Below are 144,179 nucleotides of genomic sequence, written 5' to 3' on the forward strand. Positions count from 1 at the left end.
TGGACAAAGCTAATTCTGCACGCCTCGTGTCTACAGTGACGTATTTGTTTATTACTTGATATAGTCAATTTTCGTTATTTAGTGTCACTTTTCTGCCACTTTTGACTAAGCGAAACGATGAGGATGAATGATGAAACTGATGAAGGGACTCTCACAAAGAACACCCATGCCCAGACTGGGATTCGAACCCGGGATTGCTTGTTACTGTAACTATGAAAATGTACTGATGATGTAACGAAAGAAATATCACAAAAAAACGTCCTCGGCTTATTCGTGATTCGAATCAAAGATCCGTGGGTGCTCGAGAGTTCTCAGGTTCAAATCCCGCTGCCTGAGATTTTTCTCCTGTTTTACTCACTCGCTCCAGGTGAATTCTGAGACGATAGATACCTTCCCCTTTCCTTGTTAAAATAACAACAAGTTACGAATGATAATAACAGATGGCTCCATGCGAAGAATAACGAAAAGGAACTAAGAATATTGCCAGTCGAGACGATAATGCTTAAATAACACACAACAATATGAAACGTTAACAAGTTAGGAAAAAAACAACAACAACAAGAACAACAAATGGAGAATCAAGAAAAAGAAACATTCTGAAGTTAGATGTTAAAAAAGAATCTGCCAGAATCGTAAAGAACCCATGAAAGAGTTGTGGAATTTAAGTTGAGTTGTAATCTGTGTCTATGACGTTTCACGTGTACAAACGTATTGCACCCAAACTCTTAATATGCCATTAACATTGAACATTCACAAAAGACAGTTTCTTTCGCTCGAAGATTGAAATGACTTTATACTTCCTGCAAGAAGTGTGGAGAGGATATACGAGAGGAGGAAACGAATTACTATGTAAGTGTTAAATTAAATGTTTTCTGGAATAAATTCATTTATAAAAACGGGTATTTAATTTATGTAAAACTTTATTATTATGTTCTAACGAAAGTTTAATACACTCCTCACAAAATATTTGTAGATTTAATTAGGCATTAGATGATACGTATGCACGGTGGCATAAGTCGGCGGAAAGACGAGAACGTCCAACAGACAGATACCATGTGTTGTTGCATTCCAAGGCCGTGTCTTTCACCTAATATAACAATACTCCAAACTTTTTGTGAGGAGAGTATTTTGAAATGGACTTTTTCTTAGTTCATTCAGCGTTATATTTTAAATATTGATTTGCTTTATTTTACTTCAGTTCTTGTGTCACTTTTGGCTAATTTGCGAAGATGGGGATGAGTGATGATATGATGAAATTGATGAATGAACACTCAGAAACATCCATGCTCAGGCCGGGATTCGAACCCGGGGCCCCTGGCCTCGTAGGAAGGCTTTTATTACAAAGAGAACTACTACGCATTTGTTGTTGTCTAAGAAGTAAAGAAGACTAAAAAAAGCATCAGGAATGGAACATGTAATTGTCTATTGTAATATCATCAAGAGCATTGCTTCTTGTAAATTCGAGTTATCATAATAAATAATTCCAACTTCTGGCTCTTTTTTTTAAATTTAAGAACTTACCATTGCCAGAAAAACCACCGAGTATATCCGGTTAAGTTCTTCACTAGCTCTGTCAGCTTTCCGCAGCAACTGATATAATTTTACAAATAATTAATTAATTGTGGGCAACATTCCTTGCAAAGCATCCCTGACCATCGCAAGAAGGACGCCATTGTTAGGGACAAGGACGAATCACCTTTCGTGCGACAAGAACACGATTAGAATTGTTATGATATGGCAAGATGAACACGCAACGGAATACATTGTTGTGAAACTACGTACATGTAGACTCAGTCCAGAGCACATCGTTCTCTGTTTGCTTTTTAAACACGTTGGTTTGTTGAGGTATCAAAATACGTGTAATCGAAAGCAGTTCCATCAAGTAAGTTATCGGTAAAACGTGAAGATTTCGTATTTAGAAGAGCCTGGCTGTCCATTCGCTGAATGCACGAAAATACGAAAACAGAAATATGGGCGCCCAAAGATAGATTTTCGATTTTTCAAGAATGTCACTAGCACTAAGTTTGCTTATAAGTTTGATCTTTAGGTAAATACATATTTATTTCCTTGCTTCAGAAGTCTGTCATATGGCTGCAATGCAATCTACGAAGACTTATTTCACATAAAAATTAATAATTTTACCTTTAGTACATAAAACATATTTCTAGGGGAAGAATATTTTAAACATTCCAGACAAAATAAAATTTCCGAATTCTTTGTGTATGTGTTGGAGTTAGTGCATGAAAATAGACGAAGTATTTTGGGATACTTCAAGATTTATTGAATGCTTTAAATCAAATTGGGGTTCCTATCTGCAAATCTAAGCTTTGTATAGCGTGGTAGGAAAACTGGAAACTTCCACACAACTGCTTTGCGAAACAGTGAAGGATGTTAGTGCAATTAAAATAAAATTGAACTCACCGTCAGGGACAAGCTTAAAAGTGTTTAGAGACAAATTCCAAAGTCTGTTCGAAAAAAAGCATGGGGTACAACAAACAGTGCAAAGTTTCTCAGGTTCTGGAAAGTGAACGTGTGGATGATGCAAGTGTGTATGACATTCTGCACTTCAAATATGGAAACTGGAAAGGTCGTTTTTTCAAGACATTGTTCAGATATCATCGGCGAACATTTTCAAGCGATAATTTGGAACTGTGCTTTGTTTTTCATTGTAATCAACGAATGCAACATACAGCTAACGTCCTGCTGTTACTGGTATCTATTTCTTTGATAGAATTTTGAATGGAAATATTTTTTACTTTTAGCCACATATTTCTACTGTTTTTAGAACAAACAAAAATCAATATTTTTCCGTTTCAGTTTTCTGCACCTAAAAATTCGCCCTGCTTATAAGAGAGACAAAAAAAAATACGGAAGAACCAAGAGAGAATGCAAGAAAGGAGGACAAACAAAGAAAGAGGTACGGAAGAAGCAAGAGAGAACGCAAGAAAGGAGGAGAAACAAAGAAAGAGATACGGAAGAAGCAAGAGAGAACACAAGTAAGGAGGAGAAACAAAGAAAGAGATACGGAAGATACAAGAGAGAATGCAAGGAAGGAGGTGTGTCGCCCCTGTCGAATCTGATCATGTTTCCATTTATAGAGCAGGAGCTCAACATCTGCGCGTGCATAAATTATCTGTGTTTTGCACGAGATTCGAATGTTTAGGAATAATATTAATCTGCCTTTCTTAAAGATAACAAAATTACTTATTATGTAAACGTTTTAGGCATTGGAAAAATATTTTAGAAAGTTATGTTATTTACAACTTTGATTATTTTATGTAAATATTGTAAAAGTCTAAATTGTATGATGTAATTATGGAAATCCATGGATACGTGTAAATATCGGCTAAGTTACCTTGGTATTTTGTAAACAACCTTTTAGTATAAAAGATAACCAGAATTCTGTATATTGCTGCTTTCTTACCCGATTGTTGGTATCACAAGTCTACCTCGTAGGGAGAACTGCCCGGTCCCTTGTCGGACGCTGCATTTAGCTTTGGTTAGTTTCTCATAAACCTGCTGCTCACGCTCTGGGTTCTTACGATACTATGCAACGTGAATAATCGTGGAAGGGTTACCCGTTACAGATTTGTAATCTTTTTGCATCAGTTAACTTGAATCCAAGATTGCCCGTGGATACGTGTTATTGTATACTGTGCATAAACGATAATAAACTGACTTTATTGGAAGAAAGTTCCATAACCTTTCATTTCTAACTTAAGAAAGGTATAAATCCGACACCAGTGACCAGTCAGGGCCTCCAATTTGTTTACCCTAATAGCTATAGTCGACGCGTTAGCTACGTTAAAGATCGGCTGGCTTTGAAGTCGACGGAGCGCGCCCACCAGCTGCAACAATCACATTCAACGCACAGTGTTGCGACACATCTATACTCTACGCCACCTTCCCACGGTCTCCATATTGAAGTTGCAAAGTACGGCAACAGCGTATCCGCAGTCATGTGACTTAGACTCCACGTGGAGTAGGCGAGCAGAATGACAGCTGAGCCCATTGGCTGAAGGTTGAGTGTCATTGGACGAAAACAACTCGCCCGCTATTTATCCCCACCCACGTTTGTGGCAGCGGATTCTTTAGTTGTTCGACGTTAAAGAAGTAAACGCGTGGACTATAACTGAGAAGTCCGATCAGGGTAACTTAGTAACAAGTCCAAGGCCCTAGAGGACCCGTGTAGGTGCGTGTCAGAGGAGAAACAAAGAAAAGAGATACGGAAGAAGCAAGAGAGAATGCAAGAAATGAGGAGAAACAAAGAAAGAGATACGGAAGAAGCAAGAGAGAATGCAAGAAAGGAGGAGAAACAAAGAAAGAGATACTGAAGAAGCAAGAGAGAATGTAAGAAAGGATGAGGAACAAAGAGAGATATACGGAAGAAGCAAGAGAGAATGCAATCATGCAAGAAATGAGGAGAAACAAAGAAAGAGATACGGAATAAGCAAGAGAGAATGGAATTATGCAAGAAATGAGGAGAAACAAAGAAAGAGATACGGAAGAACCAAGAGAGAATCTAAGAAATGTGGAGAAACAAAGAAAGAGATAAGGAAGAAGCAAGAGAGAATGCAATAAAGGATGAGAAACAAAGAAAGGGATACGGAAGAAGCAAGAGAGAATGTAAGAAAGAATGAGAAACAAAGAAAGAGATATGAGAGAAGCAAGAGAGAATGCAAGAAAGGAGAAGAAATAAAGGAAGAGATACAGAAGAAAGAAGGGAGAGAGAAAGTAACGAAAGAAAGAGGAAAAGAGGTAAAGAAGCGAGATAAAGAGGTTTACAGAGAGAAAGGAAGAAGCCAGACACGGAAAGAACAGATAAGGAAGAGAGTAAAGGAAATAAGAGAATGGACATCAAGCAGAGAGAGAGTAAGCATAAGGAGAGAGAGAAAGAGCGAAAAGGTGAGAAAAGATAGAAGAAAACTACAAAGAACAATGAGAAAAGGGGAGAAAAGTAGATATTTTCCCCTCATTTCATGGGAGTTAATTGCGTTCCATTGCGCAAGATATTGGAAATTCTCATCCGAGTTCTCCCAACCTCAAAATCGGACTGAAATTTCTCGCGTTGCCATACAAACTGCACCGCCGCTGGTGCGAATGCTGGATTCCTTGTCACACAGCACTTCTCGATTATGTTCATGGAAACGATCCTGTATGCAATTAACTTATAGTTGCCGTTTTGGTGAATCAATGTTTGGAGGACGTCATACATCAAGTATAATGTGATATTTCCACATCGAACGAGTACAGTTCATGCTCTTGGGCGTCGCCAGAAATTTTTGTAGGGGAGGTGCCAAGCCATTGAAAAAAAAACTTCAATAGTAGAATGACGATAATCATTATTATTATTATGTTTATGGTTATTATTATACAAGAATAACTGTTAAAATTATTATTATTATTATTATTATTATATCCTTGGGGGACTTTTCTATTCAATCCACCAGATGAGAGAATAATATCCTTCAAAACTTTCTTTCTTTGACATTTCATGCAGCTAGTACACAGAAATACTTAATTCGTTATTTCCTTTAACACACTTTGTTCAAGAAAAAAACTTTAAAGGTTTAGAGGAAATGTTAGTCATAGTATTTTATGTTGTGTTGCGTCTCGCATAAAACTCTAATTTGGGAATTCTGAAAAATGTTAAACCATATTTATTTCTTGTTTAAATTATAGAATATTAAAACACTCTTTCCTGTATTTTGCACTAAATATTTTCGTTTTAACACCATTTTTACTTCGTTATTGTGTTCGAATAATAACTAACTGAACTTGATTTCCGTTAGTGACTATAAAAATAACTACCTTTCTGATTTTTTGTAACTTGAAATGAACGATGCCAATTTTCGGTGGGTCAACGAACCTGTTCAACATCCCCTGCTGACGGCCATGTTCACGCCGACCTCTGTGGAGGAGTGGTCATGGTAACGAGCTACAAAGCCAGAGGTTGCAGGTAACTGCGTTTAAAATAACAGGTACTTTTTTTAAGGGATTCTAACTGCAACCCCTTACTTTTAAAAGTAAGTAGCTTGAACTGTAAAAGAGTTACTTCTTGCAGTAGAAGTAACGTTACTTCGGTTACTTGTTACTCAACCCGTCATCATTCGCCCTCATCGTCGCGATTAAACCCAAGACCAATACCATCGAGTCCAGTCGGATCACTAAAGCACTGGACTGTCGAGTGAGTCATCACCGCAGAGATTTACGTGCAGCTTACATTTGAACAAGGCCGTGTCGAACGTGTTCTTCGGAGCGCTTCTGACGTCACCTACCACACCCATCATCTTTGATTCCTCATTGGCTAAGCGACGAACACACCTACAAGCTACAACTCAAGGAGACGTTGGGAAGACTTTCTACGGAGCAGACCGCAACTCAACTGACCACAGAGAAAGGAACGCGATCGTTTACAAGATTCAATATGGGTCTTCCTCTTCGCACAACAGTCTTGCAACCTTGTGTTCCGACGTCACATGAGGAATGCCTACGAGGTTAGGTTAGGCCTGTTAGGTTAGGTTCCATTAGCATAAATACAATGAAAAATTATTATTTAGGCTAAAGCCTGAATCACACGGAACTGGAATTCCAGCAGGAATGCCCTATAAATAGTTGGCGCTGGACTAGCTACCCATTTGCTAGTTTTCGCCTCACACGGTACTTGTTATCGTACTTGTCGATAGACGAGTGAACATGTAATGGCGGCCGCGTGAGATGTAAACAATGTATCACTTCACATTTTTAGAAGCCGATAACTATTCAACCGAGAGGAATAACGTCTCGTATAAAACGTTATTAGGTATACAACAATGACGCTGCTTAAATACATACTTTATAACGGTTACTGTACACGTATGGAACAATATTTTAGTTATTTCAATTGTAAACAAATACCGTGCACTCAGCATAGATGGTGTAATTCATAGCATTTATGCTAGCAAAAATGTTAAAAGCAAATGCTTTCGTCTAAAGCCGGCTTAAAGATAGACGATCAATTTGAAGAATGTTGTGCTTTTATCAAAAATTAAAAAAAGAAAAGTATGGACTAGAGATTGGCTAAAAAGAAAACTAAAAAAAATGGGTATGCACATCAATATTCATACATGAGATTCGCAGAATTCATTCACAAATTTAAAAAAAAATCATTAATTTAATACACTTGTAATAATAAGGATTTTCATTTTCGGCTAATTTTATACTTCACGTACACATCTCATCGCTTTGCATAAATACCTAAATATTAATGAAATGAACTGAATACGAAGGCACTGTACGTCACCATCTCGTTGCTAACAAAAACAGCCAACACTCGGAAAGCACAGACAAAAAACTCCCTTTTGCAAAGCCACAGATTATCTTCACATGCCCAAACTTTGCTCTGATTGGCTGTTCCACAGTATCTAGTCGAGGAAAGCTAGTAGCAATTGGAACATGTCCTATTCCTCAAAACCAGTCAAGCAGACAGCCAGGCGGCCATGATTTCTACCTAGAAAGTTAGTTCAGCGCCAACTAGGGCATTCCTACTAGGATTCCAGATCCATGGAATTGCAGGGGCTTAAGAGCCTAACCTAACAACGTAGGCATTTATCATAAAATTAAAAAAACTTTCTCCCGTGGCGTCAGAACACAAGGTTGGTGAAGTGTTGTGTGATAAGTGAGACCAGATTCAATATACTATTTCGAACATCTCGGACCGAAGTTCAAGGGTTCGAATCGCGGCATGGGCATGGGTGTTAATTTCATGCAATCACTCATCCTCATATTCGCGATTACCCAAAGTAGCAAAAAATCGACGCTAACAAAAATACAAAGTACTATTTCTTTGAAGTAAGTCTTGAAGTTTTCCGGTCGACGAATGATGGAAAGATTCTCTAAAGCTTCTTCTACCCTGAAGATGAGATTGACGTTAGCTCTCAAAATCTTGGAATCTTTTCCATAACTCACCTGGTCGATAGCTCGAGAGAATCCTTTCATCAATGCTATTTCTTTATTTTCAAGGACACATAATCGAAAACTTTTGTTTATTTATTTGGAATAAGTTAAAGTCCACTTTACACGGTGACTGTTAGACGGACCTGTATCCAGTAGGTTCCAGATTCAAAACCCGCCGACACCCATATTGAATGCTCCTCTTACATTTAACTATCCGTTCCCTTCCGCCTTTGTGGCGGAGTGGTTGACGTAACGCGCTCCCAAGCCAGAAATAAATAGCCCTAACCCTTGGAAAAGCATTGATCAATCAATCTCATTCATCAGTTCATCATTAATCCTCATCGTCGCTACTAACCAACAAAATAACCTAAATAGAAGATAGAAAGTTCTATTCTTCGTTCTCTCGCCTCCTACTCGGAATTAGCCTAATTATAGGCGAAATGTATGAAATTAAACAGACCCACATTTTTGCATTGTAATTTTTATTTTTCTTATCTTACGTTGCTTTCTTCCACTTTTGGCTAATCGCGACAATGAGCATGAAATTGATGGAGGGACACATACGAAGAGACATGCTTAACCGGGACTCCAACGGCAACCTTCGGTGGGTCGACCACTAAACCACAGGAGAGGCCAAAATAAACCAAGTGGTCTCCTGTTCAATACCCGATGAAGGTACATTCGGATCTCACTTAAAACTGTAGGTCCAGTCCCATTTAACTGTGCATGAAGTGGACTTAAAACAACAATTCAGCAACAACCAGCTAACTTTATGAAGAGATAGACTATTTTTTGTCATTTGATATTGCTTCAACTTCTCTACCATTCACACTGACCGCTTCCTTATTGATCGCCACTGTAAATTTTGATAATTAATTCTTAGCCTCAGAAAAAATAAAAACTTTTTCACTTATTCTGGTATTCCCAGATCTCTGTCTAGAATACATCTTCAAAGAAACTAAATTTTCTTTAATTTGGTAGGATTATTTTATTTACAATATGTAAAGGCTATAGAATATAGTGTGGAGGAGGACAGTGAGGTTGACAAGGTAACTTCAGTAAATTGAGAGCTTTGGTGTTGAAATTGTCAGAGCCATTTTTCAAGATGGCGGACCTTTTAACTTACCGTAACAGGTCTTTTGAAATACACTTAGGCGCGAGTGCTTAATACAGGGAATAGAAATTTCCGTACTAAAGATAATTACAGAGAATTTCCTCTAATGTTTAATGCTGTTTATGATGGTTTGTCGCTGCACATTCTGATTCTGCTGGCTTTCCCCCGGTGAGTCATGTGGATTAATCTCTTGTGGATTTGGGGCACGACGGGAATCCCTGACGTTTGGCAGCGAGCCATGTAGTATTTACCCAAGCTAAAATTCAGATGAGGTTCATCTCAATGCGATAATTATCAACAGTTAAGTATCATCTTTATCGATGGGAAATTCTCAGTCTGCGAATCAGAGGAGAGGGGGGACTGCACTGTAAGAAGCTGACTGGAAAAAAGACGGTCTGCTGCCACCCAACAAATACCTCCAAAAAGTTTCCATGACCGTTTTTGAAGTTAAAACAATATATCCTATATATTTTAACTATATTTGCGATACCCACAGCTCCATGTCAAACCAACCTGGTCAAATCCCAAAATTTGACGATGTTTTGAAATCTTTAAACAGCTGTAGATCAAAAACTATTTGACCTAGAGAGCTCAAGTTCGTTTCATTCTCTTCTGCTTTAAATGAGTTTTAATTTGAAATGAAACATGATTGTGTTACTTGAATTTTGTAATTTTTAATACACTCGAAAAAAAGTTGTTTTTTTAAATCTTAAAAACAGCCACTTTATTATTTTTTAAAACAAATTATATGTTTTCAAGACATCAATTGACTATTTGTGTGCAAGATTTTATAATGGGACGGCAATGGGTTCCTATGGAAATTAAATGTTTTGTATTCCAATGTGTGTGAAATTTGCTAAATTTGTTGACTTCCATGTTAAAACTATAATTATAAGCAGACTATTTGATGTTCAAGTCTTCATATTAATCTACTTTATAATTTTTGGACTACAAATAACTTGCAAATTTAAAATATTTATCACTTTTAATAACAGGTAAGCAAATTAAAAAATGTATATTTGTATTTACATTTCAGAATAGGATACAAATACCAGGTTTTAATATAAAAAATATATATATATACATAATTTCGACTTCAAAAGGGTTCTTTACTTTACTAATGATAATGTAACACACACACACAAGAATGGATGAATGGTAATCCGTGTAGGTGGATGTGTTTGTGTGTGCTGCTGTCTGCTTCTCTCTACCCACTTCTTTATCTCTCTCTCTTTCTCTCTCTCTCTCTCTCTCTCTCTCTCTCTCTCTCTCCCTGTCCCTGTCCTTTGTTTTCAGTGGTGATAAAATAAAAGCATGAGGTCAATATGCAGAGCTGGAGTTTGGATTAAAAATTACACAAACCGAAGTGAACAAACTTCCTATCAAGAAACAATCAACAAACTATATAAATATTATTATATACACAATGCAAGTAAATTACGAATGCAAGACAAATTTAGGCATGAAAACCTCATTAAAAAATAAAGAAATATATAGCCATCCCTGTATACTGTAATATTTTGACATTTTGAACCAGTTTGGTTCTTAAATACGTTAATTCCATTATGTAGAATATAATTAATATACATTTATTAAATTGATCCGGGTGGGTGTCAAGGCGCGTTTCGATCTCACCACCGGATTCGAGCCCCGTTCTTTGTGAGAGTCCCTTAATCAATTTGTTATAAACATCACTCATAGAACGCTACGATGCCATATGTCTCCGGCTCGAATCCAGGCCCAGCCAGAGGTGTCTTTGATTTGATTTGTTATTTTAAGTCCACTTTATGCACAGTGAGGCTAATCGGGACTGGACCTACAGTTTAAAGTGGGATCCGAACCACTGTGCCATGTGCCTTCACTGGGTATCGAACCCGGGACCCCTTGATTACAAGGCGACGACGTTACCACTACACCATCTTTGTGATTGTCCCTTCATCAATTTAATCATATTAATACTCATCCTCAACTTCGCAATTAAGCAAAACTGGCAGAAATGCGAAGTAAAATAAACTAAATGAATCAATCATCACTCATCCTTATTGTCGTAATTGGCAGAAATGTGACGCTAAATTGCAAATATACAATATAATTGAATTCAAAAATTCCATTTTATGTGGTGTGTGTGTGTGTGTGCTCGCGCGTGGACCTCCTCCTCCCACACCATTTTTTAGTTATTTTTTGCTCTTGAGTTAAAGCCAAAAAAAAAGCGATATAAAAAAATTGCAAATGTTGTGGTCGCAGGAAATTTTGCTTGAAGCTAAACGATACGAGGTCTGTACTGACCTGCCGGCATTTTATAATGACGTACTTTCCATTTCATGATTCATTTCGCAAGGGAGCGGATTTTCTTGCAGCTCAGTGTGTGTTACAGGTTTCATGAAAACTTGTTGGTTTCATTCATCGCTACCCGAAAAACCGTCCTTGGATAATTCCCCTCCCCTCCTACCCAGAATTCCCCGCCCGCGTAGAGCTTTCACCAGTCCCGTCCCATCAGCTGGCTGGACGAGTGATCCGCCGTTCCATCAAGAGCACGTTGAGGACCATGCACAGCTTCTGCCAGTGAGCCAATTCGACCGTACAGCAAGACACCCGTTCGAGTGTGAGTGAGGTGCCTGATTCCTTTGGTAAGTACTTTTACATTTCAATTGTTTCGTCGTAAAACTACAACTGCACGAAATGAAAAGAAGTAACTTGAAAACTGTCTTTGGGAGACACAGTGTTTCTTTGCCATAATTCTCCAACACTACAACGTATTTGTATTTTTAAGCTAATTTTGACGACGAGGATGAATACTACATGAAACTGAACAGTTATGCTCGAACCCGAAACGTCTTCGTTCTCTGCCACCGAGGTGGCAACTCTTCAACATAATAGCATAGGAATATAAAGTAAAGTGCTTCCCTGTGCTTTGCATCACGCCATGAAGGCGTATAGGGAGTTTGGAGTTAGGGCCACGCACTTTCTTGATCACGGACGAAGATAGGGATGATGTGGATAGCAGCACGCCCCTGACCGCTTTTACTCCCCCGAGTTTCCTCCAACGCTGGGTCGGCTTTCTTTTCAAAAATTGAATGCAGTAAAACTTACAATGTGAAAGAGAAGTGAATAGAAGCAGTGATTATTTTCCGTATGTGTAGATTTTTTGGTCTACTGCACTTTCCAAGTCATGAAACTATACTTTCTTTTTTTCCATTTATCTGTATAAAATAGTGTACAGCTGATTTGTACTCGATATATACGCTGTAGTTCCACGTTTCAAGTGTGTAACCAAACTTGGAAGGATTTCTTTCACAATGATTGTTGGACGGCTTAGCTTATAAAACCTTATAAATAAAGGTTTTATAAAAAGTTTTATAAGCTAAGCCGTTCAACAATCGCTGTGATAGAAATAGTTTCAAGTTTGGTTACACATGTAATTTTCAATGGCTCCGAAGAAGTTACACTAAAGCGTTCATTTCATATGTTTGTCTGTATAAACGCTGTGTCACTCGTTTGTGTATTTGACTGCCTTGCTTTTGTTAAGTTAACTTTTGCACAATGTTATCAATGCTGAAATTAACTCAGTAGGCAACTTCACACAATTGCACATGTAGTACTACTATTCGAAATGTTAGTCGGTGACTAAAATAGATAACTTTTAATGCATTATTAATAGTGGAAGGCTTGAGAATAGATTGACTGTCAGCTTATCATGTCCTATACTTTGCAAGGCAATATTTCCTCTACTAGCATTGTGAGCGATTAATGGTTCTATAGTTTCATGGCTTTTAACTTTGATGAATGGCGTTCGAGTGTTTACATGTTCCAAAAACACTACATAAAGTAGTGCAGGAGGGGAGGAGAGTCCTGAAGTTTAAATCGAGGTTAGACATGATAAATATGCGGACAACCCTTTAAAACTTATCTTTCTCCATGATGAACTTAAACATTTTGTCTCTGATACAGACCTTATGCATTTGTTTTGTTTCAGGTGATGCATTTACTTTTCTGTGTCTACGATTTGACAGTTCGGGGCGATAACCGCGCCCTTTGAACCCTATTTAATCCGAAAACATTCTATTTGCGATTCGAGTTGTGGGTGAGGAGCGTTTCACAGCGGTAATCAGTTAGTCTTTAAAGCATGTGTGGCACTTAAGTGACGTAACAGCATATAGAGAATATGTTGGATTTCACATAAATTACATCATGGACTTTACCCTGTCAGCAGATTATTCGTGTTCAAAGTGTAACAGGAAACTATAGTGCTTAGTTCGAAATTGATGTCGGAAAATGCATGCAAAGCTAGTTTCATCTAAATCTGGTTCAAGTGCAGAACAATATCTCTTTCAGAAGTTGCTAATGTTAGAAAGAATGAGACAAAATTAGTCTTGTCCCGCTGTCCCTTGCTGTTTCCCTCAATTTCGAAGATTCTCACGAAATGTAAATTTTAAAGGTTGTGTATGTGTCCATAGCACTGGACTGTTGTTTCCACTAGGGCACTTTTACACAGACAACTTCGCATGTGGAAGAAAGTTGCTGAACCAGCAGTTGCAGAGTTTCCCGAGGGAAGGGGTAAAACTATGTTGATCGCATTAGTAGACATATAGCACAGATAAAGATATATATACCCTTATCTGTGCTTATAGTGTCATCGAGGCTGCGGATTGGAACTTGAAAAATTTACACAAACCAAATTTTCTTCACTGTTTGACATCTTCAAACATATCAAGCCCATAATTACTTGTTTATTGACAAACAAGTCGCGTATTGGCCTCCCCGTTGGCGCAGTGGTAGCGTCGTCGCCTTGTAATCCCTTGTTCGATACTCGGTGGAGGCACATAGTGGTTCGGATCCCACTTTAAACTGTAGGTTCAGTCCCGATTAGCCTTACTGAGCATAAGTAGACTTAATACTCCAAATCAATCAATCAATCAAGAACAGTAGTAACCTAATAAAGCCATCTTTCAGTGTAAGAACACTTCAACTGCGGACCAGTGTATTGGACTTTTATTATATATAATTGAAATAACTGTTGGAAAGTTAAGAATATGCGAATTTATTTCGTGCTCAGAAGTTAAGGTGAGATTTGTCATAAATCTGTAACTATTCCATTTGATTGGTTTGGTTTATTTTACTTCGCTTTTCTGCCACTTTTGGCTGATCGCGACTATGAGGATGTCATAATGATGAAACACCCATGCCCAGGCTGAGATTCGCACCCGGGACACCCGGAGTCGTAGCGCGCAGTGATAACGAAAGCTGAGTTGAACCTTGTAATAATTGAAATTGAAAGTAAATTGCCCCTCCCTCAGTGGCAGATTTGGTTAATTTACTCACAAAGTAACGCGTTATCCTTATCGTTACTTTGTTATTCAGTAAGAACATTTAACTGTTTACACAAGGATCACCTTTGTTTTCTGTGCTGGACGTTTTCCCATGCATGCAAGTGTTTAAAACAGCACGTCAAGGAATCTTTCATGCTGACAAATAGTCTAAATAGTCTCGAGTTGAGTTTATTAAGGTAAACTCGAATTGTCACAATTTCACTTGAAATTTCTCTAACGCGTTATTAACGATAGTATCCAAAATGCAACGCGCTACTTGCGTTCAGTTACTCCACAATTCGACACACTGGAACGCGATTCAAATGGACTAGTTAACCAAGCTTCTGGGTTGGAGTCCTGGTGTTTGTTTGTAATAGTTTCATCTATCGATCTTTACTCACTTGCCGACTTCGGTGGGGAGTGGTTATAAGGCAGCCCGCACGACTTTTTCTCTGAGGTGAGGGAGGCAGAGCTGCATTTCATGTCTTGCCCTTCAGTCGTAGACTTATTTTATATTATTATTATTTCTTATTTTACAAATCATAATATTGTAATTGAAAATACTTTTGAAACTGATTTCGCCTTCCTTACTTTCCATAAACGTGCCACTTTGTTGATCAGTTTTGAACTTCTCGCCGCGCCACACATCCCTAGTTAGTACGTCGTTCAGCATGATTTTAATCTCTTTGGAGAAAACATTGTCATTACTTTGTTGGACATGGCGTTGTTTTGACTTACAGCCCGTAAATCTCATAAAACAATGATATTCGAATTACATGGACTTTTTACAGGTATCTCAGGCTAGTGGGGAGGTGGGCCTCCTCCTGCGGACACCCTCGAGTGGTTAGCACAGCGCGCTACGACGCCAGATGTCCCGGGTTCGAATCTCTGCTTGGACATGAGCGTTCTTTGCGAGTGTCCCTCGCACATCGTTGCGATTTGCCAAAAGTGGCAGAGACGCGACACTAAATAAAAAAAACAAAGGATTCATACTCATTGGTAAAGATTAATCTAGAGAGGTAAATAAGCGAAAATGGGAAAACAAATGTTTTAATGTATTTACTCCCATTACGAGATAAACTTCTCAAAATACCTACAAAACATTGCACATTATTGTTGGGAATTAGGACCAATATTATTGCTGTGAATTCTAGATTTGGGAAACAGGAAAATTTGGTTTCTGAATATTAAACTGTCATAACAAAACAGTTTGGCAAGTAATGATATAGATCAAACAAGATCTGGGCCAACTGCTCCCGTAACACACACTATTGGTTGGATGTACAATATAACTACGAGTTATTGGTGCTCTGAAAACAAGTTATTCGTAACTTGAAATATCGCTGTATTCTTAAATTATGCTAAATACCATAGAGAAAGAAGTCGTCTCTGGCGTTCCAAGTTGGGCGAGGGTAGGACAGCAGCCAGGAAGTGGTTGCAAGGTTCTAGCGGCACGCGACGGGAAACCTGTTCCCACTGGTGAAGTGGGGCTCCAGTCGTTGCGTGAAGTCATAACAAGTCGTGCATCTTGTTATTTTGGTGGAAAGAGCTACTTTCCACGTTCACGTCTCGAAACTAGCTTTAACAAACTGTCTAGCACACCCGATAACATTAATCAGAACTAAGGAAATGATTTAAGGTGAAGATCATGGTCGGGAAAGAGAAAAAGTTCTGAAAATGTTTTCAAAAAGGTGCTGTTAAAATGCCTTTATTCAATGCTCTCTTTTTTCTGCGCCTTCTGTATATAATGAGCGCGGACCGTATAGAGAGCTGTGGTTCTGCCGGATAGGTTTTGTTGAAGATTGTGTTTTCTCTCGCGGGTTTTGCTTCATTTTCTTGAGAACTATTCCGGCTGCAATGATTATATTATACCATTTTATAGCTCTCGTTCTGCTCTACAAAATGAGACTATAGGATTTTATGTAGCTGTTCAAGAGGAGTGAAAATCATCAAATTTTCTGTCCACTTTTTTTTAACAAAACTTGAAAGAAAAGGAAGGAAAAAGGTGGTGAAGCATCAAAGAGGAGGGGATAACTGTACTAATCTCACGAAAAGGTGCAACAAAGTGTGTTCATTTTACTTGATTTCATGTCCTAAAATACATATCTCAAACGATCGGTATGAAAGCAGCTATATTTTTGGAAAGGTGTTGCACCTTAAAACCCGTTCCCTAATCATAACCATTCTGCTCCTAATTCTGAATAAATTATGCGTACGTACAGGCGTATTTAAGACAACTTTCTGGCAATTTTTCTCTTTCCAGATTTACCTAAAAAATGCATAAATGTCGAAAGAAGTCATACACTATTGTACACACTTCTTAGCTATTTTTACGTGGTCCCGAATTCGAATCCAGGCTGTGTGTTTGATGAGTGTCCCATCAATCACTCATCCTCATCGTCGCGATTAGGCAAAAATTGCAGAAAAACTACGCTAATTAAGTCGAATCAAATCACGTTGATAATACATTAAAAGTTGGATGTTTTAATGTTTATTTAAACGAGCACGCACTAAATCTTAACTTATTCATTAAAATCCAAGCTAGATGAAAGAAATATTATTTTTGTAACAATACGTAGGGAACTCTGCCATATCGTCATAGTATGTTTTCCTTTAAAATAGGGAAATAATTCCCCGAAAATGAGGTTGTACTTGAATTTAGAAAAATGCATTTTATCTTTATATTCTATACTTTTACATGTACATTTGATTCAGCTAGTTTCAGCGTATTTTATGTGGTAATTTATTGATTTCTGTATTGATTTGGTTTATTTTATTTCGCATTTGTTCCACTTTGGCTAATCGCGAAGGGGACCAGTGATATGTTGAAATAGATAAAGGAAATCTCCAAAGAACACGGATGCTCAAACCGGGATTCGAACCCGGAAATTTTTGCGTCGTAAAGCTCTCTGCTAACCACTGCGCCAAGAAGGACGGCCAATTTCTGTATTCAGTTTGTTGGTAACACTGGATGGTTGTCAAGCTTCAGCTTGCAAATGCTCTATAACCATTTATTAAAGCGTAAATTATTAACTTACGAGATGATTCTTGTTTTGTGAAATCTTGCTTTAATATTAAATACTTAAGTCAAACTGAAGTGTAATTGTGGAATGTCGGAATGGAAACAAGCCCTCTCCTGCAAAATGAAATCGTATTTCACTACATGTAGTAAAGTTCTTTAAAATAGCTCTCATTGCGTACTTCCATTCTACTCCCATGGCAGTCTATCAGGGTATCGTGGAGTATGCCGCTATAAATGTTAATATTTAGTCTAGAAATCGCAAGCACTTCTGATTTGCTAAACATTGACATAATTCCACACCTTGGTTAAATATAAAAGTTTTGAAAATTTTCATAGGACGAAACTCGAGAAAAGCGTATGAATTAAAAGCAACACATTGGCTATAAGAGCTTTAAGTGAATCGAATAAAGGTATCGTGGTTACACACACATGCAAGTGTTTCATATCACACTCATTTCAATTGGAAGTAGCATATACGTAGTTGCAATTACGAATTTTAGAGCATACGCTTATGCTTGGGTTCGGTGTCTGAGATTAAGAGGATGACTACACACGAGAAGAGTCGATATTGGCGATTAATTAAAAAAAAGTATTAATGCGGAAGGAATAACATATCCACAGCTTACAATGACAGAAGCTTAGGACGTTTGTGATAAATTAACTAGTAGGAGCATTTAGAGATTTCTAAGCCCTCATTTGAGGCTCGAATCATCATTTGAGGCTCAGTGTTGCCAACTCACCCCACGAAAATTTCACCAACTGATATTTCGAAGCCTTTTATGATGTATATTTTGAGGACAGAGTTGGCAACACTGTGTTATTGTAGCCTTTTATGATGTATATTTTGAGGACAGAGTTGGCAACACTGTGGGTTACTGTAGCCTTTTATGAGGGGGGTCTATGGCCCTCTGTTTATGTCTGGCAACACTGCCGTGTGACAGTGTTGTTGGGTTCACTGTAAACTTTCAAAGGACCTGAGGGGCCCATGTACCCTGTTTGGCAACACTGTTGGGGGCACAGAGTTGGCAACACTGTGGGCTACTGTAGCCTTTTATGAGGGGGGTCTATGGCCCCCCTGTTTATGTCTGGCAACACTGCCGTAGATTTGACAGTGTTGTCAACCTGGGTTCACTGTAAATTTTTATTAAAGGGCCTGAGGGGTCCATGTATCTTTTATGTCTGGCAACACTGTTGAGGGCACAGAGTTGGCAACACTGTGTTACTGTAGCCTTTTATGAGGGGGGTCTACGGCCCCCTGTTTATGTCTGGCAACCCATCCGAAGAAAATTCCACTATATGATCTTTCACTGGCTAAGCTAACCTACAAATAGGAATTGGCAACACTGATTTATAAACCCACTGGGTCCTCTTGGCATGTTTTTTCATGATGTGTTGCTAGGCTATTGAGCATCTTGGCGTATACAATATATATATTTTGAGAGGGGGGGGGTTATGGCTTTTTATGCTGTACGAATACTGGAAGCTTGACAGTGACAACCAACAGAGTAGGTAAACCTACATCCAGGAACTGGCAACACTAGTTTCTGACAGTGAATTTGAAATAAAATATTAAACAAAATACATGAGTAAGCACTGGGAGTACAAATAGTACCAGTGTTATGCCCCCAACTCCAACTGGGCAACTGGGGGAAATAATTGTACAACAATTTGTACCTAATTGTACAACTTAGGCCGTGTCCGGATTGGCAAGCGCTCCGTACTGTTCTCTCCTGTTGTTCTCGAGTGCCGTCGAACTCACGTCCCAGTCGTCCGAATCTACATGTCCTCTTGTAGTACGGTTGTTACTTTTCCCGCCAGGTGTCAGCCCGAACTTCACCCACAGCGCTCTGGGGTGCAGGCGCACAGTGCGGAAGCAGAAGGCAGACGCCAAACAAACATCACAATGATTTCCACCTATTTACTAGTTATATTAAAAATGTAACGTGCTACTTTATCATTTACAATTTTTCTACATTCAGTATTATCGATAAACTGTTAAAGTATCACTGAGTTTTACATTGTTTAATCAGTAAATGTTGTCTGCACAAAGTGAAAGTTAGAATATGGCTGCCAAGCGCAGGGTCACAGCGAGTTCAAACGTGCATCTGTCGCGCCTCTCTGCTCTCCCCTCCAACTCCACGTTTGCCGCGAATTCGGACAACAATGAAAGCACATGTTTTTATGTTCTCGTAATACTAACCTTGCTCTATTGATTTTAAATTGCTTCCATCCGCTTTTTTTTCTGTGTTATTTCTGTATGCACGCAACATTCGCTTTCAATAGTATTATCGCTCAGAAGCAGAAGGAGTGTTAGTATAGCAGGCTCCGAGTTTACAATTTATTAAATTAAACAATAATTTATGTAAGAATATACTTGTACTTACCGAACACAAAATAATAAAAAGCACATGTGAATGTTTGCGTGTGTTTATGTTATATGACGACTGAGTAAAAAATAATGTTGACTCCCCGAAAGATAAAGTTTCTAGTTCGACATCAGATGGATGCAAATTTTATGTTTTGCTCTCCAAAATTTTGATCATACAGCAGAGGAGAAGAGGGGAGAGAGAGAGAGGAGGTACTATTAGCGCCATCTATTAGCAAACAATAGAAATAAAAAGTAGGTCAAACTTTTTCAACACCCAAACATTTTAAACGTCCTCGCGTAGTAATACGATCTAGCTGAAGACGTTTAAAAGAGTACTCTTAGTCGACGAAGCTAATTGCTAGGGCCCTTATATTACTAAAATATTCTTTAATTTGCATATTTCTCATACCGCCATATGTTGTTCTAGTTGACTTCTTCCAAAAAAATGCTAATTAGCGAGAGTTAATTAAGCAAGGCAAGTAAAAGAAGCAAAATAGAACAACATATGGTCGGCGTGAGAATATGTAAAAAATCGATTCAGAGGTGGATCGATTTAAAATTGGGGGATATTTTGCATTTCCCCCCCCCCTATAATGTACAAAACATTTACCGTACATAATTCTTTCTATTTACAACAGTATAAAATAAGAGGAATGTGTGACAATATCCATATTGCAGAATCTTCTACAACATTTTTATGCAACATGTTTGCAAGACGTAACAAATGAAGGTTTGTTTACATGAGAAATTACTGAACAAAACACACTTGAAATGGTATGAAAAACTTAGCAGCGCAAACATACGCGTCATAGATTTGAAAAATCCTACAACCTCTGCCATCTATTGAATGAAAAAGGAACTACGTGATGAAAAATCGGGAAGCTGTCGATTCGATAACTAGGTAAGCGGATGGGTTAATTAGAAAAATATGTTGTATGCTAGATTAGCTAATTGTGTCTTCTACAGCTTTACTGTATAGAGGGAAGATGGAAAAAGAGAGCTCTACGGAAACTGACGCTCTTAACAATATTGTACGCCCGTAAAAATTATATATAAATAAGACTTAAGCGTATTATCTGCTTTCATTTCAGATTTTACCAACCTGTCAGCTGTAGTGTTTAGGTGACAAGCGACTTGCTCAAATATGACGCTCTTAACAATATTGTACGCTTGTAAAAATTATATATAAATAAGACTTAAGCGTATTATCTGCTTTCATTTCAGATTTTACCAACCTGTCAGCTGTAGTGTTTAGGTGACAAGCGACTTGCTCAAATATGACGCTCTTAACAATATTGTACGCCCGTGAAAATTATATATAAATAAGACTTAAGTGTATTATCTGCTTTCATGTCAGATTTTACCAACCTGTCAGCTGTAGTGTTTAGGTGACAAGCGACTTGCTCAAATATGATACTGTTGACAATATTGTACGTATATTGTATTGTATAGGAGACTAGAAGCATATAATTTGGCGAAAAAAACAACCCAAGTAAGGTCATAGAGAATAGTTAAAAAAGTGAACAATTATATTTTGCATTGCACACCATTGGATATTAAATAACATACCCCCAAAAAATCTCTGCATTATGCGTTCTGTAAAAAATTGCCCTACGTGCCAAATTGCTGTGTCAAGTAAAAATTTTCAAAGGCACTGTCGTACTTGTGTGCCGGGAAAACAAATATGTGCGACCAAACTGTGCTCTAAGTGTGGAAAAAATATTTCTATTGCCAACTTCAAGCGACACCAGCTTACTTGCAAGAGCACTGCAACCTTCCAAGCGAAAGGTAGAAGTAACCTCCCTCGATGCATCGCCACCTGCCAAACGCGTCAAGCTGGCGAAGAAAGCAGACCGATTTGCGTTTGAGCATTTATTAGAAGATTTTAACATAACATCAGACAGCTTCTGCGATGTGCGTAGTTTTCTGGAGAGCGAGCGAGCTAAGATAATATCCATCCTCAACGATGCATTGGCTACACACTCCATTAAATTCTATGCTGTGCTACGCTGCAAGTATAAGAAACCGTCTGATGAAATATATAAATTCTTCCATGCCACAAAAGCAAAAACACTGCATCAGGCAGATGTCACTGACCTCGACAGCATCTACGACAAGTTGTTGAGGAGTTTGTGGCAAAGCACGAGGAGCATCAGGCTGAAGGCTCGGGCGGTTCGCTGTGTGGCGACCCCCACAAACTTCGTCTGAAACTTAACAAATTCCTGCCACTGGCAGGGTCTAGCTATATTGCCCTGCCACCCGAGGTTAAAGCAAAAAAAGCTGTTCTCAATATTCGGAACAAAGACACCAAATGCTTCCTCTGGTCGGTGCTGGCAGCATTGCACCCTGTTCACTGGAAAAACCACTCGTACCGTGTTGCACACTACAAGCAGTATGAGTCGGAACTGGAGGATGCAATGGCCGGGATTGTCTACCCTGTAGAAGTCTCGCATATTCGCAAGTTTGAGGTTCGTGCTCGTGACTTGTTGGGCCTGCAATTAGCCATCAATGTTTACGGTCTCACCGAGAACAAACATGAGGTCCACCCCATCCGGGTGAGTGATGTAGATGATGATAGTGCACAGCAAATTGACCTTCTTCTTATCAAGAATAACACCTGCCACCATTATACGCTTATTCGCTCTTTTTCCAGACTTGTTTCAAATCAGAAAAATAGACATAATGGTCACATCGTGGTGTGTCGCAGGTGCCTGTCCACTTTCGACAACCAAGGTCCCAACATTGCTGCTGAGAAGCTAGCTCGCCACATGCTCTACTGTGGTACCAACAAGCCTGCACGAACTATTCTGCCCGAACCTGGTGCAGTAGAGTGTTTTCGCATGCACAGTGCTATGGTGAAGCATCCTGCCTATATTGTAGCAGACTTCGAGGCCTTTCTTCAACCTCTGTCTAACTGCGAGCCCAACCCCGAAACATCCTCTACCATTCCTTTCCAAATCCACGAGGCCTCGAGTTACTCCTATGTTGTGGTGTGGCGAGACCAACATATTGCCTCCGAGCCCTATGTGTATCGCGGTCCCGACCCGGTCAAACACTTCCTGAAGAAAATGCAACAGGAAGCCATCAAAATAGGGAAGGTGCTGTTGGCCCCCAAGCCCATGCTGCCTCTGTCTCCGGAAGACAAGCATCAGCACGAAATGGCTCTAAATTGTCCTGTTTGCAAGTCGGTCTTCACTGACGATAACAAAAAGGTCCACCACCATGACCATTATGGGACCGGAAGCTACATTGGCCCGTGGTGCAACAGATGTAACTTGAGAGCCAGGGACCCGCGCTTCATACCGGTCTTTTTTCACAATGGCTCGGGATATGATTTCCATCACTTGGTCACACATCTAGGGTACGACAATGCAAGAATCAATGTCCTGGCACAGAACGAGGAGCGTTATATTAGCATCAGCAAGTGGGTGCCGATCCCCGACTCAAAAAGCAAGAGCATCGAGCTTCGGTTCCTCGACTCTCTGAGGTTCCTCCAGGCAAGCCTCGATGCTCTTGCTGGGAAGCTCAGAGACGACCAACTAGCCATTACCACATCAAGTTTCCCGAACTTAGATGTCACACTCATCAGACGTAAAGGGGTCTACCCCTACGAATACGTCACAGACCGTTCCAAGTTCGAAGAAGAGTTGCTGCCTCCCCAGGATAAGTTCTACAGCCAGCTGAGAGGTTCAGGTATTACCGACGAGGAGTACAAGCATGCTCAGTCTATGTGGGTCAAGTTGGGTTGCCGAACTTTCGGTGATTACCACAATGCATACCTGAAGCTTGATGTGACGCTTCTTGCTGATGTGTTCCAGGCGTTTCGGGCGACTGCGATAAACATTTACAACCTGGACCCTGTATATTTTTACAGCCTTCCTGGACTGGCATGGTCGGCCATGCTTCTGCTGACTAAAGTTAAATTTTCACTTATCTTCGATGTTGATATCATGCTTTTCATCGAGAGAGCTATCCGGGGCGGCATGGTCCAAGTGTCGCAACGCTTCGCACACGCCAACAATCACCACATGGCCACTGGTTACGACCCCTCCCAACCATCAAGCTACATCATGTACACTGATGTGAATAATCTTTACGGGCACTCCATGATGCAGCCACTCCCAACAGGACAGTTTGAGTGGGTTGATCCTTTATACCACGACATCGAAAAAAAGTGCGACGAGTTTGGGTTTTTTGCCGAGGTGGACCTTGACTTCCCCGAGAAGCTGCAGGATACATTCTGTGACCTTTCGCCTGCTCCGGAATTCAAGTGTCCACCTGGCTCGGATCAACCGAAGCTCGTCATGGACTTGGAGCCCAAAAAGCGTTATGTGCTACACTACCGGAACCTCCAGTGGTTAATGCAGCAAGGGGTCTCGGTCAAAGTAGTTTACCGCGTGCTCTTGTTCAGGCAGTCTTCATGGTTGAAGTCGTACATCGAACTGAACACCAAACATCGCACTGATGCCACTTCGGAACTTGATAAGGATTTCTTCAAATTAATGAACAATGCGGTATTTGGGAAGACCATGGAGAATGTGCGAAATCGCGTTGATGTGAGGTTGGTGACGAAGAAAACACAGTGTCGTCGACTTGTTGCAAGCTCGCTGTTCAGATCTCGAACAATTTACAACGAACAGATGTCTCTGATTCACATGAACCGGGCCGAGGTGCTACTCAACAAGCCCATCTATGTGGGAGCTGCAGTTTTGGATCTGAGCAAGTTGTGCATGTTCGAGACATATTACGACATACTACGTGCACACTACAACCACAATATCTCGCTCCTCTACACAGACACAGACAGCTTGGTGTACCATGTTCGCACGGACGATGCGTATGACGATATAGCCAAAGTTCCAGCACTTGTCAAGCTCTTCGACACATCGGGCTATCCCCAGCTAAACCGGTATGGAATTCTACCCCAGAACAAAAAAATACCCGGCAAACTCAAGGACGAGAAAGACGGGGATGTGATTGTGGAGTTTGCTGGACTTCGTGCCAAAGCCTATGCGATCCGGGCTGAGGGTTCTGTAACAAAAAAGGCAAAGGGTGTAAGCAGGCAAGTGGTTCGGGAGCACCTCAAGTTTGAGGATTACCTCGAGTGCCTCAGAACAGAATCGCCCATTCTACAAAAAGAGCATCGTATCCAAAGCGTTGATCATGTGCTTACAACTAATATTGTTAGGAAAATTGCTCTGGATGCACACGACGACAAGAGGTGTATTCTTGAATGTGGGGTCCATACACTTCCGTGGGGCCACTATCGCCTCCAAACTAGTAAGGCCTGCCCAGAGTGCAACAAAAAATAATAGGCAATGCAAAATGAAAAAAAATCAATTTTAATTTACTTCAACTTCCTCGATTACATGCATGGCACAGCAAAATTAAACTTCTGGGAAACTGCTTATTGTAGTTTGTACTTGTGTATATAAAATTCCACATTTCTTATTGTGTGCTATTTTTTTTAATTTTTTTTTTTGTATCTAAAACTGTTCAGTCACTCTTTCATTTTTGACGTCATACACAAATGTTTTCTCTGCAATAAGAATGACGCTGCACAGAGTATCTGCAGGCAAGGCGTCGTGGAACTCGCATACGATCTTTATGTTGGTACGATCGTTGACAACCACCTGCTTTCTCTTAGATGTGTTGATGACGAACATGGGTCTGCGAGCTATGAACTCGTTGGGGTTGTAGTACACGTCCACATTGCTGGAGGTCACTCTCTTGTAAGCTGTGTACGCCTCGTAAAGTTTCAGGTAATCGTTGTTCGTAATGTTTAGATTGTAGTTCTCGCGTGGGAAAACTTCATTCCTGCCATTTTTGAGGTAAACATTCTTAATTTTGCAATTATCAAACTGGCTAGAATCTTTCTCTTGGTTATTATCTTTCCCCGTCTGGAAGAGCACGACCGCAAACTCAGGCATATCGTACCGGATGCTGTTGAACTGCGTAGTAACATCAAATTCAAAATGGCTGCCGGAAGCAGGTTTCTGCACACACTGGTAGCCGTAAAATTGGATGGGTACTTGGGGGTTCTTCAAAATGTCGGCTTTGTACTTGAGACCGTAGTTAGATTCGTATTCCACCACAAGCATGCGCAGCTCCATGGACTGGATGACGCACTTGGCTGCGTCGGGTAGTGTGTTGGCAAGTGCTGCACCGTCTGCACCCAAGGTGCTGTAACGCATCAGCACATCGTTGTCGTTGGCGCTTCTGCGAAAAGTGACGCGTAAACCACCCTTCCACATAATCTCCGTGTAGTCGGAGAAGAAGCCTGGAAGCAAGCGCATGGGAAACAGTACTGTGTGGCTTTGAGTTTTGATTTTTGTATCTGCTTCGAATCCCCCTGCTTGGTAGTATGCTGCATCGGTCTTGGAGAGTTTCAGTGTTCCCACAGCTGTAGAAGTAATCCCAGGGTAGTCAACCCTATCGATGACGGTGCCATGCTTTCTAACTTCCACTTGCGAGAACAGATACGGCACAAAATTGTCCACAAGTCTTAAATTTGCATTGGCGTGGAATGCTTCGCCGTTGTCTCTCTTCACCACATCAAACTTGATATACAAATCAGCTCTGTGAGGGTGAATAAACCCATCCCCGACGTCCACATCGTATTCGATCTCCCTGTTCGGTTCGTTCAAATTGGCAAACGTGCGACGATTGGGTGGGAAGGACTGCAACTCGTAACTTTCGATTTGCTCCATGATTGTTATTTATTATACGTTAATCTCCACGACGGCGGTGGTAGTAGCTCCGGCAAAATTCACCACCTCCCCCTTCTCGTTTGTCACTGCCAATTCTATGTTGTCTATGCGATTACGAGATATAGGGAAGTATATCGGTGGTGAGGGTGTGTAGATAATCGGTTCCATAAATTCAGAGTTTGGTTTGAACGTAGCGATAATACCTGTCTGCTTGTGGCTGCCTGGGATGCCATCCGAGGATTTGGTGATCATGCCTTCTGCCACATTGCAATGTATGTTCAGAGTCTCGATGGCTAGAAATTTAGGAATGTTGGCACCGATGTGCTTGATGCCAGGTTCGAGCTTTGTGTTGTTCTCGAATCCCAGAAGCTCTCCAACAGTGCCTAGGTCTACTGTTTCCGTAGCAGACACAATTTCAACTCTGAGAGTTACAGAATTTTGAGATAGCAGTACATTTCTTGGCAATTGGGCTTGCAAGGTAGACAGATTGTACTGTCCTGGCGTGATAACTATTTTTTCATTTCCAACAGTAATTTTGTTATTGTGCTCCGTGACATTGGGTATCAGGTACATGCTGTAGAATGCACGAAGAGCAATAGATTTAGGATATATGATGTCGTCATGCAACGCGAGTTTCAAGACCGAAGTCTCGCTGGTGAGATGGAACACTCCCATGGTGTTTTAGGTACCACAATGCTTTCTGAAAATGCTCCACTGAGGGGTTATTTATTTTAGACATGTATGCGAGAACGGAAAGGCATAGGTGGCCGCAGTTAACATCGGTGAAACCCTGGATGCGTTTGTCATTGTAGTAAAGGTTGGCAACACTGAGATACTTCACCAACCTGGCAGGCGGTGTGCCACCGAACGAATCGAAAACAAATGCATTGTTATCGTCAATTTTGAGGTAGCATATCCAATGTGTACCAGGATTTTTGTAACTGTCCAGGTTGACCACGCCATACTCCTTTTTCTTCACAGCAGAGGGTAGAGAATCGGACATGAAAACACCCCTAAAGTTCCTTATTCCCAACAGTTCGATCAGAGATTCAATATCGAAGTTGGACAGGGCTTCTTCTTTTTTTTATATTTCTTCAAAGCATCGAGGTTGTTTTTTCGCTTTTTGGTCACACCTTTCCCCTTCTTTTCCATAGCCAGGTTGTGACGTTTCTGTTCTTCCAGCTCGGCCTTGTTCTTTTTTGCATCGATGACGGTTTTGGCAATGGCAGCACTGCCTCCTGCCAAGCTGCCCACTGCACCCAAAGCTGCCAAGATGGCCGGAATGCTGAATATGAAACCTCCAATCTTTTGCTGCTTCCGCGAATGCTGCAACTTTTTCAATTGTGGAGTGCTGAGCAGCAATTTCATTCCGTGTCCTTTGGACAAGCATGAACGTTTCTTCTTGAGTTGTTTCTTGGTGAGTAACCCATCGAGGGCACCCAGCGTTTTCAGATTCGAATATGGTATCTGGTACACGACGCCCTTGGGCTTCATGATGTATTTTTTTTTTACGATATGTTATTTTATATATATTCCGAGATTTTTTGTTTCCCTCTCGTATAATTTTTTTTACGGTATGTTATTTATATATACTTTGCAGCTATTAAACAAATTCGATTATGTGCTTTGTTTTCTTACCAAGAAGTTCTTTTGTCCCCTTGTACACGATTCGAGTTGTGTTCTCGATTAAAATGGATAGCTTCTCGTCGGATAACATGCTAGCGTATCGATCTGGTAAAAATAGGCTGTATTGTCCGTTGAGCAACAGACGTACTTTAGGACCAAACTGGGTTGCAACAATTGAACCAGAAGTTATTGCATAAGGTTTGTCCACTTCCAATTCCTGAATTTTTATATATTCGACTGACAAATTTAGCATTTGTTTTAATGCCTGGACGTCACTAATTTTTTCACCCATATCGAAGAAATATTTTTTTTGGTCTCGTAGATTTTTTTACAGTGTGTTATTTATAGAAAAAAATTTCGGCATTGCCTAATGCGATGAGGTGATCGATGATCCTGCTGGTTTCAGCATTTGAAGCATACCAGTCGTCTGTATATCGTCTCCTCCCCTGTCTCCACTCGTGAAGTTCGTCCATCTTATCAGCCAATTTTTCATCAGCAGCCCGAAAAAAAAGCATAGGGAAAAGAAGAAGATTTTACACCGCTTATTTTTCTCAGATGATCCAGAAGTAGCATTTCACAAGGCAAGCGAAATTGTGGTGTTATTTTAACTAAATCAATAAGCTTTTTAACATCCTTGTGACTATCGTCGAAAGTAAATGTAAATATTTTGTATAACACTTCTGTTGGTAAGTCTGTTATATGCGTAGACATTTTTTTACTGTATGTTATTTAATTACAGCCCCCACCCCAATTTTCGTTTTGTATTCATGGCAATGGTCGTGCCCAATGCTGCAACTCTTTCTCCCAGCGAGGCGTCTCTGCTGACGAGTCTCCCGAACGCGGCATGCTCCAATTTTCTATCAGCATCGTGACGCGCATCTAAATTCGTATATGTGTTGTAAGCAATGTCGTGATCCTTGCATGCAGCATCCAGCAGATTTACCCCCTTGTCTCCTTTTTCCAGTCGCCGTTCCAGTTTAGTACCCGGTCCGCAGTATTGGTAACCTGGCAGGTGCATCTCGAAGGGTAGCTTGTTGATGATGTCGTTCACGAGACCTCGACCCTCGGCCACATTCCAGAATTTGGGAGGCAGGGTGTTGATGATTTTGATAAGGTAACCTATACCTTTGTTGTCGTTGACAATAAAGTTGCTAAGCTTGGTGCTAATCATGTCCATGATGCCCACCTTCTCGTTGTGGAAGTTGCGATTGCCTGCATTTTCTTCGCCTGCGATAACCAGCAATCGATCTACAAGCTTCCTTACGTCGTCTACCCAAACAAACTCTTTAGGTAGGGTATTGTAGAGTTTGACACCGCTGCCAGTTTTAATTTGGTTCCATATTGGCTTGATGAGGTTCCTGTATTTTTCTCCACTGCTTGATTTTACGCGATTCTGTGTTGCATCGTTGTTTTGGTACAGGGCATCTGTTATGATTAAAATTTCTGTGTAACTTTGGTAATCCTCGTCTGTATAATCTTTAGGTTGCTTTTTGGTGATAAGTTCCCACAGGCCCACAGTGCCAGGATACCTAGTCCAGCTGTTCTTCTCGCCCAAATTAATTTTCACGTCGTCACCTTCGAACGTAACTTTTGACTTTCCAATTTTCCAAACCACACCCTCGTTAGGTTCCACAGAGGGGTACAATCCAAACACCTCGTCCTTTTCAAATTTCCCGGTGCTCAGGTAATCTCTCGCCAACGGACCTAATTCAACTACCTTGTCCGAAGAGGTACTGCCTAGAACCTGACGTCTCAGAGGTGCAGCTCCAAGTTCGAACGGGGTAGTGTGAATACTGGATATGGGTGTAGGCACAGCATAATTTCGAGCAGCAAGTGGCACGAGCTCGTTGATTAAATCTTTATTTTGCTCGGTAACATCTTTGATGTCTTTACCTAGTCCACTTATAGCATCAATAATAGGTTGGTCCTGTCGCTTTTTCTCTTCGTAAATTCCGCGATTCTCTGATTTCCAACCCCTGAAGCGTTTGGCCAGGTAGTCGCGCAGCTTCAAGTTGTCGTCTGCGAGTTTGCGTTTCATTATTTGTTATTTATAATACGTCAAGACGTTTCTTGTAACGTCGCAACGTTTAGAAAGTTGTTTATTTTGTTTCTGTATTTTCCGTCATTGGGTTTCCTCGTCATGTCTATCGTGGTGAATCCGAAATCATCTTGATTCCAGCATGAAGAGCAAAATTTGGAAAACTGATTGTAGTTCATGTCCCCGCCTACATAATCATCGTAAGCATGTTTTAAATTGGTGTGGTCTTGACGAAACAAGCAAATAAAATTAGCGTTGTCTCGGAGAAGCTGCTTGGGAATTTTAGAAAAAGTCTGAGCAAGGTAGAAGCAGTCCATGCCTCTGTGCCGCCCCTGTGTAAAAAAATTGCGAATTTCGTTATGGTTCTCCAGGATGACATCGTCGAAGACCACCACCGAATTTTCATGGCAGCAGTCTAGTGGCATTACTTCGGAGGCGAAAGTAGCTATGCTCAGCCCTTCGTACAGTTTTGTCAGCTGTTGATATTTTGCTTGCTCCAAACTTTTGGAAAAAACATACAAGTGCCTGTTCTTCCAATCTAACCAGTCGGGAGCAAGAAGAAAATTATCAATAAGTAAAGTTGTTTTCCCACACCCTGAAGGTCCGACAATAAGGCAGCGAATGTTGTCCGGCAACAATTCGCCGTTTTTCCTAGCCTGACGCTCCGGGGGAAAATCTGGCAGTCGCCTCACCACATCCCAAGCACCCGTTACACAATCACCTCGTTTGCGTCGATCCAACTTTTTTCCTCGAGTCCCAACCATTTCACCAACAGTTTGTCACCTTTTCTACGTAATACTTTTTCGATAAGATACGTATTGGGGTATTTTGTTTTGGAGAGTTCCTCCTCGTAGAATCGCCCTTTCAAAATTTCGTCGCGATTATCTTTTATTATATACGTGTGACGGTTACCGGGTAACAATCGAGCAACAGTGAAAAGTTCCGTACTCCAGTTTTTGGTAAAGCCTTTTTCAAACATGCGCTTAAATTTACTAATTCTTACTTGGTCTCCAATTTTGAATTTCGGTTTTTTGTTAGTAGGCCGGTACTTGGGGCAATAAACAGTAGAGATCAATTGTGCCTCATCAGACTTGCTGACATCGGCAGGCTTCATGCGTATCGTGCTATGCAAACTGTGATTATAGTCGTTTACGAGTTCCGGAAGCACATTGACCCACTTGTGGTTACCTTGAAGCGTGAATCGTTTCCACATGCGTGTTTTGAGAGTACGGTTAAAACGTTCCACTGTGCTGGCTTTGATGTGACTGAAAGTCGAGTAATGTTGAATATTTTGCTTCTGAACAAACTGTTGAAATATCGAGTTGTAAAATTCCTTTCCGTTATCCGCTTGAAGAAATCGAGGTCGCCTGCCACTTTCATTGAAAATAGTTCTGAATGCTTCCATTACGCACACACCTGTTTTAGCCTTGAGGGGCAAAGCCCACGCAAATTTTGAAAATGTATCTATAACAGTAAGAAGATACTTGTATCCTTTGTTGATTTTATGTAAATTTTTTAGGTTGCCGCTACTCATTTCCACAAGGGCAGCCTGCCAAAGGTCATCCACGCCTTTGGTCACCACCGCCAGTCGTTTGTAGTTTCGTCGTGCAGGTTTATGCAGCTCGTTCACGATACCCTGCCTAGACATGGCGCGAAAATAAGAATATAGCCTGGATGGGATTTCTGGCTGCAGACAATGCTGGGTTTTCTATATACAGCTTGTCACCTATTTCTATGTCGATAATTTGAGTGGCATCTTCGGCATAGGCAGTCTCGCGACTTTCGGGGTGTGTGAAATCGACCAGCTCAACTCCTCTTATTTTAGGCTCATCGCCAATGTTCGTCACGGTCATGATTGGGTAGTGGGTTGCGTGAGGCAAAGACCAGTAGGAAACCTTGACGAACTGAAGTGTGCCAGCGAGGAAAAATTGATGATAGGCTTTTGCAGGAGTCAACATGTAGAGTTTGTAACCTGGATTGAAAGGGGAGGAGAACTCTCTGTTTGGTATGCTGTACAGTTCGAGGACAATCGTAGACTTGAGATTGTCGATGCTGGCATTTAGAGTGTTTACGTTGGTTCGAACCTCAGTCTCCACATCCTCCAATTTGCCATTCACCGATTCCAGGTGTTCCTCGATAGCATGAACAACAGTGTCGTAGTTTGGTTTGATCTTTACATCGACAATAAGGCTCTTGAATTTTTCATTTAAGTCATGTAGTTGTGTGCTGAAATTAGCTATAGTCGATTCCTGACTTGCCTCGATACTCCCAATTTGCTCTTTCACACTGGCAATAATCTGCTGCAGGCTTTCTACAAGCGTCAACTTGGAGCTCTGTATTACAAGGTCGTGGACCTGGGTTCTAATTTCCGCAAACAATTCATGCAGCTCGGTGATGTTCTGGTTGGTAGGTAAAGTCGCGACAGACCCCCGTATCGATTCAATTTCAGATTGGATGCTTTTGATGTCGTCGGATTTGAGTATTCGGTTGAGAGTTCTCTTCACGCTTTTCAGTTCCTGAGAGGTAGGCAGGGTGGCCACCGTGTTTTGGAGCGATTCCAAAGCTTTTTTCACCGCGTCCAACTCGGAGGCATCGGCAGCAGCACGTATGCCTTCTTGCAGTTGCGTTATGTCATCCTGGGTGGGGGTAGATTGTTGCAGGGTTTCCAACTTAGTCTGTATGTCGTCGATCAAGTGATGGAAATGAGACAACTCGGATTCTGCATTCAGATTTTCCAGTTTGGCGATTTGCTGTTGGACGTTGGCCAGTGTATCCCTGATGCCCGGCAGTTTGGTTTCCAGCTCATCGTGAACGTTCGCCAGATCATTTCTAATGACAGCAAGAGCATCCTCAATATGGGTTATGGTGCCTTGCAGCTTCCCGAAATCCTCGTAGGTCTCAAGTTGGAGTTTGATGTTGGCCACGCTACGGGCAATGGCGTTCAGTTCGCTGGACGACGGTAGATTGTTGATAAAATCCTCCAGCGTTTGGAGTTTAGTTTTTACTTCGTTGATGGCCGCATGCAAAGCATCTGTTTGAAGCTCAGCCTTGATGCTTTCCAACGTAGGGATTTCGAAAGATTGAAACTGTTCGCGCAATTTAGCAATACTAGCGTTCACGCGATCGTAGTCGTCTTGTGTTTTAATGCTTTGGATGATAGTTTGCAGTTCGGTCTGGATGTTGCTTGTTTGATCCTGCAAGCGTTGTTTCAGCTGTTCAACGTCTGAGGTTTGCGTTTGTTGCAGCTTCAGAAGTTTGTTCTGCAGATTGCCCACACTCAGTGCCAGCTTGTCGAGATTGTCTATCGACGCGAGGTCGGTGTATTTTTGCAGCAGCGATTTTAGCTCTGAATCAATCTTGAGTACAGGGTCCAAGCACTGAGACTGCAAGCTGGCTATCTCGGACTGGAGGCTGGAGTTGAGCGTGGACTGGAGGGCCTGCAGATCGCTTCGCACCTTCTTGACCCTGACGTCGAGCATGAGAAGCTCGTCGCCATGGTCGTCGCGTTTTGTATGGCCAAAAATATCGTTACGCATTATTGTTATTTATTATAGGATAGCTAATTTTCATTTCTATGAAAAGAGGAATGAGTTTGTCGTAGTCGTCCAAGAGCTCTATGTACAGGCGATCGCCAGCAGATACATCGTACGTGGTGGTACTGTTCATCCTATCGTGTTTGATGCGATAGATGTTCTTGCCGGAGGAAATTTTGGCCTCTCCTTTATTCTCGGGATTCATGTCAAACTGCAGTTTGCCGGAGATGGGGAATTGGTAATAATTCAAGTTGTTGTTGAATATGTAGAAAGTCTTGCCCACATCCTCGTCGTACTGGGTCAGGATGCTATTCAAGTGTATAATCAACAAACCGTTGAGTTTAGATAATAGGGAGGGTAACAGGTCCCAGCTTGCAGGTGGCGATGGTGCGCTTTGGGCGGATGCCTCCATAGCCTGCTTCCTGAAGCCAAACAGGTTCATAGGCATTGTTATTTTATTTTATATTTAGCAATTTGTTTCGAGCGTCAAATAATGATTCGAGCGTCAAATGATGATTCGAGCCTCAAATAATAATTCGAGCCTTGTCAGTGTTGCCAATTCCTATTTGTAGGTTAGCTTAGCCAGTGAAAGATCATATAGTGGAATTTTCTTCGGATGGGTTGCCAGACATAAACAGGGGACAATAGGTCCCCCTCATAAAAGGCTACAGTAACACAGTGTTGCCAACTCTGTGCCCCCAACAGTGTTGCCAGACATAAAAGGTACATGGGCCCCTCAGGTCCTTTAATAAAAATTTACAGTGAAAAACCCAGGTTGACAACACTGTCAAATCTACGGCAGTGTTGCCAGACATAAACAGGGGGCCATAGACCCCCTCATAAAAGGCTACAGTAACACAGTGTTGCCAACTCTGTGCCCTCAACAGTGTTGCCAGACATAAAAGATACATGGACCCCTCAGGCCCTTTAATAAAAATTTACAGTGAACCCAGGTTGACAACACTGTCAAATCTACGGCAGTGTTGCCAGACATAAACAGGGGTGCCATAGACCCCCTCATAAAAGGCTACAGTAGCCCACAGTGTTGCCAACTCTGTGCCCCCAACAGTGTTGCCAAACAGGGTACATGGGCCCCTCAGGTCCTTTGAAAGTTTACAGTGAACCCAACAACACTGTCACACGGCAGTGTTGCCAGACATAAACAGAGGGCCATAGAGCCCCCTCATAAAAGGCTACAGTAACCCACAGTGTTGCCAACTCTGTCCTCAAAATATACATCATAAAAGGCTACAATAACACAGTGTTGCCAACTCTGTCCTCAAAATATACATCATAAAAGGCTTCGAAATATCAGTTGGTGAAATTTTCGTGGGGTGAGTTGGCAACACTGAGCCTCAAATGATGATTCGAGCCTCAAATGAGGGCTTAGAAATCTCTAAATGCTCCTACTTTAACTCGTGTGCAATCCTGTAACTGATAGTGTGGAGTATGTTGTATTGGATCGGGTTACCATTGCCATCCTTCGAAAAGTAACTGGTTACCATTGCTATTCTTCGAAAAGTAACTGGTTACCATTGCTATTCTTCGAAAAGTAACTGGTTACCATTGCCATCCTTCGAAAAGTAACTGGTTACCATTGCCATCCTTCGAAAAGTAACTGGTTACGATTGCCATCCTTCGAAAAGTAACTGGTTACCATTGCTATTCTTTGAAAAGTAACTGGTTACCATTGCCATCCTTTGAAAGTAACTGGTTACCATTGCCATCCTTCGAAAAGTAACTGGTTACCATTGCCATCCTTCGAAAAGTAACTGGTTACCATTGCCATCCTTCGAAAAGTAACTGGTTACCTTTGCCATCCTTCGAAAAGTAACTGGTTACCTTTGCCATCCTTCGAAAAGTAACTGGTTACCATTGCTATTCTTCGAAAAGTAACTGGTTACCAATGCTTTTCTTCGAAATGTAACTGGTTACCATTGCCATCCTTCGAAAAGTAACTGGTTACCATTGCCATCCTTCGAAAAGTAACTGGTTACCATTGCCATCCTTCGAAAAGTAACTGGTTACGATTGCCATCCTTCGAAAAGTAACTGGTTACCATTGCCATCCTTCGAAAAGTAACTGGTTACCATTGCTATTCTTTGAAAAGTAACTGGTTACCATTGCCATCCTTCGAAAAGTAACTGGTTACCATTGCCATCCTTCAAAAAGTAACTGGTTACCATTGCCATCCTTCGAAAAGTAACTGGTTACCATTGCCATCCTTCGAAAAGTAACTGGTTACCATTGCCATCCTTCGAAAAGTAACTGGTTACCTTTGCCATCCTTCGAAAAGTAACTGGTTACCATTGCTATTCTTCGAAAAGTAACTGCTTACCTTTGCCATCCTTCGAAAAGTAACTGGTTACCATTGCCATCCTTCGAAAAGTAACTGGTTACCATTGCCATCCTTCGAAAAGTAACTGGTTACCATTGCTATTCTTTGAAAAGTAACTGGTTACCATTGCCATCCTTCGAAAAGTAACTGGTTACCATTGCCATCCTTCGAAAAGTAACTGGTTACCATTGCCATCCTTCGAAAAGTAACTGGTTACCATTGCTATTCTTCGAAAAGTAACTGGTTACCATTGCCATCCTTCGAAAAGTAACTGGTTACCATTGCCATCCTTCGAAAAGTAACTGGTTACCATTGCCATCCTTCGAAAAGTAACTGGTTACCATTGCCATCCTTCGAAAAGTAACTGGTTACCATTGCCATCCTTCGAAAAGTAACTGGTTACCATTGCCATCCTTCGAAAAGTAACTGGTTACCATTGCCATCCTTCGAAAAGTAACTGGTTACCATTGCCATCCTTCGAAAAGTAACTGGTTACCATTGCCATCCTTCGAAAAGTAACTGGTTACCATTGCCATCCTTCGAAAAGTAACTGGTTACCATTGCCATCCTTCGAAAAGTAACTGGTTACCATTGCCATCCTTCGAAAAGTAACTGGTTACCATTGCCATCCTTCGAAAAGTAACTGGTTACCATTGCCATCCTTCGAAAAGTAACTGGTTACCATTGCCATCCTTCGAAAAGTAACTGGTTACCATTGCCATCCTTCGAAAAGTAACTGGTTACCATTGCCATCCTTCGAAAAGTAACTGGTTACCATTGCCATCCTTCGAAAAGTAACTGGTTACCATTGCCATCCTTCGAAAAGTAACTGGTTACCATTGCCATCCTTCGAAAAGTAACTGGTTACCATTGCCATCCTTCGAAAAGTAACTGGTTACCATTGCCATTCTTCGAAAAGTAACTGGTTACCATTGCCATTCTTCGAAAAGTAACTGGTTACCATTGCTATTCTTCGAAAGGTGACTCGTTACCATTGCCATCCTTCGAAAGGTGACTCGTTACCATTACTTTGTCATGCAATGAAGAGATTTAATTATTTAGGCAGGTATCAGTAGTGCACGTTTTGACATTGTTACTTTACATGCGCAAGTTAAAAATAATTTATCATATTTCATCCAGGCAGATATATCCTCTAGTTCTTAATTTATGAAGGCAATGCAATAGTAACTGAAAGTAAACCAGTTGTAATTACTCTTGTAATTTCAATAGCACGTCAGTCCTAATAAATGGTCTCTGCTTTTTAAAAGGAAACAAAGGCAATTGAGAAGTAAACACCATGGTGTTCTGTTTTAACTTGCTGCCGGCTTCGGTTTTCAGACACCTTTTATTTGTGGAAATTTCAGCTGGCGGTTTCACGTATATTTACGTGTAGCAAATTATCCCCCTGTGGAGATATAATAGCGGGTTCAGCTTGAAGCGGATGGAAACTTGTCAATTATGCTTCAATTTAGACTGATGGGCTATAATTTAATGAAGCTTCCGGTTATGCAAATTATCAGTAGTGTTGCCCACGAGACGAGACTTTGGCCTGTCTCGTCTCGTGGAAATGCTGTCTCGTCTCGAAAATATTAGTTTGTCTCGGGACACATGATCAATCTCGTCTCGAATTTTTAAAAGCCTGTCCCGTCTCGTCCCGTGGGCAACACTAATTATCAGTGAGCTAGTTACAAATTGTACTCAAAGTTAATAACTTTCAGAATTACTGGAGTAGCGTAACTCTTTACCTTCTCGTTACTGGTGTTAGTAACGCTTTGCCGAAAGCGCGAGTAATCGTAACGATACTTTGCGAGCCTTATTTGCCAGGACGAAAAGTATAGTAGAAAACATTGTGTTAACAGTTCAGGGTCCTTATTGATTGATTGAATTGATGTTTTTAAGTCCACTTTGTGCACAGTAAGGTTAATCGGGACTGGACCTACAGTTTAAAGTGGAATCCAATCCACAGTATCATGTGCTTCCACCGGGTGTAGAGTCCTGTACCCCTTGGTTACAAGGAGACGATGCTACCACTGCGCCATCGGGGAGGCCAGTCTCCTTATTGTATAACAAACTAAAGGTAACGCGTTACTCTTGCAAGAAAAGTAACGATAAGGACTTGAAACCAGAACAGGACCGGAAATGTTTTTCTCGCACAATATAATTCGGTCCAAGTTGCGTATTGTTTCATTGAAAAAAGTTAATGGACTGTATTTAAATTGATACGGAAAAAAGGTTCCTGGACCGAATTGATTACTTTACAAATAATAGGTTCTTTACAGTCCAAAACACATTTAAGTCTCCTGGACAGGAATTGAATTTAGGCTATTTAAAATTCCTGGACCTTGAACAACGCTGCTTGACTCACTCTAAACTGTGCAAAAGTGAGTCGTCTTGGCGTTTCAGCTGAAATGGTGTTATGTCTTCTTGTAACTGTTGTGACGGCAAACATTACATCAGTAGGAACTGATTTCTCCGCTGTTACGCTTGTTGAATGAAGGCTGCGGAAGGTTCTGAGATGGTTGTTCATTTAGCATTTAAACAATGCAGGCACAATCGGATAAATTAAAATTTCGAATTTGCGACAGTTGTAGTGTTCTTATAGTTTCAATTATGGAAGAGACATGTCTCTATTTTTATTGTTTACAAGGTCGCCTGTGATCCAGATGTTGATGTAGACTAACGTTCTCGTTGCCAAGGGTTCCAGGTTCGAGTCCTGGACTGTGCATTGGTTCCTCTGTGGGTGCCACTTGATACAATCATTTCATCCTCATCGTCGCGATTAGTATATAGGCGGTGTTCATCCAGTAAACGCACGGCCTTGAAATTAGCCGGGTGGCAGAAGTTCGCGCTGTTCCCACGTCTGTATTTGGAGGTTTAAGAGAATGAACGATCTCGTTGTAGAATTGTCTTTGTAATACATGTGATACAAACACAGTATTTGCTTGAAAGGTCATTGTGACACAAAAGTGCCCCGGAGAGAGGTCGGTCTGACGCTCGAACTAGGCAACGCAAACAGGTCCGTGAACTTAGCCCGCCAAATTTTGTCCATCGTTAGTGCTGTTTTCTGCCGTAAAGAGTTTCGTTAGTGCTGCTATATTTTTGGAACAAGGGGCGTTCCAAAATGGTGCGAGCTAACTTCACGGTTTCCGAATTTTCCAGAAAACTTAACAAAATTTATTTTCATGGCCGTGTGTATAATTATACTTAGCACCTTATAGCTGAATGACTCTGTCACTGGGGAAGGAAGGCGCTTTTAAATGTCAATGGCATCATTTTGAGCCACTGGAACAATGAAAATGTTGTTCCTAATCTACTTTCTTGCTCAAGCACTTTCTTCCTCCAGAGCGGGATCAACGAAAGGTTCAGAGTACGCACGGCGTGTGATTTACGAGTGGCCTGAGAAAGTTGGCACGCACGTAACGGAACAAGAAGAAACTGCCGGTTCGTCCTTGAAAGAAATTCTACGTGAGAAAACAAAACCCGCTGTACCGATTCGTCTTGCGTAATGCGGTTGGACGGTGGCATTGTCCTCCCGTTGGAGCCGACTCAGCCAATTGTATCATTATCCTAATGCAATAAGATTCTAAATTAGTTGGATGAAAGTAATTGGGTGTGTAATACGCACAGGCGCAACCGCGAATTTTTGCCTGGGGGGGGGGCAAGTAATGATAATAATTATTAGTAGTAGTATCAAGGACGGTATTATCCTCATAAATTACGCAAAAAAGAGGTGCTAAAGCGTTTATGTTCGAACAATTTGAATTATTTTTTCAACACGTTCAATTTCACATTGATAATGGAAAACAAGCACACTAACAATTTTTGAAAGAGAAGATACTTGATAAATGCATTCCGAATATACCGTAATTATTTTTTTACATTCATATGTATAACTTTTATGCACGATATGTTTCACACATATGCAACGTGCCAACACTAAATTGTATACGTATTCAAAGTTTCTTTAATACAAGAACACAACATATAAAATTATTTAAATACTCTTACATTACACAATCAATTCATCCACCTCATAATAAACTAACATAAAAAATTATATAAATTGTCTCTGAAATGTGCACATTCCTTTCCCTCAAAACAATTGTTCATGCATTTAAGACAAAATCAATTCAGAGATGTCTTACTTCTCTCTCTGGTAATTTACAATGCATTATAGAAAACAATGGCATATTGCGAGCGAATCGATCAAAACAACTTTTAGATCCCATTTTTTTTTGCAGACTGAAATCAATATTGATTTTATCGGGCGCAAATAATTTCACGGGACGCCATGGCATTTTTTTTCCAACTTTTTTCATTTAGATCGTTCGGCTCCTAGGGCCGACCCCCGCCACCCTTTAGCTACGGCTCTGAACTTGATAAGATTAAGAAAATCCAGTATTGCGTAAGAAAGGGAACAAGAAAATTTTACGAAATGTATTTTTATTTGCATAAAATTTGGAATGGGGGGCGGTAATTGCCCCCTGCGGGTACCCTTGGCCGTCAATGTTTGTCTCCCCTTGCACCCCCCTAGAACTCATTTCCGCTCAAGGTTGGAGGGGGCTATACAGCTTTGTCCACCTGTGCTTGCGCCACTGGTAACACGAAATCTTTAGTTGTTATTGATTTCTGTGATAGAACAATCTGGCTATAGTTATATAGTGGGATCTGAAATACTAAAAAGTGTCTCCAACGTGGACCGGACCCGACACCCCTTGATTAAAGGAAGATGGCGTTTCTTCTAAACAATCTAGAGGAGATGGTAGGCCAGGGGTGCCCGCAGGGGAGGATTATGGCGATGCCATCGAGATTTTGGGGGGGTATTTTTCCCTTCAAATAATATAAAATTCAACCCTATACGAAAACTTTTACACCTTAAATGCACCATATTTAATCCATTAGATGAAGAAAAGAAAGTGTTTAAGAGCATTATCGAATGGGGGAGGGAGAAATATCCAACTCTTACATGTTAGGCCTTAATTAACACGTGGGTTCTGGGGAGGATTGTGAATTAAACGTTGTGGTGGGTATATTAGTTAGTGAGATTGAGTATTAAATTGAGGGAGGTATCCAATTCTTGTGTATTACTATTGTCAGGCAGTTGCGTAAATTCTGGTGTGGAGACTCAGATTTTTTTTTTTTGCAGGAGGTAATATCCACTCCAATATCAACAGTAAATGTAAAATTGGCATGGAAATTTTGTTATTAGGATTGAGTATTAAATTTCAAGGGGGATATGAATGTAAAAAATTTCTTGCTCGCTTCGCTCGCAATATTGTGTTGTGACGGTCGGAGTTTGGTGCTTTACTGAGGTGAATGTGAAGATTTATACTGCAGTTGCATTGCAAGACATAATCGATATTCTCGATATTTATCAATTACATTACTTCTTAAAATATAATGCTTAGTGTTGGTATACTGCTTAATTTAAAGCAGGTGCACCATTTGTAAAAAAAAATCTAAGAAAAAGATACTTTCCGTACACGCGCTGTCGTATAATTAAATACTTTGTCTGGATTACGATATGGTTTGAGGGCGCGAATCATATGATTTGGGGGAGACGGATGACATGATTTTTTGGGGGGGAGTGGGCACCCCTGATAGTGGGGCTACCGAATCTTAATCTACAAATACTTTAAGGTAAACAGTTTTCCCTACAATTGAACAATGAAATTAACCTTAAAAGTGCCTATTCGAACCTGGAAGTATGCGCTATTCTGTACACCTTGGAGAGTGGCATAAAAGCAGGCTTTAAAATTCTGTACTCTCTATTTTCATTTTCCGAGTTGAGTAGCAGGGTGTTGCCAGAAGAAATGTAAGACATATTTCTCCGGAAATTAACACCATACGATCACGGTGCATAGACGTTCTAAAGCCCTCACAACATTCTCGAAGTGTATGCGTAGCATATACCACGCTCCGCTACTCTCTAAATTGCCTGATCAGAAAGATAGTCGACCCCAGAATTGCACTTGTAACTGCAGCATATGGTCGACCAACATAGATTTCGCTAGCGTGTTCAAGAGGAAGGTAGTTCCCCTCTCCGCATGCGGGCAAATTTTATTTTATATAAAACTCTGGTGTACGTAAAATGATGCCATCTGCACGAAATAACCACTAGATTTGACAATGCACGCTCGCTATATTGCATTCCTATGGTGGCGGAGCTTAACTTTCTACATAACCTTGAAAATTGGTTGCCAACCAATCAAGGCCGTGAATCATGTGAAGTTTAGAGCTATCTCTGTACACTGCTGTGGCGGGGTGCGCAAATAAGGTCTGCACATTCTCGATCTTGACCAGTGGAGTTGATATGGTCAGTACCACACTCCAGCTGCCCTCACCCTGCGAATTGCCTCCCGGCATGCATTAATTAGATAACCTACTAACCAGTGGCGCAACCGCAGGGGGCAAACCCACGCACTGCGGGGGAGGGGGGAGCAGGGACAAGTAAGCCTTTTGGGGCCCTCAGCCATTGACATAGTAGATGGTTCGCGTATGTAAAATATAAACGTAGTTACTCAGGGGGACAGAAACGAATGCAATATATACAGGTAAAGTTCCCTGTGCATATAGCACCGTGCCATGAAAGTACATTTAGGGTATGTGGGGGTAGGGCTCCTCCACATATTTTAGATGGACATCGTGGAGGTGATGTGATCAGCACCACGTTCCGGCCGCCTTTACCCCTCACCGGGTACTATTTTAATTGAGGCTGAGTGGGGCCTGCAGCCGCTTTGAGGGGACAAAGCCGGAAACATTCCGACCTTAGATCAAATCAGGCTAGAATTTCACGTATCATTTTCCAGGTGTGAGAAAACAGTGTGTGTATATGGTATATACACATCACATCACCACGGGCGCCGAAACGGAGGGGGGGCCCTCCAGTTCTCATTTGGCAACCACCTATAGAGGACCCAATGTATAAGTTTTAACATATTACATAAGTTTTGCACACAGACACTTCGCACACAACAGGTGGAAAATTACGCAGGATTCTGCTCTGAAATCGGCGGAATCAATAGGGGTTATAGGGGGAGCTAAGGGACTTTTGAATCACCCTGTAGGCCCTTGTATGAGAGTGTGTCTGAAGGTAGGTAGGTAGAGGGGAGCCTTTGATAATATTTTGCAGGGGGGCAACCTTTATAGATCCGGCACTGATGTGCACAGAAGTTTAGTGCATACTATTTAGGTACAAACTACACTGAAAAGAAACAGCTTTAGTAGTTGACAGAAGGAGTACCGAAAAACAAAAGACAAGATGCATAATTGGAGCTCAAAAAAGTATTCAACTGTAATACTTGCAGCATAAAATATTAGTTGTGTGTGACATCCTTAATACCTGCTTGGACGCCCTTTCCTCTTGATGACTTCCTGCCACCGTTGTGGGACTGATTTCACCAAGGTATCTCTTGTTTGTTGGGTAATCTGACCCCATTCGTCCAACGAAACGCACTTGAGGTATTTTTTGTTGCTAATGTGGTGTTTCTAGATTCGAAAATATGTCAGACATTTGCAATAGGATTAATGTATTGCGATTGGGGAGCTATTTGCATCCAGGGTGAGGTACAATAACCAAAGGTTGGTGTTGAGGGCTTAATGTTTCGGATCATTGCCCTGGATGAGGGTGTAGTCACCAGTAAGCCCCATAATGTTCACTGAGTTGGGTAGGTGCACCTTCATAATGTTGATGTAACGTGTGTGGTCCATTGTACCATTAATGAAACACAAACCCCAACACCATTGGCACTCATACAGCCCCACACCATTACCCATCCCTCACCGTATTTTGTTGTAACTATGAGATTTTCCTCATCTAGTTCACGGCTCTTCTATCTCCCCACAACCATGTGCTCATTTGATGCCCATAGGCTCAAATTTCATTACAATGTCATTACAATTTCATAACATTACAAGAAAGAATAAGAAATGGGCCTGAGATGGGCACTTGATTGCGTCGCAATAAAAGAACTGTGAACTAGATGAGGAAAATCTCGGTTACAACAAAATACGGTGAGGGATGGTTAATGGTGTGGGGCTGTATGAGTGCCAATGGTGTTGGGGATTTGTGTTTCATTAATGGTACAATGGACCACACACGTTACATCAACATTATGAAGGTGCACCTACCCAACTCAGTGAACATTATGGGGCTTACTGGTGACTACACCCTCACCCAGGACAATGATCCGAAACATTCAGCCCTCAACACCAACCTCTGGTTATTGCACAACCTCACGCTGGATGGAAATAGCTCCCCAATCGCAAGACGTTAATCCTATTGAGAATGTCTGGCATATTTTCGAATCCAGAAACACCAAATTAGTAACAAAAATTACCTCAAGTGCGTTTCGTTGGACGAATGGGGTCAGATTACCCAACAAACAAGAGATACCTTGGTGAAATCAGTCCCACAACGGTGGCAGGAAGTCATCAAGAGGAAAGGGCATCCAAGCAGGTATTAAGGATGTCACACACAACTAATATTTTATGCTGCAAGTATTACAGTTGAATACTTTTTTAGCTCCAATTATGCATCTTGTCTTTTGTTTTTCTGTACTACTCCTGTCAACTACTAAAGCTGTTTCTTTTCTGTGTACTTTCTACCTCAATAGAAGTGATCAGAACGCTACATTTTAAAAGCAGCTTCGCTACAGCTACCGCTACTCTTCCAAAATGTAGCTTAGCTACAGCTACATTTACCAAAAAGGAGCTCGCTACGCTACTCCTGATCGCTACTCGCTACTTTTGTGCTACTTCTGCATAAAAAAAATTATTGAAACAACCACATGTATTTTTAAAAACCCCTAGTATGATAGTTGTACTTACTGGAAAATAGATTGCTATTTACTATCGCAATTCCCGTATTTCGTTAGATGTTTGCTCTAACATTTCGAATAGCTGAGGGATGCTGCTTTGGTATAGCTAAATGAGCAACAGGGTGGAGGGATGCTTTACGTAAGTTTCATGTTGGGAATTTTGTCACCTTGTAATCGAAAGGTCCCAGGTTTGATACCTGTCAGACGCACTAGTGATTCTGATCCAGTCTCGATTAGTTTATCTGTGCAAAAAGTGGACTCAAACAAAAACTAGGAAAGACACCTAGTTGGGAGGATGGATCCTCCTCCTCCTCCATTCTCCACACTACTCATCATCATCATCATTCATATTTATTCTCACAATTAGCCAAAAGTGGCAGAAGGTGACTCTAGATTACAAAATAAACCATTCTTCCTCATTGTCATGATTAACATAAGTTACAGAAAAACAACGTAAAAGTAGAAGAAATGCATACATTTGGAAACTATATTATTTTTTTATTAACTAAAGAAAATGATGGTTTCTGCAGAAAAGTCACTAACTCGTATATACTTTTTACAATGTCATGAAATATATTGAGGAAACTGAAGTGTGAACCTGATTTTGAACAAATATTGTGACCAAAACAATTGTAATTCCAGAAAGTGTGTGTCTATCATTCTTGTAACAATAATTTCTTGCTGGTGAGATCCTGTGTTCTAACAATGATCAATGCTGAAAACGTACTGAGTCACTGAATGCTGTCACTATTGCATTGTCATTGTCCATCCATTGATAGCTCGTTTTTGCACTGCAATAAGCGTTTTACACAGTAATTAATTAGTTACTTGTCTCTTACACCATGGATATCCACAGGATTTGTTCCTGGTGTGGCTTTTTTTTCAGGGGCGCAGCAAATGAGGCATGTTTCTCCCCAAAATAGCGATGCAGCTAAAAAAAAAAGTAGCTGTTTAGTTATCTGGATATTAAATTTATTCTATACTAATGAAATAAATTACGCAGATATCTATAATCTGCGATATCAAGATATTTATAATCTAGATTATACGTATTTGCATGTAATATACTTTTTTATAAACCTCCTACAAAAGTAAGTGGTGTTGTCGAATTTTTCTTTGAAGCTGTGGTCACATTCAAAATTTTCCTCAAAATGCAGAGAAGAAATGTAGCTGTAGCAGGCGCGGCTCGTGCATAATTTTCCTGGGGGTTCACCAAAATTGTGAAAAGTGGACTTACCTAAACCTTTCGAGACACTACACGCTTTGGTTCGTAGAGATAGTTCTGGGAAAATTATCAAATTTTGGCCGGTAGATTACTGACATAGTTGATTTGCTTTATGTTCAGATAACAGTAACAGCACCAAGGACTGTGTGTGTAGGGGGCGATCATTTTAATTTAAGATTTTCCTATGGTATTGTATTTAGGGGTATCTCAGAATTCAGAAAATATTCTCGCCTCAATTTTGCCTCTTCCACTCTTGCCAACTCTTTTCTGGTCCCACCACTGTCAAATAGACTATATTATTGAAACTGGATCCTGCACCTACAGTTGAAAAATACAAATCTCCGCCTGCTAAAATGAGTATGTATCAGTAATCGAACCCAAGACCCCTTGATTACAAGATAATTCTTATATAACTATTCGAAAGTATATCGCTAAATCAAAGCGATTAGATTCTATTCTATGCAATATGTTAACTTCTCGCACAGCAACAACTACACTCCTTCCAATACACAATCCACCTCACTTCACTCAACGTATCACTATGCCATATATATTTCAATCACCAGCTATGCACTTCAAAACAAACTAACAAGTATGAAGACAATGACACGTAACAAAGTTAAATGCGCGCGTCCCTTCGAACACCCTCTCGCGCTAGAGTATAACTGATCGCACGAAACCCAAACAACTTTTTGGTCGTCTTCTGACGTAAGTGCGAAATGCCTTCATTGTTAGGTTAGGCTTGAATAAATAGCAAATATTACATTTTTGGTCAAGCACGGTAAGCCCCGAAAATTGAGTGTATATATTCTAAGACAACTAAACCTAAAAAGCCTAACATGTCAACGAAAGCATTTAGTCTGACGTAAGAAGACCAAACGGTTGTTTAAGTCTTGTCCGATAAGCGACCACTCGCCCTCGCGCTATTTTTGACTTTTCGGCTCCTTCCACCTGAAGTGTTTCCATCTTAAAGATGAAAACTCTGAATGTGTAGGCAAGTTGTTTTCTATCATATTTATCTTATTTGTCCCATCATCTTTACTTCTAGCTTTCGTTCGGTGTTACTTATACATTTGTATTACACCCTCTTCATTAATCTAATAAGTCTTGTAAAATATAAAAATACAAAGAGAATGCCAAATGAATTCAATTGAAACACATAGTGCAACACTGGAAGAGAGAAGAGCGTGATTCACTCCAGCTCGCTGGTGATCCTACGAACTGCGCATGTCCGTTTTGACGAGACTGCCTTCCTACAGTCTCAGACTGCATGTATTTTCGCCATATGTACGCGTCGAGCTTCTGCTAGCCGTCCTAAGCTTTTAGCATGGTAGGGTTTGGCTTGCGGAGGTTCAGCGGAGACTTTGCACGAAACGGAACTAGAGGGGAGCTGAGTGGCTCTGGCCCGCGGTTTCTCTTTCTCACTAAGAGAATTTGCCACTCTACGCTTATGAACTTCTCAGTTATTGTTTATTTTGTATATTACTGGGGTTTCACTGCACATTTGCGCTATACAGCCAACCGCGCCTGAGCTGTAGCGAAAATTTCGCTACAACTACAGGAATTTTGTAGCTTCGCTACAGCTACAGGTACAATTTTCAAAATGTAGCTCCGCTACAGCTACAATTTTCAAAATATAGCTCCGCTACAGGTACAATTTTCAAAATGTATCCCCGCTACAGGTACAATTTTCAAAATGTAGCCCCGCTACAGGTACAATTTTCGAAATGTAGCTAGCTACAGTAGTGACGCTACAAGTAGCGCGCTACTTCCGACCACTGCTCAATAGTATGCACTAAACTTCTGTGCACATGTACTTCAATCTTCGTTCCTTTTCTGCTTGTTGTAGATGTTTCCATGGGAGGCCTGTGGTGAGTTGAATACTTTTTTGAGTCACTGTGTATATGTATTGAATAAACTTTGAATACGTACAAAATTTAGTGTTAGCATGTTGCATATGTATTTTCTTATTTTATGTCTCTCCATGTTTCATGTATATGAAAGATATACATATACAAAAATAATTATCATCGGAATGCATTTATCATTCATTTTCTGCCATTCAAAAATAGTTTGTGTGCTTGTTTTCCATTATTAGCTAATGTGAAATTGAACGTGTTGAAAAAATATTTCAAATTTCTTGTTCCAAACAAATGTTTTTTGCGTAATTTATGAGGATAATCACGTCTTTGAAACTACTACTACTACTACCACTACCACTAGTAGTAATAATAATAATAATCTTATTATTGGTACATTTATCCTGGTACTTGCCCCTCCCCCAGACAAAAAATCGTGGTTGCGGCTCTGCTACTAACGAGAACATTTTGAATTCATCAGTGTTGTTAAGTTTGTATCTGCAAATTGTCCTTAAGATGATATGGCCTGCACGATAGCAGTTTAGGCGTCAGGCACCATATTCTATGCGTATTTTATATTGTTCAGAAAATGTTGCGCTCGTGTTAACCATCTCGGTTTACCTTGGTAGTACACTAATAAGACTAAGAGTTTTTTATTAATCTTGTCGGTAGTCTCTCTTCTCTGGGTTGTGAAAAAGTTGCTCCAATTGTAAGTTGCGATTGGCTACACTCAAACACTCAAGGTTCAATGACGCAATATCCTTTCAGCCTTGCAGGCGTTCCCATTAACCTGCGTGTTCTTTACCAATTGACCTGCAGGAAAAAAAAATCTGCTATTTTTCAAAGTTCGCTGTCCGATTAGAGTACTTGAGATAAAAGTTGGAACGAGAAATATAAATGGTTGGGTGTTAGTTTTAGAGAGAAAACTGCTTATACGACCTTTGCGTTGCTTTCAAGGGAGAGGCAACATTACAATATAGGAAATTCGTGGGGCGTCGTATGGGTTGGATCGCGTGCAAATTTGAAGGCAGATACACTACGCAAATAAAAGAAAAAAACTAAACAGAATAGCAAACAATTTTAGTTTTCCACTCGCAATTAGCCTAAGTTGAACCACTGTCTTTCTCGACTTGTAACCATTAGTTACAATTACTTATAGTTAGGGACACAAATTTATGGTAAATAAAAACTGAGGAGAGCGGTAAATAAAATGTTAGATCAGCGGTATATACCAGCGGTGGGGAAAAAAATTGGCACACTTTCATCATGAGAGGAAACAACATACAAAAGAGCTATAAATTGATAAACTATTTCTTAATTTTTATATACTGTACACATACACAAGTACTTAGCTGTCCAACCAAAAAGAAAAAATTAACACAAAATCATTTCATTTCTAAAATGCATATTCGGGGGAAGAAAGGAATTCAGCTTGACAGGGAGCGAAGTTTTCGAACTGAGATTATGTGCATGGGAAATCCTAATTTGCAGCGTCTTCCTGATGTAATCGAAGATAAAACGTTCTTCAGCTGCAAGTGGTAGGAAACTTTAGGCAAACGTTTCGTTACAAATCGACAGTTTGCGCGCACAACCTCGATTGCCGGTTTTTGCGTGTTTTCTACTTAATTAGATGATATTTCACGGTTATTTCGCGAAAAAGCGTTCATTTCGTGGAAAAGTACACATTTCGCATTACTTCGCGAACAAAACTCATGCATATTTAATCATTGGGGGTGTAGTTATGTGTAGAATGTTCAAAATTGCATCTTTTTTTCAGAATTTCGCGATTTTGCGCATCGCGAAAATTCAATGTGCCTACTTATAGTTGTACAAGCACATACAATCACGACGCCAGAGGTAGCAGGTTCGAGGACTGGTCAAAGCATGCATGTTGCATCGCCTATTTCATAAGTTTCCCGATCATAGTTATCGTCGCGATTAAACCGACAGGTAGAAAGATGTCATAAGCAAAAAAACAACCAAGAAACGAAATAAGCAAAATACGTCAATACCCACCGATTCAAACGGATTCCTACAACCTCAAACTGGACTCGGCAGGTTCAGAAAACCAACAGAAAGCAAAAAGTGGAGTATGCGTCTTGGTATGACGTCACCCCATTCAGGGTCCTTCCTAAAGAAAAATCGCCTGCTCAGATCAACGTACGAGAAGTAAAAGGGACACATTACGTGTATCCTTAGGGACATGCTCATTTGTCTAAAAGTAGCCCAAGGCCTTACCACTAATTCCTAAATTGTGACTTGGTAACAGACTTCGGTTCAGAAAATGTATTGGAAACATATAGAATTGTTAAATCCTCAATTGAGCTGAGAATGCAGAAAGTTGACGAACCATTGGAAATTAAATTTGTGTAAATGACTTGTCATACTTGAGTAAGTACGACAGTTAGGCACAATACCAAAGATTCGCATCTTTTGATCTATATCTGTCGAGATAGAATTTACTGTATTTATCATGTTGGTGCTACCATCTGCAATATGTATATTATTCTTTATCCCAGAGTCCACTCATGGTCCTACCGATGATGGACTGGGTGAACCAGAAAATCAGTCAGGCGGGAAAATGTTCACTTGAGATTACTTACCTGAGAATTGAACCTGGACATTCAACCATTTCCTTTGATGTTGCCTGCTTCAAAAGAGAAAATTAGTCAAACCATATGATTTTCAAACATTCTGTCATTGGCAAACTGTTTGAAAGTCGTAAATGTGACCATTATGATAATACAGGGTGTCCAAAAATTAAGTATGTTTTGTTGAAATAGGGATCTTTACTTGCGCGAAAGACGTTCTGGAGCATTGCCGGTGTTATGACGACAGAAGCTTGTGTATGCGGTTTCGGAGCTACTCCAATATAGTAATGTTTCAGGTGAACACACGTCCTTTGATAAATCCCAACACAAAGAAGTCCATGGGCATGAGGTCAGGGGAACGTGCCACCCCCATCAAGGATCCCCGCGCCCAGTCCATCTCCCAGGAAATATAGCATTCGTGAACGAGCAGACATCTAAAGCATAATTGTAAGGTGCCCCGTCTTGCTGACGTGTGTTCACCCGACTCATTACCCCATTGGAGGAGCTCCGAAACCGCATTACATAAGCTTCCGCAGCCATAACACCGACAATGCTCCAGAACGCCTTTCGCGCCACTGCCGACAAATGGGAAGTGGGTCGTGATGTGGATGGTGCACATGTTGAAAGTAATGTGTAACGAACGTATACCATGAAAAGCATTGCAACTAACAATCCCTATTATAAAAAAATATATACTTAATTTTTGGACACCCTGTATTTTGGTTCAGGGATTAGTTACATCTAACATTCCATCGGAGCAATGGCGTACGCAGAATTATTTTTTCTTGAGGGACTGAAATTGTAAAGGTGGATAGCACATAGCTTTTTTGTACGGGGGGCCGGGATGCAGTATAAAATATAGCACATATTTGGAGTGTTTCAGTCTATTAAAATTTTACTCTTAAGACGAAATTTGTAATTAGGGGTCATTATATGGGGTGTTTGCATTTACGCCTTTATTTTCTTTTCGAATTCTTACTGATTTCCATTGAAAATTTTCATTCTATCAAAATTTCGGGAGGGCTGAAGCCCCATCAGCTTCCCCCTTTCGTACGTCAGTGCCTCGGGAGTGAGCATCAGCGGCGAGAGGACGCATCACCTATCCGCGCTCTTGACACATTTCCCAAGACACTTGAAGTTCCACGGTGTCGTAAGCGAAGACAATAAAAACTCTACTTTCCTTGAAAATATTTTATGTTTTATAAAACACTAGCTGATTGCCCGTCGTTGCCCGGGTATATATTTATCCATTTTCTATTAGACAGGAAAATAATGAATTCTAACTAGTGTTGCTTGCTGAATGGTCTGTTTACCAAAGAATTTAGCGACTCCGAAAACTATGGATTCGACATTAATGTAGGTCATTTTTGACATTTTATTTTTCACCCCCTCTCACCCTCCATGCCGATAGCTGATGAACTTGGAGTTGAACGACATTCGTAGTGTCACTATTCATCTTAGCAACCCCGAAAACTATGGATTCCACACTAATATCGGTCGTCTCGGATTATTTTTACATGCAACCCCTTCCCACCCACACCCCTAGGGTGCCAGGAGTGTCTTACCTCACAGTATTTCTTTCCAGATTACAAGTGATATGTATACAGAGTTTGGTTGAAATTGCTCTAGGCGTTCGAGTTATATGTATGCCGGAACAAACACACACACACATCCATTTTTATATATATATATAGATTTTGGTAATGAATTTTGTTGGAATGTTAGGAAAAATGTTAGTGGAAGCTAGAATGGAAGTCTAAAATGCTTCTTTGAAGCTTGCAAACTTTAAAAGAAGTTTTGTAGTTAAGTCTGGAGTAAATTAAAAATGCTGTAATTATGTAGCAGAAAACTAATGTAATGGTAACATTGCAGGTCAATTTGTCGATTGGATGTGATGATTTCAGTTCTTACTAGGGCTTTATATAGGGTGTCACATAAGTAATAGCGCAAACCGACACAGGTGAAAATACATGATAATAGAAGCAAAAAGGTCTCTGTAAACATGGGTCTGCAAACGAGCCGTTTTCGAAATAATCGCGAATGTGTGATTATAAGCCGCCGCTGACTTCATTGTTTGTAAACGTCGTCCTAGTTGGTAAAATGCTAATAATGTGTGCGAATGTGTGGTAAGAAGCAGTCACTGATTGCATTTTGTAAACACAGAGAGGTGGCGTTGTAATCAACCAGGATGGATACAACAATTACAGATAATTGTACATGCTTGTGACCAATTCCGAAATGAACCGGGGGTTTTTGAAAGTATTTTACCAACCAGGACGAGGTTTACAAACAATGAAGTCAGTGGCGGCTTGTAATCACACATTCGCGATTATCTCGAAAACTGCTCGTTTGCTGACGCATGTTTACTGAGACTTTTTTGCTTCTATTATCGTGTACTTTCACCTGTCAGTTGGCGCTATTACTTTTGAGACACCCTGTATAGTGAACCTTTTACTTGCTCAAGACTTTATCGTACGACACTACTTCCCAAAAAGAAACAAAGGTTATCGAGCGTATTTTCATTGGTTCGCATCACTTGATACTCATCGCCCCTGTTTCTAGCTTTCGACACTGAGTCTGCAAATTCATAGCTTCCCAATTATTCTAACGCTGCTGGGTCAACAACATCGGGATCGAAACAACGACGGCTTCCTCCACAAGCATAAGCGCTAAAGAGGTGACGTCATTACGACCGGTGCCCAGTTGTGTTTTCTGTCTAAGCCGTGGCCAATATCCGAGAACGATGCTGACAAGAAAATTTGTGAAAGTTCTGCTATTTGAAGGTCGATGCAAGCTCATTGTGCCAATTCGAATCTGATAAATTACTTTTGTTTTATTCGCTTCTTGAACTTGCATGTATCGCTTTAACGCCTACGATGTGCAAGTTGTTCAGTCTCTTGTCACCTAATGGGCTCGAGTGACATGTATGACCTGTCACACTATATAAGGAGAACCAGGATGCTCGATTTGCTCCTAGAACCAAGAATTCCGAGAAAAATCTTTTAAGATAGGAGGAAGAAGTTGTATGAAACCCACAAGTAATGTTCACTAAATTGCGACAGGATTAATCAATCTACTCCTCCCTTCTACACTCACATATGGTTTCACATTTCCAGTTTGCACTTAGTTTCTCTTTGGATTTTCCAAGCGCTGGTTTGACCAATGGAATTCATAGCCTGCATACTAATGGGCTATTATACTCTCAACGCTCTTCGTATACTTTCCTAATATATTTTTGTCTCGCCTCGCCTGCTTCTTTGTACTGGAGAACCGCCATTCAGCGCACTCATCTGCATTTGAATTGTGTCAATCCTCCAGTCTGAACCAGACCTATCTTGAACCTGCATAAGTCCACAACCCTTACGCAACGAAGTTACGTTTTTTATATTTATCATGATCAGAAATGTATTAAAATTGTTTAATTTTTCATTAGCAACAGTTCTCAGAACCTCCCTTCGTCTTAAATTTAATATTTCAAAATGTGAAAGCAAGAGAATTTTGTGACCTAGAAATTAATTTGTGATAGGTCCACTAACACGTTTCCTGAATGCTTATGCCTCGGAATGAAGGAACATGACTGCTTCTGATGAGTTATCAATCGTATCAATCAGGGCGTTGTTCACAAACAACCAGTGATAAGCAGACAGCGGCACCAGAGATGTGCAGATAACCCAGGTTTTCCCCTTGGTAATTGTTGGCAATACAAAGTTTAAGGAACCAGTTTTCCGTCTGATCACATTTTCTTCCTTGACCTTCCTTGAGTCGCTGTGCGAAGTATTCATGGTCAACTGGAGTTCAAACAAAAATCGCTGTGAAGTGGCGTTACGCCCCATTGCACACAAATCAGCCGTTGTTGGGATTTCCTCGAATTATTAGTGTTTGCAAGAGTAACACTTTGGTCATTTTTATATTTTGCGTCGCATTTCTATCACTTAAGACAATCGCAACGATAAGGATGAATGTTTAAACTAAGCTGAAGGAACATTCGGGCCAGGGCAGGACTCGCACCCGGAACCCTTAGTGATCTAATCAACCTCTCAATGTGAATCCGAGCTGACATTGAGAGATGAAATTTCTGAACTGGAGAAAAATTTTGCTTGAGGTGGTATCCACTACTTTGTCATCAGTCTTAACTCAGACATCCGTGGCGGAATGGTTATCACAACGCGCTACGACGCCAGGTGTTCCGGAAACGAGTCCCGGGTAAGGCATGGATATTTGTGTTTGTCCAAACGAGAGAATCTGAACATTGAGAAAACCGAGAAATGAAAAATGGAGAAAATAGTGAAAAACGGGGATACTACCGCTTAAGGGTATTCCTTAAAATAAAAGAAAGTCGTTAGGGCGTCTGACTACCATGCGAGAGACCCGGGTTCGAACCCCGGTGGGGGAGAACCGTACCTTTTTCCACCTGTTCAAGCGGCTCCGGTGCCCATCCAGCGTAGTATAACGTGGGTACCTGGAGGAAACTCTTGGGAGTAAAGGCAGCCAGGTCCGTGGTGCTGATCACCCCCACCTTCGGCCGTGATCAAGGATGTGTGAGGCCCTAACTCCATAACCCTATACGCCTACATGGTGTGTGCAAAGCACAGGGGAGCATTTTGCTTTACTTTCACTCATCATTGCCGCGATTAGTCATAAGTGGCAGAAAAGGGACGCAAATTAACTAAAATAAGAAATCCAAGTTCTCAGTCTTAACGCACATGTCTGTTTTGGAATTGAGGTGTGTTGTTGCGGGGGGGGGGTGGAGGGGGAGAGCACACATACGAACTTCCCAGTTGTATTTTCCCTTTTTAACTTGGGTATTAATTCTGACGATTTTAAGGAACAGTGATATAAAGAACGACGATTCGAGAAATGTACGGATACACCCACGCGTTATCAAAGATTCAAAAGCACGATCACTTGCTTCAGTGTTACGCTTCTTGGGCAAGGAGGCCGGTTCTTTTGCTTTGTAAGTGCGTGAAACCGAAGGAAATTTAAATTTGCAAGGTTTTCCAATTAACGTGCATAACGGGGCGCGAATCCTGGAAGGGCAATTTAATGTCTTGAAAATTGACCTTCGTGTCATCATCCACAATGGACCTAATCCGTGACGCTTCTTCCCTTTCACATTTTGGTCGAAAGGGGGCAATTAACGTCGTCAGTCGTTGTCTTGAGGATTACGTCCAGTCCCTCCAATCCGTGCCTCTTGAAGCTTACTGGCGCCATCTCAACATATCCTTGGTCATGTGACAGTTATGGTTTTTCATATCCAAGGATTGGATTTATATGTAGTACAAATCTGCTAAATATGTAAATACATATTTAGTTATTTTCACCAAAATGTGGAGTTAAACCTGGACTTATGGTAAGAATTTACCTTTTTAATATCAGACACTACAGAAGGGAATCCCGTACGTCTGCCACAAAATCGTTGCTTCTGGCGCTGCTGTCGGGCGCGCAACTAGTAGAGAGGGTGGGGTTAGCAATGGGCTGCTCGACTTGACACTCTTGCAACGGTGCCAAAATAACATTTGTAACAACCAGGAGTCCTCATGCTTGAGTTCTCATTCTCTATTGTTGACAACAATTGTAAATAAACAGGAATGTTTTACAATAGCAAAAGCAAACAATTGGAAGGTGTAAAATAAACTTTTTTGTTCAGATGACAGAAAACTTGTAATTAACGCAATTGGACACAATACAAAATGTCGTAAATTTTAAATTTCTTTAACGTCGCTTCGTACTTCGTCAGTTATTCGCAAGAAATTTATCAAAGTCTTTCGGTCACACGGGAACATATAGCGTATATGGTGAGACATGGGCGTAACTTGGGGCCTAACTTTGTAGGGGGGCAGAATTAAATTAGGCCTAATTTTGAGGGTGCAGAATTAAATTGGGCTTAATTTTGAGGGGGTGGAATCAAACTTGGGCCAAAATTTGGGGGAAGAGATGCGAACATTATTCCATCGCATAAAAACAACGTCCAGGATTATTTACTAAATAACTGTGACGTTTGCGAAATCACAAATATTACTCTTTATTACTTTGCTCCTCAGGTCCTCTAACTTGTAAATTTGAATAAACCAAAAATTTTCGGGGGGCAAGTGCCCCCACATTCCCCCGGCCAAGGTACGCCTGTGTGTTGAGAAATGTTCTGAAATATGGAAATATGTAAAAATAAATAAAATGAGTCAAAAAATCTAATAAATGTAAACACATGGAAAATATAAATTGAATTTTTCGAGTCTACATGCCATGATGTGCAAAGATCATGAGAAATGTAACTGATTTCAGCTTCATACATAAATATGTATTTCATATAAATCCGTTCCCTTCTCAAGGACTCTGCCTTGGAAAATAATCACCTGGGACGACATAAGCTCATTCTTCTTACGGGAACCATTAATTCAAAAAAAAAAAAAATACCCACAGCATGGAGAAACACTGAATCGGACCTCTACAAAACTGAGAATCCATGGTCAGTGATAATCTTTGTTTTGTCCTTGTGAGGCTTTAAAGTGTTACGTGAGAGCGTCATGGTCTCAGATTACTTCATTTCCAGGAAGTCTTGTCACGGCTGCATCGTCTCCTATAGGAGACGTGGAAAGAGTAGTAGTCTTTCTGCACTTCATGGCATTCACAAACTACAAACGCCCTTGGTGCACATTTTTTTTTATAAATCACCTGGACAGTTTGACCAGAAATTTACACCCACACAACAGCAATTTAATAAAACTTAGACGAAAGGCTACGAAAATCCATATATTGGAGATTTCCTGTAAAAGGTATGACGAAGTTTAATTTAAGCTTATATTCAATTTTCTAATGACTCAGGTCAAGTCCTTATGATGTTTCATCATCATCCCTGCGTAAAGATTGGTGAGATGCACACCCAGTGGGTATCTGGCGGTAGGGCAGTAAAAGCGGTAGGAACGTGGTGCCGATCACATCTGAACTATGGCTGGGATCGAGAGTCTCGATCAGACAGAAAAAAAGTACTCAGGTGCTACCAAAACTGTCCTCTTGGAGCAGTAAAATCTAGTATATTTTAATTAATATTTCCATTTCAGACTTTATTTTGTGAAGTATGTATTTCTCTTTTGGTTTCAATCTTTGCTCAATATATTGGCTAAATTTTCTTGTACATAACTGTATGCAGAAAACAGTTATATTTAAAATTGTCTTTCGATTACGCTTGACTATTATTTTGATAAAATATTGAAACTTCAATGCCTTTTGGGGGCGTCACCTTAAAATAGTGCAATTTAGCTGAAATTTTGCAAGGCACGCTTTTTTATGTATTGGAACAAGATTAGGGGTTGGGAGCAGAGAATTTCAAAACCTGAAAAATAAAGGCCACCCTACGAAACCTCACCTCTCCGCCCCTATGTGCTTTAATTTACTTTTCATTTGGTACTTGCAAACAAATGACCGCTGACGAACAATCATTTTTCACCTATTTAGACAAAAGTTTGCTCATAAGTGCATAATGTTTTTTTTTTATTTATTCCAAATATTTCTCTCACTATAAATAAGTTTCAAAAAGCAGAAAGCCGCCAAGAGATGACCAAATTTAAACTAGTGTTTGGTTACATCGTGGTGTATATATTTTACAGTGACTGGCAGACACACATTCCCAGGTAAATGAAAAGGCAAATCAATGTGAAGACAGAGCAGGGAGCATGGGTTTCTCTGGACTTCGAATATTTTTATTGTGGCTTTATTTAATTTAATAATGGATTGACAATCTATTTGCCTCTGTAATATCTGAGAGAATGACGAACTAAGACATGCGTCATGACAGCGACGACAAAAGAAAAAAAACTGAATAAACTCGTTGTGCCTGAGTGTAATAGTATTTGTAACGATATGATTTTAAAATGAAATAAAATAAAAACTATTTCAGATAACAATTTTTTTTATATTATTTTGAAGCATAGTTTAGTTTAATACATTATGTTTTAAATAACACATAATTTAAGTGTTCACCTCAACTTCGTGCACACGAGTGAATTCGATGAACCCAATTTTCGATGACATTGTGCAATCCTACCTCGTTTTGAAAAAAAAAATGGTCCGATGATGCCACTGTGATATCATAAACCGAGAAAAAGTAAGCCATGGTTTGATAATGAATGTCATAATCTAATAGAAATAAGAAATCAGGCTAGACTTAGGTGGTTAAATAACTCTGATGATACAAATCTAAACAATTATAGTAGAATAAAGCGAGAAGTAAACCGCACGTTTAGAAGTAAAAAAAGAGATTACTTGAAAAGCAAAATTAACGAAATTGAAACAAACAGCAAAATAAAAATATCAGAGATTTATATAAAGGTGTAAATGAATTTAGAAATGGGTGGCAACCTAAAGTAAACTTGATAAAAGATAAAGACGGTGATTTTCTAGCTGACCCAAGCGATATTCTAAATAGATGGAAGAACTACTTTAATGACCTTTTAAATGTCCATGTAGGAGATAAATCAGAAGTGAATGAAGTACACACAGCAGAACCTTTAGTTCCAGAACCTAACTTGACTGAAGTTAAAGATGCTATTAAAAGGCTTAAGAATAACAAAGCACCTGGCATTGATTTAATACCAGCTGAGTTAATTAAATATGGTGGAAATTCATTAATATGTCAAATTCATAAATTAATTTGTTTAATATGGAATAAAGAAGAAATCCCTCAACAGTGGAAAAAATCCATAATTGTTCCTGTGTTTAAGAAAGGTGATAAAATGAACTGCAATAATTACCGTGGAATTTCTCTACTCTCAACAACATATAAAATATTATCTAACATTATTTTAACAAGACTAAACCCATATGCTAATGAAATTTTAGGTGACTATCAATGTGGATTTAAACGTAACAGATCAACTACAGATCAAATTTTTCACATCAGACAGACACTTGAAAAAAAGTGGGAATATAATCAAAATGTCCATCAGCTATTCATTGATTTCAAGAAAGCATATGATTCGGTCAAAAGAGATAAATTATATAATATATTAGTAGAGTTTGGAATACCTAAGAAGCTTGTTAGTATGATAAAAATATGCACCAGTGAAACAAAGTAAAATTCGTGTGGGTATTAATGTGTCTGACAAATTTACAATTCATGATGGGTTAAAACAAGGAGATGCATTATCTCCATTGCTCTTTAATTTTGCCTTAGAATATGCTGTTAGGAAGGTAAAAGAAACTAAAGGAGGACTAAAATTAAATGGTGTGACTCAGTTGTTAGTATATGCAGATGATGTAGACTTACTGGGAGATGATGTGAATACAATTAAGAATAATGCTAAAATATTTTTCAAAACTGCTAAAGAGATAGGTTTGGAAGTTAACAAAGAGAAAACTAAATATATGCTTACAGGCCGAAACCAAGTGTTAGGTAATAATCAAAATCTAATTACTGATAACAACTCGTTTGAACCAGTTTCCAATTCAATATTAACAAATGAAAATGATATTAAAGAGGAAATAAAAAGTAGGCTTAATTCAGGAAATGCATGTTACTTCTCTCTTCATAAACTTTTGTCTTCTCGTTTAATATCCAAGAAACTAAAAGTTAAAATATACAAAACAGTAATTTTGCCTGTAGTATTATATGGATGTGAAACTTGGTCCCTTACATTGAAAGAGGAACATAAATTGGGAGTATTTGAAAATAAGATGCTTAGGAAAATCTTTGGACCTAAAAGGGATGAGGAGACAGGTGAGTGGAGAAGGTTACATAATTTAGAACTACATAATTTGTATTCATGTCCGGATATTATTAGAATAATTAAATCAAGAAGACTCATGTGGGCAGGCCATGTGGCACGAATGGGAGAGGAAAGAGGAGTTTACAGGATTCTTGTTGGGAAACCTGATGGTAAGAGACCTGTAGGAAGGCCAAGACGAAGATGGAGAGACAATGTTGAGATGGACCTAAGGGAAATCGGTAGGGATGGAAAAGAGTATATAGATCTTGCTCAAGATAGGGAAAGATGGAAGGCCTGTGTTGCTGCAGCCATGAACCTTCAGGTTTAAGAAGGCTAGAGAGTTCGTTAGTTAGTTAGATGATGCCACTGTGTCATAAACCACACCATACAGTGACCGTTTGCGGATGCAAGGGCTTCTCGTGAATCTCTTGTGGATTGTTTTCACACCAAAAACTACAATTTTGTTTAACATACCCACGTAACCAGAAATGAGCTTCGTCTAAGATAATTTTTTTGCCCAAAATTATGATCCGTTTCAAGTTGCTCTAAAGCCCAAGAACCAAACATTCTTAAAGTGTATTTAGCCATGATGAATTGTCACAGTATACTAAACACAAATGACAACTAGTGACAGTTATAATATTTGAAGCATAGTTGCCAGTTCATTTCAAAATCATATCATTCTTATTTAAAAACCCTTTATAATACAGATTGTGTATTTTTGAAAATAAGTATAATATTTTTCAATATATATATATGAATCTTGAAAATATAAATCATTAACCAAATATGACATTTATATAACAGAGCATAACCATTGATGAAGTAAAAAATCTCTGTTCGCCTTAATTAGGATAGAGATTTGATCTAAATTACCAACGAGTACTGGATTTTGGTCACTTTCAAAGCCTATTGGTTTGGAACAATCTGAGCAGAGTTGTCAAGTGTTGAGAAAATGCACTGAACGAAGACACTCCACGATACAATATCAAGGCTAATGTGAAATTCTATATCGAATCGATGTTTGGTACAGTGGGTTGCATCCAAGTATTACCTGGCAAATTGACCATTACTAGCTTCAACCATTTGTGCCTCATACCCTACGTGTTTCTGACAATAAGTTTTTTCCTTTGCGGCATGCTTGTTGTCGTCGATACTTCGTTGCCGTTTGAGAAATACAAAGTCAATGAATTAGTTCCGCTCTAGACGGAAGCACTTTCTTTAACATTTTTGCTAGTATAAATGCTACGTAAATGCTTCCAAGAAACGTATAGCAGATATAACTTTACACGGAAGCATTTCGTGTAACATTTCAGTTAACTTTTTCAATTACAATGTATAATGTATACAACACGAAATATACGTCGCGTTACACCACCATCTATGGTGAGTGCACAGTGTTCACAATCGAAACAACTAAAATATTCTTCCATACGTGTACTACATACGTTATATAAAGTATGTTTTTTAAGCAGCGTCATTGTTTTGTACCTAATACCGTTTTACATGAAACGTTATTTCTTTCTGTTGAATAGTTATCGGCTTTTAAAAATGTGGAAGTGATACATTGCTTACATATCACGCGGCCGCCATTACATCTGCACCCGTGACCTAGAGGTCGCTTCTGATTGGTTATGCTACGAAAAATGCCACGGAAAAGGATGGATCCTATCTTTGAGAATGCCATGAATGCTGAAATGCAACAAAATTTTTCACTTTACACGGCATGGCAAAAATGTTAAGAAAAATGCTATTAAATGCTTTCGTCTAAAGCAGGCCTTACGGTGATGGACAATGGACCTGGTAATATTTACGCACCTCGCACAGGCCCGTAGTCAGGCATGGGTCAGGGGGCTGAGAACGTGCTAAAAAGAGAATCTGGAAAAGACTAAATATCTCGGGATCGTAAGAAAGTATTAACACTCCATTAAATTAATATTCGTGGAAGCCTGCAAGGATATGGATGTAAAAATGTTCTTGCTCGTTTCGCACGCAATGTTCTGAGCACCCCCCTGGAACTTCCGTCAGACCCCTTGACATTAAAACTATTTGGTGTAATTTGTTTGCAGTAAAGTGTAAAAATGTAGACAGCAGATATGATTCTGTTATGACCTCACACTGCAAAAAGGAAGCGTTGGAATCTGTCTTATATTAATTTGCCATTTCTCTCTACAGACTGCTACACCCGGAGGCTGTAAACCCAGGGAAAGAATGGTTGTTCCTGTGGAGGACGTCCAGGACGCGGAGAGCGGTGGCTGCTACAACGAGGCCTTCGCGGAGGACAAGAGGAACGACCCTCTGCAGGCAGCTCGCGTGTACATCGACACCCCAAAGAAGGGGAAGGAACTCCCCGGGGCCGCGGACGTGTGTACGCTGTCCACGTCCAAGGGGAAATTCTCACCTGCAGAAAAATGGCGGATACTCAAGAACGTGCTGGTCGTCAGCTGCGCCTTCATGATTCTTTACACAGCTTTTCAGGTGAGTTCTTTTCCTCTTAATTTCACTGTAAATCCGCTGACTACTGCATTGGTTTGTTTAATCATAACCTGTTCGTTCTTAATTTTAATTCAGTAAACTGCATAACTCTCAGACGTTTCTAATCCAGAAGATTTATTCCTAGGCATCCGCAGGCCCTCTGATTGGGGTGAGGGGGTGGCAAAAGCCTTTATGAAAGTTCAGAGAAATTAAAACCTCATCTCACTGTTTTGTTCCATTGATTGGTGTGGAACAGGGTGTGTATAAAGTGTCCGGACCCGCCGAAAATCTCTATATTAGAACAATTCAAACTTTCATGGCACCAATGTTCTTTGTCCACCCCGCTTTATTTCCGCTCTCTGTGATTCACAAACAGTTTTCCATATAAACATGGTTTCGTATAGCGAATTCTAAACATATATACTTAATTTATTCATTTCAAACAGTAATGGCGAGTGGCAGTTGCCCCCTTGTTAAGTCTTCTCTACAAAGAAAAAATGTACTGTCCTTGCCCTTCATCCCACTTTTGTCACCCAATCACCGCTACAGATTTCCAATGTATGGGCAATTTATTATCTAAACACACAGAGGTAATGCAACTAACTAATATATTGTGTGTGAATAACAAGATATTTGCTAGAGAACGAATAGTTGATAGTTCAATTTCATAGGAAATAATACTCTCCTTCCTCACCCTTCGTAGCTGCTTGAAATTTAGTCTGCTTGAAAACACTTAATTTTGAAAATACCATAATATTGTTTAATAACGGTAATGGCAACTGCCCCCCCCCCTCCCCGTGCGCACGCCTATGGATTTATTGTTCCGGCAACTTCTATCCATCTTTGGCGCAAGATTGATCAATTTGTAGGACTAGTCTGTCATGTTCCTAGCCCTCCATGCACACCGCGCTATGACGCCAGGCGTTCCGGGTTCGAATCCCTGAGCATGGATGTTTGTGAGTGTCCATTCATAAATTTCATAATGTCATCCCTCATTACCATCTTCGCAAATTAGCCAAAAGTGGCACATAAAGCGAAGTAAAATAAATCAAATCAATCAATCAATTCTAGCCCCATAATTAAGAGGGGGATATGGCTGGTGAACTACTGTGAGCTTCCACCTAGATCCGAGGTATCCGCTGACGAAGGACAAGTGCGATACTCAGTTTGGGTTAGGGATTAAACTTGTCAAGCAACAGCAACATGAAACCATAAACATTCCAATGGGGAGGGATAATTAGGGAGATTCTGGGATAAAATATAGGCTGTGTTGATATATTGTAAACAGCTTATAAAGTGTGTCACAGGACACACTATGATAGCGTATAAAGATGGACTTGATTGAATTATTTGTTCTTCGCTTCACTCTTTTTTTTTAAGAGTTCATTTAGGGCAGTGGTTCCCTAAACGAAATGTTCCAATACTTTCACTGAAGTGACACTTATTCCAAATATATGCTTACTAGTACATTTTAAGCAAAATGTTTATTTCTTTACTTAAGGCAAGAAACCTAACCACATTAATTGAGCCTTGCAAGTGTTAGGCCGGCTTTAGACGGAAGCATTTCCTTTAACATTTTTGCTAGCATAAATGCTACGTAAATGCTTCCAAAAATCTTATAGCAGATAGTACTTAACACGAAAGCATTTCATGGACCATTTAGGTTAGCTTTTGCGATTGCAATGTATAATATATACAGCACGAAAGGCACGTCGAGTTACACGCTATGCTGTGTGCACGGTGTTTACAATTGAAAAAGCTAAAATATTCTTCCATACGTGTACAGTAAACGTTGTAAATTATATATTTAATTAGCGCCATTCCTCTCTACCTAAAACCATTTAATACGAAGCCATATTTCTCTCGGTTGAATAGTTATCGTCGTTTAAAAGTGTGAAGTGATACGTTGTTTACATCTCACGCCACCGCCATTACATTTGCACTCGTGACCATGAGGTCGCTTCTGATTGGTTATGCTACGAAAAATGCTACGTAAATAAAGCCGGTTCTTTCCTTGAGAAATGCCAGGAAATTTGCCATGGCAGCTGAAATTCCATAACATTTCTTACTTTACAAGATAGCTTTTTGGTCATGGCATAAATGCTAAGGAAAATGCTTTCGTCTAATGCGGGCCTTAAATAGGCTTACATATGACTTGGGCGCCGTGGAAACGTCTTGAAACATTAAGCGAGCCGTGAAACTAAGAAGTTTGGGAACATCCGATTTAGGGGATAGTTGAGTATCGTGGGATTTCAAAAGAGGGTCAGTATTGTTATTTTTATTATTGAACTACCTTCAGAAACATTATTCATGATGAATATTGTGTTGAAATGGTTATTGCTTTATGTTGCTTTCCTGCTTTTAGTTTAATTGTGTCGATGAGGATGGATTGATAGTGATTAGAATCAATAAATGGATATTTTTGAAACCAGAACGAGAGTGGCATTTACAATTGGAGACGACACCAAGTTAATTTATCAGTATGAAGTTAAACTAAAATATAATTATTAAAATGAGGGCTCGTTCCTATCCCGGTTTGTCTCGTTTCAGCAGAAAAAGAAACTTGGTATCAAGACGAGATGAAACCTGAAAGCACGTTTCAAGGTGCTTTCCAGATTTCACCGGTGGACTGGCTGGTGCACCGCTGATGCACGCTTCGGAGTTCCGTACTTCACCGGTGTAAACCAAATCTTTCCCCGGTTAATCCATGACGTCATTTCACACAGTCCTACAGAGCTGGTGAAACAAAATGGCGTCGTCTGCTTTGAAAGTTGTTCTGCTTCATGATATCAATTCTGTAGGCAAGAGTTCGGAATGTCACGACGATTTTGTTGCACGGAGGGCGAATAAACAAGTTGCAGGCATAAACTATCGACATTTGTAATAGGGCTGCTCCGTTACTTGCACGCAAAGTGAAATAAAGTATGTCGACGCATCAAAACATGCGTCCATGTTCTGCAGCAACATGCAGCAAAGCATCCATTCGCGTTTTCTTTACGAAAGAATTCCATTTAAATTCGTACTGCACATGGAAATTGAGATGTAGTTAAGTGAAAATATATATTATTTGTGAAATATCTTCTGTGATTTAGAAACTATCAGTAACGTTTTCCTAATAAACGCGAATATACGTCCACTTTAATAATGTAGTCTTAATTTGTTTCACTATGAAGCTTTCTGGATTTCACTTCAGTTTTGGTTCACCAGTCTGGTCCACGCTGGCGAATTCTGGAAAGCGCGGTCAGTATGGTGCAAACTAAAAGTCTAATGATAAAGATCCAGATATATATTTCATGTGCTAAAATCTTGTTTCCAGGGCACGGCCAATCTCCAGAGCTCCATCAACTCTGAGGCGGGTCTTGGAACGGCGTCGCTGTCGTCCATCTACGCCGCCCTCATCCTGTCCACGCTGTTCCTCCCTGTCATCATCATCCGGGGCATCGGCTGCAAGTGGGCCCTCTCGCTCTCCTGCCTCTTCTTCATCCCGTACATCGCGGCCCAGTTCTACGCCAAGTTCTTCACCCTCATCCCGGCGGGCGTGCTGGTGGGCCTTGGCGGGGGGCCCCTCTGGTGCGCCCAGTCCACCTACCTAACTGTTGTCGGGAACGTCTACGCGGAGCTCACTGGCGTCAAGTCTGACGTCATAGTCATCAGGTTTTTCGGAATCTTCTCCATGCTGTTCCAGGGAAGCCAGATCTGGGGCAATGTGATTTCATCTGCAGGTAAGAAGGCGTTCTCCACACTAATTACTTCTTACAACATGGCAATGTCTGAAATATGTGGCTGGATGTACAGTGACAACCATGAGTATTACCGTTACATTGTCCATGACTATTTTCATTAATTTTTCTCTTACATCCTGTATGTTTTTAAGAAATAGATTTTTATGCATGCTGGTGCAGAAGTTGTCAACAGCGTGATTTGAGTTTTCTTCTAATTCTTGAAGCTCTTATTGGGACAAATAAAGTACACGAACATGGTGATGGACAATTTGAACGGTAATACTCATGGCTCCCAATGTACGAGGGTTATCCAGAAAAAAAGGAACTTTTTGATGTAAAACACAAACTACAAATGATGTGTGGAAGAAATTATGGTACAGAAACTACATACCATACTGCTTTTCCACATATTCGCCATACACATCTAAGTACTAATCATAACGTGATGACAGTTTGTTGATGCCATCATTGTACTGTGTTGACGCCAATGTATTCAACCATGTCGTGACAATGACCGTGAGCTCCTCAGTCAGCAGTCTTGTACTGTAACGATTTCGTGAAGAAGAGATCGTGAAATTGCAGGAAAAGATTCATGCCTAACGTTTAACGTTGGTCAGCCTGAATTGCTTCATCGATCTTTGTCTTCGAAACCTTTATAGGTGAACTGTACTGTGTGCTACAGTCGAAGGTTGCTTCTTCCAGAAAGTTCTTTGCCACAGCTGGTGAACTCAAAGACACTGTCAGTACATTGTTGAATACGTTGTCAGAAAGAGAGTACAATGACAGCATCAACAAACTGGTATCACGCTATAAGTGCTTGAATCGGTGTGGCGAATATCTGGAAAAGTAGAGCAAGGTGTGTAGTTTCTGCACCATAATTTTTTTCCGCACATTATTTGTCATTTCTGTTTCAGATCAAACCGTCCTTCGTATTAGCCCCGTCTAGTTCACTGCACTTTTTGACTCTTTGCACTCAAGAGTATAGTTGGTTACGAAGTGTCACACAGTCACCTCTGCTTCGTTGATTTGGTGTCACGTAGTGTATTTGGTGCCTGTACAGTTTGCACAACGTTCTGGGGCGGTGTAGTGTGTGGTGCAGTCACGTGGTACGTGATAACCAATGAAATGAACTGTGAAAGCACGAGAAGGCATTTGTTGAATCTTTGGGTCTTGGACACCGCTTATTGTCTACTTTGTTGAGCATGGCTTCTTCGCACGAGCCTGACACTGGAATGTACCTGCACTACACCTAGTGTCAAACGGTGTTGCGAACTTGACTCATTATGTCTAATATACCGGGTGTTTCACAACTAATTGACTCGTTACAAAAATTTATTGCAAGTAAATTACTGAACTTACGTTAAGGAAACCAGTCCAGAACGATCGAAGAACGCAAACAGTTTGTGCGTTTATGTTTTGTTAAGCTGAGAGTTGACATCCCTGCCGCTAGGCGACACTCAAATCACCCACATCACTCATACTGTGTTGTGCAATGTTTTGATCCTCAAGATCACCGGACCTTACACCGTGTGACTTCTTTTTGTGGGGTTTCATCAAAGACTGATGCCGCGTGATATCGCAGCCTTAAGGAAGCGTATCATCTCAGCGATAGACACTACCGACAGGCCCTTTTTCATGCGAGTGTCGCAAGAAGCAGACTGTCGTGTCGATGTGTGCCGTGTCACCCGTGATGCACACATTGAACATTTGTAGCTAGCTGTAAAAAAAAACAACAAAAAAAAAAACTGAAAGTTCCTCGTTCGTTCTGGACTGGTTTCAATAACGTAAGTTCAATACTTTATTGCAATAAATGTTTGTAACCCCTAAATTATTTGAAACACCCGGTATTATGTGTGTGTTCTATGCACTGACCACTCGCAATCAAACTAGGACTCTGCATGACACTATGGACGGAGGAGTATCCAGTGGAAATTGGAATAGGGCTGTTTCCCACTAGAGATATAACAGCAGTGTAAAAAGTTATTATTCATAAAGATAAATCACTTCCTGATGCTATCATAATTGTTTTTGCAGATGCCCCTTTCAACTGTGTAAAAGTTTGAGAACAACTTTCACAAAATTTGACCCTGATTCAAAGTAAGAGGGGGAGACCTTGGACTTCTAGAAAGGTGTTAACTGTAAGATTGCGAAAAACGCATGCAAAGGATAGCAGTTACTGGTGAAACCACACAAGTACGTGAGAAATCATTCTTCAAGAATTGAAGCAATCTATTCAATGAACTCACTTGGGCACAACCGCACAATACCGAAAGCAAATATTAAGGAACAGAATAACTATTAATGATAAGCCTTTGACCGAAAATTTTACCCTTTAATGCCAGAAACTGCAGAGAAATCTCGAAAGCAACAAATTGCGTGTTCTAATTTACATTTTATGCACATATAATGTACATACGTATGGAACAACGACAAAAGTTCTTAATTTCATTAATAGTGATGATAAACAAAATATGTACTCATTGAAAAATATACATTAGTTAACGTACTTGCTGCAGTCATCTGAAAGTAGCCTGAGTCTATGAAGTAAATTTTAATCTGAATACTTTAGGAAATTATTTTGGGCTAGACACCCCCATCCCCCCAAGGCCAATGGCGGATCTCCCAAAAAAATCGTCATCCGTCCCCTCTAAATTATACCATTCGCGCCCTCAAACGATATCGTAATCCCTACAAAGTATTTAATTACGACAACGCGTCTACCTAAAGTATATTTTTTCTTCGCTTTTTGTTACAAATGATGCACCTGCTTTAAATTATGCAGTATACCAACAGACTAAGCATTATATTTTAAGGAGTAATGTAATTGATGAATATCGATTATGTCTTGTAATGCAACTGTAGTATAAATCTTCACATGCACCTCAGTAAAGCGCCAAACTCGGATCGTCATAATAGAACATTACGAGCAAAGCGAGAAAGAAAATTTTTACATCCATATCCTTGTAGGCTTTCAAGAATATTAATATAATAGGGTGTTAATACTTTCTTACGATCCCGAGATATTTAGTTTGTTCCAGATTCTCTTTTAGACGTTCGGGGTCGAAAACTTGTGGATACCATATCGCTAAATACAGTCTCCAAAATTTAATGTTCGAACTCACTCTCTCCACTAAAGAAATCACTTCACAATCTAAGATTTAACACTTTATAAAGACACATATCTCTCCAAATTTAATACTCAATCCTACCACTAAAATTTTCATGCCAATTTTAGACTTACTGTTGATATTGGAGTGGATATTGCCTCGTCCAAAAAACAATTCTATCACCACACCAGAATTTCCGCAACAGTCTGACAATAGTAATACACAAGAATTGGATACTTCCCTCAATTTAATACTCAATCCCCGTCTAACTAATATACCCCCAACAATCAAAGACCCAGAGTTGGATTCTGTCCCCAACGTTTAATTCAGAATCCCCCCCACCCCAGAACGCACATGTCAATTAAGGCCTAATATGTAAGAGTTGGATATTTCTCCACCCCCCCATTCGATAATGCTCTTAAACACTTTCTTTTCTTCATCTAATTGATTAAATATGGTACATTTAAGGTGTAAAATTTTTACATATATGTTGAATTTCATATTATTTGAAGGGAAAAAAATCCCCCACCCCAAATCTATGGCGCAGCGCCATAATCCGCCCCTGTGGGCACCCCTGAACAGTTAAAATAATTTCAAACGTGAGTATAGTGTCTTTGAACATTTTGCTTGCAAGGGAAGACACGAATAACTATAAATGCCACAACTTCAGTAAAAGAATCTTGAGATTATTTTTTTCATGGGAGTACATTTACAGTGGTTCTACTGTGTGAGTGAAAGTTCTATATAGGCATAAAATTTATTTCACAAACGCACTTTGTTTCATTCATGTATTTGCTTCAAACAATGCTGAACAAAAGAACGAAACTGGATACTTTCATCTCAACGCTGAAATTTAAGCGGGTAATTCTGCTTGATTAATATGAGGTTTATGGTATTTGTAATTTATTGTTTCACACAAAGGTTTAAATTGAAACTTTGAATTTATATTACATTTAGGGAAGTGGTTTAGAGGAGGTAGTAAGATCTGTCTACAAGAAAATTTCGATTTATTTATGTAGTGTGTTTTAGAAGTCTTGCAGGATTCAAAAATCCTATAACAAGGTTCATTACAACGAAATATTATTTGTTACACAGAGAAAACTTTAATATTTGATGTGGTTTAGTTAATCGCCAGATCTCCAGCTGGTCACCATTCACGTCCAAAACACACTTGCAATCTTCGTTTGGGCCGCCCACCGTGGCGGAGTGGTTAGCACATCGCTCTACGATGCCAGGGGTCTCGGGTTCGAATTCCGACCTGGGCATGGATGTTTGTGTCTATTCATCATATCATCCCTCATCCCAATCTTTGAAAATTAGCCGAAAGTAGCACAAGAAACGAAGTAAAATAAAGCAAATGAATCCAATCTTCGTTTGAATCCGAGAATTACGTTTTGACTGCTCGTCCGGAAGGTTGCGAATCACATCACGCATCTTGAGCTTCAAGTCGTCAAGATCTGTCGATTTCTTTGAATACACCTGAGTCTTGACATGTCCCTACAGCTAATAATCGAAAGGCTTAAGAAGGTCTGTTGACCTTGCGGGCCAAGGTGTGGGTCCTCTTTTTCTTGCATCGGCGTCATCTTGGAATCGCGTGATCACTTGCACACACGTCATCAGCAGCAATGTCTGCGATTAAGGGGGACTTTGGGGGGATTCGCCCCCATGTTTTGCCACTTTTGCCCCCGCACTCTGCTAAACCTTATCAACCAAAGGGAAAGTTACTGTCCTTTCCCCCTTAGTTTTGACACCTTGACCCCCAAGTTTTGAAACCCAATCGGCGACATTGTTCAGCAGCGTGGGCAGAACAAAATTTAAAATTTTTCCCTATGTTAAAAAAAATATTTCGTTGTAATAAACCTATTACTTTAAAGTTATAGGTTTATAGAATCCTGCAGGACTTTTTAAAACACGCTTCGAAATTCCACAAAATTAATATTTTTATTTCCTCCTTTCAGTATTATCCTCAGGGAAACCAAAGAACCTTACGTTAGTGGACGAGCACGTGCTGGGAACGTGTGGAGCCAATTTCTGCCCTTCAGGTGGCATGGAGAACGAGAATCTCCAACGCCCTCTGGACGAAAAGATTTACACCTTGTCGGGGATCTACATCGTCTGCATGCTGATCGCTGCGCTCTCCGTAGCCCTCTTCGTGGACCCTCTCAAAAGGTTAGTGTCTCAGTTCAACCTTACTTCTGCACATCATGGACCAGGGGCAATCCATGTACGTAAAAGTCCCCCTGAACCCCAATTTTTAAAATTAAATGCAATGCAGTAACTTTATCCTGTATTGTGAATGAACGATCTAAAATTGTCATTTGCATCAAAATTCAAGTATTATGCATAATTAAGTTAGTAAGTTATAACTTTTTGATTTACTTACGTCTTGCATTATGTTCCACCCGTGACACCAAAAAACAGTTAATTTCTCTTTTAACTGAGACATTTTCCCCTCAACTCAACTAGATTATTTAAAGGTCAATTACCTTCTCTTTGTCTTAAAGAATGTATTTTTCATCATTTGACAATTCCCAGAAATCGCAATAAATTTCTCAAGTGAGGAGGCAGTGTTTCGTCTGTTCCACCCGTGACACAAAAATGTTCACTTATTGCAACAAATGTGGGAAAGTATGTTAAGGGTAGTTATGTTATTATTATTATTTCCATAGGGTTACAATTAAGCCATACAACATTTCATTTTGAACAAAATTAATACAAATAATGACTTGATGCCCTATATAGTAAAAAAAAAATATGCAAAAGCTACATCTAAGGAAAATGTGATGAATTTACATTAGTATATATAGTGTTCTATAGTAGCAATGAAATAAAGAAAGTTTGAGAGTTATACACATTTAGAAGAAAAGAAAGTGTAAAGGTGTGTGGGTTTGGATATTAGTGTGTATGGAATTGCTGTTCGAAGTACAAGGATGAAAATTTTAAAATATATGTGTGTGGGTGGGTATGGTGAGGAGGAGGGGGGGGGGGGTAAGCACTGAAAATAATATTACTGGAGTTAGAATTTATAGACATGTGAACGTAGAAGACGACAGAACTGCGCTTTTAATCAACAGTGCTAAGATTCATATTCCATTGCACAGAAACTGTAAGAAAAATGTTGCATAACTATCAGAATGTTTACTTTAATAAAAAAAATGTATTCTGCGTGTCCCACCCGTGAATTTTGTACTGAATTTTAAATGAAATGAAGAATTTTCTCCACTGTATGGTATGTACAGTTGTAAAGGCTCGTACTATAGAATAAATTATATTCTGACAAATATAGTGTACACACAGAAAACAAACAAAAAAAAGCATATCTCAAACCAGATGTTTAAGTACATCATCGAAATAGAAGCATGGGGGTGCATAAAAAGCTCAACTGATGTATTGGAATGCATCTCGACATAGAAATACACTACATACGATATACAAAAATGTATGAAACTGTAAACCTGAATAGAGGCCATAAAATACAGTAGTGCATCAAAAAATGTTATGCATTTAGTTTTCTGTGTGTGTTTAGCACCAAAGCTATTCAGTGGATTCGAAAAATTAGTATTGAAGAGCCTGAGTCATATTCCAGTATCTTACGTCCCTTATAAATTTCAGGAATACTATTTTCCTCTTTCTAGGTACCAGGGAGATCGCCAGAAAGTTGGTGGCAACCTGTCAGGATTCCAGTTGCTCATAGCCACGATAAAACTCCTACGGAATAGAGATCAGCTGTTACTCATCCCTATGACCTTATTTATGGGAATGGACTCTGTATTCATCACTGCAGATTTCACAGAGGTAATACTCTTCATGAAAATTTCTTTAAATGAATACTTACTGTTGATGTACAAGGGGTGACCTTCGCTGTGGCCACCGCTCACGTATCAACCTCATTTATGCAGGCCAACGAGGCTCTGGCGTCTTAACCTACAGCCAGTATAATCCTCTGTAGAGCTGTGTTTTTTGTACACCGCTTTACAGCCTTAGCTTTTAACCTAGGTAAGGATATATTAGTCCTCAGATACACGGTGTTGCTTTTAGTTATGGATAGTAAATAGCCCATGTGCTGACGCACCCAGACTTATTTATTTCAATCACACAATCAATATATACATAGTGTACTTACACAAGTGCTATATTTATTTAAAAAAATAACTATTAGAAGATAAACTAAATATCACTGGCCTTTTATTTAAAGTGGAATCGGATAGATTCAAATGTTCTTGTTGAAGTGATATATACATATAAATTTAAAGACTTTGTAAGACATATTTTAACAAATGATATACCACAAAGTGATGTTGATGATTACTTGTGGAACACAAAGTAGCTTTAGCAATTCATAATTTCCATAAACAATGCCTCACTAGAACTGACTAAGTGTTAATTGATGCTTGCAGGCACTGCGTGTATAGGCAAAACTAAAATTTAACACTGTCCACACAAGTTTAAATTTGAGTACACACTTTTCAGTATTTGCTTTGAGACTAACAAAAGAATAATATTGTATCTATGACAAAATTCTTTTGTTTGATTGAATAATTTGATTTATTTTACTTCGCTTTTCTGCCTACTTTTGGTTAATGGCGAAGATGAGGATGAGTGATGATATGATGAAATGGATGAAAGGAAATTCACACAAAGATCTCTAAGGAGGATTATACTGGCCGTGAGTTAAGGCGCCAAAACCTTGATAGTCTGCAAAATCCAGTCCAGGGTGTACTAGCTGAAGAGAGATTGACATTTGGGCCTAATCGCAAAAAAAAAAAAAAAAAAATATTATTTCATATATGGTCCAGCTTAATCATTTTGTATTAACCGACAATTTAATTCACAACATGATCTTGCATTAAATATTAAGATTTATCTTACACATCGCGCTACGACGCCAGGGGCCCCAGGTTCGAATCCCTGCCTGAGCATGGATGTTTGTAAGTGTCCATCAATTTCATCACATCGTCACTCATCCCCATCTTCTTAAATTAGCCAAAAATGGCACAAAATGAGAAGTAAAATAAAGCAAATCAATCAATCTTAAGAACGTCCTCTGTCAGTTTCGTTGGTGTAAATTTCCTTCCAAGACAGATTAAATTTCTACTTTGAAATTTCTCTTTTAGGCATTCGTCTCGTGCACTCAGGGCATTTCAAACATAGGGTACGTGATGATTTGCTGTGGAGTGGTGAACGCAACTTCCGCCCTCCTGCTGGGCTACCTGGTGAAGGTGACAGGGAGGGTCCCCGTCATGATCTTCGCCTGGGCGCTGCACACCACCCTCGTCACTGTGATGCTCCTGTGGAAACCCTCTCACGACAGTTTCTACATTGTCTTCATTTTCGCCGGACTCTGGGGGTTGGGGGGAGGAGTCTGGGGCGTCCAAGTAAACGGTGAGTTTCTTTTACTTCCTTTGTATTTCACCTTTCATTTCTGTGCAATAATACAACATGCAAGAGTTCGATAATTGTACAGGGCGTTTCTTTAAAAAGTTAGTGAACAATGTTTGAGTGCTAAGTTTATTAAAGTTTCTTCTGAAACACCCTGTAGTTTGAGGTAATTTCTTGAGTAACGTAGCAATTTTAAGCCCGAATAAGGTTCGAACGCTTAGAATTATTGGCGTCGGGAGGAGGGGGGTGGGGGTCAAATGGGTCTGTCGACCCCACCTGGAAAATTGACATAGTTTATTTCAAGTTGCAAAAAAGCAGGAAGCTTGTTATTTTTATTGTTAATAACAGAAATAAAGTTCAGTTGAGTTAGGATTTGAATAACCAAAGCAAAAGCTGTGTTAGGTAAAAAAAAGTGTGTAAAATACAATGACCACATTCTTCCATTTTAAACGTCGACTACATGATTCCACAGTTTTGAATATTGCAAAAAATTGAGCTTTATGTGAGAGATTAAAACATAATGGAACAAAAACATAATAGCTAAAATTTTCTCCTAACTTTTGAACCCTTTTCTCGAACGAGGTGTGTAAAAAATAATAGCAAAACAAAATAACTATGCATTTCTCTGCACTGTGAAAGGTAACAAGAAAAACAACAAAAAAAAACAGTTCTTGTAGATAATCAGACATCGAGTGGATGTAGCAAAGTTTTCCTATTTACATAATTTGTAATGAATTTGGTTTATTTTATTCAATAATAATAGTTATGTATAATAATCATTATAAGCATGATATAATAATTATTATTTCTACTATTCAAGTTTATCGATGTCCTAACCCCCCCCCCCCCCCGCCACAAAAAAATTGTAGCGACGCCCATGCTTAAAATATGTTTCTGAACCCTGAAACATGAACGCCAGGCTCTCGAAAACATCTTAAACTAGAGATGGTATCGAAACTACATTTGGCAGTGTGTCAGTCTCGTCCCTAGTTGTGTCTGTCTCGTTCTCGGTGTTGTCTCGATTTTTTCCAAGGCCATCTCGGTCTCGATACCATCCCCTGCACCTACAGTCTTCACATAGCTTCGCAAAGAGACCCAATTTCGAGCGTTTGCATGTTCTGCGGAGGTCGATAGGAAATGTTTGTCGGAAGATTGCCATAAATAGTTTCATTATTGGCAATGTGAAGGACTTTACATGCTTATTTGTACTCCCCCTGCCCTATAGTACCATGAAAAGTATAACAAATTTTCGTTCTATTATAAAATATCAATATATTGTTAATTCTTACTATCCATGAAACCGATTCAACCACCATAAAAGAAAAAAACATTTGGTCAGAAGAAACCAAGACTATTTGTAGACTTAACCTTTTCATGAACAATAACCCTTCGTTCAAATAAACATCAGAACTGTTGCCTTCACAGCTTAACAATATTTACTGGTCCAATTCACTGCTTACATCAACTAAATCAGAATAGAACACCAGTCGAAATACGACAAATTTCTCTCCTGAAATATATTCAATATGTACAGATTAACATTTCTATACACTTGAGAAACAAGGTAGATTGCTTATAGAAGTACAGTTATGTTTTGATACATATATTTTCATTTACAAAATTTGAGAATGAAAAGAGTATAATTGGAATTTATAAGGAATTATCACACACTGGTAGAAGGGTGCTGAAAAGTTGATTAATGGTCTGGCTTTGAAGCCTACATTACCACACTGTATAAATCACAACATTGTAATTATACGAGAGGGTGTTATGGCCTGTATTTTGACACATTCTTGGCTCTATTTATTTATCTCAAGTAAATTTGTACACAATTATTGGTAATGTAAAATCGTTTAATTTACAATGGAAAAATATGCAAGAAGAGAATTGTAGTGGTGTTGCATACATAAACCCTGGTGTGACTGCAGTTTGTGAAACGACTTGCAATTTCGGATTGTTGCGATTCTCAATTTTGTTTAGAATGAAAATATTAGCGAGATTTAAACAGCTTCATAATGCTCATCCCCAAACATTTGACAGCAACACAAATGTGGTCACCACACTGGGGTGTTCCTGATCCCACAATAATTTAAAACCGGCTTTCACAATTAGAAGCGAACTTTGGGTAATCATCATATGCATTGTATGCCTTACGAATTGAATTGGAAATAAAAAATTTCCTACATCAATATGCCCATAAGACATTTTAAAGGTGAAGGGTTGAGATAGAAGACGCTTGTTCCTGAAACACAAATCGTGCCCTGCCATTCTGTTTTACACTACACTTGAATTTTTTTATCACTGTAACATAGCTACTTATCATCAGGGAACGGATTTTAAGGTGCAAAATTATGGTCGGAAAAGGGAAAAACAGGTTGTGAAAATGTTTTCAAAAAGATGAAGAAGAAAAAAGGTGCTGATAAAATGCCTTTATTCAGGTCTAAACTAGTTACATTAACATTCTTTATTCAACACTAGCAAATAATATAATTTATGGTAAACATGGTATAATTTATATTATACCATTTTATAGCTCTCGTTCTGCTCTACAAAATGAGACTAGAGGATTATATGTAACTGCTCAAGAATAATGAAAATTGAAAATCATTTATTTTTCTGTCCCAATTTTTTAACGAAACAGAAAAAAAAGGACTGAAGAAAAAGGTGAAACCTGAAAGATTGGTAAAAAGGGGAGAGATGTGCTAATCTCACGAAAAGGTGTAACAAAGTGTATTCATTTTACTTGATTTCATGTCCTAATATACATATCTCAAACGATCGGTATGAAAACAGCTATATTTTTGGAAAGGAAACCTTTTTGGAAACCTTAAAATCAGTTCACTACTTATCACAAAGAAAATAAGTAGGTTTAAGGGTTGAAACCATAGGCGTAGCCAGAACTTCATATTTGGGTGTGCACAAAGAAAAAATTAGGTCTTGTGCCTTTTTAATAGCATATTTTGCAACACAATCACTTGGCTCTTTAACTGCACTGATGTTTGTAAAGGAATATAAATTCACTAAATGACAGTGTTGAAAATTTCTGAATATATGTAGTAGAAAAAATCAAATTGCATAGAAATTACACACACAAAAAAAATGTTCATAAATGTTACAAACAAATACATCAAAATACACGTCATCTATAACAAGAGACGTCTGTCAAAAGGTACAATGTTCTTAAACTCATCAATAACTCCATTTTCATCAATAGACTAAGCTTTTTCTTGTTCCACAAAAACAAGAGCAGGGCTTCCAATCTATCCTGCTTCTGAGTTGCTCTTAATTTAGTTTTAACTTGGGTAAGCTTGGAGAAAGCTCTCTCACACGTGCAGCTTGTGACGGGTATAGAAGAATGGCGCTGCAGTACAGAGTAGAATGCAGTAAATATCTTCTTTCTCCAATGACATAAAAAAAATCGAAAAACTATAGACACTCGTTTCATCAGCGATAATGCACACTTTTGTACCAAGTAATGACATTTTCAACTTCTTACAAACTGCTGCTTATTTTCTCTCTTATTGAAATATGTCTTTAATTTTCTTCGATAAAGCAGCCCATTAGGGTGTGCCTAGGCACACCCGGCACACCCCGTAGCTACGCCTATGGTTGAAACATGCTCTATATTAAAGTGATTCTTATTGGAATTGTACTTTTGTTTCCAGCTCTCTACGGTATCCTGTTTCCTGGTGAAGAAGAAGCGTCCTACAGCAATTTCAGATTGTGGGAGAGCGTCGGTTTCTTCATCACATACGCTTACAGCACCCACCTCTGTGCCTACATCAAGTTGTACATTCTGATAGGAATGCTCGCTATTGGTATGATAGGCTACTTAATAGTAGAATTCTTGCATCGGAATGATGGGAAGGAAACTTCGGAAGATAAAAAGTCCTGAAACGTTTCAATTATAAGTATGACAGAGTGAATCTCTTGCCTTTGTGTACGAATGGTATGTTTGTGAAAAAAATGTCAGACCAGCTTAAAGCATGCATGTTAGAGAGCAGCATTGTATATATTTTTGTCATTAATGTGTGTGATGTAGTGTGTTTGAGATATACATATTTAAGCTCCAATTTATCAGTTGTGAAGGAAATATTAGTTCCTTTTATTATGTGCAGTGTTAGTGTTGACTGTTAAATGTATTTTTCATTTACTGCCCTTACTTAAACGTTAAGCAAATTATTGAACATACATTGTTCAGTTCTTGTGACGTAGTTATGAGGGCAACAACCAAAGCTCAAAAACTGGTGTGTATGTAAACTTGTACATGGAATTTTACATGTTGTAACCTCAAAATTGTTTCTTATAGCATCAGTAGCATCAGGTTAGAAATTTTAATGCTTTTTAAAATTCCTAAAAAGATATTAAACATCTGTGTATACCTTCCTTAAACAAAACTTTATCTTCAGGTCCATCTATAACTTTGAACAATATTGTAGTGAAATCATGGTAGCTTAATGAGATTTTTCTATTCGAAGTGGATTAATTAAAACAGCTCTCAATCAATATGCTTTTCTAAACTCTTGCTATGTTTGGTTTCCACAGTGATAATCTGACTTCTAAATTTGTTAATTTTCCCAACTGGCTATCGTGTCAAAACAATTGTAACGTACAATGTACATATGTTGTTTGTGGGTAATTCATGTTTGCAAAATATCTGTATTACCTCCATACATTTGAGGCAAATTAAGATATTTTACAATTTTAATGCATTTGTTTTGAATGTCATTGAAAATATATCATAAAGCTAACTATAAACCATGTTGACATTTGATAAAATTGCAAATAAATACATAACCATACATAAACTTAGGATATTTCCTTCATGGGAGGAAAATTTTGTGCGTGACCTAAAATATATTCTATCATTTTGGTTTATTTATATAATTGTTATTGTTTCTAATTCTTTGTTATATGCAGGTTTGTATGTATATAGATTCAATTTGTGGAAGTGAAACTTTATTAGGATCAAGCTAACATTGTTATCCACTCCGTACATTTCAAGCTAATGAAATGTCCTTAATTGAAATAAATATTTTAAATATAAGTTTTGATTGTCTTGTTTAGTTTTGCACGAATTAAAAATGTTTCAATCAGAATTTTGGGATGTAGTTTTATGATACAATGACTAAATGGTAATTAATATTGTTTAAACCAGGTTATTTGAATAATTACTATTCATTTAGGCAGAAATCCCAGTAAAGTGGGTAATCCTCTATATTGAAGAAAAATTTAACTGCGAAGCACATAACAAAATTATACCTGGAAAAATGGGAAGGAATTGACTTGTAAAAATGCCCGAAAATTTTCTTGTGTATAAAAGTAAAACGCATTCTGTATAATTCATGGTGACATGACATGCAGCTCCTCAGTATAAAAAAATGATTTTCAACTAAGTAATTTAATTAGGAAATATTTATAATGAACATTCCTGCATATACTCTGTCCCAGCTATCTGTGGAGCAGGCGAACGAGAACAAGTTTCTGCACAAGTAGTAACGCGAGACGACTCCACCAAAGAACAGTGAGCGGAACGGGATTGCGTAATGGTGTGGAGCGACTGGCGTTACACGCTTTCATTGCTTCCCTCTCTGATTTCCCCCCTCCTCCTCTCTCGCTCCACAGTTAGCTGGGACAGTGTATAGATCTATTTTTGAAAGCTCCCCTTTCGCATGTTTACCATCACGGGAGAGGTGTGTGTGTTTATGGACAGTTCAGCCCTTCGTCGCATTACGTTCCCAGTATTTTAAATGCACCGCTCAGTTTTCAAGACAAAGGAACGAGGCTGATATAATTCTCCGTAATAACGCATTATGCAATGTTAGTTTCACAAACCTACATGTCCTAAATTCTCCACAAAATAACATTTCAAAACCCAAATCTGCCGAGTCCGTACAAATACCTCTGAACTAGGCACATTGAAACTCTCATTGAAAAATGAACGCATAAGCATTTTGTATTAATGCATAACAGTTTGAGAATATCTTTACTAAACTTAGTTCTCACTAGGATGTGTTGACGACCATGATCTTCGAACTCGAAATTACTGTTATCCAGGAATCAGCTCAGTTTTGGCTTTCAAAAATTAGTAAAAAAAAAAAATATTGCATTCCAGACTCACCGGTATTTCTTCACAGATCGTAGGGTCAATGACAAACCTTCAATTAGTAGTTGAATAGACATACTTTCGCCTTCGTCCTTTTCTTTTCACACTGAATACGACCTTGACAAATAAATACGGCTAATTGTTATTGCCACTGCAGCATTATAGGGCCAGAATTCAATGTGGTGTCATTCATTTTCACACACTTATCACACCGGGCTACAGCAGCCAATTTAGCACCAATGGCGGTGCTAATACTCATTAATGGGGAAATTGGCCGCCTCGATTGCGCCTTGTAATCGATGGGTCCCGGGTTCGATACCCGATGAAGGCACATAGTTCGGATCCCACTTTAAACTGTAGGTCCAGTCCCGATTAACGTTATTGTGCATAAAGTGGACTTAAAACTACTAATCAATTAATTGGGAAATATTTCCCTACTGACAAAGTGGCTAATATTGAACTACTTTTGCCAGTCTATTTTGAATACTCGCTTATTGGAATTCTGAATTTAAGGAGACGCAGATATTACAGTCTTGCCGGCCACTGTGGAGAAGTGGCCATCTTAACGTGCTACGAAGACAGAAATCTCAGGATCAAGTCCTGTCCAGGTTAAACAAGAAAATAGAAGTAGCATATAGATAATCAATCCTGTCTCCGGTTGATACATGCTCATAAAATCCAAATTTTGGAGGCAATGTCTACAAAATATATGACTTAATTTGAGTCTGACAGCAACATTTCATGAAAACAAAATTCCCCGACTTTTCCAGACAAAGAACTAAAATTTTCCAGGCCAGATCATAGAACAATTAGCATAAAGAAACATGTATGAAATTAGATCACTATATTTTAGCTACACACAAACCCTTCGAATCCTACTTAACAAAGTTTTAGAATATTAACTTCAAATGTAAAAGTAAGAATAGCAAGAAGGGGAACTCAACAGTAAGTATGTATGCATCAGGGGTGCGTTTTAATGTGACACTTGTCACCTACTAACAAGGAATTGTGTTTTCTAAAAAAAAAAAGTATAACAATTATCGTGCAAACCCTCAAAACATTGTAAAAGTAGTAAATACCAATAACTTATTGTGGTATATTTCTACATGGTAAAGAGTACAAAACATGAGCTCTCTTCCCACATATTTATTATATAAAATTTCTAACCATTGACAACATCAACACACTATCAAAATCGACACAATCAGAACTTATATTTTTGTCCCAGTCTTTGTCCAAAAACTACTTTTACTGCAAGATTTCCAGAGTAGTAGACATCCTGACACATAATTAGTCATGAAATAAAATATTAATCATTAATATCGCAGATAACAAGATCTTAGTAGCATATTTGGCCTTGAACACTTTGCAGCACCCCTTTAATATATTTTAACTATTACTAGTTATTAAACTATTAATAGAATGGAGGCATTGTAGGGGAGTGACCATGGCAACAGAGATAAACGTTCATCCCCGAGAGCCATGATTACGCCCCCAACAAGTGATATTAATAATATTTCTATTAGATTTTAAATCTTTGTTTCGAGTACTTGCATGTCTTCATTGCGAATCGTCTACTCGACAAATGACTACTTGAAAAATGTACCCAGATCATTTAACAAAAAAAAATCTGTATTCGGTATTGACTGAAAAGAGTGAAATATTAATAAATTGCATGCAAAAACTTCATTTTCAATTTATACAATTTCACAAGAAGAGTGGGTTTGTGATTTGTTCTTGGTAATACGTACAGCCACGAACACTTCTGGGTTGTAACAATACCATTAGCTTTCAAAGTGAATGTTTCAACCCAGAAGTGTCCATGACAATACATAAATACAACAGTTAAATTGAATTTAAATATTCATCTATATAAAAAAAAGAAAATTCCCAATATTAGTCTGTGACAAGAATAGAATATACCTCAAGAAGGAGACTATTTGTTTAGACTTTTCTATTTTGATTTGGCAATCATTTGGATAAAGGAAGTGTTAACGATAGCGATATGTCTTTCGAAGCCTGTATGTGATTTTCTTTCTATATTTTCTTGATGCCAACTTGCCTTCAGTTTTATTACCCCTCTCCACTCCACCCCGCAGCAAGGGGGTTCGACGGACTGGTTCGATCTCCCCTCTCGACAATAACCACCCCTTTGAAATCGACTTCGAGTTATAAAAAACAGAAATCTTTATTGTTAATAACATAAAGTTCATTTACCTAGTATTAGAACAGAATAACCAAAGTAAAGATATAGTGTAAAATACAGGAAACAAGTTCTATTTTCATATTTTACAATTTAACCCAAATAATTAATGGTTTCACATTTTTTTTAAATTCCAAAAAATTAGTTTTATGTGAAAAGTCATACAATATAAACTTTACGAATAAAAATTTCCCCTAATCTCAGCGCACTAACTGTATGAAATGTAAGAAAAGAAACACACACACATATATATATATATATATATATATATATAGTCAAAATAATAATTATTTACGTGTTGAGCACAATTTGAAATCTGGTACATCGCTATGTCTAGATTGGTCATAAAAAATTACAGAATTGAAAAATACATGGTTATAAAATAATACAGTGGATCATACAATCTTATACATAATTATAAATTTAAATTGTAGGTTTCAACAAGTTCAGTTCAAGTTATTTAAACATGTAAGCATTGAGATATTCTTCTGAGATTATCTGGAAGTTTTATAATATTTATTACTCAAAAAGTATTCACTATCTATTTGGACAAATCTTCTGTACAAAATTTATCCTTTTCATTTTTCTTCTTTCTTCTAAGGTAAACATATTCAACTGTGTTAACCACTCAGAATAATGTTGTTCATAGTAACCTGATAAAAAGTTTTAATAATATAATAATAATAATGAGAATTTGGAATAAAATTGGCTTATTGTAAGATAATTATAACCGTGAGAATAATAATTACTGTTGTTATGATTACATGTGCTATTCAAGTTTCATCGTTGCCCTCCCCCCTTACAAAAATTTCTGGAGACGCCCATGGTCCACTTCCAATTGATTTATAGTTGCATTTGATTCTTTCTGTATTCATTTTATTGATTTAACTAATTATTCAATACTGATTTTCACTCTTTCTGTTACTACTTTCCTTCCGTTTGCAGCTGTGAAAACAAATCTGGTGATTTCCCCATTTGATACGATTTCTCTTGTACCTGGTACTTCAGTGGTGGCGCCAGGATTAATCATCTGGGGGTGCGGAATAAAATTTAGGGGGTGCGATGTTGAAAATAAAGAAAGCATGAAATATGCATGCATGTATGTTCTAGCAGAGGCGCAACCACGAATATTTGTCTGGAGGGTGGGGGTCAGTACCAGGATAAACGTGGCAATGATGACAATAATAATAATAATGACATTATTATTAGTAGTAGTACTATAGTAGTAGTAGCAGCAGTAGTAGTAATAGTAGTAGTATTGAAGACGTTATTATCCTCGTAAATAACACAAAAAGGGGGAGAAGTCGGTGTTAAAGCATTTGTCTTGGACAAACGATTTGAAAAATTTTTCAACACGTTCAATTTCACATTAGCTAAAAGTTGAAAACGAGCACAAAGACAGAAAATGAATGACGAATGTTACGTACCCAATAGGACCAAGTAATGTAAATAGTTTGCGAAAGAAGAATAGAGATGGCAGCACCAGGCGTGCAAGGTTAAGAATTGGCATAATATATGTGAATAATTTTATAAATAAGAACAAAGCAAATTGGAAAGATGAAAAACAATAGAATATATTATAAGAAGACAAAAAATAAATATGAAAGAAGTAAATTAATATATATATCTTATAAATCGAATCAATGATCACATGTAAGTTAATATGAAAATTAAGGAAGTCAAAGCACTGATACAAGTTTGTGTCTTTGAACAGATATTGCATCTGTATGATTGATTTACCATTCCTATAGGGGAAATTTTGTTTACATCAGTGGCGAGCGCGTTCTGATCGACGCCCCACAGCACTTTTTGGTTGCGCGGTTTAACCGTAGCACTTACTTGGATGTCCGTGTAAATCGTTTGCACCAAGTATACACTCTGTTGTACCTAGTTAGTGGTGGCGCGTTCCAATTGCAGCCCCAAGGGAGGATATTAGTATTATTTCCAAAGCTTAAAGGAATTCGTTAAATAGTCAAAACCTAAATTGAAAGCCATAGGAAAGTTAACAAAAAAGACGAGAAGGAAGTCCCGATCCAGACTGTCCATTAAGAAGTAAGTCCAGATCCAGATCTGTCCATTGAGAAGGAAGTCCAGATCCAGACCGTCCATTAAGAAGGAAGTCCCGATCTAGACTGTCCATTGAGAAGGAAGTCCCGATCCAGACCGTCCATTAAGAAGGAAGTCCAGATCCAGATCTGTCCACTGAGAAGGAAGGGCAGATATAAGAATATACAGATAGAGAAAATAAAATAATAAAAAGCATAGAAGAAAGTAGCTTATCATGTAAATATTCTTACTCCATGTATCCTGTGTTTAAATAATATATTCGTTTAAACGTCTCCATTGGAAGGCATCCTGTCTGGTTTCGTTGTCTACAAAGAACCCTACCCTGTAGATAAGCTAACTGAGTTTTAAGTTTAAGGTTTATGTACCTTTGCACCAAATGAAGGTAGCACGAATATAATTATTTTTGTTCATATGACATGCATAACTTTAATGTACAACATATGCAACATGGAGCGACGTAAATAGCAAGAAAATACATGTCCAACACGTTAACACTAAATTATGTACTTATTCAAAGTTTATTTAATACATATATATAACATTTTATTTGAATGCATTACATAATCAATTCATCCGCCTTATAACACACCAACATAAAAATTTATATAAATCTCTCCAATTTGCGCGATTCTTTTCATCCCAACATTAGTTCATGAATTTAAGACCAAACTGCTTAGCAGTAACAGTCTGAAGTACATAGTTGGCTTTTACTTCTCTCTCTGGTAATTTACAATGCATTACAGAAACAAATGATGTTGCTCACTTTGCTCGCAAGAAAATTTTTAGATCCAAATTATTGCAAACTGATAACAATATTAATTGAATAGAAAAAAAAGGTAAAGTGATCCCCTGTGCATAGCACCACGCCATGAAGGCGTATAGGGGGTGTGGGGGTAACGTCCCACACTTTCTTGATCCGGTCGTGAGTGGGAATGATGTGATCAGTATCACGCCCCTGACCGCCTTTACCCCCCAGGGTTTCCCCAAGGTACCCATTTTATTCGACGCTGGGTGGGCGCCGGGGCCGCTTCCATCGTTAGAAAAGTTCCCGGACTTGAACCGGCCGGGGATCGAACCCGGGACCTGTAGCATGGAAGTCAGACGCGTTACCGACTGAGCCATCGTAGAACGCCTCATTTTTCTTTTATAACGTTTTAATTTAGATTCTTCGCCACCCCCTAGCTACGGCTCTGAACGAATTTACTAAATGTATATTTATTTGAATAAAATTTGAAATCGAGAATGGCAATTGCCTCTCTGTGCCCCCTTTTCCCCTGGAGGTGCTCTTGAGCGTCTGGAAGAAAAAATTAAGAAATGCATGAACACTAATTCCAGCTTCAGTATAATTTTGTCTCCCATAGAATTGATTTCCAACCAAGGTTGGTTTGGGGGGGGGGGGGATTTGCGCCACTGGCTATCTTCCGTCTGCCCCACATGCTGCGGTGTCAGGACAAAATGCGAAGTTCACGGCAACTTATTCTTTGTTAAAATCACCTTCTGCCGCACTATCCCCATCAACAAACTAACATTTCTCCGCGAACATTGGGCTCCTCGAGAAAATCTGAAATGTTACTTTACGAAACATGTTATGTGGAACATGTTACGTTCCTAGTAACTTTCCTCACCCTTTACTCCTATAGCCGGGAGCATTGAGGCTCTAAGGATCTACACTGAAACCTATCTTCAGGGTAGGTGCAGAACAAATCCAACCAACGTCGTGAAGTTTTAATGAAATATTTATTTACTGCTTGAGTACTTACAGCCAGTGGCTAGGTAATTCATAACTGGAACTTGGAGATCAATTGTTAATAGATAATTTCAAACTTACTAGAAAGGTCAAACTAGGGTGGCCCAAACCTAGGTTTTACAGAAGAGCGGCATACACCTATTCACTTCTTCCTAGATTAGACCGTTCCTATTTGGCCAGTCTAGGTTTTACAGAAGAGCGACTTGCACCTATTCACTTCTTCCTAGACTGACACCAGAACAGACCTCCTCACGGACCAAACTGCTTCGTATTTATACCCGAAGTTCCAGCCTCGAACACCTGTCTTTAGGTAATTTCTTATTACAATATTCCAAGTTACAACAGAAGGATATTTGAAAAATACATAGTTTGGCTATTAATAATTTACAAAGAGAGTTTACATATTCATTTGAGTTAACAATTATTTCTTTAACGTTGATAAAATCTTACATTTTGGAATTATACAAATTTAAATGTTCCGCCATTATTTAATTACAATTAGGTCAGTTCATCAAACATTGATAATCTTTGATTGGCAAATCTATATTTACATCATAATAAATGCCAGTTGTCTTAAACGAGCTGACTTCATTAGATTGTTACAGAAAGGTGAATACATTAGTTCAACAACGCATTGATTGACGCGTTCATATTTGCGTCACAACCCGAGCCATACAACATGTAGTATCATGGACATTAATAAGAACTCGAGGTAACACTATATAGATTTTTCTTTTAACATGGAAATTCAAAGTTACAAAATAAGGAAGGTCGTAACAAACATATAGAACGTACCAACAGGTAAACTACCCGTCACGATACAACTCGCATTAAATAGTTTCCCGAACACGACCTGATGAAATTATGATACGTATCTTGAAAGCACCTGATTTTTTTTTTCTAGTGCGATGTGGAGAAAAGAGGAACAACAAGTAGGCGGACAATAAAACCGTTTAACAACAATGCCAAATAAAGAACTCACTGAGCTGTAGGCAAATATCGAAAAACACAAGCAGGCCACTTAAAACAAAGGAAGAAACAATTTTTAACAACAATACTGACGAGAGAAAAGACAACGGCCTCTAATCTTTATAGAGACTGCAGACATGACAGAAAAATATATGCGGCTTCTCTTTCAATGCTTGGCTGTTGTATACAATAACAGCGGTCTCACTACACTACATAACATTCGGGCCCTCAATTTGACTACGACATATGACACTGTAAGAGTTCATGTTTTCACAATTGGTTTTGAATAGGGGATGCTGAAGAAAATTTGGGGGTGCGCAAGCACCCCTTCGCACCCCCTGGCGTCGCCCCTGCTGGTACTACTTACCTAACCACACTTCTTGATTTCTTCTTCCTTCAGCGTTATGGCGGTTGTGTTTCGAAGTGTTTTTTCTACATTTCTGTTCTTTGTGCATGATATTTCGTATGGATTCTTTAAGAGTACTTTATGCTTTGACTTTTGTGACCACAGTGAGAAAGACTACTAGTGGACAAAATGTGATTTCTAAATACTGTATAGTCGCACCATATTCTGCTCGCATTCTGAAATTCATGTTCACAAATTATATCAGAACGATGGTCGTTACCTATTTGGTACAGCAAGTCCCTCTTTCGTTGGTAAGTAGCACGATGCTTTGTATTACAGTTTATGTTTTTTAATAAAATAAATTACTGCCTTGGTCAGCATATTTAGTTTTTCATAATCATGGAAACAAGGCTTAATGGAGTTATAATTACATTTCACGTTAATCATCGCCATTATTGTAGTTATGTTGATGTATTGTTTATAAAGATTGTGTTAAATACAAACGCTTTCTGTTGTATTTAGCTCGCGGAGGCGTTCTATCGAAGTAATGGAAGGTTTTATGTGGTGCTATTTATCAAGTAAGGTGCCGCTGGTGATAGGAAATTTACGTTTAGGTTGAGTTGGGATCATAGGCGCAACCACAAATTTTTGTCGGGGAAGGGGGGTAAGTACCAGGATAAACGTACCAATAATAATAATAATAATGCTAATTATGACATTATTACTATTATTTATTCTCATACAATACGCAAAAAGGGGTGTAGAAGTCGGTGCTAAAGCGCTTGGTTGGAACAAACATTTTAAATATTTTCTCAAAACGTTCAATTTCACATTAACTAATAATGGAAAACTAGCACACAAACTATATTTTTGAAAGGCAGAAAATGCATGCATGATAAATGCAGTCCAAATATACGAGACATATAACATGCATAACTTTCATATTCAATATATAGGTATTTACACATATGCAACATGGAGCGACGTAAAATAAGGAAATACATAGGGATGCAACACGGTAACACTAAATTGTGTACGTATTCAAAGTTTGTTTAATATAATAAATTTATCCAACTCATAATAAATCAATAACAAGAATTTTGTAAATTGCCTCTCAAACGTGCCCGCTTCTTTCCCTAAAAACAATTGTTCCTGCATTTAAGACAAATTCAATTAAGAGGAATCTTAGGTAATTTACAATGCATGATAGAAAACAACAATATTGCGAGCGAAGCGAGAAAGAAAATTTTTAGATCCAATTTCTTGTAAACTGAAAACAATATTGATTTAATAGGGCGCAAATAATTTCAAGGGGGCGCCATAGCATTCTCTCTTTTACAACATTTTTCCACTGTGTAGATCATTCGGCATCCCAGTGCTGACTCCCGTCGCCCCCTAGCTACGGCTGTGAACTTGTTAAGGCTAAGAAAAGCAGATATTGCGAGCGAAACGAGCAAGAAAAATGTTACGAAATACGTTTTATTTGCATAAAATTTGAAATCAACGGGGCTCTGCCCCCCTGCAGGTGCCCATGAAAGTCAATGTTTGCCCCCTCTAGGAATGACTTCCTTCCAAGGTTGGGGGCAATGCCCCCTGCCCCCCCTGTAGTTGCGTCTCTGGTTGGGATTAACTTTACTTCGAGTTCGCACTGACAGGTTTCGATAGTTCAGAAGAATCATTTCGTACAATTTAAACACACTGCGACATCTGTTCACCCGACTGTGCAACTACTTGCAGAAGGAGCGGCGTTGTACGTTCTGCCATCTGCTGGGAAATCATTGAACTTTTTGGTGAGAAGCAAAGGGTACTCGAAATATTAATATGGCTGAAACATTGAACATTTTGCTTCGTTCGTATGTTGGGTCCTCTCCCACATTTATACAATTATTGTGGTGGACTTTCGACCTCGCCACCGAAGATCTCAGGTTCGTGTCTCGCCTTGGGTTTGGATGTTCTTTGTGAGTGTTCCTTTATCAACTGCATCTGATCATCACCCATCCTCATCGCAGCGATTAACCAAAAGGAGAATAAAGGGCGTAAAATAAGAAATATACTTTTGTAAGGTGGGTTAAGCAGCTTTTTAGATAGAAACGTTAACACATTAATGCATTCTTTTAATATATGTACTACGTGGAACCTGTATGTAGTTGAATGATTAATAGGCATGAGGGCCTCCCCCATGGCGCAGCGGTAGCGTCATTGCCTTGTAATCAAGGGGTCCCGGGTTCGATACCCGGTGGAGGCACAAGTGGTTCGGATCCCACTTTAAACTGTAGGTCCAGTCCCGATTAGCCTTACTGTGCATAAAGTGGACTTAAAACACCAACTCAAACCAATAGGCATGAGGAATTTTCGTATTTTTAGAGCGATTGTGGACCAAAATATTTGTTTTAATTTTCATAGGTGTAGACGTTTAAAATAACACATGAGTCACAGAGATTATTTCAGAAATAAAATGTATTCTATACTGCTGGACAAAAAAAACCGGACACTTGCATTTTTTGTGATAACGCAATGGGTCGATAAAAGCTCTGGTACAAGGGCTAACTAAATGTTGCAGAAACTGAATTAAGTACGAATGCATAAACAAAGTCCGAGCCTATGAATGGTGCATATGGTACTACATGATCTGCCGAACATTCTGTAATATACCTGCGAGCTGTTATTGCAATTCAGATGTCAAATATTAAAGTGTCCGGTTTTCATTGTCCAGCAGTATATTTGAGTTACCATTCATGAGGAGGGGCAGTGTCTTTCCCCATCCTTAACCATAATTCCAGTGTCAGAAAATGAATAACTTTAAAGTTTATTATATTTAAATGCTTCTCAGTTGATTAACAAGGAAAAAACTACACAATTTAATAAAAACTCATGATGCGTTTGTGAGTCTATGCACACGTGTACATACAAGTGACCATTGATTGGTGAATTTTTTTTAAGTAGGGAGAGGATTTTAAGGTGCAAAATTATGGTCGGAAAAGGGAAAAAAAGGTTCTGAAAGTGATTTCAAAAAGGTGCAAAAGAAGGTTCTTTTTCTGCGCCTTCTGTATATAATGAGCGCGGACCGCATAGAGAACTGTGGTTCTGCCGAATAGGTTTTGTTGAAGTTTGTTTTTTTCTTCTCGCGGGTTTTGCTACGTTATCTTGGGAACTATTGGGGCTGCAATGATTATGTTATATCACTTTATAGCTCGGGTTCTGCTCTACAAAATGAGAATAGGGATAAATGTCCTAATCTCAAAAGAAGGTGCAACGAAGTGTTTTACTTGATTTCATGTCCTAAAATACATATCTCAAACGATCGCTATGAAAACAGCTATATTTTAAGAAAGCTGCTGCACCTTAAAATCCGTTCCCTATTTATAAGGTTCCATGCTTTAGAGTATCACCCGTGTCAAGGAGCCGTGGGCTCTATTACCCAAAGAGGTACAATTGCACAGTTATTCGTGTTTGCCTTTAAACTACAGATCCAGTCTCGATGAGAATATTTGCATAAAAACCTTGCCTTATTGACGTCCCTTCTCGTGAATAATGAGCCAAGAGCCAATCTTGTTTTCGATCTTCTATCGATTTGCACTCATACACACACACACACATGTATATTGATTGATTGATTGATTGATCTAGTTTATTTTACTTCGCGTTTTGTGCCTCTTGGCTAATTTGCGAAGATGAGGATGAGTGATGAAATTATGAAATTGATGAATGGACATTCACAAACAACCAAGCCCGACCGGGATTCGAACCCGGGACCCTTGGCGTCGCAGCGCGATGTGCTAACCACTCGGCCACAGGGTCGGGCACACACATGTATCAATCTGAGGGGAAGAGCTGCGTTTTCTCTCGAAATACTTAAAGAGCATATATAACATGTCAACGCTCAACATTTCACAGCTTATAGGGGTCTTTAAGACACACAACTTTTCGTAATAACGTTTTTCTATTTGACGCCTTGCTTTGAAGCCTAGAAATGTGGAATTTTATACTGAATATATATGCAAGCACACTAATGGACTGACTTTATTTTACTATAATTGATTGATTTATTTGGCTAATCGTGAAGATGAGGATGAGTAACGATATGATATAGGGACACTCACAAAGATTGCCCATGTCCAGGCCGGGATTCGAACCCCTGGCGTCGTAGCACGCTGTGCTAACCACTTCCCCCAACAGAAACCAGCTCCTATTGTACTTATCTATAAAATAGTCAGGTGTATATCAACATTGTCTGCCTGACGAAATTGAATAGTAAAGATAATTTGTTTTAGGTGAATTTTCCCCCCATATCTTACCCAAGTCTCGAACACCAACTCTTGTTCTCTCGACAAGTCTCGTTCTCGTCTCGATATTAACGAGGCCATCTCGCTACCATACCTACTCGGCTTGATCTGGAAATTCAAAAACAAGGCTAAGGCTTGTATCGTTGCCATCTCTAATAACGTCTCACCCGGAATTGTAAATTGAATCTATCTTTGCGTGAAGAATAGTTTGACGCTTCCTTCTGCTTGCATCCCCCCCACCCCCACCCCCGGCAGATGATGGAGGGTTTTCCCTGGACAACGTGTAATTTGATGGAATCTTGGCGTGATCTTTGGAGGGGAAATTCCCGTCTCCGGAGTCGGCGGATCCTCCAGAAGGGGAGGGCGTGATTATGAGAAATGTAATCCATCATTTAGGGATTTGCGTCGACGACGATTGCGATAAATCACAATCTCCGTGACGCTGTATTCAATTTCTGCACCACAGACGTCCCCTTCCGAAATCTTAAATTGCAAATCCTTCACGGAAAGAGCGACAGGATAGTGCAAAGATCTCATCGTTTCTTAGATTCGCGGCCGACAAGAAATTTGTTATTATAAATGCAGACGAGAAAGAGATTCTGCTAATCGAACTAGACTATCTCCTGTCTTACACAGCACATCTTATGTGTCTCCGGTGCTTGTTCGTAGAGCCGGTCTTAGGGAGGTTCAACTCGGGCAGCCGCCCTAGGCTCTGCTCCACATAACAATAATTGATTGCGTACGGTTTGTTACGAGTTCATAGGATGCTGATGCTCCAATTTAGCAACCAACATGGGCGTCCGAAAGAGGGGGGCAAGGGCGGGCCGTGGCCCCCCCCCCCTGGAAAATGAAAGTCAACCAAAAATTATATATTTCACACATATAATTTCATTTTAGCTACAATAATATGCGTGCATGAACACCATAAATTCAAATTTAAGCAATGTTTTTCTTAGGGAACAACACTATTTTTGGGGAAAATGTGTCTCGTTTGGCCCCCCTGAAAATAATACCTTCCTTGCCCCTCTCTGGAAAAGATCCTGCGGACGTCCATGGCAACCAATCTGATTTTTCCCGACGGATTCTTTTGACATACACTAAATAGCCAAAAGTCACTGGGCACCTAGTGCTGTTCATTCCAAAGACACCAACTAGGTAACTAATAAGATTTAGGACCTCCCTTCGCTATTATTACAGCATTTACTCTTCGGGGCAAGCTTTCCACCAAGTTCTGGTATTGCTGATGGATTTTTCGCATTCGCCCAGTATTCATTGATTGATTGCACAGTAGGCTAATCGGGACTGCACCTACAGTTTAAAGTGGGATCCGAACCACTATGTGCCTTCACCGGGTATTGAACCCGGGACCCCATTCGCTCTGTAGCTTCGTAAATAGTTCAAGGGTGGTTTTCGGTGGAGTTGGTCTAGCGGGCAACCGACGCTTCAGTTCATCCCAAAGATGTTCTATAGGGTTCCAGTCGGGGCTTAGAGCAGGCCAGCTAAGCACATCCACCTGATTGTCCTCAAACCACGATGCAATGGACCCTGCTTTATGGACAGGGGCATTATCGTGCTGATAGAAAAAAGGGCTCATTCCAAAGCGTTGCCACAGTGTGAGCAGCATGCTATTGTCTAAAATGTCCTCATAAACACAACTGTTCATGTTGCCATTGACCAAAACTAATGACCTGAGCCAAAACTAGGAAAAACAGCCCAAGACCATGACACTACCGCGACGTCCACTTTGGTGTCCGGTGACTTTTGGCCATGTAGTGTACTTTAGTATATCAACACAACTTCAATCCGTTCAAAAAAACCGAGGTGGGAGATCATTCATCCAGTTATGGTGTGACGTGCGGTCAGCACGACGAACCCCCAGTCGTTGATGTAGGTTTCCATGACTCATTCGTAGCTCCCCAATTTTCCTTTGAGTCCTGGTTTTGCCATCTTTTTCCTGCCTATGACGTTTTATTTTAGGAATTCTGAGCCAAGGGGTGGGGGGGGGGGTATGACTCACATCAACTCCCTCCTTGAGCACGCAACTGACACAAATACAACAGAGGCTCGTTAGTCTGCTGCAGTTTCCAGAATGTAAGAACACATGAGGGCTTTCTAAAAAGATCACGCACCCGTTATGCTAATCCACGTTACAACTTGCAATACACATAATATCCTTTCTGGGGGAAGGGGTGCTACGTTGCAGGTTAGCTCATTTAATCGAGAGTTCCCGGATACCATTGACCACGTTATGGCCCTTCTGGAATTTAGTGAGAGCGCCGTTTGAAGAATGGCTGCGAGGGCCAACACACCCTTCTTGCATGCCGAAAGAACCGAACCAAGCCCTGCAATTAAATTAGCCAGGAGAATGATGGAGGCTGGCTCTTTGCTATTCCTCCCTCTTACGTCTTCCCTCTTTTTCCTAGAAAGCTTAAATTTTTCCCGAGGGAAACGCCCATTCTCTCGCTAACCCGCGACCTGATTTGACTCCAGCGACCACTCAGCCTCTTCGCTCCTTTCTCTCACGGAAGGAGAGAGGCGAGCATCTTCTGCAGCTCGCATGCTTCATGCAAATTTATCGAGACCATAACGGCGTCCCCAGGAAGCTCCCTCTAACCCTTCCGCCGCATTACAGCTGCTGGAAAACAACTTTCCGAGACGTGGCTTCAATTGTGGCACAGGATGGCCGATGCTTTCCCTGAACTCGCATCTTTCGGGATCGCTCAGGTTCTCCTCTGTCGCTGCAACAACGCGCTCGTTCCCAAGACACTCTTAAAGCACTCGCAGCAATAGTGGACTAAACGTAGAATAGGCAGCATATGATATTATCCTGAGATGTGTAGCATCCGTCCGGGGCCAAGATGTTAACCTCGCACCTTGAGAGCTTAGTACAGCCACATATATTCTCCATGGAGAATTTCCAGGAAGGAAATTGTCCAGAGAATCCATAGAGGATTGGCAATAAGAGAAAAATGTGGTGAAGGCAGCTCCATACGATACTCGTATTCCCAGCATTGTCTGGTTGCATTGCGCATTCTGTAATGGGAATCCACGCCTCAATTTTAGCTTTTAAATCTAACTAACTAACTCTCTAGCCTTCTTAAATCCGAAGGTTTATGGCTGCAGCAACACAAGCCTTCCATCTGTCCCTATCCTGGGCAAGATCAATCCAATCTTTTCCATCCTAAGCGATTTCCTCTAGATTCATCTCAATGTTATCCCTCCATCTTCGTCTTGGCCTTCATACAGGCCTCTTACCATCAGGTTTCCCAACAACAATCCTGTAAACCCTTTCCTCTCCAATTCGTGCCACATCTAAGTCTTGATTTAATTATTCTAACAATATCTGGACATGAATACATATTATGCAGTTCTAGATGATACAATCTTCTCCATTCACCTGTCTCCTCACCCCTTTTAGGTCCAAATATTTTCCTAAGGATTATTTTCAAATACTCTTAATTTATGTCCCTCTTTTAATGTAATGGACCAAGTTTCACATCCATATATTACTACAGACAAAATTATTTTTTTGTATATTTTAACATTTAGTTTCTTAGATATTATACGAGAAGATAAAAGTTTATGAAGAGAAAAGTAACAAGCATTTCCTGGATTAGTATAATTTTTATTTCCTCTTTAATATCATATTAATTCGTTAATATTGCTCTTTAGTACTTGAATTTGGAAACTAATTCAAATGAGTTGTTATCAATAATTAAATTTTGATTATAACCTAATACTTGGTTTCGGCCTGTAAGCATGTATTTAGCTTTCTCTAGATTTTTAGTTTTTAGCGCTAATGCCCCATAAAAATAGTTTCATGACGGTAACAAAACATTAAAGTATACATCCTTCGAGGAACGTTGGTTTATTCATTTTAAATATAATATTAAATTGATAAAACAAATTTGCCTCCTTATATCAGGAAACATTCGAAACAAAGAATTTCGTGTCTATTCGGAAGGTCCTTTCTCGATGATGTTATTGACCAGTGGCGTGGCGTGACTTTTTCAAAAGTGTTACCGGCCATCTGACGTTATCATCTCCACCCTACCCCGCCTCCAAGAAACATGCATTTGATCTACATTTTTGTTCATTTTGTTCTCTTTTTTGCAATCCGCTCAATGATTTAGTCACAATCACTCTTAGAAAGAACTACGACTCATGAGAGAGTTACCGCGAAAATCCAGTGAATAGTAGTCAAGCCTTGTCAAACATCTCTGTTTCTTTGCAAAGAGGTGGAAAGGAGAAGAAGAACCACATATTTCTCGGGTCAGTTGGACGTTTGTGCGGTGAGCAGACGACAGAATCCTCCTCCTCCTGCGGTAGAACTGAAGTCCAGATGTACGTTCTACTGTTGCCAACTTAGTTTTTTGGAGTAAGGTTTGTCCAAATCACGAATCGCATCAAGTACTTATCTTTTCTTCTGTTACGTAAACGGTCTTAGTTGTTGTTAAATCCAGCTTTGGCTTTGCAGTCTAGCTCTTGTTGCTTCAGAGAAATAGTATCCCCGTTTTAGGCGGGATTTAGCTCTTTTCTGGAAATCCAATGTGACAAAACTTGCTGATCCGGTAGGTCGGACTGGCAACTGGGCCCCTAAACAGGCATATAAATAACCTCTAGCACACTTGCCTCTAGCCTTTCCCCGCTCTTCCCTTGCATCGGCGCCCTTTCCTCTTGTTACCTCTTGAGGGTAGCGGAACGGCCTGCCTCTTCGCTTTGGCCTGCTGCAGAAAAAAAATGTTCTCTGCAATATACACTCGACTGCAACGCTGTCGGTTAATGTTGTTGTTATTGTTGTTATTTTATTGAAAAAGATGTAATTTCTTTACATTTTACTGTGGTTACATGGGTGAATACCATGTTCTATACCTTTTAAAATAGATTCAGTCGAACTTTCGTTTATTAGTTTCCTTGGTGGCACAGACCATTGAGGATCCCAGGACACTCCGGACCTGGGCATGGACAAATGTGAGTGTCTCTTCATCAATTCATCTAATCGCCATTCATTGTTGCGAGATTAGTCAAAACCGACAGAAAAGCAAAGATAAACATCAAAAAGATAAATATATTGTGTGTATTATGATCTACGTACAATTTGGTTTTGTACGTACATTCCTTGTTGATTTCAATTCAGTAACATAGGTGAATAATGCTGCTGTGCACAAACTTGCATATCTATATCTTGGTTAACTTCGCGATTACATTTTTTTTCCTTTTTACTTTCAAGTAGATTGTCAGAAGTTTTGCCACCCCTACTTTAGAATGAGACGTTCAACTGATTTATGGCCAACAATTCATTTTTCGACTGTTAAATTCGGAATTTCAGTCATCCTCTTCGGATGGAAACCACCGAACTTTAAATTGAAGCCCAAAGAAGTTGTCCCGAGGATTTGGACAGTTTGACGCACGCAAAATGAGGACGATAAATCTCACCTTATGACCAGCAGATCGGCGGCGGGGGAGATGTCGTCGGGCCTCCACGAATTAATTGGGGTCCTCCTTGGACCAGGACGGGAAGAAGGCAATTTGTCATACCACGTCTTTCCAACATCCGCAAAAAAAAAAAAAAAAAACGTGCAGAAATTTCTAGAATAGGAACGGTTTGTGTATTTTGGAAATTCATTAGCCGGTCCAGAAGTAGAGTCACGGCCCATGTGCTATTTTTCTGTGCATTTGCATTACTCACCTCGACAAGGTTATGTATGTGGTAGAGTTCGTCTTCGTTTCAACATTTTAGCCTATTTAATTATAAAAGAAAGTAGAAGATGGTGTGCAATATAAATTACTTGCTTGCGAAAGGTTCTTTACTATACTTTTTGTGTGGTGTTACGGCGGGCGTACTACATGCTGGCAAGGGAAGTGGAAGCGCGGAAGCGACCAATCCAGGGCGATGAGAAACAGCAGCTAGCATAACGAGGTGCACGCAGTACCTCCTCCCGCGACGTCGTAACTCTCGGCGCCACCGATGTTGTCTGGTTTGTCTGCGGCGTATTCCCCGCTCTCCACTTCCCTTTGCCAGCATGCAGGCCGCCCACCGTACGACCGGAGAAGAACTATAGTCTTCATCACTAGGAATATGTTGCACTTTCTAAGGTTTCAACGTGAAATTAATGCAAGAAAGATTAGAGACTGCTTGAAAGATATTCAAAATTAGAGGATTGTTGTTGAAAATGTTATTTCCCATATAAGAGGAATGCAGAAAGAGAAAGAAATAGATACAGAAACAGAGAAAAACTGATGGACAGTGATAAATCTAGAGAAGCAGAAAGAAGGAAGTACAGAAAAGACAATTAAGTGAAAGAGAAATATCAATAAAAATTGAAAGAAAGAAACATCAATAAAAATAAAAATCAAGAAACGTCAATATAAAATAAAAAGATAAAAAGAAAGAAACCAATAAAAATAGAAAATAGAAACATTAATAAAAATAGAAAAGAAACATCAATAAAAATAGAAAGAAACAACATAAAAATAAAAATAAAGAATCATTAATAAAAATAGAAAGAAAGAAACACCAATAAAATAGAAAGAAAGAAACATCAATAAAAATAGAAAGATAGAAACATCAATAAAAATAGAAAGAAACAAACATCAATAGAAAGAAGGAAAATGGAGAAAAATCAAAGAAAGAAAAACTAAATATGCTGACCAAGGCAGTAATTTATTTTATTAAAAACGTAAACTAACGTAACGTTTCAACCTTCTAGCAAGGTCTTCTTCAGACTCTGTATCAAGTACAAAAGTAACCAGATACAACAAAAAGGGTAATATATATACACAAACATTACTCCCTCCAGACTATTTAGAAAGTTGTTTGGAACTTTCTAGCAGATGATTTCACTTTCCAACTTTACTTTCACCTAAAAGGCTAAACACAATTACTTCCTTATAGAATGTGGTTGGACTTTTTAATCTCACGCTCTTTTCCCTTCATTTTTCTTCCTTCTCCTCTCCTCTTTTTCTCTTGTCCTTTCCACTCTTTCCAACATCTTCTTCCATTCTTTGTTTAACTTAAGTCCCCCATTCCAGTTCATTGTGTCTTCTTCGCCTTTCTTCTCTATTTCCTTGGCTTCCTTCCATTTTCTCACTAGCATTCTCTTCTCCCTTCCTATCTGCTTAGCCTCATCCCACTCTATGTCATGTCCTGTTTCTCTCGTGTGTTTAAATATTGCATTTCTCTCTCTCTTAAGTCGTACATCATCCCTATGTTGTTTCAACCTGTCTTTCAGCCTTTTTTTCGTTTCTCCTATGTACACACTCTGACATTCTTTACATTTTACTTCGTAGATCATCCCTTCTTCTTCCTCTTCTCTGTTTTCCTTTTTCTTGTTAGCATTCCTCGCTATTCCTAAGATGCTTCTCCCTCCCTTCCTGTAAGTTTTAATTCCTGCTTTCCTAAGCACTTTGCATATCTTTTCTGTGGTCTTCCCCATACTCCTTATTCCAAACCTTCTCTCCTCTTTTTCTTTCTCTTCCAATTCTCCCCTGCCCGTTTTCTTACTTCTTCTGTTTATGTCCAGTCTATCCTGCTTCTCATAGCCATTCTTTTCCAGCTGTTTCCATAGGCTATTTATTTTGCCTTCTTTTTCACATTCTTTCATGCATATTTTCTTGATTCTGTCCTCCATATTCTTTATAAAATTTATTTTTGTCACCTCACTTACATCACTTCTTTTGTGGCAGAATACCCCTGCTGCACACTTCTTCTGATGCCAAGCGGTTTCAATTTCTTGTCCTCTTTTCCTTTTCATCAATATATCTAGATAGCTTAACTTGTCTTCTTCTTCTATTTCAAGTTCCAATAATATCCCTCTTTCTTCATCTTGAATTTCTTTGGCAAAAATGTCAAGCTGCCTCTTCGTTCCCTTCCATATGCCAAAACAGTCATCCACATATCTGCAAAAGAGAATCATTTTGTCACCTCCCTTTTCTATCACTTTCTTTTCCCATTCATTCATAACCAATTCAGCCAATGCTGGGCTTAGACTGGAACCTATATTTAGTCCTTCACTCATTAACATTATTTTATCTCCCATTATACTGTAACCGTTATTCCAAATGGTTTCCAGCGCCTTCACTACCCTTTCACTATCCCATTCTCCTATAATTTCTTGTCCCATTCTCTTTTTAATAATGTCCAAAACGTGTCCCCTCTTGATGCTCGGGAACATACTTTTCACGTCTAAGCTAAACATTGTCGTCTTCATCTCATTTAACTTAAGTCCTTTTATGAGGTCTACTACTTGTTCACTGTTCTTAACTGCTCTGCTTTCTTGCTGTGTTACTAACACGTCAATAACTTTCTTTAATTTCTTTTCTAAGGGTTCCAAAATATTGTTTCTGCAGTTCATTACTGGTCTTAACTTTATCTCCTCTTTGTGTATCTTTGGAAAGCCTTTCAAACTTGGTAGTCTTCCTGTCTCCTTTATGCATTTCTTGAATCCACTCCTCCTACAGTCTTTAATGATTCTTTCTTTTATAGTTTGTTCTTCACCTCCTCATATCCATTTTCCTTTAGGTCTTCAAACTTCCTCTCGTACCATTCTCTTTCCATCACCACAATTGCTCCACCTTTATCTGCCTGCTCTATCACCACATCATTTCTTGTTTTGATTTTCTTCATCCCTTCCCTTTCTTTTTGACTCAAATTATCTACTTTTCCTTGTTTTCCCATTTCTTTCTTCAGTATGGCTGCTGTTCTTCTTCTAATCTTGTCTCTTTCTGGTTCTTCTTTTATATGGAGCACTGCTTCTTCAATGTCATATATAACTTCCTCATAATCTACATTTCTTTCTTTAACTTTGAAACCTCTGCCTAGTTTTAAAAAAGCTTCCTCTTCTTTTGTTAGATCTACATTCCCTATTACCACAACTCTTCTTCTGGTATCCTCTTCTTCTTCCTCTTCTCCTCTTTCTTCTTTCCATCCTAGTCCCTCTCCTTTCTTCTTCAATTTTATTTTCATTTTCTCTCTAAATTTCTCCTGCCAGATTTTCATTTCATGAAATGTATATTCTCTCGTAAAAATGGTGAGACCATCTTCAATAGCTTTTTCAATTCTTGTCAGGTTCTCCTTTATTATCTTTATCTCCTTTCTTCTTGCCCTTATTTCATTCCATATCAGTTCTTTTTCCATTTTCTGAACCAATATCCTCCATCTCCTGGTGTTGCAAACCACTCCCTTCTTACTTATTTTTAATCCTTTAGGCGCTGTGCCTCTCTCCAAACATTTTCTCAGAAACTTCTCTTGTTCGTCTTTGTGTATTTCTTTGCTCTTCAAGTCTTTCCAGTTGTTAATTTTCCTCATCAGCCTTGGAAAATGTCCAATTATAACTCCATTAAGCCTTGTTTCCATGATTATGAAAAACTAAATATGCTGACCAAGGCAGTAATTTATTTTATTAAAAACATAAACTAAACGTAACGTTTCAACCTTCTAGCAAGGTCTTCTTCAGACTCTGTATCAAGTACAAAAGTAACCAGATACAACAAAAAGGGTAATATATATACACAAACATTACTCCCTCCAGACTATTTAGAAAGTTGTTTGGAACTTTCTAGCAGATGACTTTCACTTTCCAACTTTACTTTCACCTAAAAGGCTAGTTGCTAGTTTGAAAGGCTTTCCAAAGATACACAAAGAGGAGATAAAGTTAAGACCAGTAATGAACTTCAGAAACAATATTTTGGAACCCTTAGAAAAGAAATTAAAGAAAGTTATTGACGTGACAGCAAGAAAGCAGAGCAGTTAAGAACAGTGAACAAGTAGTAGACCTCATAAAAGGACTTAAGTTAAATGAGATGAAGACGACAATGTTTAGCTTAGACGTGAAAAGTATGTTCCCGAGCATCAAGAGGGGACACGTTTTGGACATTATTAAAAAGAGAATGGGACAAGAAATTATAGGAGAATGGGATAGTGAAAGGGTAGTGAAGGCGCTGGAAACCATTTGGAATAACGGTTACAGTATAATGGGAGATAAAATAATGTTAATGAGTGAAGGACTAAATATAGGTTCCAGTCTAAGCCCAGCATTGGCTGAATTGGTTATGAATGAATGGGAAAAGAAAGTGATAGAAAAGGGAGGTGACAAAATGATTCTGTTTTGCAGATATGTGGACGACTGTTTTGGCATATGGAAGGGAACGAAGAGGCAGCTTGACATTTTTGCCAAAGAAATTCAAGATGAAGAAAGAGGGATATTATTGGAACTTGAAATAGAAGAAGAAGACAAGTTAAGCTATCTAGATATATTGATGAAAAGGAAAAGAGGACAAGAAATTGAAACCGCTTGGCATCAGAAGAAGTGTGCAGCAGGGGTATTCTGCCACAAAAGAAGTGATGTAAGTGAGGTGACAAAAATAAATTTTATAAAGAATATGGAGGACAGAATCAAGAAAATATGCATGAAAGAATGTGAAAAAGAAGGCAAAATAAATAGCCTATGGAAACAGCTGGAAAAGAATGGCTATGAGAAGCAGGATAGACTGGACATAAACAGAAGAAGTAAGAAAACGGGCAGGGGAGAATTGGAAGAGAAAGAAAAAGAGGAGAGAAGGTTTGGAATAAGGAGTATGGGGAAGACCACAGAAAAGATATGCAAAGTGCTTAGGAAAGCAGGAATTAAAACTTACAGGAAGGGAGGGAGAAGCATCTTAGGAATAGCGAGGAATGCTAACAAGAAAAAGGAAAACAGAGAAGAGGAAGAAGAAGGGATGATCTACGAAGTAAAATGTAAAGAATGTCAGAGTGTGTACATAGGAGAAACGAAAAAAAGGCTGAAAGACAGGTTGAAACAACATAGGGATGATGTACGACTTAAGAGAGAGAGAAATGCAATATTTAAACACACGAGAGAAACAGGACATGACATAGAGTGGGATGAGGCTAAGCAGATAGGAAGGGAGAAGAGAATGCTAGTGAGAAAATGGAAGGAAGCCAAGGAAATAGAGAAGAAAGGCGAAGAAGACACAATGAACTGGAATGGGGGACTGAAGTTAAACAAAGAATGGAAGAAGATGTTGGAAAGAGTGGAAAGGACAAGAGAAAAAGAGGAGAGGAGAAGGAAGAAAAATGAAGGGAAAAGAGCGTGAGATTAAAAAGTCCAACCACATTCTATAAGGAAGTAATTGTGTTTAGCCTTTTAGGTGAAAGTAAAGTTGGAAAGTGAAAGTCATCTGCTAGAAAGTTCCAAACAACTTTCTAAATAGTCTGGAGGGAGTAATGTTTGTGTATATATATTACCCTTTTTGTTGTATCTGGTTACTTTTGTACTTGATACAGAGTCTGAAGAAGACCTTGCTAGAAGGTTGAAACGTTACGTTAGTTTATGTTTTTAATAAAATAAATTACTGCCTTGGTCAGCATATTTAGTTTTTCATAATCATGGAAACAAGGCTTAATGGAGTTACAAAGAAAGAAGGAAAGAAACACAGGAAGAAAGTGTGAGAGAAAGAAAATACAAGAAACAGAAATAGGAAGATGAAACGAAAATGAAACAGACAGATATTGAAAAGCACACAAATGAAGAGAGGTAGTACAGCTCATGTCTATTCTTAAGGTGGGCTACCTACATGCTGGCAAGGGAAGTGGGGAGCTAGGAATACGCCGCAGACTAACAGCCGTTGCGCCGATAGTTAGGGCATCGCGGGAGGAGGTACTACTCTCACTTCGTTCTACCTGCTCCCGTGTTTCTCATCTACCTGGGCCGGACCACCAGAAGTGAATCAAGCCAAACACCAACCAGCGAATTACTATTGATCTAGTGCACTAATCCATCACTCTACCAGCCGCGTTGTGTTGTCCACTTTATGCACTAACTAACTAACTCCCTAGCCTTCTTAAACCCGAAGGTTCATGGCTGCAGCAACACAGGCCTTCCATCTTTCCCTATCTTGAGCAAGTTCTATATACTCTTTTCCATCCCTACCGATTTCCCTTAGGTCCATCTCAACGTTGTCCCTCCATCTTCGTCTTGGCCTTCCTACAGGTCTCTTACCATCAGGTTTCCCAACAAGGATCCTGTAAACTCCTCTTTCCTCTCCCATTCGTGCCACATGGCCTGCCCACCTAAGTCTTCTTGATTTAATTATTCTAATAATATCTGGACATGAGTACAAATTATGTAGTTCTAAATTATGTAACCTTCTCCACTCATCTGTCTCCTCATCCCTTTTAGGTCCAAAGATTTTCCTAAGGATCTTATTTTCAAATACTCTCAATTTATGTTCCTCTTTCAATGTAAGGGACCAAGTTTCACATCCATATAATACTACAGACAAAATTACTGTTGTGTATATTTTAACTTTTAGTTTCTTAGATATTAAACGAGAAGACAAAAGTTTATGAAGAGAGTAGTAACATGCAACTATATACTATATATTTATAATTTATATCAGTATGATATAATTATATGATATATGATCTATGATATATGATAGTTAACACTTTATGCACAGTAAGGCTAATCGGGACTGGACCTACAGTTTAAAGTGGGATCCGAACCACTATGTGCCTCTACCGGGTATCAAACCCTGTACCCCTTGATTAAAAGACGACGACGGCGTTGTGGTCGCCTCACAGCTTCTCGATAGCATAATGGTAACGCTGTAGCTTTGCGATAAAGGGAATGATTTTGTTTTACATTTGAATTTGTTCAAAACATTTCAAGATGTTGGACGAGAATGGATTTTTCATATATTTTCTCGCGTAAATGCCAAGTGATCGAAATGTTTCATGCTATTATGAATGTTTACTATTTAAATATGACAATAAGAGCAAAAAATATATGCTCTTTATGGTGTTCAAGAGGCTTGTTTTGTAGTCCTAGCTAGATAGTCCATACAATAAGCTGGGTTAATCATTTACATTCACTCCAATTTAGAAGCATAACCTCAATACCACAAACAGGAAGCCCGTACCCAGGGGAGGGGCCAGGGGAGCCATGGTCCCTCCCCTAGAAGTATGAAATCTTTAAATATGAACATTTCAAAATGTACGAAAATAACAATTGTAAAATGAAATCAGTTTTGTCCTTGCATCAATGAGTACGTTTGTTGTGTAGAGATATAGGCTCCATTCTGTATGCTGTCTGCACTGCAATATGGTAGTTTTATAACCATTGATACAAGGCTACCAGTAGTGGAGGCGATTAGGGGCCTTGGGGGACAGTTGCCCCCACATTCTTCCACTTTTGCCCCTGCACAATGATAAGCCTTTGTCTACCAAGACCCGGTGGAGGCATGTAGTGGTTCTCATCCCATTTGAGACTGCATGTCCAGTCCCGATTAGCCTAAGTGTACCTAAAACAAAAACTCAAACTCGTCTACCTAGAGAAAGAAAATTGTCATTGTGCTACGCTCTCTTTTAAATATGAATGCAAGACAATATAAATTTGAAATTTTATTTATTTATATATATATAGATATATATCATTATTAACAGAAGGCAAGAAGTAATTGTAGTGTAAGTTTTAATAAGAAACATTACAAGTATTTTGTAATCTCTATACATTATATATACGTATATATATACACAGGGTGTCATTTTAATGGCGCCCACGGACCACAAAAACGTGTAGAGGACATCAAAATAAACAACTTTTCTCAGTAACATTTTTCTCGTTGGTGCGTCGTTTCGGCGCTACAGTCGTTCAAAAAAAGGTCCGTTTTGCCGCCTGAATGCTGGCAACCACACATATTTGATTGCATTTGAGGCGTCATTTCTTGTGGTGAAGCGATGCATTCCAGGGTTGCCAGGAACACACATATTCTGTGAAAAATGACATAGCTGCACTCAGCCACATTATGTACCGTAAAGCAAACCAAGAGAAGACGTACTGTAACCCAACAGGAAGTGAACAAACTATACGATAAATGGTAGAAAAAAGAGGAATTCAAATGTAGGTGGTAATATCAAATTTTGTCTCAGCTTACATGTCAAATATTTGCCAATTTGGCATCTACAACTTAGTGTATCCGCTTCGTCCTTCTGATACTCGTTGTCTGTGACGGACTGAACAGTTGACAAAATCGAAATGAAAACACTCAAAATTCCAAAGGTAAGTACCACGTAATGTAATGTATATTCACGGCAATATGTGGCAATGGACAAAAATGGTTGAAAATAAAGGGATATAAGTAGTTGTAAAACAAGCTCTCCGACGACTGTGTTTATCTACGCACCGGATACATATGTAATAGTTTGCAACTGAGAATATGGCAGTATATTCGCTGGCGATTCATTAGTAGGGTGTTACTGTGGTTGTACATGTGTTAACCATATTTTAACAACGTGAACCTCACATACTTCTGTTATCAGCGCCACAATACAACAATACATTCATCAGGACAAATGGATATACAAACCTGTAGATATCAACCTTGCAACGAGAGTTGCAAATATTTGACATGTAGTTGGGCGTAAACAACCAGATGTAAACTCTAAGTCCAATAAAATTTATTGTTTATGATGATTATATTTGACATGTAGGCTGAGATAAAATTTTATATTGCCACTTCATTATGAATACGTTGTTTTTCTACCATTTTTCGTATCGTTGGTTCACTTCCCCCATCTCCTGGGATGACTACTGGGCTTCTGGCTGGTAGGCCGTGTTACCCTGGACGTTCGGTCTACTGTTATTAGGCTGTCATTTTCCATAAAAATTTGCATGTTCGTTGCAACACTGCCATGCACTATTTCGCCGCAGGAAATGACATCACAGATGCGAGCATATGTTGTGTTGGGTTGCCAGTATTCAGGCGGCAAAACGGTCTTCTTTGAACAACTGTAGCACCGAAACGACGTACCAACGAGAAAAAATGTTACTGAGAAAAGTTGTTTGTTTTGATGTCCTCTATACGTTTCTGTGGTCCGTGGACGTCATTACAATGACACCCTGTGTATATATATGACAATAAGAGCAAAAATTATATACTACTAATCTTTATGGCGCTGAAGAGGTTTGTTTTGTAGTCCCAGCTAGATAATCCGTACAATTGTATATATATTGGTTGGATATATAGACACATTTTAAATCTGGCCCCTCAATCGAAAAATCCTGTGTACGTCCTTGACGAACAGTTAGGTAAAAGGAACGCGAATAGGAGAAAGGTTACTGAAGTATGAAAACACATTTTACCCGTATTCTTATTGAAGTACTTAGCGATAAATTTAGATTACATTCCTCCACTTGTATGTGTCTGGTCCCTTATTCTTTTTATCTTTGCATCATTGGCTGTCCGATACACACTTCAACAAAATATGATAATAATTCCAAGCATACTTGAAATGTGCAGCTGTAAGAAGAGAGGGACATTGATTTCAACAGCGCAACAAGAAGAATTTTCCGTTTTTCTTTCTTCTCTCCGTTTTCGCCCGATAACTTTCTTCCTCGTCTCCTTTCTTTGTCTATGAACTCTCCGCTCCTTTTCTCATCATCAACTTTTGAGAACATTACACGAAAGGCCTTCCCATTCTTCACAGAAGAATCCTTCCGCAGCAAAGTTTGATCTTGGCTTTTTAATTTTTCTGTGGCATTGCTTCTGGTCCCTTCTTCTTTATGGATTTTCTTTACCGTCTTTTCTTTGGGACGACACCGCATTGTCCTTGAAGTTGCTCAACAATCTGCCGAAGGGTGGGAGAAGAGCTTGTTCTTTTCAAGAATGTGGCAAAAACGACAAAAGAAGTGATGTGATTGGTTTCACGCAGCCGTAAAGCAGGGAGCAGCTGGGAACAAAGCCAATCCAAAGCAAGGTTTCCAACAAATTTCCCTGCTTTCAAATCAAGCATAGTCTTAATATATAAATATTGTACGTATGTAGTAGCGGCAATTTGTCAATGCAAAGCAGTGTTTTTAAGAATTAAAAATGAAGACGAGATAAATATTTCCAGCCTAAGAAATACGTACAGTAGAAAGTCTTCACTGTCTTGTGTCAACAAAGATATTTTATTCCAACATATTTCAATGTACACATATATGTTACATATTTCGAAATTGTCTGCTTTATATAAGTTAGATATTCCCATCTACTGCTTACAGGGCTCATATCAAGCTGAGCGAACGCTCACATTCTCCCAATTGAAGGGCTTGGTGCAAGAAGGAGCTAACCCTCAAAAAGTGTTTCCGAGATATTAGCATTTGAAAGTTTGAAAAAATCCATAAATCTGAATTTTGTTTGTATTGTCGTATAGTTGATTTCAAAAGCATGCCTGAAGTTTCCAGTTTACATGGACACATTTAAATGTGGTACAATTATTGCAAAGATGATTAAATTAGTTTTTTTTCAGTTCATTGTTTCCCATTGTTGGTTAGATCCTTATTGCATCACAATATTCGGTGACAGTTCTGTGGAATAACAACAAACAGGAATGCATGACCACTATATTGTGAACAAAAAAATATACATAAGAATGAAAAATCTAAGTTAATTTTGTAGGGAGAAAAAAATGACATACAAGTTTAATTCACATGCAGTGTCAACCGAAATATTCTCAGCACTGACACCAAATAGTGGCATATGAATGCAGGTCGCACAAACTATTCTGAATTCAACTGATCCAGGCCCTCCTAATGTATCAGTCATCAAGTCCATCCAGAATTTCTGCACTCTCCTCGGAAGCTACTTCCGTCGGAACAAGGCTGAGATAAAAATTATGGTATATTGGAGGGATCCATTCCAACAGGAACATTATGTCTGAATATTTCCGGACATCTATGGGAATCTGTTCCTTGTACTTGCATGGCAAATCACTTAGGGTTACCTCTGGCAGTGGACAGACTCTTTTCTTTAGGGTGCACCTAGCCCATACTGGCGCTTCTTTCTGGTATGAATAACTCTCATGCAGAATATGGCGAGTAGCGGATTCAATCATGAACACCGCAACCTCTTTAAACTTGAGGGGCTCCTTACCATCTGTGGTGGTTTTCTTGGTAATTGATGGTACAGTGCCTCTCAAAAGTTTTAGGACAACGACATTTTAAACTAGGCAACCCAATTTACGCAAGGCGTTGGTGGGTTGCGTGTAGAGTTAGGCTCAATTTCAGGGTTGCCACATGCACAATAAATATTTATATAATACGCGAAAGAAATAAAAACAGGTATTAGTGTATAAAAAGTATTAAAAATATCAATATTATATCGCAAGTGACAAAATTATTTCTGAAAGAAAAATAATAGGTTTTCTAGCATTTCATCGCTGATGAGTCTACAGAAAGGAGAAGAGGTAAGAGAAAACGAGAGGTGACAAAGGACAGAAGAAAGAGAAAGCGAGAGGTGAAGAGGAAAAGTAGAGGAGAGAAGAAAGAGAGGATAGACGAGGAGAGGAGATGTAGTGAGGAGAATGGAAAAATATTCTAGGAGAGATGAGGAAAATGGAGCAAAGAAGAGAAAAGAGAAGGAAAACGAGATGAGAGAAGAGTGGAGAGTAGAGTAAAGGAGAGAAAAAGAGAAGAACGAAAAGTAGAGGAGAAAAGTGCGTGGAGTCGGAAATCTAAGACAGGAAAGGAGATACGAGGAGTGGAGATGAGTGGGATGGAGATAAGATGCGAGAAAAGTAGGGAAGGCGATATGAGAGAAAAGCAGGGCAGAAGGAGGGGAGAGAAGAAGGAGAAGGATAAGAGAAGAACAGAAGGGACTGAAGAGAAGAGGTAGTTGCAGAAAATGTCGTCTCAGCGTCAAGAATTGATGCATTGGTCAAATTATCGACATGAAACATTCAATAACAATTTGAAATGTATTGGAGAATGTATTAAATCGGTGCGAAATGCCTTTTGGCTTAGTTCAGAGCAAGGTAAAATCTTCCATGTAAGATCTTTGATTTTACCTGCGATTATACCACTAAAAACATGAATGTAATTTTAATATTTATAAGAATTATCCAATTTTTGTCCACTTCTCGGTTCGTTGAAATGGAGATTTTGTAATTTAATATTTCCCGTCAACCCATCGTTAATTCCAAACTGAATCATTCCGTTTTACACGGGGTGAACAATGAACACAATGGGATAGGTCTAAAACTTACGAAAATTTTCTGCCACCGGAAGGGTTTGAACCTACGACCATCAGATTGACAATCCTGAACGTTAAACACTACCCTACAAGCTTTCGCTCCTGACAGTAAGTAGAAGGAGCTGACCAATGTGAAATGTAGATGCAACTCTCATCCTACGTGTAATGTGCAAACGATACTTGTTTGTAACAAAGAAAACAAAGGTAGTACGACTCGGAGAAAACATTTAATGGAGAATTGCACATGATGAGAATTTTTCATTCGATATTTGCGGAGGTATCCTTGCATTGAACTCGAGTGGGAAAAGGGGTAAAATTAGTATGTCCTGAATTGCCACAAGTATAAATAGTTCTTTCATTACTATTTGTCAATTTATTTGAAGCAGTACACAATTATCGTTAAAGTATTATAATTCACGATCTTATACATGAAAATATCCCTTTGAACGTGTGTCAATTCATTTATTTGTTTATTTTTTTTATAAATTCCATTTGCAGAACAATGTAGCTACTATACAATGCTATTACAATTAATGTTACCATGCTCTTGTTTGTAATAGAAGGAGAATTAAAAAAAAAGAACACCTCCTAAGGAGGATCGAACCTGGGACCACAATCAATGCTTTCAAGAACTCTAACCAATACACTACACCCTTTGCTTCCCTTGGAGCAACAGTTCTTAATTATTCTGTCGCGTCAATATTGTAAATGAAGTTGGGTATACATGTGGTTGAACTTTTGCTTTAATTTTGCATTGCTTTCTTGTAGTATAGCAGATATCTTCGAGAAATAATTTTCGAAGTAATGAAGGAAAACGAGAATATTGGTAGTTGTGAAAATGCTAGAAATTTCTTCTAACTTATTATTGTGATTAGACATTATTAATGAAAAATATCTAGAGGCTTGAATATTGCAGGACGATGTTCTTTTCCTGTGATACTGCAACAGACGAAATGCTTGTTTACTGACGCAAGTCTGGTGTTCAGAACAGTCTTATGAAATGTATTTGCTGTTGCGTAAGGTAACACGAAATAATTACACCGTTTGCGAACTACCAAATCTGCGCAACGTTAGACGTAAACAGGCGGAAAATTTTATTCTTCACACTTGACAGTATTAGTCAAGAGAGACTCGTGGGACACTGTGTTAAGGTGCTGGAGTAAATCCTTCTTATTTTTCTTCCTGGAAGGACAACAATTTTTAATGTAGAGCAACAGTAGTTCCGCTCTTTCTTATTTCTTTTAAATTCTTCCACATTCCTTTCATTGGGTTAAATATAAATAAAAGTATTGCTTGCATTTCTGTCATTGACGTAGACCAGGCCAGTACGCAGGATTTCTTTGAGGGAGTGGCCAGACCCAAATGTGTGTGTGTGTGTGTGTGTGTGTGTGTGTGTGTGTGTGTGTGGGTGTGTGTGTGTGTGTGTGTGTGTGTGTGTGTGTTGTGTATATATATAATATATATATATATATATATATATATATATATATATATATATATATATATATATATATATATATGAGAGAGAGAGAGAGACAGATATTACAAAATAGTTCAAATAGTGCGAGCGCGATTCAAAAGTCATGATAATTCTATGTTTAGAAAATAATATATTTATAAATTAAATGTTGCGTACTAGGAATTATTATTACAATAAAGAACATGTCTAATTGTGAGTTAAGAAAACAACAATAACAAAGAGACATTCTCACATCACGATTGCAGTTCGACAAAGTAGGGACAGGGATTGAAAGTAGCGCACTGTCCTGACTAAATCTTTGAATCGGACGTCTGCTAGCCTTACAGTATAAAACTAAAACCATCCAATATGCAGCCTGAAGACTTTTGCGCAAGAAACAGATTCATTTATGTAAGAACAAAATTGAAATGTTTACACATTTCTAAAATCGACGATGTTATTTTCGTAGTTATTGATAGGTTCACATTTAAATATTTCAGGGTTCGAGGGGGACATGGCTCCCATGTCCCCCCTGGATACTGGCCTGACGTTAGTGACGTAGACAGTGGGAGAGAAATTTTGGAGAATCTTTGTATTAAATTTATTATTTACATCAACCTTATGCTCAGATAGGTTTATTGACAATCGTGAACTTTTCGTTTAATAGATAATATTTGGTTTTAAACGATGGGAGAACATTGGTCTAATTTTCTTTCTTGCTCTTTTGTGAGAATATATACACACACAATAGCAATCGCGTTCGGAAACGGTGAAAAAAAATGACTTGGTTTTCAAAGGCAGACAACCTTGGTAGCGTAGCTTGCTCGCGTTCAAAGTGACTCACTCACGCTATTCAAGGCCGCTTCTTATCGCACCCAGCAAGTTACGAGTGACCAGAGTCGAATTTTAAAGAGAATCTAAAGAATGATAGATTTCATCAGAGGCGGCTAGGTGGGCACTAGCTCAACATGCAATAGTTTAAGTGATAATTTCTGACCACCAAGAAACCTTATTGAATAAGTATTGGGATAGTAATACGCGTACCCGCTCCTTTTTAACAATGTAAGCTCGAAGACAATCTGTATTCCATTTGTTTGTATTAGCAACTTGGTCAACCTGAGGTTATTATAAGGAACTATTTCCTAGATGTTCATGCAACCGTTATAAAATTACAAATAAAATATATTCACAAGCTTAGATATACTCACAACGAAGAAATAAATTCAATGCATGTGTATAGAGTAATTCTAGAAGTACAGAGCTAACTTATATCAGAGTATTGAACTTCTTTTTGCAGGATAACGTTTACAATATTGACGCGACAGAATAATTAAGAACTGTTGCTCCAAGGGAAGCAAAGGGTGTAGTGTATTGGTTAGAGTTCTTGAAAGCATTGATTGTGGTCCCAGGTTCGATCCTCCTTAGGAGGTGTTCTTTTTTTTAATTCTCCTTCTATTACAAACAAGAGCATGGTAACATTAATTGTAATAGCATTGTATAGTAGCTACATTGTTCTGCAAATGGAATTTATAAAAAAAATAAACAAATAAATGAATTGACACACGTTCAAAGGGATATTTTCATGTATAAGATCGTGAATTATAATACTTTAACGATAATTGTGTACTGCTTCAAATAAATTGACAAATAGTAATGAAAGAACTATTTATACTTGTGGCAATTCAGGACATACTAATTTTACCCCTTTTCCCACTCGAGTTCAATGCAAGGATACCTCCGCAAATATCGAATGAAAAATTCTCATCATGTGCAATTCTCCATTAAATGTTTTCTCCGAGTCGTACTACCTTTGTTTTCTTTGTTACAAACAAGTATCGTTTGCACATTACACGTAGGATGAGAGTTGCATCTACATTTCACATTGGTCAGCTCCTTCTACTTACTGTCAGGAGCGAAAGCTTGTAGGGTAGTGTTTAACGTTCAGGATTGTCAATCTGATGGTCGTAGGTTCAAACCCTTCCGGTGGCAGAAAATTTTCGTAAGTTTTAGACCTATCCCATTGTGTTCATTGTTCACCCCGTGTAAAACGGAATGATTCAGTTTGGAATTAACGATGGGTTGACGGGAAATATTAAATTACAAAATCTCCATTTCAACGAACCGAGAAGTGGACAAAAATTGGATAATTCTTATAAATATTAAAATTACATTCATGTTTTTAGTGGTATAATCGCAGGTAAAATCAAAGATCTTACATGGAAGATTTTACCTTGCTCTGAACTAAGCCAAAAGGCATTTCGCACCGATTTAATACATTCTCCAATACATTTCAAATTGTTATTGAATGTTTCATGTCGATAATTTGACCAATGCATCAATTCTTGACGCTGAGACGACATTTTCTGCAACTACCTCTTCTCTTCAGTCCCTTCTGTTCTTCTCTTATCCTTCTCCTTCTTCTCTCCCCTCCTTCTGCCCTGCTTTTCTCTCATATCGCCTTCCCTACTTTTCTCGCATCTTATCTCCATCCCACTCATCTCCACTCCTCGTATCTCCTTTCCTGTCTTAGATTTCCGACTCCACGCACTTTTCTCCTCTACTTTTCGTTCTTCTCTTTTTCTCTCCTTTACTCTACTCTCCACTCTTCTCTCATCTCGTTTTCCTTCTCTTTTCTCTTCTTTGCTCCATTTTCCTCATCTCTCCTAGAATATTTTTCCATTCTCCTCACTACATCTCCTCTCCTCGTCTATCCTCTCTTTCTTCTCTCCTCTACTTTTCCTCTTCACCTCTCGCTTTCTCTTTCTTCTGTCCTTTGCCACCTCTCGTTTTCTCTTACCTCTTCTCCTTTCTGTAGACTCATCAGCGATGAAATGCTAGAAAACCTATTATTTTTCTTTCAGAAATAATTTTGTCACTTGCGATATAATATTGATATTTTTAATACTTTTTATACACTAATACCTGTTTTTATTTCTTTCGCGTATTATATAAATATTAATGTGCATGTGGCAACCCTGAAATTGAGCCTAACTCTACACGCAACCCACCAACGCCTTGCGTAAATTGGGCTGCCTAGTTTAAAATGTCGTTGTCCTAAAACTTTTGAGAGGCACTGTACAAGTGGTGTGAGATCCTTGAAGTCGGTTTGCTGCATGCGTGTTACATGAAATGTCTTCTTTCTGTTTGCACTGCTGATCACATCTGCCCATTCATCTGTTGTATATTGTATATTATAGGAAAATGTGAATGACCTCCTAGAAGATAGTCCCTTTGTGTAGGAACGTTTCGTTTTCTGAATTCTAATATTTTGCATGAGGTATGTGTTCTGTGTTGCATAATCAGCCAAGTCCTATAGAACGTGTGAAAAATGAACTCTGCATCCCCATTTATTTTTGTTCCAGCATTTCATTGGACAAGTACATGGCTCACCTATCTTCCTGGCTGGAACAACATCCTTTGTGCGCCCGGATGTGTACTGCTCCCCATTATTTCTTCTTCTCTTACGTTTCACTCTCTCCCAGTTATCTTGGTCGCATCGTCTCTTTCTGGCTGGAGGATGTTTCACAGGAGATCGCCCTGCCGTCCTTGTGATGTGAAGGTCATTCTGAAATGGATCAGAGTAACAAATTTATTTGAAAATGTAAACTAGCACTAAGCAATAACAGTCCAATCCACTTGACAAACAGAAATTTCAGACACACATCATTTTTGCAAATGACAAAACAATTCTGATTATTTATCTTTACATTATTTCTACAATACCTTTCCTGTTGATTGACTTATTAATTTGTTGATTTAAGTCTACTTTATGCACAGTAAGGCTAATCGGGACTGGACCTACAGTTTAAAGTGGAATCCGAACCACTATGTGCCTCCACCGTTGTCAGAATGTGTCATTATTAGGGAACCATGTACATGTGTCATGTCGATTTCTTCGTGATTAATCATTTCAGCAATATGGTGCTAACCTACATTCATTATGTTAGCAGCAGTTGTCATCAGAATAAGTTCATGATTTTACTCTACCAACTTGCAAGAGGCCTGACGAATGCATTTGCGCATTAACATGCACATCACGATGCACACTTACCAACCGTTTTCACCGTGCCCAAGTCTGAGACAATAAGGTGTTACCCAACATTTTCAAAAAATACCAAAAATAGAAACTTCTTTCTTACCTCAGAGTCGTGTTTTCGCTGCTCGACACTCCACACACATAGTCTGGGTCATCAGAGCTGATGTCACCGCAGAGAGGGCCATTTCCTCAACAGAATCACAAATATATGAGGAGGTGCTCTGCAGACCTTCCTCGTTATCCGACATTTTCTGTGGCTTGACACCTTGTTGCACAGAACTTTACGTTCGTACGTTCCTTTCGAAGAAGGGTACCATGTGATTGCGCGCGAATGTGACACAGCACCAGCACTACCTCTTGGTGAATGCAGCAGACGTTCATGCCGCACGTACTGCACGGTGTATCTCAATTTTGACAGAAGTGAGGGTTAGCTCCTTATTGCACCGAGCCCTTCAATTATATTATATTATATATTATACAACAGAAGTTATAGCAATTTTCATCAATGTCTGAAAACGGTAAAATTACCGCATTCGACAAGTTAAAAATGGCCGACAGATCTAAACGCAAGCCTGAAATGTTGATTTGAACACTTGAAGGATATACAAATAAGGTTTTAAATTACTAATATTGTTAAAAAAATATGATGCCACAGAGGTTGGTCGAAATGGTATGGAATGACCCTGTTTTAAGTGGTTTCTTACCACTACACACTCGTTCGCGCGCGCGAGCGTGCATGTACCCACAATATGTTAGCAATAATATAGCTTTACAGGTTTCCTGATAAGCAGCAGTTAGAAACAGTGTTGCCAGTGTAACATATTTTACAATAAAAATTAAAAAAAAATATGGAGCATAGAGGACTTTTAAAAAAAATTCTGCCCGGTTACACACAAAAATATTGGAAGGTCTGATCGCACCTCCTGCAAATACAGTAACCAAAGACAATATTGTACAATTTTTAGAAATTTTGAGGTGGGTGTTTTTTAGAAAATTATTTTTAAATGGTCAAAATGGATTTTTTTCCATTTCTTACAAATAACTTTCTACATAACTTTGAAAGTTAGTGCAGAAATGGCATTTAAAATAGTTAGTTCAGCTTTAAAATTTATTACCACAGCAAAACTCATGTCCTATGGTTCTTCACTTTCTTTAAAAAAAAGATTTTAAAAAATAGAAAAATAACCAATCAGAAGCGTCTCACGAGTGCATGGCGGCCGCGTGAGATCTAAACAATGTATCACTTCACATTTTTAAAACACGATTATTATTCAACCGAGAGGAATAACATTTCCTATAAAAGGATTTTAGGTACAAAGCAATGGCGCTGCTTAAATACATATCTTATAACTTTTACAGTACATGTATGGAATAATATTTTAGTTGTTTCAATTGTAAACACCGTGCACTCACCACAGATGGTGTAACTCGATTTGCCTTTTGTGCTGTATATATTATACATTGCAATCGCGAAAGCTAACCGAAAATGTTCCATGAAATGCTTCCGTGTAAAGAACTATCTGCTATTCGCCATTAAAATTATCCGCTATGCCATCTTGTGAGATATTCAGGAACCACTCCAGGTAGGACACCTCGCTGCACTTCGCCGTGTTGAAGCCGTTCAAAGCATGGGGAGCATGCGAAAAAGTAGCGTATACTGTTCAGTTTTTTGCTCTAAATCGTTTTGTGGTTCAGGACAAGTGAAAAGCTTACATGTGTTTTCCACCCCGTGGAATCAACAAAATGAAATGTTTGAATAAATCAGAGAAAACAACTGAATGACAAGATTGGCATAACTGAAATGCGGCAAGGAAATTATGAAGAATGTACTAGTCTGTTCACTCTATTTCCCAAAATATCTTTCGGAAAGATGATTTTATTGCCATGAAAGTACGTTTTAAATTGTTCTTTATGAATATAACATTTTTTCGAAAACAATGTATTATGTATGTAATTTGGAACAGGTGCAAGTCGATTAAGTGCAAAGATGATAATAGTTTGAGAATTAATTAATGTCCGTAATCATAAGGATAAGTCAGAAAAACATAATTGACATGCTAATGTTGCTGTTTCATTCTGTTAATTTTCAGTGAAGACTGAAAATAGCCTCAATGAAATTGTTGTTATTGTTATTATTATCATCATTATCCGGTGTTGCTATTAAAGCAGCCTGCCTCTTTACGGAAAAAAACTGCAACAGCATGTTTTCATTTATTTCCTCCCAAGCTTTGCAATACAGGAGAATTGCTTTATTTTCAAATCATTTCTGAGAGCCCCAGTTAGGCAGTTACAACCGAGGTGCAGTGCAGATGAAACAGCACCGCTTTGAAAAACCAGTGCGTATACATTAGTTTCGTCTGCATTTCCCGTGTTATTTTTATTATCATAATTAAATGCTTCGCTCTCAGCACAGCTTCACCTTCGTTACAGTTCCTGGAATTCACATCGCATTCGCAATATTTAAATATAACGCGTAATTTAAACGCTTCTTTCATACCAGCAATGACAACACGCTGCTATTACGTACTGCTACTGAATGTAAACAAAGATCTATCCTACGTAGAGCGGCCATATTGGAAGCGACACTAGCGCTCAGGTGGTAATTTTAATCGCGAATAGCATTCTTGGAAGTATTTAATAGCATTCATGCTAGCAAGAATGTTAAAGGAAATACGTCCGTCTAAAGCGGTCCTTATCCAGAAGTTCAAGTCGAAGATCTGGAGAAGTCAAATTAGGGAGATGAAGAACGAACGAGCACTGTCCTGGTACAGGAAACATCCGCAAAGAATTCAAGATAAGAATTTGAAACCTCCAAAGAACTCCCAACCCCCAACTCATCCACGCCAGCAACCACTCCACTCCAGCGAGAGAAACGAGCAGTTGGCCGATAAGGCCATCTTCTCGCTGTCTTTTCCACCGAGTGAAAAATGAACACATTTCTGCTGAAAGGATCTGTATTTGCGGTATATTGTTTTCATTTGTTGTACTTTCAGCTAACCATATTTCACCGCGTTGAGGGGGAAACACGTGCTACCGTTGGATCTCGTGGCGAAGCCTGATAGCGCTCTCCCTGGTCAATCTTATCTTTGCGGAACGAGGCGGGGAACAGGAAAATGATTTCGCATTAAGAGAAACGAGGACATTGGTCCTTCTGGAGCCGGGACGTGATGCGAACAATGGTGGAAGGGATTTTCGCCACCGGCTAGAAATTTTTCACGGCACAAAGCTTTTTTTATACAACGTTTTCCCCTTCGTTTTCCTCTCGAGCCAGACGTGTTAAAACCAGATTCTTTATTATTCCGAACTGCCCTTGGTACCGAGAAAGACCAGCTCTTCTAGGCTTTGTCTTCCAAAGAGAACTATGTGAAATAAGTTTATGCCACTGAAGCAAGTGTGTTATGTGCTCGTGGCTGTCTGTATGCCTAAGAGCCTCTACGCGCAATACTACATGTGCATGGAGTGAAATTAATTTTAGTAGTGAAAGGATAGTCGATCAATCAGTTGTATTGAAACTGAGCAAACTTGGAAAATCCTTCCGTGTCTGTTTCTTGATTGCGTTAGTTTTTTTTTTCACAGGTTCTCTTTATTTCTTCCTTTGCTATCAATTCATTCAGTTCACGATTCTCCTTTCGAAAGGAGACATTGCTAAAGTTATTTGCGTTCATTTTTATTGTGTAATAGATTGTCATGTCGCTCCCAACCTATTGAAAACATATGTTTTCGAATCTTGATTTCATTACTATTAGTTGAATATTTCCGTAATTTTCATTAGCTACTATCTGATTACCCGGCGTTGCCCGGATATTTATTTATCCGTCTTCTATCAGACAGGAAAATAATGAATTCTAACTATAGTGCAAAATGTAACTAATTTTATTTACAGGAATTTAAAAGTATAAGTACAGTATACAAATTATAAAGTACAAATTCACTATAATATAAATTTAACAACAATTTATGAACAACATTTTTAGTTCCACCTACAGGAGCAAGAATAACGGCATTGGGAGTGTCACTATTCATCTTAGCGACCCCGAAAACTATGGATTCCACACTAATATCGGTCATTTTCGATTATTTTTACACGTAACCCCCTTCCCACCCCCACCCCTAGGAGTGCCAGGGGTATCTTACCCCCACAGTATTCTTTCCAGATTGTAAGTCGTATATGCACCAAGTTTGATTGAAATTGCTCCAGGTGTTCGAGAGTTATGCCGGAACAAACATACATACATATATACACACATACATCCATTTTTATATATATAGATTCATAAATGTAAGTAAATTGAACCAAAATATCAAATCGAGAAATATATTTCGATAACTGCAAAAGACCCACTAAAAAATACAACCCACAGTAATGTCTCTAACAAAACTAGAACTTTACAGAAACATTGTTACCACGAAATGCTCAACAAGAAATCAATCTTTTTTTTGCTGCAAGAAATTTTCCTGGGTACCTATGTTTTAAAGAAAAATCAATGTACTCTGGGTTTTTTAGCGCTTTTTCCTGGAATTTTTATTGTTTCTTCACTTATTTCCTACATAAATTCATCATTTTTCACATTGTCGCGATTTTCTTAGGTACTTCAATAGTAACGTCCAATTATAATACACTAGAATGGACGGTTTTGGAAAATCGAAATAAGGGAACATAATATCAAATATGTATTCGGGATTCAAACATCGAGTTTCGTTACGCTGTCAGACCAGGAAGGTTTACGACTCAATCTGTTGTTCTCGAATTCAATCCAGCATTCCGGTAGTCTCCGATTCGGTCCTAGACTCGCATCTTAATGTGTTTGTTATGCATGCAAACTGAAAATGCCATATATTGATTAATACTTAAAGCCAGATGACTTTTATGGCCGTAATCCCGCGTGCAATGATTCTGTTGCCTCCTTCGTGTGTTGGTGTTGCGGTGGACGTCGCTTCAATATCCGCGCTCCACAATAACTCCGACGCCGTTATGTCAGCCATTCAGATGACCGGGGAGCGTCAACATTGTCCGATTATTACCCGGTTGATTTATGTCTTGGACGTCGGATAATGCATGGCCAGGTTTCAATGCTTGGGTTCCTCCTCCCCCGACTTTGATGGCGGCGCTTTCATTTCCTGCGGCAGCGGACATCAACGAGTTAAAGAGCCCCGCTCCATTATGTATGCGGAAATGACGGGGGCAACGGTAATCTCCTCGCGAGCATTTTGTCATCGAATTTCGAAATTTAATAATATCCATCTCCTAATTATTCCGGTTCAAATATTCTTGCGGTCCATTGCAACAACTGCCGCGAAACTCTGAAATAGACAGGCCACCTGATGGGCTGATTAATTTTAGATAAAACATATTTTTCTCATATTTACTAAGGCACAAGTTGTTGAGTTTTGTGTTAGGTACACATTAAGCAGAGATAGGTATGAAACCCGGGACCCCTTGATTACAATGCGACGACGTTTTCACTACGCCATCGAAAGACCACAAAAGCAATTCTATACACATAAACCCACGCATTTATGTAAGGTTTGTGTTAGTGTTTTCTCTTAGACTAACGTTGGCAGTAATGTAATATAGGTTATATTTCTAAAAACATATCTGCTGAATTATTTGAACAAATGATCACTCATAATATAAAGACATTGTTTTGAGGCCTTAATACGAAAACCGTATTACCTTGAAATTTCAGTACAAAATTACTCGTACAGTTTTCATTGTTTTGCCATCCTAAATCAATTATTTTAGAACGTTTTTCAAACTTTTTAATATAAATTATTGTTTCAAAATTTACGATCACAGTATTATAATTGAAAAAAATATATATTTTTTGCATATATGTATACATTTAACTTTGTAAACATACCACAAAGCTATTGATGTTAGAAATATAGCGAAAAGTTTTGAGAAATGTGACAAGTACAGTAAAATCCCGTTAATCCGGACTAATGCTGGGTATAAGTTGACCGGTTTAACGAAAGTTCGGATTGACTGAAATAACCTAAAATACTTCTAGCCACATTTCAAACCTTGCATTCTGCTTCTTTTTCCTTTTGCCTGTACGGATTATCGGGGTCCGGATTAACGAGGTTTTACTGTAACTAAAATTAAATAAATTCACCTTCTTAAATATGTCTTCAATATTATTGTGAAATTGCGAAACAAGTAGAGACACACGTGTTTTCTTAAAAATAGACACAAAATGCTTTTCGCTTCATGAACGGCCACCATTCGAATGTCGCGTGCTTGATTGATTTGATGTTTTAAGTCCACTTTATACACATGAAGGCTAATCGGGACTGGACCTACAGTTTGAAGTGGGATCCGAACCACTGTGCCATGTGCCTCCACCGGGTATCGAAGCCGGGACTCCTTGATTACAAGGTAACGACGTTACCACTTCGCCATCCAGGAGGCCCTCGCGTGCTTGAGGATGTCCAAGGTTTCAAAGCCACTACACAGCGCCAAAGTTCAGCATTTTGGTTTCTAAGACACTGCAAAATGGTACGATTTGCCTACCTTCGTCTGTTGCATCTTTTTTCTTGTGGATTGGTCATTTTTTGTCAAGTTCGTTTCCTATAGCTCGTTTTACATAATGTTATTTTTCTAGCAAAATTTGAATTGAATTCTACAGTGCGTTCGTTTTGGCTCGGGGCCGAGATAGCGCGTGACCAGCTTTCAACAGCTCTTATAACACAGGTTAGTACTCGTTATGCAATATAAATATAATTGTCTACATGCTAAAGATATGTGCCTAAATAAGCGAGACGTTACGGGAGGAGAATGCCGGCATCTGCGCCATGTCACGCATGTCACGCGCTATCTCGGCCCAGAGACAAAACGAACGCACTGAAGCATTAGGGAAGTCTTGCATTTCTGAAACCACCTTTAATTTGAACATCGCCAACGAGAATCCATAAAACTTGAGGAATACGATCCAGAACATTTCAGCTTCAACATATTATCTGTACGTGCGTGACGTCATGTTGATCTTCGCTGGTTATCCGATTAACATGCAGTTTCATTGTGAGAGGAACTTTTAGTGATGTTTAACACAGTGCTAAAAAGCAGAGTAAACCTCCGAAATATGTGTTTAGAATTCTAAAGGGTTACTCTGAAAACAAATTCCTTCCTCCCATCTTCTCTGCCATTTCCACATATGTTTTATTCCGGTTCGCAATATTCGTCGAGTTATTGTCGCCGTTTCCCGCTGCGAATGAAACCATAAATTTACATAGCGGTGTCGGTTGACTGTGAATTTAGTTCCTTCCCTCAGCCTACCGCTAACATGGAATTATTTACCATAAGTCAAAAGCATCAATCTTCATCTCTTATGGCTGTCAACCGCTGTTCCTCATATCAGCTGACACCAGCGTACAGGATGAATCCCGCAGGGAAACAAGAAGGTTATATGAGAAAGCAAACGTGGGTTTCCGAATGTTACACAACACACTCTCCTTCCACCCCTCTGTAAAGGGGAGATTATTGACTTGGGGCTCTCCGTACAAGGCTGATACTAAAGGACGCAAGAAAACTCTTCGGTGTTAGTTTCATTTTAAAAGATGTAGAGTTTAAACTCAATGGTCTACAAGGGCATATTAAAACGTTGAAAAATCAGTTAAAAGTTGCTGGCACAATGAACTTTCAATAACAATGTTTGAAAGTTCTAAATCACACATTCCTAACAGTCCGACCTTACAGGACTTTCACCTTATATATCTGACAGTTTTCCTATGAAACAGTAATGGAATTGTTTTCGATATTACGATCATTTCTGGACTAGTCAACAATAAAAGTATGTTCTGGCCCACATTTCACCAGTAAAAAAGGTATAAGGCAGCTTTCAGACCGGGACATGTGGCAAGCGACATGGGGTTTTACACCGAAACGACAACAACACTGCCCCATCCAGTCTGTAACTGCGCATGCGCAAGCACTAGACCGACGCGACACGATGCATGATGTAGAGATTTGATTTGATTTGATTTGATTTATTTTATTTTACTTCGCGTTTTGTGCATCTTGGCTAATTTGCGAAGATTGGGATGAGTGATGAAATGATGAAATTGATGAATGGACATTCACAAACAACCATGCACGAGCGGGATTCGAACCCGAGCCACTCAGTCACAGGGTCCGCATGATGTAGAGAGAATGGCCCAGTCCGAGCCACACGCAAGTGTCATGTTACTTCGGTTAGGAACGTCGTATGTATTTCTGAAGGTTCGTTTCCAAATGATACGTGTCGCTTGTTACTTGTCGCTTCGGTCTGAAATCTCGCTAACATTAAAAGAAATTGCAATTCAAACAAACCAAATACTTTGTCCAGAACTGAATCAAGTTTTCCATTAAGTTGGTAAGTAAATAATTTGGTTAGAACCTTCCTCTCTGTATGATTTCCATAGTATTGCAATGTATTTGGGGGCAGGATTGTGGTGTGCTCTTGAATTTTAAAAAATGAATTGAGAATTGTGTGGATGTACTCCTTACCATAGGTAAAATAAACACGTCTCTTCGAGGACTAAAATCTCTTTACCCAGGTTAAAAGCTGAGGCGGCAAATGGGCACTCAGCACATACGTAAAAGGGCAAAACACAGGACAACATAAAACTCTACAAAGGATTTTCTGCCGGCCCAGACATCCTAGCCTTGTTTGCCTGCAAAATGCTGGCCCGGTTGTAATGCGTTGAAAAGAGTTTAACATACGGGTATTTTCAGAAAGGGTCACAAAGTTGTAAGTTGAACTGATATTTTCAAATACAGGATACTGATTATCACTGCATCCAGCCCTCTATTTTCGGCAAGTTCCCTGAAATCAAATGCGCCACATGGTGACAGTCACGTGCTCCGAAAGTGAACAAATACGAGAGGCTCTCTTTCAATTCCACAATTTACTAATCACGTGCACAGCGCAGATAGAATGTTTTGTCCCTGAAGGAGAGTCTTGGATGGTAAGAGAAAAGCTGCACACGTGGAATTGATTCATCCTCCCTTCTGTGTAATTTAGGGCAGAGACGTCACCTGCAGATACTTGCAAAACAGAACAGGATAATCAAGCCCTTTGTTATCTACGGGTCTGGCAATGACAATTGTAAAGATCTGTTTTCTAAAACAAGAAGGAAATGAACATACCGTACACATATTTTCATCCTTGGAAATGTTTCTTCCATTAGCAAAATGAACCTTTCAGAATGAACTGACGCTTCAAACCCTATTACTTTCTCACCCTCAACAGTATGCCACCTCGGTGGTTGAAGAACAATCTCGCCATGGAAGATTCTGGGTTTGAATCTCGGCCTAGGCATTCACCATTCTCATCATCATGATAAATCTGTAACGAGGTATACACCTCAAATAACGATCAATGCTGTCACAGTTCCTACAAAGAGATGAAGGTTTTATTTATTAAAATTATAAAAATAAAAATATAGGTTCTAGTCAACAAATTATTCTAATAATTACTAGAATAATTAAATCAAGAAGACTTCGGTGGCAGGCCATATGGCACGAATGGGAGGGGAAATAAGAATTTACAGGATTCTTGTTGGGATATCTGATGGTAAGAGACCAGTAGGAAGGCCAAGACGAGGATGGATAATGTTGAGATGGACCTAAAGGAAATCGGTAGGGATGGAAAAGATTGGTTTGATCTGGCCCAGGATAGGGACAGATGGAAGGATTGTGTTGCTGCGGCCATGAACCTTCGGGTTTAAGAATGCTAGAGAGTTAGTTATTTAGTCAGCAAACATTTTTTAAAAGCTATATTCCGTTTATTGTCTATAGTAGCTCATGTTTTAGTTATAGTGCAGACAGACAATATCCTGGCAGCTTTTTTTATCTTTCTTTCTTTATCAACGAGTTCCATTAATTGATTGGACTCTGACTCAGAATTGTTTGTTTGCCTTAATCATTATAGCAGGTCTGGATTCTTCTTCATGATTTCAAGTATTTCCAGTGTACATTTCATGGCGCTTAGTGTGTCATTTCATGTCGTTCACGTTGCTTAACTTCGGGTGACCCATTCGTTAACTCATTCTCCTTGCCTTCACATCTTTTCACTACATTCGCTCAACTTTTCACTGATTATACGAAGCATGTATGAAGTGGCTTCGTCATTGACCGTCCATCCTGGGGTGCTTATAGACGTATTTGATGAGGAATACCAAATTATGTAGTCAAAATACCAACTTAGCATATCCCAGCATGCATTACCAACCAACTAACGTACTAACTAATTATCTAGCCTTCCTAAACCCGAACGTTTATGGCTGCAACAACACAAGTCTTCCATCTGTCCCTATCCTGGGCAAGATCAATCCAATCTTTTCCATCTTTACCGATTTCCTTTAGGTACACCTCAACGTTATCCCTCCACCTTCGTCTTGGCTTGCCTACTGGTCTCTTACCATCAGGTTTCCCAGCAAGAATCCCGTAAACTCTTCTTTCCCCTCCCATTCGTGCCACATTGCCTGCACATCTAAGGGTTCGGCATTCAGCAACCTGGTAATTCTTATAAAAAATCTCAACCAAGTGTTTCGGGTGAGTTAAAAAAAGTCGTTTTTTCTGCGTATTCTAAATACATGTACAGTACATGACTTTAGCTCATATTTGATTTTAATTCATCGTGAAATAATTTGTTATATCAGTATTCTCAATAAAAGATACATTAACAATTAGACTTTTTTCATTGATGATGAGTGGGTCCCGGGACATTAGGCTATGTCCTATAAAGCTGTAAAATATGTATGTGACTATGTCATAAACATTGACAAATATGTCAAGAAAAATTAAAAATCTCTCTCTCTCTCTCTCTCTCTCTCTCTCTCTCTCTCTCTCTCTCTATATATATATATATATATATATATATATACACAGGGTGACTGGTAATTAGATGTATTCCCTGAAAGAGGTTAAAGTATAGACAATTTGCTATAAATTTGACCATATGATACCCCGTCCGAAAATTAGTAGTTTTCGAGATAATCGAGTTTCAATTGTTTTTTTTATAAAATTACAATTTTCCACATAAAAAGATGAATTGAGAAAAAACTGCTCATTGTATGGAACTTATTTCAGCGTTTTCTCATAGCTAACAAATAAGTGGTTCGTTGAAAAAAAAAGTTTTTCCCAAATAACAATCACATGTAAGTAACGGGTGGGTCTAAACTTACAAGTCATGATAAAAAATTGCACTCTTAGTTTACTTGGCAACGTATTAATAACAAAAATGGTATGACACGAAGCGTACAAATTACTTAAATTACTTCCTCGTGACATCTGCTATCCAACAAGGTACAAATGTTGCTAACATACACATTTGTGTACAAGAAATAATACTTCATTCATCTTCATGTGAATGGAATCAATGAACAATACGACTTTTACATTTGGAGCCACATGACAAGACACAGGTAAACTCGCAAGAAGAGCTCAGGGAGAGGATCTTAACAGCTGGTCAACACATCAAGGACACCATCACATCACGAGTTAACAGACCAAATGTCCGTAAAAACCTGCGTGCCTGCATTCGCAACGGAGGTGCCCACTTTGAGCAAGACGTGTAATGTTCTTTAATTGTATTGTTCATTGATTCCATTAACATGAAGATGAATGAAGTATTATTTCTTGTACACAAATGTGAATGTTAGCAACATTTGTACCTTGTTGGATAGCAGATGTCACAAGGAAGTAATTTACGTAATTTGTACGCTTCGTGTCATACCATTTTTGTTATTAATACGTTGCCAAGTAAACCAAGAGTGCATTTTTTTTATCAACCACTTGTAAGTTTAGAGCCACCCGTTACTTACATGTGATTGTTATTTTGTAAAAACTTTTTTTTTCAACGAACCACTTATTTGTTAGCTATGAGAAAACGCTGAAATAAGTTCCATACAATAAGCAGTTTTTTCTCAATTCATCTTTTCATGTGGAAAATTGTCATTTAAAAAAAAAAAAAAAAAAACAATTGAAACTCGATTATCTCGAAAACTACTAATTTTCGGACGGGGTATCATATGGTCAAATAAAATGTCAAAAATGACCTACATTAGTGTCGAATCCATAGTTTTCGGAGTCTCTAAGCTAATTGGTGACATTCACGATGACCAAACTTGGTACACATATGACTTACAATCTGGAAAGAAATACTGTGGGTGTAAGACACCTCTGGCATCTCTATGAGTGGGGTGGGAAGGGTGACATTTCAAAATAATCGAAAACGACCTATATTAGTGTGGAATCCATAGTTTTCGGGGCCGCTAAGATGAATAGTGACACTCCAAATGCTGTTCAACTCCAAGTTCATTTTACACTATAGTTAGAATTCATTATGTTCCTGTGTAATAGAAGATTGGGATAAATAAATACCCGGACAACGCCGGGCAATCAGCTAGTATGTCATAAAAATGCAGAAATATTCCCAGTAAAGCCAAAAATATGAACAACAGTACTCTCGAATTTCTCATTACCTGGGAAGTTAGTATCTTCCGGTTAGGTTAGGGGTGAAGTCAAACGATAAATGATCTTGAAACTCTTGTACTAGATTGCCGATAGAGTAGGGGCATTAATGTACCGAATGTTACTTTTACTTTTCACTGATTGTTGTGAGAAGCGAGACAAAAGGTAAAGAAATTAGAACAATTGGAACATGATTACTTCCTGTCCAGTGGTTCTCGTGCCAGAACAACAATGACGGAGAACGGTTTTTCTTATAATATTCAAACAGCTAACAATTGTCGATGTGATAAAAAAAAAATAGTTTTAAGGTATTTTTGTTCTGTACTAGTAGGTACTGCTTTTAATTTCTTCGTCAGTAATTTCCTTATCCTGCCATCGATAATATAAACTATCCGCTGTGTTAATAAATTATAAAATAACCAATTATATGCAAGATAATTACGAAATTATACAGAAATATGTCTTATTACGAGAAAATTCAAGAAATGTGTAAAAATGGAAAATTAGTCAAATATGACAAAATATGCCTTATGAAGTTCGTCAATTTCGGCTGATTTTCATCAGATACGTAAGGATCTCACCAAATAAAAAATATGTTATAACAAAGTCCCCGGCCCTAATGATAAGGTATCTACGTTGCAGGCATGGCATTTTCACCTGCGCCACCGTGATACACCTCCTTCATACAAGGCCCTCTCGCTCAGCCTCCCAGCGAAGATGACGTAGCGGAGGAGGTCTTTTCTCCTCCCTGCAGAGAATCTCGTTAATATGCACAAAAGAGGACGGAGTAGGGAAAAAATCCCTCTTCCCCTTGAAGGAGGGAGGGAAGGAGCCCCCGTATCTTCCTTAATTAATTCTACACGCTAATTAGAGCCAGTTGGCCTCTGAGGCTTCCACTGGTATCAGAATATAAATTGTATCCGGCAAATGTGTGATCTCGAAAAGGGACTCTTGTCGGTTATTTTTTGCATCCGAACTTCTCGCGACTAACTTCGATGTACAGAGTCAGCGCCTGGTAACGAGAACAGTCAGAAAAAAACATTTTCTTGCTTCGCTTATTCAAAGTTTCGCGAAGGAATTGGAAAAGTTTACGTTCACGAAATGAACAGCTTCACCCGATATTCTTTACGGTAAAGCATGAAAAACAAAACTACTTTCCTCACTTTAAAACGTTTTTGATCAATTAGCAAGCTCGGTGAAACCTGAATTGTGTTTGATCAATAAAGGACTGATGCTATTTCATTATTTCTTATACATTTTATCGGAACGAGGGTAAGAATTTTACATTTAAAATGTGTTAAATTTTGTTAAAATTTCGTTCAGTGACTTGTCAATGTATTGGAATGTTAATCAATTTCAACGGGCGGGCAACAATAACAAATAAACATTAGATAACATGCCACTCAAGGATGGGATTAACAAAGGAAATAACACCTGCCGAAACAAGGAAGGCGTTTCACAATGTTGGAGTAAAAGGTAAAGTAAAAGGTTAAAGTGCTCCCCTGTGCTATGCACCACGCCATGAAGGCGTATAGGAGGGTTAGGGCCCTACAAGTTCTTGATCACGGCGGAAGGTGGGGGTAATATGATCAGCACAACTCCCCTGCCCGCCTTTACCCCCCAGAGTTTCCTACAGGTATTCACTTTATACGACGCTGGGTGGGCTTGGAGCCGCTTGAACAGGTGGACAAAATTCCGGTTCTCCCCAGCCGGGATCGAACCCAGGTCCCTCGCATGGTAGTCAGACGCCATAACGACTTTGTTTTTATAAAATGAATACCCCTATGTGGATGTATTCGCCATCATTCACACGACTTTCACTCATATCAATTGTACTATTTTCTCAGGACAGTGTAATGACCCCGAGTTTGCCATTACTTCGTGGTTTTATATTATTATTATTATTATTATTATATCATAATATTATTTCATGCTTATTATAGTTGAACGTATTATACAGTTAATAATTCATATATATATATTCATAAATATATTAATGCCTTCAGCCAATTTTCTAATATGGCCGCCTTTATAATCAAAATTATACACATATCTACAAGTATGAATAGCGGCAAATTTAAGCAATTTACATAGTTTCAACATTAATCGTTTCATTTGCTTTTAAATATTCTAAAGATTGTTGTAAGTTTCATTTTAATCAAGTTAGTGAAGCCTAAGTTAATAATTTCTGAGTTAAATTCCTCATATCTATTTGTTGTTTCATGTTTCTGGCAAACGCCGTTCGTTTCTCTTATATTTTGAAAGCCATTGTTGATTTATTTAAACTCTTGAGGTGTGAGAAGATCACGCGCTTTTCATTGCATTGTTGCCACCGCATACCTAAATCCACTGTGCCAGATTACTGTACATTTCTAATATATTATTGTTTTCTTTTATCAAACTTCCTAGTATTAAAAGGTTATTGTGTCTAGTAACACTGTGTAACTGAGGAGGTGTTTTCGCCTTCCAGAAAAACAGTTAGTAGTCGCGCGGAGAGATTTGAAGTAGCAAGAGGTGCTTCGCGTTACGGGAAAGATAGGCTTACGCATCTCGTGCTGTACCTTTCGAAAGTATTTGAATTGTAATTTTAGTCTTATATGATATACGTGCGTGTCTATAATAAACGTAAAGTTGAACATATTCCGGTTTTTCTTTATTTCGAAAGTGTATTTCGTACTTGTGGATACCTGCATCAGGAGGACAACCTCGTGGGTTGTCATTGGACTTCACCTGTGGATCCAAGGGGAAGGAACGCAGTAACTTAGCCCGAACACTGGGATTATCCAACATGCTCTGCTGAGCTTATAAGATAAGTGTACTTGTGAAGTGCACCGCTATGCGGGACGTAACAACAGACAAATACAAATACCCATGCCTTACCCGGGACTCGAACCCGGAACCCCTGGCGTTGTAGCGCGCTGTGCTAACCACTCCGCCACGGAGGTCGACAACAACTGAGCTACCGCGGCTTATCATTGTTGGAGTACAAGAAGTTTATTCTTTAGGATGTAGCCTATACATAAGAAACAAATATCCGACATGCGTGACAGAGTGGTTATCAAAACGCTCTACGACGACAGGGATCATCACTCATCCTCATCGCCGCGACTAGTCAAAAGTAGCAGAAAAGCAACCCTAAATAACACAAATAATAAAAAAAGAAGCATATGGACGGATGAGGCAAAAACTAATATGGTATGTACTGTATGTATGATGAAACTATATATATTTATTATATAAATAATTAACGTCATGTATATCTCATAATTGTCTAAGCATAGGGATCCTCTATTCTATATTTGGAACGTAAATCAATGGGACTCGAGTCGGCCTCCATGGCGTAGGAGTTATCAGATCGCGCTACGACGCAAGGGGTTCCGGGTTCGAATTCAGACTTGGCATGGATGTCGATCAGTGTCCCTTCATCAATTTCGTTGTATCATCACTCATCCACATCTTGGAGATTAGCCAAAAGTGGCAGAAATGCGAAGTTTAATAAACCAAACCAATCAATCAATTAATCAATCAATCACTTAATGGGACCCGATGAAAACACGTTACACGTCGGTTCGAATCCAACTTTAAACAGATTGTCCAGTCCAGATCAGCGTATCTGAGCATAAAGTGAATTTAATACGATATGTGTTGCTCTATAATCATAACGCAAGTGCGAAAAAATCAATATTCAGTGAGCACGATCGCTCCTTTCCTTCCTAGCTAAATTTGATTGATTGATTGAATTGGTGTTGTAAGTTCACTTTATGCACAGTAAGGCTAATCGGGACTGGACCTACAGTTTAAAGCGGGATCCGAACCACTATGTGCCTCCACCGGGTAACGAACCCGGGACCTCTTTATTACAAGGCGACGCCGCTACTAACACGCCATCGGGAAGGCATTGAAGCTAAGTGTGAGGAGCACTCGACATAAGACCTGTCTCGGCTAGGAATATTTTGCCCCTGACACTTCACTCGGCTCCAGCATCCCAGAGGAGCCGTGAACCAAAATCCGCATCCAAGTTAAAATGCACATCCGGTTGGAGACTCCAACTTTGCAGCCGACATGATGACGTCAGGAACCGTACTTTCGCTTCCGGTGGATCAAAACCTGGTCAAATGAGGCAATTCCTCACTCGGGTCACCTCCATCGCTTTCCCAGACATTTTATTTTACAAATTGCTGAGAAGATTTCCCTCAGCAAGAGATCGTGCCTGCCGAGGGAGATCGGAACCCTATCTGACTATTACCATCTCCAACTCGTCCGGAGTTAACCCTCCCTCCCCCTCCTCCCTCCCCTAACCTTGCCACCTAGGCTTTTTGCTTGATTGGGACGTAACTCACGATCTGGGACATTTTGCGGAAACCAACATTCCTCTATCATGTCAAACATCTACGGCCTCCCATCTATCTGTCTTGGATGTAAAAACGAGAAGAGTGGCATTTATCATCCTCCTCTTCCATTGTAGATCATTTATCGCCATTTCATCTACCTGAAAGTCTCTTAACGTATCTACAGTTTCGCAAAGGTCTAACGTTACATTTTAGCACAATTCTGCACGCGTCTTTCAAAGATGGAAATGCCGACACACGTATCTCTGCCGCGATCGGCGCAGCATAACGCGAGAACCAGTGTTGCTAATCTGTTTGATAGAAAAATCGCTTGGCGCTGAAGGTAAGAAAGGCATAGTATGCACTGGAAGATTAAAACTAACTAACCAGATTGGCATATTGAGTGATTTAATCTCAGATCATACAAGTCAACTCACCATCACGGATTTTGCTGAAAAAAATATATGTTAAAGGGCCACATGCTAGATGTCCAAAAATAAAATATTTTTATTTTCTGTTGATTTGTTACAGTGTTACAAGCTTACGAAGATAGACACTATTTGATAAAAAATTTAACGCAAGGAAAATAATGCAATATTCAAACCACTATAAATCAAGAACAAAAAATGGTAGAGATTAAGGTTTCCTTTATTTGAAAGCTTGTTCAAAGTACTTCGAAAACCTTATTAAGGAACATATTTATGAACCCCTCTTCAACTCTAAATTTAAGAATCAAAATACGAAAATTTGAAATTTGTCTTTCTTCGTGAGCTTGTAACACTGTAACAAATCAACAGAAAATAAAAATATTTTATTTTTGCACATGTATCATGTGGTCCTCTAACATATATTTTTTCCAGCTGATTTTGAAATTCGAGGTAACACATTTATTACTTACCTGTATAATTTGAGATGAAATGGCCCTATTCCTAAATTATTGAAGGAATTGCCTTTTTAAGTCTACTTTATGTACAGAAAGGCTAATCGGGACTGAACCTACAGTATAAAGTGGGATCTGAACTACTGTGCCATCTGCCTCTACCGGGTGTCGAACCCGGAACCCCTTACTTACAAGGCGACGACGTTACCACTACGCCATCCGAGTCGGAAAACTAGGATGTTTTCATGCAACATTGCTTGCACGTAGTTTGGGTCAATCAAGATGATTTGGGATAACTTTTCTGATACTTACATATAGTCCAACTCAGTGGCGTGCTCAGGATTTTCGGAAAGATGGGGGTAGCAACAATACATACACGTTGCGTTAGTAGTCAGCCCTCATTTTGCAATCTTTTCCTGCCTTTGACGTTCTATTTTTTTTTGTAATACTGGCCTAAAGGGGGGATATAACCCCCACCAAATCCCCTCCTTGGGCACACCATTGTTCGAACTCATAAAATAACCATGGTTCTTCACAATCAACAAAAACACAAATTTTATACTTTCAAGTTGGACGTGAAATTCGATCAATTTTCATCACTAAGATACAAAATTTACAAACAAGATCATTAAATTAACATTATGTAGCATGCTAACGTATTATTGCAAGAGCTCTTAAGATCTGTATATTAGGGTAGCAGAATAAATTGTTCCTTTTGTCAGGAAGGTAAAGATAAAGCTACTCCCTGCACAATGTAACATGCCATGAAGGGGGAGTGTGGAGGTAGGACCCAAACATTCACAATCTCGCACATTTAGGGAGGTGATGTGATCAGCACCAAGCTTCAGCTGCCCATACTCACATTTTAGAGTGTTAATCTTGCACAATCGGGCACAACCTCTATATTTCAATCAGCCTCCTTTAATACTGAAAAGCTGATCTCACGCTGTCTCCCCCCTCTCTCTCATGTGTGTCTGTCTGTCTGTGTTTAGGGTAAGTGGGGGGAATATGACCACCTTAAGACAAAATTTATAATATTTCAGAGATGTATTGAAATACAGAAAAATTACATACTGCAAAATTTAGAACAGTCTTTTCGCAATACATAGTAGTACACATGAGCGAAACTCTCTTCATGCAAATGAGAAACAATAAGAAAACAAAACGACTACAAAACCCATTTTACCCCGAACGTGTGAGCACACTGTTGGGAAATATGAGCATGATGAGTTTGAAAGTAAATATTACAAAATATACACTAAAGGCAAGTCACGATATAACACTGAATGATTCTTCAATACGGTACATATCATAAAATTAACTTGCATGTCTCAAATAGCCCTTCACCCGCGACAAGCAGGGCAGATAAAGTGTACTTCCTCCTCCTCTATGCCAACGCAATTATTATGATATCACACGGAACAGTGTTCACAACGTATCCACTCTTCACCTTCATTGTCTCAATGATACCAACCCTTGCATATACGGCACTCGCTATCTTCGCAGCTAGATGCAACTGTAGATGGAATAGTACCTGAACTTCCCATGGATCGTGCAGACACATGAGTGAGACGCTTCTTTTTCACTGCAGAAATAGTTTCTGATGAGGTAAGCTCCCTTGCTACTCTTGGTTGCCTTCTTCGGGTCACAGGTGGCTTGTAAAAAACAGGAATTGGTGACAATGTGCGCACAAGTTTCCGAGGTGAATATCTTGTGCGTGCAAGCGTGTTTGCACACTTTGACCTTACTGCATGTGAACATGTAGGAGAAGCAGCGTCTTTGAGCTATCCAGGAACTGTAGATTCACACTTCTGAGATCCTGAGCAGGATGGACTGTTGACAGACTGTTCCACGACCACTTGAGAGCTTCCGCTTGGAATTGGTTGGGCCGGTGTAGTTCTATCCTCTTGGTTGAACGAGGCTGTGTCGTCTTGCAATAAGGATCTTTCATCATGTGTTCTCCATGTGCTCTGCTTGCCAGGTTTGCCTATTGGACGTTCGTCTGTACGTTTGTGGCATCTGGAATGCAAGAATGAAACAATGACTAACATACAAAACCAAGGGACACAATACGTGGATGTATTTAACACGACTCTTAGCAAGGGCAAGAAAATATCTATCCCAGGAGGTCACTAGGATGAAGAATCAGCAAAGAAGGGCTACAATTATCTATGGTATGTAGGCTTGATACGAACGTACCCACCGCGAGCGAGATGGCATTTTGATACACTTCCGTTAGCAGTCCACAGTTCTTTTAAAGTTTTCAATTCAAACGATTTACACAGAATGTATACTATAAGCAGCAACATATCATAGGATGCAGTTTTTCTTTATAGCGTAATGAGATTTCTGAGGTTTGGATATATATAGGTATTATATGTCTCTGAATTATTTGTTTATGAAATGCCCATCTTCCCCTAATCAGAATTCTTATGCCCATTTTACCCCGACTTGCTGTGCTCATATTTCCACAACTTGCAACGTTTTAAGTAAGTTTGTACTACTGTATTCACAATGCGGGACACAGCGTGATGCCATTTACATTGCATGCTCCTTTGCTGTAGTTTCGTTGTTGCTATGTAAGTTTCCCGTTATTTTACGTTATGTTCTGCTCAGATCTTAACTCCAACTACTCTACAAAAACACCACGTGCATTTTTACTATAATTTAGAACAGCACTTACCTTTCAATAGGCACACAATGTTCCTTGTCTTCAGCTGCGACGTGCCAATCAACACGGACGACGGCTTGGTCTCCACTGATGTTGCCAACCTACAGAAGATTTTTTTCACCACACACAGCTGGAGCTGTGACGTAAAAACCTTACGTGTGCTCATATTCCCCACGTGCCTATTTTCCCCCCACTTACCCTATGCCTAAAACATGCGCATCTTCATCCAAAATCACTTTGATTTCCACTTTATTGTACGCCTGTGAGATGTAACATCAAATACTTATTACTCCCTCTGTCCCATAATTATAGTCCGGTATGTCAAAATGGTAGTACAGAAATGACAGACGAAGAGGCAGATGGAAAGCACAATTTATACTGATCCTTGAGTAGTAAAGTTGTATGACTCATTCCCTTGTTTCATGTTCTTCTCCTGTATACACCAATGTCACAGTTTGAATATCGGGCAATTATTATGAGACAACAAAGGTGTACCGGACAATAAATATGGGACAGAGGGAGTATAAAATATTTTATATCGACCACAGATACATAATTATTTGCCTCGAAAGGAAAGCCTGAATCAATGTGGGAAAGATAATTCTAACGAGAGTGGAAGAACTCAGCATCCTTGCTACTGAGAAGGGAAAGGGGTATCGCCTGCTCTCTACTTCCACCACATTACACCATGATCTCTCGCGATGAAGAGTTGACGCGGCATCAGAATTACAAGTGGCCGTGGGAGGAAAGCGTCATTGTGCATTTCCCTCATAATTCCTTCTCCTTCCTTCTGGAAGTGGGTTATTTGCACAGAACTCCAGGGAAATCAACGGCTGAAACTCTGCATCCTGCAGCCGCGTGGAAGCGATTTTTCTGTTTCGCTTCTGTGGATGTTCACGCTTAACTTAAAGGCGAAGGCCAGAAAGAGCCAATGCCATAAACAACGTAAATATCGGAACAAGAACATTCGAAGGATTTAGAGTGTATCACGGAGTTTACAGTGAAAACCAACAGAACTCCGAGAAATGGAATGCGACACGAGGAACTACTCTGTCAGTGGTGTGTTGTGACATTTATCCTTGGGAAAGCAGCTCTGGAAAAATTAAGAAACTCAAGAATATTTAAAATATTTCTACTTTCAAAACGATCTTTAATAACTGGCCATTTGAAGGTGAAGAGTACCCTTTCTCAGTCTTTGCAAACGCATGTCATTTCTTGACAAATATGTTCTTTGCTTTCGATCAAGGTTTAAATCAAGATTTATATAACTTTAAATAAAATAATTTATATATTAATGTACATAAGGATTTTGTAGATATCAGAATCACTTTTGGTGAAAGTACATTAATCTTATATAATTTAATGGTGTATACTAGGCTCTAGGAAAGGAAAAGAAAGGGGAAAAAATATATGTACTCGTGGGGTGAAGCTCATATGAAAGAAAATGTCACATGTAAACTGTAAACACATTTAAATTTCTCTTGTTTTAAAATCCAATAATTTTTATAGGCAAAAATAGCAAATATTTTGTGTAGAAAAATATGCAAATTACTGATCATGTTAAACCTCAAATAGTGTCATTATCATTAAACTGTGAATGAACATAGCAGGTGAAACTTTGCAAACTATCATTAAAAAGATTGCCAAAATTCAGCTACAAAGACTGTAAAAAAAAGTTACAATTATAGAGTACATCCAGAACGTTTTTTTTTCACTGGAAGAAAAGTTACTGAAATTATTATAGTTTCATTTACACACTCAACAAACATTTACATAGTAGGTTTATACTGGGTGAGTCTTTTAAAAGAGGCCCCGTGTAAAATGTGCTCCTTGCTTGTAGGCAACCCTGGTACACCGAAGAGAAGAGCGGGGCAGAGAACAGTCCAGGATATGTCATGTCATGTCATGTTGTCGAATATGCTTGGCACCGATATCCTGGTCTGTTCTCTAACCCGCTCTTCTCTTCGGTGTACCAGGGTTGCCTACATGCAAGGAGCGCATTTTCCGCGGGGCCTCTTTTAACAGACTCAAAGTAAGAGAAAAAATATATTTAGATATAATTATTTGTTTTAATCAAACTATTCAAATATTTTACAAGAGTAGTAGGATTTACAATAGGACTGGCACCACTTACAAGTGTAGGAAAGAAGAGGTTTTTGATTGAACAGCCCGATTTGCTTACACTTGAAACAATGCCAAGAGGGGCCTATACCCCAATTCTTCAGGTGTGATATGCTCTGATTTTTAAGAAATTCTGGATTCTAGTGTGGAAAGGAAGAAGCCTCTCAGACAGATTTGCTTACACTTAAAATTATGCCAAGTTCCTATATGATTTTATTGTTTATAGTGTGTTTTTCTGTCAAAATCCCAGGAATCTTGAATTGATATAAAGCTCATAGCTATTGGGTTCTGAGACCCAGTGAGTGTTGTGCATGGTTTTTATTGCCTTGTAATCGGGAGGCTCGGGTTTGAATTCTGGTAAAATGTGAAGCCTCCCCTAATGGCAAAATGTTAATATTGTTGTCTTGTAATCAGGAGGTTTTTGGGTTTGAGTCCTCATAAAATGTGAAGCCTCCCCTGATGGCAAAAATGTTAATATTATTGCTTTGTAAACAAAAGGCTCGGGTTTGAGTCCTGATAAAATGTATAAGATTGAAATACATGTTGCAAAATAATATCTCCACACGTGAGATTTTGAGAATAATTACTGCTAGTTGATAGCTCCCAGATCTGAACCCCCCCTCCTCTTCTCAGACAGATTCGGCCATGTGTGTAAAAGCTATATCTGTGTGATTGTTGTTCATAAACTTGTCAAAAATATGGCTTTTTTAATATTATTTTTGGCCATATTCCCATGCTCTACAACTTACAGATCTAATTCAATACAATTTGAGCTGTTAGCTGCTTTTTTTCTATTCTCTGATCAATTCCATTGCTTGGGGTAGGCAATTATTTAGCTCGGAAAAATGCATGAATTGATATTAATCTATCAAAAGACTAATGTTTTGCTTACATGCCTTGCCGGCACGCAAGAGATATAATCTACACAGCTAGAAGAGGCCATTAATTTTTCTGTACAACATGTAAAAGTGTAACAAAGATCATTGAGATAAAGATACACATTTTCTGTGCGATAGGGGAAAATGTAACAAAGATTATTGAGATAAAGATATACATTTTCTGTGCAACATGTAAAAATGTAACAAAGATTATTGAGATAAAAATACACATTTTCTGACATAGTAGCAATGAACTGCCTTGCATGGTGAAACCAATTCTCATTCTGATAATATGAGCCTAGGCAAGACTTAGAGAATATTATGACAGTTCAAAATCCAATTTTGTCTGTATAAGGGTCTCAGAACCCAGTAAAATGTGGATATATTCCATATAGAGAAGTGTTAATATTGTTACATTGTAATCAGGAGCTCTGGGTTTAAGTCCTGATAAAAATGTGTAAGATTGAAATACATACAACAAAATAATATGCCCACACATAAGATATTCACTGCTAGCTGATATACAGTTGAGGTTTGTGTGTTGTACAATAGGATAATAGAGCAAATATCTTCTAGAATTGCTCCGTGACCCTCTCATTTCTTACATCATAAACATATGATTTTTCACCTATGAGAATAACACTACATATGGTGTCATCAGGTAATGCCTCATGGAATTCACAGATAATTTTAATGTTTGTCCTGTCATTCACCACAACTTGTTTCCTTTTTGAAGTGTTAATTACAAACATGGGTCTCTGTGCTTTGAATTCATCTGGTGTGTAATACATGTCAGTATTGCCTGTAGTGACTCTTTTGAAAGCCGAAAATGCCTCATATAATTTGAGGAAATCATCCTTGGACATGTCTAAATTATAATTTTCTCTAGGAAATACCTCATTTCTGCCATTTTTAAGATATATGTTCTTGATGCTGCAGTTATCAAATTTGCTTGAATTTTTTTCCTGATTGTTGTGTCTTCCAGTCTGAAACAGTACCACTACAAAATCAGGCATGTCGTATTGTATGCTGGAGAATGAATTTGTTACATCAAACTCATAATATGTACCAGTTGCGGGCTTCTGTACACATTGATATGTATAAAATTGTAGAGAAATTTGTGGATTTTTTATTATATCAGCTTTGTATTTAAGAGCATAACTGGCCTCATATTCAACAACAGGGATTCTTAACTCCATAGTCTGAATAATGCATTTGCCTGCATCTGGAAGGGTATTAGGCAGAGCTTCCCCTGTAGAGTTTAATGCACTGTACCTCATCAAAGCATTATTATCATTGGCAGCTCTTCTAATTGTGATTCTTAAACCACCCTTCCACATAATATCTTTATAATCTGAGAAGAATCCTGGCAATAGGCGCATCGGGAACAGCACTGTGTGGTTCTTAGATAATATCTTATCACCAGCCTCAAATCCACCTATTTTGTAGTAAGAAGCCTCGGTTTTGGATAATTTTAATGTGGCCAAAGCTGTGGAGGTAATGCCGGGATAATCTATTCTGTTTATAACAACGCCATGCTTTCTGATCTCAATTTCAGAGAATAGATGCGGCACAAAATTATCAACCAATCTTATATTTGAATTTGCCGGATAATCTGTTCCATCGAGCTTTACAACATCAAATTTGATGTATAGATCTGCTCTGTGGGGGTGTATAAATCCATCCCCTACATCAAGATCAACCTCAATCTCTGTGTTGGGTTGATTTAAATTTGCAAATGTCCTCGTGTTTGGAGGGAATGATTGTAGCTCATAACTCTCAATATTTTCCATTTTCTTCTTGTATGTATTTTTATTTAAATATTAATCTCTATGATTGCAGTTGTTGTGGCTCCAGCAAAATCAACTAATTCTTCTTTTTCATTAGTGACCATCAATTCAATATAATCTATTCTATTATGACACACAGGAAAATATAATGTTGGGGATGGATTGTAGATGATTGGCTCCATGAATTCAGAATTAGGTTTGAATGTTGAAATGATGCCGGTTTGTTTGTGAGTGCCTATGCCATTTGATTTGGTGATCATACCCTCAGCCACATTACAGTGAATATTCAGAGTCTCTATGGCCAAGAATTTAGGTATATTCATAGCAGTGTGTTTGATGCCTGGTTCAAGTTTTGTGTTGTTCTCAAAGCCTAACAGCTCTCCTATAGTACCCAGATTCACTGTTTCTGTGGCAGATACAATCTCTACTCTGTGAGTGACAGAATTTTGACTTAACACTACACCTCTGGGTAATTGAGCATTTAGAGTGGATAGATTATATTGCCCTGGAGTAATGACAATTTTTTCATCCCCTACTGCAATTGTATTGTTGTGGTGTGTAATATTAGGGATTAAGTACATGCCATAAAATGCCCTGAGAGCTATTGTTTTGGGATATACTATGTCATCATGCAATTTGAGTTTCAATATTGAATTTTGGCTGGTGAGATGGAATACCCCCATGATGTTTCAGATACCACAAGGTTTTTTGAAAATCTTCAATTGATGGTTTATTTATTTGAGACATATATCTAAGAACTGATAAACACAAATGTCCACAATTAACATCTTTGAAGTTTTGAACACGGGCATTATTGTAATAAAGATTAGCTGAATTTAGATATTTTATTAAATTTTCAGGTGGAACACCTCCAAATGAATCAAACACAAATGCCTCATCTTTTAAATATTTAAGATAACAAATCCAGTGAGTGCCCTGATTTTTGTACTTATCCAAATTAACAATGCCACACTCTTTGTTGAGTGGTTGTTCTGGCAAAGAATCAGACATGTACACACCTCTAAAATGTTTGATGCCCAGTGGCTTGATTAAAGCTTCAATATCTTGGTTTGTAAGCGGCTCTTGTTTTTTTTAAACTTATTCATGGCTCTCTTAACACCTTTGCCTTGTTTCTCAATGGCCAGGTTATGGCGCTTCAATTCATCTAATTCTGCCCTATTTTTCTTGGCATCTATTACTGTTTTTACTATGGCGGCTGATCCCCCGGCCAAGCTCCCCACAGCCCCGAGAGCAGCTAAGATGGCAGGGATGGTAAATATAAATCCCCCCACATGTGATTTTTTTCTTGATTGCTGTAATTTTTTTAATTGGGGGGTACTAAGCAACAATTTCATACCATGCCCCTTTGCAAGACAAGAATTTTTTTTCTTGCGCTGTTTTTTGGTTAAAAGACTATCAATAGTTTTAAGAGATTTGAGACCTGCATAAGGTATTTGATACATAACACCCTTGGCCTTCATTGTAGGCTTATTATATACATATTCACAAACCCCACCCCAGTTTATGTTTGGTGCTCATAGCTATGGTGGTTCCCAATGCTGCTATTTTTTCACTCAAAGAAGCATCTTTGCTTACAAATCTGCCAAATGCAGCCTCTTCTAATTTCTTGTCTGCAACATGTATCTTGTCAAGATCAGAATGTGTGTTGTATGCTATGTCATGGTCTCTACAAGCAGCATCTAGGGGATTAACACCAGGATCACCTCTGTTTAATCTATGATCCAATTTTGTACCGGGACCACAATACTGATAGCCTGGAATGTGTAGTTCAAATGGCAGCTTGTTTATAATGTCATTAACAAGGCCCCGACCCTCAGAAATATTCCAAAATTTGGGGGGTAGAGTATTAATAATTTTTATAAGATATCCAATCCCCTTAGTGTCATTCACTATAAAATTAGACAATTTTGTGCTTATCATGTCCATAATTCCAACCTTTTCATTGTAAAAATTGTGGTTCCCAGCATTTTCCTCCCCAGCTATCACCAATAACCTATCTACAAGTTTCCTGACATCATCAACCCACACAAATTCTTTGGGCAGGGTGTTGTATTGTTTGATTCCACTGCCAGTCTTGATCTGAGACCATATGGGCTTGATTAAATTATTGTATTTTGCCCCACTGCTAGACTTGACTCTTTTTTGTGTGGGATCATTGTTCTGGTATAGAGCATCTGATTTTATTAATATTTCTTTGTAATATTCATAATCTTGATCTGTATAGCTGCCAGGCCTTTTCCTAGTCATCAGTTCCCACAATCCAGGTGTGCCGGGGTACTTAACAAAAGCACCTTTTTCTCCGAGACGAGATTCTGAATATACAATCAGATCATCCCCCATAAATGTTACTCTGAAATTGCCAATTCTATGTATGATGCTGCCATCAAGCTCTGTGTCAGCATATAAGCCAAACACCTCATCTTTATTGTCTTTAGGTGTGGTTAAATATTTTTGAGCAAGAAGACCAAATTCAATAGGATCCTGAGTAGCTTCAATTCTTCTAGGAGCAATAGGACTAGGTGTATGAATACTGGAAAGTGGGGTGAATGGATAATCTAATATGTTCCTTGCAGCTACAGGTACAAGCTCTGTGATCAAATTTTGATTTTGCTCTGTAACAGTTTTGATATTTTTACCTAATTCACCAATAGCATCAATTATAAGCTGTTCTGTTTGTTTGTGTTTTTCATAAATTCCTCGGTTCTCTGATTTCCATCCCTTAAATCTTTTTACAAGATAATCTTTTAATTTAAGATCATCAATGATTGGCCTTTTCATGGTTATTTATTTATGTTTCAATGTCTAGAAAATTGTTGATTTTATTTCTGTATTTACCAGTGTTAGGTGTTCTTGTCATATCAATTGTGACAAACCCATAACTGTCCTGGTTCCAGCACCTACTGCAAAACTTGGAAAAATTATTGTAGCTCAAGTCCCCACCTA

The 144,179-nt window shown here is 39.0% G+C and overlaps 1 protein-coding gene across 1 annotated transcript; it reads left to right on the plus strand.

Moving 5' to 3' along the window:
- The first annotated feature begins 11,458 nt into the window (after window positions 1-11,458).
- Window positions 11,459-79,912, plus strand: LOC146005379 (UNC93-like protein). The gene is made up of 7 exons (XM_083144593.1): window positions 11,459-11,676; window positions 62,358-62,660; window positions 65,974-66,379; window positions 71,445-71,655; window positions 73,122-73,281; window positions 74,601-74,868; window positions 78,531-79,912. Exons 2-7 carry the CDS (start codon window positions 62,394-62,396, stop codon window positions 78,758-78,760), a joined length of 1,542 nt encoding a protein of 513 aa, XP_083000719.1. The 5' UTR covers window positions 11,459-11,676; window positions 62,358-62,393; the 3' UTR covers window positions 78,761-79,912.
- Window positions 79,913-144,179: the final 64,267 nt, after the last annotated feature.

Source organism: Lepisma saccharinum, chromosome 23 (assembly GCF_977018435.1).
Source record: "Lepisma saccharinum chromosome 23, izLepSacc3.1, whole genome shotgun sequence".
Classification (NCBI taxonomy): Eukaryota; Metazoa; Arthropoda; class Insecta; order Zygentoma; family Lepismatidae; genus Lepisma; species Lepisma saccharinum.

What these genes read in the sequence shown, in the direction of transcription:
- LOC146005379 (XM_083144593.1), top strand. Translation starts at nt 62,394, where the DNA reads ATGGTTGTTCCTGTGGAGGACGTCCAGGACGCGGAGAGCGGTGGCTGC. An exon ending in CAATGTGATTTCATCTGCAG is followed by an intron (nt 66,380 to 71,444) that starts GTAAGAAGGCGT and finishes TCCTCCTTTCAG; the next exon opens with TATTATCCTCAGGGAAACCA. An exon ending in TCACTGCAGATTTCACAGAG is followed by an intron (nt 73,282 to 74,600) that starts GTAATACTCTTC and finishes TTTCTCTTTTAG; the next exon opens with GCATTCGTCTCGTGCACTCA.